Below are 109,903 nucleotides of genomic sequence, written 5' to 3'. Positions count from 1 at the left end.
TGTTCTGGTGGCTTGAAAGAAGCCAGCACGAAACCTGGTGAAATGTCCCTCTCCTTTCTGCTGAACTTACCTCAATCAGGTGCAATTCTCACACAACCTAAGAGCCCTGCAGGCTTCTAGGAAGAGTCAAAGTCCTTCCTGGGCAGCCCAGGTTAATGGAAGTAGCTGAGTGTCTCCCTCACCAACAGAAAGGTGCATTTAAAGAACCTCTACACCAGGTACTGAGCTGTGATTCGGAGCCCCCAGCCTTGCTCCATACTCTGAAGGCAGTCAGCCCCCCTTAGTGTGACACTCCACTGACAGCTGAGCTTGCAAAATGACTTTCAAATTATTCCAAGACTCACAGCACCAGGATTCAGTAAATCTACATTTGTGCATGGCACTGCTCGATCAAGGCTTGCAACTGGAGCAAGGGCCACACCTGAAAAAGGAGATGAGGAAAGGGAGGAGAAGGGTGGAAAATATGGGATCAAACTGCACACACAAAACAATTTTTCTTTTTATTATGAAAACAAAACAAATGCCCCAGGACCAGGGTCCGTGATTACCAGTAACATCAAAGATTACTTTCTAACTCTTTTTTTTTTTTTTTTTTAATTCTGTTGTGTTTGAGGCCAGCAATTTGCAATAAACAAGCTAAACTACTTACATTGACTCGTTTCTTTTTCAGTAACTGACATTTACAGGAATATACTAGAAATGGCACTAAAAAGTTTTAAGAAAAAGAGTTACGGTAAATTTGCATGCACATCATACAGAAAAGTAACAATATTTTTTATTTTAAATATTAAAAAAAACCCAAAATAACAAAACAAAAATACAACAACAAATCTCTCTGGATTAGGTTATGCCAGTATCAGGGCTGTGTTCTAAGTGGCCTGTGTCAAATCCTAGCCGGTGGTTTAATTTATTTTTAAAAATGACACTTTAAAAAGATATGCAAATACCATTTTCTTTAAAAAATGCAGCTCAAGCAAGATAATGCTGCTAGTGTAATGAATCCTAAATTTATCTTTAATGATGCAGAGCCTGCCCACAGTTAGCCCTAGTGGTAACTGCTCATGGTTGAGAATGGAATGAGATTTTAAAATCCAGTACTAAAAAGGTTGTGTTTTTACTCTGTCATGCCCCGATCCCATCCCCCCAGCTCCAACCCCAACTTTAAAAAACATCATTCCTTTCAAAACAAGGAAAATAAAAATTAAAAACTGGTCTAAAAGTCCCCAAAACAGAGAAAGAACTAGATTAGGTAACTGCAGTCTGCTTCTACCACATAGAGAACATGGAAAGAGACCTCACGGGGTGACTAAGTCGGATATTTACACACACACGTGGTTGTGTGTGTGTGTGAGGGGGGTGTCACACACAGTCCTGAAACATCAGTTCTACAGTTACAAACCCTGTCGGTAGGAAAGGTTAAAACCACATCAATACAAAATTGAAATGATTCTGTACAGACAACATTTGGTTAGCAGAGAACTGTTGTAGCCAACAGGTTCCTTCGGTCGATGGATCAGGGCCTGAGCCCACGGGATGCAGATCTCCCTCTGGTCCCACTGAGCCACGAGACAGGCTGAGTTTACAATCAGAGAAAAGTTTAACAAAGTTTTTAAAGGTGCAATAATGCTGGTTGATTGGATAAAGGTCTGGTCAGATATTTTGTCAAAACAGGAATTCGTCAGAAAAAGCAGTTTCAATAAAACTCTTTGTGTGTATGCATACATATGAAATCATACTGATTTCAGTGAAGTTTCTCCTGGAAAACAAAGTTAAACTTTGTTCATTCAAGAAAAATTCTACCATAAAAATTTATTTTTTTTTCTTTTTTTTTTTTTTTATTCTTAAGTTTAAAAATGTTATTTCAAACGTTCTATGCTTGATCATTTTAAAGTTATTTCGTGACATCCGTACTGACACGTCATGCAATACAAACTGAGTTAAATAAATGCTCTATTGTTTCAGTTCCCAACTCATTAAGGGCTGCTGCTACTTACTATGGACTGGAAACATCTCTTCTTTCCTGGAGACACTTGGGAGATACAAGAGGCACCACTACAGACATGGTGGGGGATAATGAGCACTATAAACAGTGTGAGAATGGAGAAGTGTAAGAACAACATTTGGAAATGAGGAGTCCCCGACTCCTTTCCTGAAATGAAGGTCATGCCAAAATGGATTCCTCCTGGGAGCTGCCATTTCGTAGGGAACACCTCACTTTCCATGAGAACAGTTTCCCTCTAAGTGGTAGCCCAAGTTGCAGCCGGTAGATCAAAGATATGCAGGTAGTTCTTCACGCTCCGGGGTGGTTTTGGCAGGTTGTTTTCCTTGAAAACCCCCAAGCTGGGGTGGTTTGCCAGCTAAAAGAGGGATCCTCCTCCAGCCCCGCAGCCAGCCTCAGGCCAGGCCCCTTCCCATCGCTCCACACGTGGTCCCCAACCCTTTGGCCTCCAGCTTTCCACTGATTTTGGTGGAACAGACCTGCGGATCCCAGAGGAATGTCTGTGCCCTTGCCGTGCTCCAGGGGGGCTGTCCTTGCTGTCAGAGGATGGTGGGATGCTGCAGAGCCACGTCCCCAGGTGGGCAGTGATGCTGCTGAGATGCTCTTGCCTCCAGCACCGGCTCCGGTTTGTTCTCCACAAGGGAGCGACCACCACAGCCCATCAACAGCACAGCTCAGGTTAATGCACACAGGAAAAGGTTCCAAGCAGGGCAAACCAGGAGCTTGTTTATCCAAGTTGTCATGGCAGTGAATTGGTTGCAATTAGTTCAACTAAAACACGAGTTGGTTTTGATAATGCAAGTCGCACACAGAAGGAGAAGCACAGATGAAACCCAACCCCGTTAAAAAGAAACCCAAGCTCTTAATGAGGTGAATATTACATTTCCTCGTGTAAATTCTGAAAATATATTACTAAGGATCTGTCTGGGGGGAAAACTTTTTAAGGGTAGGATTTTTTAAAAAAATATAGGAACTAAAATAACTCCATTGTCAATAGAAAAGAAAAATAATTAACTTCAGTAAGAATCAGAACATGTTCCTTTCAAATACTGTGGGAAACAATCTGAAAGGCTTGAGAGCCTCCTGCCCACTGTGGTCACCACCAGATTTTGAAAGGCAGATGGCCAAGGTCCAGCTAATCAAACCTTGGTTATGGGGCAGTAAGTGACTGGTGGATGCAGCTGAAAATGCAAACCATGGAATGCTAAGGACAGGCTGGCCCTGTGCTTCCCAACTTCCCAGCACAGGGACATCACCCAGATCCCACATTTGCACCACGGGGCCTCTGGCAAATCACTGAGAGACCACAGGAAGATGAATTTTAGGGCTATCCCACATTAGAGAGGCAGCTTTGGGGGCTGGTGCTGGAGAAGGAAAGGCATAACTTTCTGTTAGAACTGTGTATTTTTTCTTTAAAGAATTTACAATAAACTTCTGCCCCTCAGATTACAAATTTTATATAATTATAGAACCAGTGTTTTCCTGAAAGTTGGATTAGAAAAGGATAAAACCCCCACTGTTCTACCAAAAAAAAAAAAAAAAAAAAAACAAACCCAGAGGGGAGGAGGAAAAAGACCATTGGAAATATCACTGAGAAAAATCAAGAAATTGTATCTAACTGTATGTCTCCAAAATCTGTACAAAACAGGAAAAAAGGGGGCTGGGGTGAAAAGAAAGAAAAAAAAATGTAAAAATGAACACACCAAATATGACAGAGCACCAGACACATGACAGATGGGACTGTAGCACCTGTAGGTATGAAGCCCAAGGTATATAAATAAAGTTGCAGATTTTTATTTGCTTTGTTGGTGTTAATTTGTTTGTTTTTGAGATCTGGTTGGAACCTCATTAAAAGTCTGCACGTCTGCTGGCCTGCAGAGATGCAGGCTTTTGTTAGGTTTTATTACATTTTAAATGACCGATGGTATTTAATAAATAAAGTCACGGTATATACATGAAATTAGGGACACTGAAAACAGAGTGTATTGCAGCAGTGCAGGTCAAAACATTAGGCTGGACTCAAAAAAAATAGCAAGTCTTAAAAAACTGGCTCTTTTCTTCCTTTTCTCCCTCCCCTCTTTTTTCTTTTCAGCGAGGTGAAGCACTTCAGTGCCTGGAAACCTGCACCCTGCACGACAGAGAAGTAGCATTCCCTTTGTGGGAGCTCACTAATGAAACAATAAGGAGAAGGGGGGGGGAAAAAAGCAAACTCAAGCAGAAAACCCAAACCCACACAAAATCCCTCTCCACTTCCCCTGCCAGCTCAGCCTCAGCTGGAGCTCAAGTGGTGCTTTATTTTAAGCCCAGACTGAGGTGCTTGTCATGGAGAAAATCCCTAAGCTTGTGTCCAGTAACGAGCACATGACTTGTCTTGGTCACTGCAGGATCACCCCAAGGTCCAGCTGACAACTTCCAGCCAAAACCTGTTTTCAGCTCAATGAAAACTTTCATCCATTTCCTGGAAATTATCTATTTCATGTTAAAAATAACATTACCAAGAAACTTGAGTGTCCCTCGCTCCCTTCTTCCCAATGAATCCCCAGGAAAAAATGAAACTTCTGAGTGGAAAACCAAGAAATGCAACCACTTATATTGCTCATGTGCTTAAAAGTTAAATTCATGCTTAAATACCTTCCTGAATAGGTGCCAATGCCTCTACCAAGATTAAAAAAAAAAAGCATGTTAGCAATCCACAGTACATGAGAATTTTTTTGGATTTTTTTTTGTTTGTTTTTATGTAAAAAGATGATAGCATCTGACATTTTCATCACACCGTAGACTTCGAGATTAAGAATACTAGTGCTAATAACAAATACACCAACTAGTTCAAAAGCTAACATCTTTCAGATACAGTACCATTTTACAGAGATTCCTTTAAAAAAAGATGGGTTTTTTTTTTACCTTGTGTGAGCCAGGCAGGCTTATTAAAAGAGAACATTCTGAGGAGAGGGAAGGGATGGGAGAGAAATGTACTACAAACCTTGCAGAATTTTCTATTTATCTCCTGCTAAGAGCTCAAAGTTCTTCCATTTTCAACAATTTTTTTTTCGGATAAATGTATTTTAGAGACTTTATGCAAAGGGAACTATTTGTCATAAAGTCTAATTCACACGCACACGCAAAGATCTTTGACCTATTAAAAGAGAGCACCCCCCCCAAAAAAAAAAAAAAAAAAGGAAGATACCTTTTATAACACTGAATTAAAAAATAAAATAAAAAAAGTCAGAGAAAGAGAGAGAGGGGATAAAACCTGACCACCGTGGGAGGAGAGCAGTACGTTAAGGAGGGGAAGGAACACTGCAGAGCATCGGGGAGGGGGATGTCCGTTTGTTTTGTGTCCCAGTGTCCGTAACTCATTCCGAATCGCTGCTGTCCGAGCTGGAGCCGCTGGAGCTGCTGCTCCCAGACTCGGAGGAGCTGCTGCTGCTGAGCCGGGAGGGGCCTCCAGAGGGAGTGGAGCCGGATTTCTCTGCGGGGAAGAAGGGGGCGATGTGGTTACTCGCAAGGAACTGAAATAGAGAAGGTTTGCCCACAGCCTTCATCCTCCAAGGCTTTGTTCCCAATTTTCCCTGGGCAGCTTACTAAACGGCAGCCTTTGCTTGCTGCCACAAGCCTGTCCTGTCAGTGGATGACAGGGTTCCTCAGGCTGCAGGTGACCATGGAAGTTTGGGATCCACACAGGAGCTCTACAGGAGGGCAATGTCCCCCACAGCCCTACAGGTTCAGGTGAGAGAGCACCTGGAGCTGTGCCTGCTTCGGTGCAACTCTGAGCACAGGAAAAACCCCCTCCTGACCTGTGCAAAGCTGGAAACAGCTTTGTTTGCACTGGAGGAACTTTTTGTAGCATCTTCCACAATTGAACTACGTGGGGCTCGGGCTTTTTTTTAATCCCACAATGGAGAAAAGTCACGTGTTAGATGCTCTGTGGTACTGGTCTGTATGCACAGGCTAATACAGAGGAGATCCTCCTCCCTCTGAAGGAGAAATTGCCTCCAAGACACCTCTCATTTACCACCCAGAGTTTCCACCTGGACAGGGACCAAAGCAGACCCCACACAGGAGCTCAGTGCCCAGCAGTAACAACTGGGGTACCTGTCACAGAGACAAACCCAAGGCTACAAGAAAGCGGAGGTTTTGTCTCTGCGAGTCTGTCTACACAAACAACTTCTGGGGCTCTGTTTTTACAGTAAACCCAAGGCCATTACCTTTCTTTGCAGGTTTCTTGTTGTTGTTTAGCTGCCCACTGACGTCCTGTAACCGTTTTTCTAGTTCTTTCTTCTTTTCCTGAGCTAACTCTTCTTTTGACTTCGCTGCTTGCTTTTTTCCACCTGCAGCTGGGGAGGAGGAACACACAGTTTCTGAAGCTGCATGGATGCAGGGGAAAAGAGTGGACATCACTATTTTACAGGGCATGTAAATCTGTGTGAACACTCTACAGTGACACTGCTAAGATCAAGTGATCACACAGCAACTACACATCCCAGATAGAAGACAACATGTGAAGTTGTCCGACTCATCCAATCACCACCATCCTCTAAACATGCATTTTTTTTAAGAGAGGTCTTCTGGAAAGTATTTTAGAAGATAGAAATATCCATGTAATGACCTTGTCATTACAGGTTACTTACCAGCCAGTTATATGGTCAATAATTACACATTTGTAATTACAGAATTGTTACATGGGTTTTCTGCCCTGTAAAATAAAGTGTCCCATTAAAGGTTGTCAGGAGAAAAGCATCTGCCAATCAAACTTCCGGTACCTCATGCAAGAATCTACTGTGGTTTATGTTGCTCTAAATATAAAACAAAACAAACAAGGACAAATTAAAAACCAACTGAGGCAAAGGCTGGCAGACAACAGGAATGTAGCTGCACCAGGATGGAAATGGTGAGAAGTACCAGCAATACTGCAGAGGAAATATTCCTCCAAAAGAAGGAGTAATTGAATGCAGGTGTTGGCCAGGATCAGAAACACCGGGGCCAGATATTTTGCCTGATCCAGCAAGGAAATACCTACGTTTCTGTGCACTACTTTTAAGCAATGATTTATAAAGAAAGAAATATGGAAAACACAGTCCTAAGAGGGTGCACCCCTGAACACTCATCTCAATAGTCCAGTTGGGGTCAGGCATGGAAGGCTCACAGGTTGGACACCTGAGGTTATCTGTGTTACTTTATGTTTTGGTTCCAAAATTAAGGATGCTTTTCGTTCCTAACCACTCTGGAAAATCCTATCCTGAGCTCTTCCAATAGCGAAGGATTCGGGGGAAAAAATAAATTAAAGCAGCGTATTAAAAAAAAAGAAAAAAGAAGGGTCAAAGTCTGCAGTTTGCTTAGGCCCATGTGAAAATCCTGTGGGGAAGAAATGGAGCTGCTCTGCAAGAGTGGGGAGTGACTTTTGTGTCATGGCCTTAACAGCACAATTCCCTCTTAGCCAGGACCACTTCAGGTAAGTGATCCTATTGCTGTTTAGCTGGAGCTAAACCCTCAAGGGGCTGTGACAATTCACCTTGTGGAAAAGGCACAGAGACAAGTCTGTCCCTCACTGAGCCACACACTCAGTGGCACACGAACACTAACCCTCTGAGCTGAGACACTGAGGGCAATCTGGTGATCAGGCCACATAGGAAGAACAGTTTTGGGCTGAATATACAACTCAGACACTTACACCCAGAATCCACATGTTGCCCAGGTAACTTTGCACAAGTTATTTATTCCCTTGGTGGTTTGGATCCCAACCATGCTTTTTATTTCCTTTCTAATTAGATGCTGAACTATTCAGGATAAGAAACTGATCCTTCCAGATGTGTACACATAACACCTAACACAATGAGACTGAAACCTTTACAGTGCCTTCCAGAGTCTGGATAAGTAATAAAGGCATCACACACATCTTGCAGAGGAACACAATAGCTCTCCAGGTCTCTGCAGCACGACATCATGGGAAGAAAGAACAGAAAAAAAAAATAGAAAGTTTCTGTACATTTTCTTGGGAGAAAAGGATCTCTAAAAGAACCCCTGTCGTCACATACCCAACAGCTGGATAAGAGAATCTCAACACACATGCCCTGACTCCAAAGCTGAGCCCAAGAGCTGGTGGGGGGAACACGTGCCCCGGGAGGTAACTTACAAAACGGTTTCCTTTGTTTTTTCTGTAAACAAGATTTCACGTATCTCTCCAGTTCTCGTAAAGTTGTGGGCTTCAATGTTTCAAAATCTATTTCTATCTCATCGGGATTGGAGTCTCTGAGGGAAGGTTCCCGGGACTGGATGATGTGCACCACCCTGCCGAGCTTCTCCCCGGGCAGGCGGTTGATGTCCAGGCTGAGCTGTCGTTTCTCATCATAGGTCATGGGCAGACCTTCCTCCTCCTCATCCGAGTCGTAGGTTGCAGATGCCTGTTTGCCTCCTTTCTTGGGCTGCCTGGGGAGGTTGTCAAGCATGAAAATATCCATGGGTACATAGAAGCAATGAATCCTTTTTTTTTTCCTAAGTCCCTTGTAACAAACATCCCAATGCCCTTGGCTTTGAACCTCCTGTCAGACGGCTTGAACAGCACCACAACTGCTGAAAAAGTTCAGCCATCTGAGATCAGCTGTTTTATTCCTATTATATTTTAGCCCTGTGAAGCGTGACAACAAGCCCCAGTGGCAGCAGGGGGGCAGCAATGAAGTGGCACGTTCCTGGTGGCCGCACAAAAGGCAAAACCCAAAACCTTATCTGAGAGCGATCAGGCAGGGATTCTAAGGGTTGGACAGTGAAAACATAATAGTTCCACTGCCAGCTCTAACTTAAAGACTCCCTGGAGTTGTCTGGGAATGGGGACACTATTCAACAGCAAATTAACTGCTCTGACAACTGAGCTTCCCCAGGAATTAATTAAGAACAGGGCTGGAAGCTCTTGGCTCTCCCCTCGAGGCACCTTGCAGAAGGCAGGCTCTCACCTGTTTGCTGTGGTTGTGCTGTTTGCTTTCTTAGCTGGGGCTTTCTTCTGTTGGGTTTGTTTTGGTGGCTGAGCCACCTTGGGTTTCTTCTCCTCCTCGGTTTTTACTTTGTGCTTTTCTTTTTCCTTCTCTTTATCTTTCTTTTTCTTCTCTTTTTCCTTCTTCTCTTTTTTTTTCTTTGGTTTGTTCACTGGCGCTTGTGACAGTGCAGCCAACTGCTCGTGGACAGCCTTCAGCTGGGGGAGAACAGGGAAAAACTGATCAGCCTTCAAGGCAGGATAGTTGATGCCTCCACTACCCTTCTTCTACATCCCAAGGTGTAAGTATATCCCAAAGTCAGTGATATACTCTGGGATCCCAGAAGGAAGCACAGAGCATCAGCACTGAGACAAAACTACCATTACATCAAACACTCGCTTATTGCGCAGCTGAGTGTTTTCCCCCTTTAGCTGGGAGAAGGGGAGAGTGTTTTCCTGCATCCCAGCCTAGATGGGATTTTTAAGGACAAAATCAACCCCTTCCTCCTGCTGTGCCCTTTCTGCTGCACTGACACACAGCTGAGCTGTTGCAGTACCTGCTCCTGGAGCTCCGCCAGCCGAGTCGCTCGCTCTTCCTCCGAGTCGGAGCTGTCGGAGTCAGAGGAGCTCTCCTCGCTGCTGTGACTGCTCTCTGTGCTTTTGCTCACCACTGGTGCTGTTGGTGGAGGTGGAGGGGGGGCCTCTGCAGGCTCGTCGGGCATTTTTGCAAACCTCATCTCAAAGACATCCTACAGAAAGGAGGAAAACTGGTGACTAAAGGAGCCTCAGCCACAAACAGCTCGCTCGGGCCTTTTAAACACATCAGGGTCTTATTGCACTACACAAGGTCCTGTACAAGTAAATAATAATATACAGAAGATGTATGGCCATCTGTAAGGCCAAGAAAATTCTCCCCTTACTTTGACAGCAAGGATTATAATTTTTTAGGAGTGGAACGTGGCATTAGGCCACGTCATGGCGAAGAGCACAACTCTGCAGGAGAGCACAAGGCTCTTTCCAAGGGCTGGAGAAATCACCAGCTCTCCTTGGCTGGTGCCAAGAGCAGATCCACACCTGGACCTCTGAACTGATACCTTGTAGCTGAACTAAAGGTAACTCTGCAAGACACATTTGCCAACACCTTTACCTGGAGCTTCCTGGCCATGGCTACCACTTCGTGGTCTGGAGGATTGTACTTGTAACAATTAGAGAACATTAACCGAATATCTGCTGCGAAACCTTGTGCATCCTGGTATTCCCGACTGTCCATTTTCTTCTGCAAACAAACAAGCCAAAGGGAAAAAGGGGAGAAAAAAAGCCATGAGCAAAAGGCATTTGTAGCAACTGCGGGGAGGACAACGTGCATCTTGGAGACGGAGCAGCCTGAAAAGTCCCATTTGTCTAAGAGAAGGGTAGTTTGATTTGGGTTATTGGTTCCTAAATAACACTGAGTTTCTGCTTTATAAAACAAGCAAACAAACACCAGGCAACCAAAAGAAGTTGATAATGCTCCGTAACAGTTTAAACACTAAGATTCTAAATTTGGGTTGTTTTCTAAGTAGTAAAATATAAATCTGTCCACATTCTAATAGGAAACATTTAGAAAAAGGGTTTGCTGGAACTAATACAAAGATAATGGATGTAAAGGGCAAGAGTCAATGAGCAAGTTACAATTACAGGAGTACCTTCAGTGTGTATTTCTGTGTGCTGCTTGGGTATATTTGCCCTGTAAATCTGAAAGGGCAGAAAAGATGATGAAAATCTGGCTCTGACTTCCTGCTAACACAGGCAGGAAGATTGCTTGGCAATTCCTACAGCAAAATAGGTATTTACAGTTAAACTACACCACCTATTTCTGATTTAAAAGCCCAATTGATACAGAATTCCCCCTTTACGAACCTGTTCATAATGTTACTTCCTAGTGTAGTGAGAAAAAGTATCAGGAGCTAAATATTTGCACCTTGTTCCTTTCTCTTATTTCTCAGCTCTCATTTCTGTCCATTTCTCTTGCTGTTTGGGACTGAATGACGTGGGTTTAGAGAACAGTTTATAGCATTCCTAGCACTTAATTGATTTTATGCATATATTACTACTATGTATAAAACCTTAGCTCCAATTACTCCTGCTGAAAGGAAAGAGAAACTAACACTAGATTTCATTTGCATTTAAAAGACCTGGGTTTAAAGAAATTCTCTATTTGCCAAGTGCATACAAGCCTCCTTTTTGTATATCCTGTGCACCTGTATCCCCAGTGAAGGGAAGGGGCTGACTGGCAGACAGGGTGCAGACAGACATTCCCCATCCCAGCAGAAATCTGGGATGTTCAGGGTCTGTCATCCACCCCAAACACAAGCAAAATCACCATTTGTTCAATGAAAGCTACAGAAATTTCACATCTACATGAGAGACCTTGTAACTATCTGGAAACACTGCAATGGCTCCCAGAACTGTTTCTGCTGGGAATAGGGCAGAATTTCACCTCCAGGGATGCAGATTCAGAGGGACCTGCTCCAGGGTGGTGACACTCCTGCAGCCTTGCTCCCTGCTGTGCTGCCCCTGCCAGACATCTGTCAAACTTTTGTCAGGAGAACTCATTCTCTTGGTGAATAAACCAGGAGACAGCCTGGGAGCCACAGCACAAAGGCAGAAAGGGAAATAGGTTTGTGGTGCTCCCGCCTGAAAAGCATCTCGGGCCAATTCCAAAGCAAAACATATGCTCAGGCAAAAGGGCTTGTTTATTTTAAAATACATCTTACTGTAAGAAAGGCCTTTTTATATTTGTTTGGCATATTCAGTGCCTGATTACTGCCTATGAAATACATTCCAGCGTCTGAGGCTCTGCTTTTCATCCAAACTCAACACTTTTCTAGCCCAACACTTTTAATCTGTGGATTTTTGTTTTGTTTTCTTGTAAAGAATAATTACCTTAACAAAAGTAATAAAGGTACTTTAAATTGGTGGGTGGAATATCTGTGGTTACAAATACACTTTGAGATATCCAGCTGCTTAAAAAAAAAAAAAGTGATTACACTTACAATTGCAAATCAGGAGCCACAGACAAGCAGGACTGGCAGAGGTACAGGCAGGCCAGCTCAGCCATTCTCTGTCCCACACGATGTCTACCCACAGCAATCTCATTTTCCCTCAACAATCAATTGTTCAATATTTTTTAATGTTCATAAACCTTTTTCAATGTTTATTTACTTCCTAATGTCTTATGTGTCTCTTGCTCTAAGGTAAGCCTTGTCCTGCCCAGAGCGTGCAAAGAATGTCTCCTCACTTTCAAGACCCTGAACTTGTCTGTTCTGAAACTACAGCAACTCACTGCAGGAAAATTAACCCATGAGCACAGTTAGATCCCTGGAGGTAGTGCTTTACTACAAGTAGAAATCCCCTTGCACAGCAAGGACTGTTGCTTGTTCACCACTGAGTAAACCAAAGGCAGAGACATCCACATTGCTGCTGCTGTGACCCAGCAGCAGGTCACTACTTCAAGCAGTTCTGCTCTTTCCCTCTCTGTGATGGCCATCAAAGAATTGAGGTGGAGATGAGCTCATGGATCCCGTCCCTTCAGCTGTTCTCACTCTGTCCTAGCTCCAGCACAGCATTCCAGCACATCCCTCTGCTCCTGGCTGCAACAAGCTCAGCTACAGCCTCTCCATCTCACCTGCCACCGGCACAGTCATGACAGCCAAGCTGCCTCCTCCACCACACACAGAGAAAACAGCCTCCAAACCCTCCTGAATTCACCTCTGCTGCGTGCACAGCCTGGGAAAAAAGTGCTCCTGGACATGAAGGATATTCTCTGAGGAAAACCAAACCTCACATGACCAGAGAACCGAAGTGACAAGACATATTATAGCTGCAGCAATGCTTGTGTTTTAGTTTCTCACATAATTCCTTCCAGATTAGTTTGAAGGCCGTTAGTTGTGCTGCTTTATCACAGCCATTGTCACTTGTGCAGAATTAAATCTAAAACCTTTCAGAGCCACGAAGAAAGTCCCTGACACTGGAAAATTACACTGCCTGTAAATGGCAGCTTTCTGTTCCACACAGTTAACATATTATGGACTACATCTCAGAGAAGTCACACTGTGATCTACAGGCCAAGAGCAATGATAATAAAACACTCCATAAAAAAACAATACCAGACAGCACTTCAAACAAGTTTATTAAGAGAAATACTACTGTGTGAAAAGACAAACCCAGAGTCTTTAGGCATAAAAGACTCCACTGGGTCTGTCATTAACCTGTCTCCAGCTTTCTGCCCTACACTAGTCAGGCACAGAGGGAGACTATCACCTGCACTTACAGATAAAGGACAGAGTTGCACTATTTTAAAAGAATGAAGTCAGGACTATGAAGAGATTTAAGTGTGAAGAAGTCACCAAGAAATCACAGCTTTGCACCTACATTTTGCAGAATACAGCACAGAAGTCACCTAGGCACACATGGAAATAGCAGCCTTGAGAGAGTCAGGATTTCACTCTCTTCATCTCTAACCTTACTGCATTCACCTGGGACTCGATCTACCAGGCTGCAGATATCTCTGGAGACCCACAGCATCCCTAGGAAGTCAAGCTGTAGTAAGAACCCCTGCAGCATCATGGCTGAATGGCAGGGCACATCTGAGCACGACACACTGGTTCCAGATACTACCTAGGATTTACCAAGGAACACAAAAGGAATCATGAACACAGTTGCTCTCCTGTTACCTGGGCACTTAAGACAATCCCAGGCATTGTCTCACTGGCAGCAAAACCCTTCTGTGAAAGCCAGTAGAAACACTTTAACCTCCTGCACACGGAAGTCTCATCTCCACCACCACAGATTCCAATGGCTGGCTCACAAGCAGAAGATAGGAACTAGAAAGATATGGCTTTGCTACATAAATATGCAGAAGGGATTCAGAAAATCTCCCAGTCTACTGGGAAGAATACTTTGAATATAGAACCATACTAAGCTAAACTCTTAAATAGCCATGAACCCTGCAACCCTCATGTTATTCCTCCCCGAGTACCAGATCATCACACCCTGGCTGGAATTGCTCAGTGTAAGCCTATCTGGACCACACATCATGCCAACAAGTAGGTAGGCAACAGTTTCTGGAAATGGGATACTATCAATTGAATCCTATGAAATATAGCACCTCTTCTTCTCAGAGTGCAACACAATCCCAAGGACACCAGTTAAATGGCTGGACTATCCACAAAGAGGAGAAGATGCCATCTTACTTTGTTTTGCATACATCATCTGCTTTGCAAGGCAGAAACAAAAAGCTGCCCCAGGTTATGGGGAAACAAAAAAAAAAAAAGGAGAAGGGAAGGAAACAAAATATAAAAATATCCAGCTGATATCCAAACAAGTTCAGTTTCCACCCTCGTCCCTTCCCCCTCCCCCAGAAGGAGCCAGTCCTCTGCAACCAGAGGGCTGTGACACCCTGCAAAAGAGGTGGTAAATGAGGACGTACTTTCACAGTACTGAGATCCATGGGGTGTTTGATAATATCATGATAGTCATGTAATTCCAAGGCCTCTGCATCAACGGGCTTGTAAAAGGGCCACGCATAGGCTGCGTGTTTCTTGGAGAGCATCTCCTTGAGGATGCTGTCACAGTACTTGAGGTGCTCAGAGAGTTTGCCCTTCTTCCCTGCGTGCTGGGGGACCTCTCCGTCTTCCAGGTCTTTCTTTGGTGGTTTGATGGGCCGGCCGCCGCTCTCCCGCCGCGCGATGATTTTGGCCTGTTTGGGGTCCGAGAGGGGCGTGGGGGACTCGCTCCGGCTGGCAGTGATGGCAGAGGTGGTGGGGGTGGTCGTGTCCGCTTTCCGCTTCACTCCCTTTTTCTGAAACAGCAGATGGACAGGCTCTGTGAGCCCTCAGGCCAGCAGGAAACCCCAGCACAGCCCTGCCTTATTTTTTTGCCTGTCCTCTCACAGAAAACACGGTTATTTCACTGGGGTAAACGGGACTCGTGAGCAGAGGCTTCAACACGCAATCCATGACCACAACACGACGTATCGCTGCACATCACCTGAGCCACGGTAACCAACCATTTGCACGTCTCCAACCCAACCCCAGCCACGATGCAAAACGTGTTAGCTCTAAGTATTTCACTGAGACTTAAGCCAAGGACTCTTACCTCGTGTTTGCCAAGGGAAAGGAGCGCGCCCGGTCGATTACTGCAGCTCAGCTGATGCATCGGGACTTAGCAAGTGTCAGTAACTTAACCACATGTCTGAGTCCCCAGTGGCAGGATCAGGCTATAAGTTCTGAACCAAAGCATATTAATCACCAAAGACCCACAAGCCCTCACTCCCCTGTATTTAGTGGGTGTGCTAAGGCAGATTTCGCCTTAAGCAAATAAACCCTCACACATAAATTCAAGCTGTGACTGTCCAGTCAGCTCTCTTGTGCTCCTATGAAGGATTTATTTCTCTGGAGAGGGAGAAAGGGAGGAAAAAGTTCCTTAGAGAAATCTAAGGGAAATCTTAAGTAAATCCCAAGCAGAATTAATTTTGCAGCGTGTATTTGGCAAACTCACTTCTGGTTTCATCCTGGAGTTTTAAAATTAAATTGATTCTCAGAAGCAAATTCTTTGGACAGAAACTGAAGGATGAGACAGGTTTCTGAGGAGGATAGCTCAGCTGCAAGATCTGACTTACAATTTCTCTAGTAATTCCCAAAATATAGGGTTAAATAAAAAAAAAAGGAGGGAAAAAAAAAAGTGGTTTTTCTGGTCCAAGTGACCTCACCAGTACTGTTGCAGTTCCTTCCCCGGTTTAGAAAAAACCCCACCAGCTTTCTCTGAGCTATGCTTTCATCATTTTTAAAGCAATACACAGTTTGCTAAGAAATTTCCAATTATCTAGAGCAACATTTTCGTTTACCCATAAATTAACATAATAAATAGCAAAACACCAATGACAACTCCCAAAAGATTACTCAGTAGGGAAGACAGAACTAATGCACCCAAAACCTGCAGGCAACATCACTCTCCTCCAGCTGGAGTGACAGGCTTGTCTTGAACTGGTTTAAAGCAGAGAGGAACATTCCTAGTGCTGGAGCCCAAAAACCTTAAAGGAACAGTCCCAGTAAAACAAGGAGCTCAATTACAGTGGGAAGAGATGCTTTGGTGAAAAATGGGAGGAACCTCCAACAGCCTTCTGGTTCCTGGAGCACCAGCACTGGGGAAGGCCATGGTCAAAGGAGAGCCTGGAACTGGGTTGGAGCAATCACAGTTGGCATCACCTCGACTGGGGTGTGTGGTGAAACTGCCAAAACTCTTCTGAACCCCCTAAAACTCAACAGTGACCACTTGTCTGAGCTCACCCCAAAGGGACAACAGTGTCCAGAGAGGCAGAGGCACCCATGAAGAGGAGGAACGTGCAGAAGCAGCAGCGAGGGGACGAAACCCAAGCTCTGCTCAGCAACGTCGCCTTGTGAAGCAGAGGAAGAGCTCTCCATTTACCTTGACGACCGGTGGCGTGGGAGGCACCACGGGCATGATTGGAGCGGCAGGAGGAGGGGGGGCGGCGGCAGGGGGGGCAGTGACGGGCGGGACATTGGAGGTGATGGTTGGCACGGGGGTGGCAGCAATGACGGGCGTCTGAGACACGGCTGGAGGGACGCTCTGGAACGGCGCCGGCGGAGACACGGAAGACACGGCCACGGCTTGCTGAGCTCCTTCAGAGGATAAAGAGAAATCTCACCGCAGCGAACTGGTGGTTGCAGGTGCTGACAGGGCAACTGGGTACACAGTGAAACACGGTGGGACTCTTGGGGATGTCCTGTGCAGGGCTAAGAGCTGGGCTCAATGATCCTTGTGGGTCCCTTCCAGCTCAGCATATTCTGTGTGGTGCCACTGGACTGTGCACTCATGGGCTTGGCAAAGGGCTCCCAGCTCAGGGCACAAAGGACACGGTGATTTGCACAGTGCTGTTACCCAGGGCACAACAAAAATGAGAAATCTGACCTAAGTCCTCGCACCACAAGCCACATGCAAGCAAAATACTTCCAGCTTTGCACATGGGGTGTGTGTTGCTCTGGGACAGTCCTCACTCCTCTCAGGCCCTCACAGCTACAGTGAATTCATCAAAACAGCAGGAGCTCAAGAAGGTGGAGCAGAGGGAGGTGGTTCATGCTATGCAAATGGTAGCAACCACTCCCCTAAGCCACCTAAACACCCAAGAGTCCAAAGCACTTCAGATTTGCCACAAGTACACATGGTGTGATTCCTGGGATTGCCCTGTGCAGGGACAGGAGCTGGACTCAATGATCCTTGTGAGTCCCTTAAAACTCAGGATATTCCATGATTCTGTGATTCTAAGAAGAGCTTAAGTCTTCTGATAGCCTGAATGTCTCTGATGCTATACCTGGACTGTTAAAGAACTGCTTGCTAGTGTAATGTTAAAGGGGACAAACCTAGTAACTAATAACCAAAGTAGCAAACCTTTTCTACGTTTTAGAGCAGCTTTTATCAAGGGATGTTGAAAAGACACATCATCACAAATTTCTCTGAGCTTGGATAAAGTTATAGCTCCATTTAGGACCTGAGATGTGGGAAAACAGAGGAACAGTTGACTTTCCCAGAGAGACAATCAGACCTTGTTTAGAGAAAGAAAAAATTGCAACACAAGCTCCTTTATGAACTATTTTACCATGCTTAGACATTTTAGTCCGAAATCCATTTAAAATCAACTCTAGGTAAGCTGAACTAAACTTAGTTTCCACTGACATGTAATGGTCTGCACAGCCCTCTGCAATGGCTTAATAAATCTCTTCTGTTGATCAAACTTTAATTCTAGGATATTGCAACTGTGTGTGCAAAAAAAAAAAACCATTATACAGGGTTTAGGGGAGTGGCAAGATTTGAGTCCAGGTCTTTGCTGTGTCAGATTTCTGCCAAGACCCAGGGTGAGCTGTAAAAACTCAAATCTGTACAGGCCTTCTATGCCATGGTCTGGCACTGGCAGCAGACTGGCACATCTGACTACCTTGCCTTTTCTTGCCTTGATTTCTTTTTTGCACACAGGAAGCAACAGCACTGTCCTCCCTCACTGAAGTGCGTGGATGGGCAAGTCACAGGTGGCAAGTCAAGCAGCTTGGAAGGTGGGCCAGGTCTCAGCAACAGCTCCTGACACCCCCTGTCCCTGGGTGGGTCAATACCTGCACTCTGGGTGCCCGCTGACGGCTTGCGACCTTTGCCTTTAGGAATTGGGGGTAGTAACTCCACTTCCTCCTGAGGCATCTGGGCAACCTTCTGCAGAAATATCTTCTCCAGGGCTTGGGCCATGAGGACAATGTCGTCTGTGGGCTGCAGAAAGAAGAAGAGTCCATGCTGTATCATATTTGAAGCAGAGAGATTCAAGATCAGGCTTTGAAAACCCTGATGACACTGCTCTTCAAATAAATTATGGTATTCAAACTCCAAAAACAAACAGATTAGCTCTTCCCCCTCCTTGCATGCCTTTTTTCGTCCCTCCTGCTCTTCTATTCTGCTCTAGCATGCAATAATTACAGCCCCTAAGTACACTGCATCCAGAGAGTTATCAGGACTTCCAGTAGGAGCCTGATAACCAGCATCCTGTGCAACAGCATGGAAGCAGCAAACTGGAACAGATGAGCTGTCCTCCCCTGCTTGCCAGCAGGTCCAAAGGAAGAGTCTAAACACATATTCTGTGGCTCAAACTAATTAATTTGTTTATTTCAGCTGTTCTCCAGTCTGGGTCAATGATGACAAACGACTAGAAAACATAATACAAAGAATAGAGGCCTTTAACAACCTAACAAAACAGCAAACAAGCCAAACCCAAAAATAATAATAATAAGCATTCTAAATGTGTGTAAGTATGAACATATATATGGAGACAGAGTCAAAGAACAGAGTTATGCTTCCTGAACTGTTCCCTGCTGCAGACACTATTTACTGCCAGTCAGTGTAGCACAGCACTAAAGCATCACAAAACACCTGCAGAGCACTGCATGAACTGCAGCTCACCTCAAAGAATTCTTAACTGAAAATAAAAGGAGCAAAAACTCGCTACATGACCCCAGATCAGAAATCTACCTATAATTGAAAGGCATATTTGCCATTTTAACTAGTCTGGGGGAAGAAAGGCGAAGCACAAAGACAGCTTTGTGCATTTCAAGTAATGTGGTTGCAATTAGTGGCACTTCAAACCCTTGCAAGGAGGGCCCGGAGCCGGCCCTGCTCAAAACCTGCAGAGTAACAGTGGTAGCTGGGTCTGTCTGGGCTCTTTAGGCTCTTTACCTTGTTATAAATGTAACAGTTTGTAAACATGGTGTTGAAATCCTGCATACATTCACTGGCACTCCAGTAGTAGTTGTGTTCCAGGCGCTTCTTGATCGTCCCCATGTCCATGGGGTTTTTTATTATTTTGTGATAATCCTGTTGGAAAAACAGGAAAGATGTTACATCTCCTGATACAGAGGGTTGATCACATCTTCCTCCAATACCTGCTTTCTCCTCACTCCCCCTCTCAAAAAACACACCCCAATTTTTGTGGAAATTGTAAATGTAAATATATATAGCAATTTATTTTTTAATTTCTATTGTTTTAGTCTATCATTATTACAAACTTGACTACAAAGCACCTGAGCTCCTTCCACAACCACCAGTCTGGGAATCAGCACTTTAAACTTTCTAAAAGGCTGCCCCTGGCACTTACAGAAGTTTATCAGTGCCAGCCCTGGCTAAAACTGTGCTAAAAGTTTCAGTCTCTCTTTTAAGAGCATTTTGGCCTTTAAAAGGCTTCCACCAGTTTAAAAGGCTTAACCCAGTTTCTCCCTGGGCTGGTCCCAAGCATCTGCAGAGGCTGTGATTAGCCTGGAGGGGCACAGGGGCTATGCACTGTCATTTTCTCATCATGGCACCAATGCCACATTCTGAGCCCAACCCTCCAGTGTGATGTCAGGCACCAATATTTCCACGCCAGGGCAATCAGAAAACCGACCTCACCAAAACAAAGCTTTCCAGGAACACAACACCGAGCAGAAGGCGACAGAAACCTACCGGCAAATTCAATTTAATTGCATCAACAGGCTGGTAGAAAGGCCAGGCAAACTGATGCTTCCACAAGGTCTTCACCACAACATTTTGCATATATTGCAGTTGGTTGGTCTTCCGGCCAGGCTTATTAGGATTAGTCACCTCCGGAGGCGGCGGGTTCACAGGGCCCTGAGGAGCCTGGATTGCTGATGTGACTGTCGACATCTTCCCGCTCGGGCTCTCACTCGCTGTTACGGCAGCAGCAACGGGGGGATTTTCTTTCTTCCTTTATGCTCCCTGAACGGGACTGACATCCCATTTCCAGGGTCCAACCATACAACCTAGAGCAAACTAGAGGAAGAGGGCAATGTGTAAATACAGACACTTGAAGTAGGCACCTCAGAGACAATTCTGCTGTTAAGAGTGTTTGAACTCGGGCTCTTCACCCCGGCGGATTCATTCCCTGTGACACAGTTTATCTTGATGATGGGCACAGGTCAAGACCCCAGAGACAGCAGAACAGCAATTCCCAAATTCAAAGCCTGCAGAGAGACAGAAAGCTTCATGGGACTAGTCCTTGCTTTATCTGGCTCAGAGAGCATTTTCATGTCAAGAAAACACTTGGGGCAACCTAAGGATGCAGTTAGGGAGTACAGTTAGGATGTAATGCAGACTCCCATGAATGCACTGATCCAAGATACTAAATCCATAGCTTCCAGCTCCGTGTAAACTGAACTGCATTGTCTCTAGACCCACGCTGCCTGGCACTGAGTCAGCTTACAAGTCTCTACTCTGGTGCAATGCTTAGTCTAAAGTCCCATAATCAAGAGCAGACAACAGCTGCCAGAGGACCTCGATCCAGGGAAATGAAAAGAAAGGACAGAGGGAAATGCTGTGAATGAGAGGTGTCACCAGAAACAGCTTAACTTGAAGTGATCTGAATCTCATAAATGTCTTAGTATGCCTCTTACTGCATGTACCTGGCTGGTTTTGACCCTAGTTTTGTACCAAAGTTTCAAGATACAGGCTCAATATAAATAATAATTGATGTTATATCCCTGGCTAAGAGAACACTGTCATGTTCTCTCTTAAAAGCACATATGAAATACAGTAGAATACATAAATTGCATTATTGTATTCTGGTTTTCCCCCAGCAAACTGCAGGGGTAAAAATAGCCCAGTATCACCGTGCCTTGTGTACCATATGGTAAACAGCTTTTCTATGTCATCTTCCATAAACATTGGATATTTCAACTCACATCAGGACTGCAGCTACTCTTCTCATGGCAAACAGACCACAAGCACTTTCTAGAGGCAAATTATTTCAAATGAGTTCAGAAAGCCATACAAATACTCTCACTGACATATGCTTCTGGGCTGCATTGAGAAACACGAGCAGAGACAGAACCTGCAGTAACACAGGAAGGAGAGACATCCCAGGAAAAACCCAGAAACCTCTGCTTTGATACAGCCTTTATCATCTCTGCTGAACATCTGGACTAAATATAGAACATCAACTTACCCTTTGAGTTGCTGATTAGATGAAGGCAAAAAGTAAACACATACCTAACTGGGGGGGGGAGCTTTACAAAAATAGATGTGTACAAACACAAACAGATCTGCAGCAGAGAGGGAGGAAGTTGTTAAAAACCTAAAATAAACCCCTGTGTGAGTACACGTGCTGATATGTGCAGGGAACAGACAAGTCTGGTTATGATACTGCCAACATTTGTCCATGAGCCCCACCATATTCCAAAGATGCAGAAAAAGCAGGGACTTCCTTGTGCCATGTAATCAAGCCCCTGGACCCTGTTCTTTGATAACTCAAGAGTCCAGCTTAGCTCAAAAAGGACTAGTTCCTCATCTGATCATGGTACTGGTGAGAGTCATGGTGATCACCAAGTAGCCAAGAGGGATGCTGGCATCCCCTGGGTAAGGAATTTCAAAACTAGGCTGTTCCTTGGGATTTCGCATTTGGAATAAAACTCAGGAAGCATTTTCTCCTGGTGTTCCATCAAGTCAAAGCAGCAGCAAAATTATTGCAAAATTCAATCCTCAGATCGGGGGGGGGGGGGGAATAGACAAAGAATTAAGAACAAAAAAGATAATTAGGAAATTGCCCTCAGCCTCCTTCTGGGGAGCTCCCTGCATGGATTTCAGACCCCAAGGTCTGTGAGCAACATCCATCATCCAAGAATACTCAACACTGGCTGCAGGCCCCTGGTGACCACCAGTGAAGCATTCTGTTTGCTGTCTTCTTGATTAACAAACTGAATCCAATGCAAGGACTGAGGAGAAATAAAACACCCACAGAGAGCAATTCCTACTGCTAGAGAGCATTTCAGTCACAAGTTTGAAACTACTCAGTGTAACTTAAGTCTTCCCTTTAAATAACCTATGGCTAAATATGATTCTCTTTTCACTTGAAGTTCCTGATGCCCTCTTACCTCTCATATTCCATTTGATAAGGGTATTTAATTAATTTTTATTAAATCCCAGAACTGTAATTCAAAAAACCACAGATCTAGCTGCTGCCTCTCTCAGACTTTCTCTCTGACCTTAGCCAAGGTGTTCAGTATCTTCACACCACAGCTCCTCATCTGTGTCATGGAGATAGTGGGAGCTCCTTTGCTCCTCTCTGTCTCCACCCAGCAGCCTGTTAACTCTCTGGGACAGGCACTGCCTCTCCACATGCCCATTTTGATCCTCAAGCTTAAACAAGGCTGGTACAGTTCACATAAAAGAAGGATGTAACAGTCATCAGTGACACTACTCAGAAAGGATTTTAATTAAGAACATTACCAAAAGAAGGAGGGGCAGAACCACGACAGCCAAGTCAGGCAGTCCCTGGACAGCTGATCCTCTTTAATTTGCACGTTCCAACTCACTGGTTATTACACCCAAAAGTAGCTACAAACCTCTTAACAGCACTGGCACTAAAATGCTGGATCCTGCAGCTGAAAGAGAGGAAAAGCTACCTGGGCTATCTTGGCAGCACTGGAAGTTTCTGTTCTGCCATAAATACAGCTTTAATGTGCATGTGCCTCACTGACCCTTTAACCCTCGGTCCATCAGCTTTCCTCATCATTTGCTGGGGAAGCTGCTTTGATACTGGATCACTCTGTAATCTTTAAAAGTTTGTTTCTACAGCCATTCTTTCACCTTTAAAGTTTCAAAATGGTATTAATTTAGAAAGCAAAAAGCAGCACTATGAGGATTCTGCAAGCTGAGGGTTAAAATGCTTTGAAAATGTCCAAAAGTCAGTGATACTGCATTTGAGAGGTCATGGCCCTGCCTGAGAAATCTGCTGGTTGTGAGACATCATTTATTAAATGAGGAAAGTGAGAGTCACAACCATCTGACATCCCAGCTTACCACACAAATCATCCAAGAGGACACTTAAGTAGACTCAAACACACAAACCAAGCAATTTACCCAAATTGTCCTGTAACTACAAGTAGAATTGAAATACACAGCTCTAGCCCAAGCACTTCAGCACCTACTGAAACTGCACTAGTATCAATAAATATTTAAACTATTAGGGAGCCCTGCTGTGATCCAGGACACCACTGTACAAGGTACTGTACAAGCCTGGAGCAAAGACTGCCAAAACCAGCCTTGGCACAGGCATCATGTGCACTTTCCAATGAGGGGTTAAGGTTGGACTTCTTTTAGCCCTGGAGTAATAGCTTCTTAAATTTTAACTTTTAAGTCACTACTTATCCTGTTCCTCAGACCTGTAATGTTCAAGTAGCAGAAGCTGTTCTTGATTTTTCTGGCTGCACAAGTACAGTTTTGATATTATAAATGTAAAGTACACCCTAAAGTGCTGTCACACACGAAGAGTGAACACTGCTTCCCACACTGAGCATTTCTCCTCCTTCTTATTCAGTCTGAGACGATAATTAAAAGCAAAACCCAAACCCTCAAATAAATCTTGCTTCTCTGAAGTTTCAGTCTGTCCTTTTGTGCTAAGTTGCAACCTCAGCGTGGCATCCAGCAAGGCCGTGGGCTTTGGCACAACCCTCAGCCAAACCAGTCATCAAAAAAACCCAGCTGGGTTGGGAGGATTTTTAAAAAAAAAAAAAAAAAACAAAACCGACTTTTCTTTCATTGAGTTGCTTGCATGGGTCAGTCAGCGGAGAGACAGTTGGCGTGGAGAAAACATGTTAATAATTCCCTGTACTAGCAGGAGAACATTTCACTCGGCTGATGCAGCCCACAGGCTGTCTGCAGTGGTGGGGACTATTTTAAAAGCAGCTATAAAGCCCTGTGAAGTGTGCAGTGTGCCAGCACTCCTGCTGCCCCAGCCAACGGCCCTGCACTTCCTCTGGCAGTGCCCGGCGTTTAACGGACGGCTCCTCCCGAGCTGCCGTTCGTGCAGGACCGGATGGCATTTGTTGTGATTGCAAAATTAGGAGGTAGCAATCTTTATGTTAGCAGGAGAGACCAACAACTCCTTTCCCCCCCCCGTCCTTGGTCTAGTATTTCTGTGTGGTTACTTGGACACTGATCAAAATCTGGCGCAGTTCCAGCCCCTGACAGAAGCAGTGACATAAATCTTCCCATCGGGGAAAATTATCGAGTTTAAGAGATGTTCCTTGACCTCATCGTTATCTCCACACTATTATTTACATTACAGTAGCACATGGAAGCTGGGCAGAGACCAAGGTCCCTTGGTACTCTGCACTCTGCAGACACAAGACCCTGTTCCAGCCTCAAAGAGCTGGTGCTCACAACGTTACACCACAGTGAGGTGACCTGTCCACGGCCACCCAGCGAGTGGCAGAGCTGAGAGCAGAGTCCTGAGCCCGGCTGGTGCCTGGCCCTGTGTTCATTCCCTGTGTCAGGGAAACAGCACTGCTCCCACAGACACGAAAGGCAGCAACTGAGCCTTTCTAAGGTAGGATGGAGCCAGCAGCCAGATCCACAGGGACTCAGCAGGGCATTCGGAGCAGGCATCCTCGTGCTGCTGCTCCAAGCACTGTTCCCCCACACCGGCTCCTTGCAGCCACCGAAGGAGATGCTTGGTCCCTTTTCCCCTGACAGCAGCAATAGTTGGAAGTTTGGTCAGATTTGCCACCATATGCAACTCCCCATCTCAAAGAAGCAGCTCAACCACGATCATCTTGCCCAGACTTTCTCTGCAGGAGAGGTTTAGCAATACTACTAAACCTCAACATGACCTTTATGTCAGATAACATTATTATTTAAAGGTTGCACCTATTTCATTCTATGGTTGTAGAAAGTAAGGGCTACATCATTCCTCCAGGGTCCTCCATAAGGAAACAAAGCTGGCAGATATCCTTTTCCTCCTCTCCTCTGCTTTCCTTTCCCTTCACAGTCCCATATAGGAACTGAGCTTCAGGCAGCTTTCACTACCTACTAACCCCATGTTAACAGGGATGTCCCCTGCAAACTCAAGGGATCTGCAATTTGAGACCAAGACTTAAAGACAGACGAGTTGCTTTATCAGCCAACACAGCCCTGGCAGACACACACACACACGATACACACAATGTGCCACCCCTTCAGGACTCGGGGATGAAGCATTTACACTTGGCTTCACTGCAGGATCTGGGAGTTTGGCTTGTGAGTGCCCCCATGGCACACTGCAGCTCTGCACTCTGAAAGCTGTCCTTGTTGTCTCCCAAATCATTAATTCCACACATCAGAGATTTGCTTTTCATGCATATTATTTTGAGCACCGCCCTAATAACATCCTGAGACTGGGAGATGCAGTGTCCTGAACTTACCTCTGCATGAGGGAAGGAAAAAAGATCAACAGCAGATTAAGTCAATTGCTTGGCTTTTGACTTGGTTAGTTTAATGCTCATCAGATTATGCAGATGGATTTCCCACCCTTGGTCTCTCCTTGGCTATTATAAGAGCAGGTGTTTCCTCAGTAAGCAGCCTGTGGGTTCCTAACCAGTAGGTAGGAATCAGCCAGAACTGGTAATTTCAAGGGCCTCCAGTTCTGCTACACACTCAATGCTCCCTGAAAATCATGCTACTTTAAGATGTCTCACATTGTGCCTTCAAACTCAATGGTACCCAAAAGTCACTTGAATAAAAGCACTGGAGACTTTTATAAACACTATTAGGTATCTCAAATAAAGGGATGGTCTTTCTGATAATCACAGGCCAGAGTATTTCTCTCCCTCAAGTTGCCAATTCCATGGGAAGCACTTCTGATCAAGTCAGAGCAAGAATTTAAATGCAGGTCACATACTTCCTGCAACACACAAATCATATGGGGCTCAACTGCTTTCTAAAGGCTGCAGGTTCAAGTGCAGGGGGTGATGTTTCACACTAAAACAAGTTCATTTTCATAGCTTTGAACTGGCTTTTGAGAACAGTTCTAAGTGACCAGCCTCAGTAATGGATTAGGTATGGTTGACCTTGCTTTGCATTAGGGAGGACAGGATGACCTCTGGACATCTCTTCCAGCCCTGCTTTTTGCGGTCCTCTGAAAACACTGGAGACAAATTTTAACTCCAACATATGTTGGTTTTGTGCAAGCTCCTGAGTTACACAGTTAACAAGGCTACAGGAGGAAGGAAAAGTGTGAGTGGTTATAGAGCTTACTCTGTGTTGGATTCCTGATTGAAAGAGTTCAGCCAGATTCGAGACCTGACTCTGCAGTAAGGACTGGACTGAGATGTGTGAGATAAACTGAACTGGACTTGCAAAAAATCTGCCAGGAGACACTTCAGCAAATTAACTGGGTGACACATATAATGAAAAAGTTAACAAATGCTTAGTTGTAATAAATAAGCCTCTATGAACAGGTTTTAAAGTCCTTGGAGCAGCTGGTGGCTTGCACATCCACACTCTGGGAAGGCAGAGTCAAATCAACAGGATGGGAATGGGTGGGTTCTTTACAGGAAAATGTTGGTGGTTGTGCCTCTCACAAGATACACCAATTATCTTTATGGCAGTGGGAAAAAAAAAAAACATTGGGCTGTTTCATAAGAGAGATTTGGCATAAAAAGGGAAATGTTTGGGATAACCACATGTCTGGGCAGAGTCTGCTCGTGCCATTTCTTCCCAGAGGGGAAAGGTGGAGATGCAATGAAATTACCTTGTGTGACCCACAGGGCTGAACCCACAACACCTAACTGGGGGCAGAGCCAGAGAAAAGCCAGACAGCAGGGAGTCATGATTTAGAGGGAAAGAGGAGAACCTGCTTCAGAGCATATTTTCTCTCTTTTCCAGTGCAGTGCAACCCACTGCACTCCTATTTGACAACTTCTAGCACTTGCAGGGGTTACTGCAGCTTCCCAAAAGCCCACGTGCAGCAGAAGCCCTGCAGCCCTGGACATCAGGCAAAAAGGAAGTGCTGGGAAGGTGCTGGCACATGGCCACATACCATACGAGCTCTCAACATGTCAGGAGCAGGATGGGGGGGCAGGGGACCTCATGGAGGCAGGAACGTGGCTGAGAGCACATTGGAAGCACAGTACAAACCACAACACAGGCAGCAGCTCAGTCCTCTGTGATTCAGGAACCACTTCAAGCCTGATCCTGCAAAGTGCTAAGGAACTCTGCCCCTCGATAAGCTGCATGGTCCCTGTGGCTCAGCACCTCACCACAGTGGGTTTTGCAGATTTATCACCTACAAGATACAACTAATTGGTCAATCAAGATAAATCTCTTTCTAAGGAAGACTTACTCAAGCTCTCTGCACTTTCTGGCTTCTTTACCTGGGTCAACCCCTTCTCCAGCTGCCTGTTACAGACAGGTAAAATAACAAAGGGGGTTCAGTGCTGGGTATCTGGGGCTGGAGAGTCTCATCAGACTGATCAGATGTGTGGATGTTCCCACTGTCTCAGTTACAATAGCAATGAGAACTGATCTAATCAATGCCCTGAAGATGCCTCCTCTCCCTGCAGGAGAACCCTGCTAGAGAAGTCCCACCACACAAGCACAAGGTGTGCAGAAGCATGGAGATGTTGTTCTCTTCCATCACATTTGCTAAAAGAGCACAAAAAGAAATGCAGCCTAGTCAAGAAAAGGAATCACCATCAGAGTCAGCCAAGGAGGGGAAAAAAGGTTTGGCCATCCCAAACTCAAGCCTTGCTGATGGGCACAGCAAAAGCCTCCACTGAACAGTCACAACTTCTTCAATTGGCCAGTTGTGCAAATTCAGAACTGGCTCAAATGCTGCCTGATAGATGCCTTCTCTGTTATTCCACCTCTCCATGTTTCTCATATTATCACTTTAAACTTCACAGATGGACACAATCTACTGTTCCACCTCTGCTTACCCTCGTTTATGCATTCAAATCCATACTTCAGGACCAACCAGAACCACAAATCCATTTGTTACCTGGGTTTGAACCACAGTCACCCTTCCTGAGCAATCCTTCATCTCAGCATCATCAACTGCTCTGAAAGTAGGAGACTGAAAGTGTGTGTCAGGATGATGTTCCTTCACTGTGAACTTGCTTGCAACAGATCTCAGTGGCAGGGAATCTCTGAATTCCTGCTTGCCCACCACTCATCAGGCAATACTGTCACAGCACACAGAGTAACAGAGGAAAATCTCCCTTGCTGAGAGCTGCTAAGAAGAAACCACAGAGCTACAAGTCCAGGAGCAACAGGTCCATCCTGGACACACCATCTAAGTGAAGCAGCAGGTTGAGGCTGTTAATCATTTCAGTGTTGGATGATAATGCTGAATAGTCTCAACCTGATACTCAGTGGCTTCAGCAGAAGTCAGCCTTGGGCTCCTGCTGCTTACATTCCTTCAGGAAACGAAACTGAAACAGATACAAATACAGATACTGGAAAGACACAGATACAAATATACTGAGCAGATAAACTGCACGAGGAAACAGGGAGCTAATCTACACCCTCTGGGAGAAACCAAAACACAGAGGAAGTTAGAAGTGAGGAGGAATGAACTGAGTGAGGAGATAGAAGCTAAAGCTTCCCATTTCATGTAATTTGAAAATGTGATTGACCACAGGCTGCTGTTAAATGCTGGATCATACACAACCAGCCTACTTCTCTAACTGCAGACTAAGAGCACCATAACCCTCCTACTTCAACGAGTGTTACCGCTGACGATTCATCCTGCGACTCCTGAAAACCGTTCTGCCAACTTCAGGTCAGCAAACCATATTTCAGTGAAATGATTAAAAACACAAACAAAATAAAAGAGCAGAGAAACCCCCACGCTCTGGCACTGACCCAAGTTTAAGCTGATACGTGCACAGCAGAAGCATTTAGGTACACCCAGTAAAGCAAAACGTGGCAACACCCGCACAGCCTCCAGAGCTGATGGGATTGTTGGATGTCTGCACCCTCACAGGGCCCTCGTTTTCTGCTTTTTAAAGGATGTGATCTGCACAGGTAAACATTTGTGTTCTGAAAAAGTCAGCCCTTCCCCTTTATAATCAGCATATGGTGCTCTGTGTACTTTCACAGTATAAGGAAAAAACCTCAAGCTCCCTCTGTTTGATTCAGCATATAGTGAATAAATTACACACAGTCTTTCCACAACAGGTTTTGCCCTGATTGTTTCTTTTTCTGCACTTTGATTTTCAAAAGGAGAAATTATTGGACACAAAGCTTTCTGAAGAAAAGGCTAAAAAAGAAAAGAAAAAGCCACAAGAGCTTGACTGCTTCCCTGCTGGGCAGAGCATCTCCAAGCATCTGCTGTACCTGCACAGAATTACAAAAAAAAAAACAGCTACAAACCAGCCTGCTGACACCTCAGCTCAGTTCTGGCACCCCACACTGCAATTGTCAGTTCCCCACTTGTAAAATGGGGATGTGAATATTTCCACTGCCATCTACAATTAAAGTCATTAGCCTTTTCCCACGCATTTATAGATTAGTCCTTTCTCAGTGTTAGGGTTGTACTAAATATTAAGGGAAAATAAAAAGCAAACACACAGAAGAACCTGTATTTACAAGGTGTTCAAATAGCATCACTTGGGATTCTGGAAACAACTTCTTTACTAAGTACAACACTAACAGTCACCAAAAGAAAGTGCAAAGCTCAAACTGCCATCTGCTTTATCCCTTTCCCCACAGTCCAGTGCTCTTTAAATACGTTTCTAAAAGATAAACCACAACACCCAAGAGGCCCTTTGTGACACCTTTAGGGAGGGGGGGGTTTAGATACAGTCAAATTCCACTTCCAACTGAGTTTAAAAGGCTACATGGAACAGGAAGATTGCCTCCTCTTAATCAAACTAAGGACAAAAAGCACTCTGAGCAAAGTATAAAATACAGAGCCCTTGCAAATAGCACTTAATTCCTCTGTATTACCCATTTAAAGGGTTGTTTTCTGCTCTGTGTGCCTAATAACTGACACTGCAATTCTCCCTTACACCACCACTACTGCAAGGCCATATATCAGCATTATTAATATCATTTACAAGTGCTACAGATGTTATCCTTAGGGGCAGCTCCCTGCAAACATCAACAGACTTCCAATAAACAGACACACATCCGTCTGTTAACTTGTTAGAAGCATTCCACTACACACAGCAGAACCAAAGTGATTCATTACAGAAAACACCTTCATCAACAGACCTCCTTTACCCTCTTCTTGTGCCACTTTCTCCTACTTCGCTTTTAAATTTCTTTTTACATATTTAAATGATTAAAGCTACTCTTCTGTAGAAGAACAGATTCATTTCAGGAGGAGAAGCATCACAAGTGTGGTAAGAATGGATGAGCTGCCACTGGTTAAGATCATGCTCTGGGTTTACAACTACAGCACTGCATCTTTCCCATAAAAATCAATATATGACAATCAAGTCAGTTTACGGGGATGAAGAATGAAATGAAAGTGATTGAATTACCATGACATAAATATACTGCTTGTTAGCTGAGCCACAGTAACATTATCTCTGGTAATGGGGCAGAGCAAGTGCACCCACCCACCAAGGTAGTTATTGCAGCTTTGCTGACAGAGCAGCAGCCACTTGCCACGAAAATTTAAGGCCCCCCACTTGTCCCCTGTGCATGCTCCCTCCAACTCGGCTTAATCTGCTTCCAAACCAACTGAAGTGCCTTGTGTTTGAACAAGCATGTTGTCCCAGAATAACTCAATGTGTTAACTCAAAGCAAACATAGTCACACAAGTGCAAAAGGCTGTACGGGGTCTACTATTTCCGATGAAAAGTGGTTTTGCTAAGCTTGGGTAGATCCACAAACTTGCTCAGCTATGCAAGGAAGTTCCAGGTCAGCTGAGGTGTGAACAAACTGTGGTAGCTAAGCTGCTGTCATACCCTCAGAGAGTATCAAAGCAACTTTTGCTGTCTTGGAGTTTATGCATCTGATTTAAACCCTCAAACAGTCCGCGGGAAAGGGAAAAATTTGGATCTTAAAGTCTATTACCCCTCCCTACACAGGGAATAGAGGGTGCTGTTTCAGGAAGAGAAGAGAAGGTGCTCCCTACTGCCTCAGACACCCAGGGAACGCTGCTCTGGGCAGAAGGACAGACTCCTCACAGGAGGAGCTCAGCTTTCCCAGCACAGTCCTGCTGAGAGCACCCACAGCTTAGGACAGATAAACCCTAAGCCTCTCAAAGCTCCTGCATATGGATGAAGTTCAAGTCAAAGCAAGTATGACCATTACAGTGTGGACACAAGTATCCCAGTTTATTCCTATATGGCTAATTCCTGCCTAGGAGAGGAACACACTTTGGGCACACAGGCTCTTACTCCAGGGGAAACTTAGGGGAGCATTCCCTCTTTCACATGGCATCTTGAAGACCTGCACTTCAACACTATTTCAGACTCTAACTAACAGGAAAGTTGCAAAAAAGCAATGCTTTCCAATAAGGAACAGCATTCTCCACTAAACCCAGACACAATTCTTGCACAGACAGTTCAGAACACACACACACACACGTGCTCAGCTTATCACTTTCACTACAGCTCACAGCACAACACAGTTCCTAAACCAGCCTTGGTAAGCAAAAAGGCAGCTACATCCTACACCCCCTCCCAGCAAAAAGCTCTGGACTGCAAACTCTGCACTTGCCTATGGCCAAACCGATTGACCAGGGCAGTTTTAGAAAATAGATTTATCTTGGCATGGCCATACCAGCGGGTCCCCAACCAGGCACCCTCTGTGGTGTTACACAAGGATAAGTGGAGCAGTTGAAAAGATAAAGTTACAGAAGGAAAAATATGCTTTTTCTTCAGTACATGTTGTATTTGGCCTCTACAATAGTGTCAGGGCACGAGTCCTCTGCACAGATATCAGTGCAACTGTGTCAGTGAAGTGCTCCAACTTCAAGAGTGGAACAGCTCTCAAGGAAAACTGCAATCCTTTCCTGTCCCTGCCTCTCTCTTTTTAAAGGAAAGGCAGAAGCAAACAAGGATAATTCCCAAAGCAAACCAGTGTCAATCACGTCTGAGTCTAAAACTCAAAGTTTGAAGCTAAATGGAATCAGTTCAGCCAGGGCATTTTGTTCCAGGTTGGTCCTCCAAGCACAAAAATTTCACCTCAGATTGTCTTTGCTACACCTGTTGCATTGCTGGTGGAGAGGAGAAAGTGAAGCCCTGGTCCCAAGAAAGGAGAAAAGACTCCTCTGCCCAGGTTATCTATGTTGCTGAAATATTTCCAAACATGACAGCGTCTGCTGAAAAGAGGCTGAGGCCTGGAAAGGCACAAAAGGAATCCAAAATAGAAGCCAGTGTTTTTTCAGACAGTATCTTATCAAGAAGAATTGGAAAAGAACTACTAGAAAAAGCAGTGAATTTCCACACTGCTCTCCAGAAGAATTTACATCCTCCCAATACCAGCTTTAGCAACAAGTGGGTTAAAGAGTTAGTGTGCCCCAAAGAAAGTTGTTCACGTCCAACAAGCACTAATGACTGACAAAAACACACGAATGTCACAGGAAGATCCCGTGGAATGAAAAGCTTGAGATGCACCACAGATCCTTCCAAAATGTCCTGACAGCTCACTGAGCAGCACAGCACACAATGGCTCCCTCCTAATTCCCAGAACTCCATCGCTTACAACGGTGCTCTGGGTTATTGCTGAAGAATAATGTGGCAATTTAAAAAGAAACAAAACAAAACCAAAAAAACACACCAACACCACACACAACAAAACAAAACATATGGCTCATGGTAATGATTGGAAAACCCACTGAGGATTAATGAATTTTGCAAATTAGCAAAGAAGGAGCAACCAGGATTAAAGAGAAACAATCAACAACGCTCAGATGCAAAACACTCTTTGTTCATTTATTTGGCAAAGTGTAGTTCTGTCTGTGCTGAGCGCACCTGATAGCTTACCAAAGCAGACAGAGTAATATATTTTGTAAAAGTAATTAAGCCTTTGAAACATGAGACCTCACTACATCACTCAGCTGCTGCCGAGGAGAGGGATTTGACTCCCGAGTTGTTTGTGCTGTCAACAAGAGCGATCAGGCTCCCAGATTACTCCAGGGAGGAGTGAGATTCTAGGAGTGCAGCAGGGCTTGGCTGGAAACCCACAGCCCACTGCACAAGTGCCCCCCCCTCAAAGTGAAGAGGTAAATATTAAACAGCATCTTTCAGAACTTGTACCGAGTAAAAAAATGTGTCTGTAAAAACTGTGGGAAGCCCCAGCCTTCACCAGAGCAAACTGGTTTATCCGTGTGTATTGCCCTCAGCCTCATGGGGAAGAGACCCTCGGGTCAGGCAGGCTGGATCCCAGGCCTGCAGGAAAGGTTTGAGGATACCAAGAACCTCTCTTAGACTCCCTCCATCTTAGGGGAGAGCTGAAGGATAGAATTTTAAACACATGGTTCTTAACTCAGGAAAGAAGCGTTTTGAAAGATTATTAAAAACTGTGATTTAAGTCATTGTACCCTGTGCAAAGAAACAACCAGCTATGAAATCTGCTAAAATACTTGCATTTGTAGACACTAAACAAACAAACAAACAAACAAACCAAAACAAAAAAAAACACAACAAAAAAAACCCCAAAAACCCCCCACCAGCTTTCTTTGGAGATAGACACTGAAACAGCATTGCTGCCCTAGCATGCTTACTGAGTTGGAACATCAGACTTCAATATGCTTTCCCTCTAAATATTTTTTTAATGACAAGAACTAAAGTTTTTGTAAGCGCTTCGGTGCTTAAATGGTGCAAGTTTTATTTCCAGAAGCCTGGTTTTTATTTGGAGATAACAGAACCAACACTCCAAAGTCAGTTTTGAAAACAAACCTCAGACACTTCACATTGCACGTGCATTCTTTCCTAATTTAAACTCTGCATGCATAGGTCGCTTCAACTGAAAAGCCTTTCACTGGAATAGCTACTGTCTCAGCACTGAAGACAATATTGCAATCAAGCTTATGCTGAGCATTGTATAAGACTGTTACCCCCTGCTCAACCCTTTTATTAAACATTGTCTCAAAACACCAAATACATTCATGAGTGAATATTTTTATCCAGTGTGGGCTGAAGAGAAAGAAATACACAATCTTAGCATTTATTCTTTCCAGAAAGGAAGGCTTTGAGGTCAGGAGTTATTTTGTTTCTGCAGGAGCCTCCCAGTGTATTATTAAAAACTCCCCAAACTTCTGCACTAACAAAATGAGACACCCGGCAGCCTGAAAGCGCTGTGATCTGCAGATCAGGAGGCAGGACTTGGATTCACAGCACACTCAAGCAGTTGGGTAGTTGTAAGCAATACAGATCGTGGCTTTTTTGCTTGTAAAGCAACCAAACTGCTTTGGGGATTTCTTGTTTGTTTTGATCGATGCATATTTATTCTGCACTTCTCACCCAAACACTGCAGCACATATGGCAGTCGCCAAGCCCTCTCTAATACCTTGACTTGGCACTGTGTGAATTAAAGACAACAGTTTCAGCTTTAAAACTAAACTTCCAGTTTCGTGTAGACACACCCCCTCAGCCCACTCACGTACACTGAACACATTAAAAATACTAACAAGCATATTAAAAAAAAATGCTTCTCCATTCCCAGCAAAGAACAGCAGGTGTGCTCTGCTAATTATGTCAACTCCTAACCTACTATTATTTACCAGTGCCAGACACTCAAGATATTAAAAAAAACCCCAAACAAACAAAAAAACCCACCAAACCAAACCAAAACCCACAAACAAACAAAAAACCCCATACACGTAAAAGTTTGAAATATTAGTGAAGCCATCACATTTGCTCATCCAGACAAGTTTATTTTAGTAACTTTTAGCTCCTGAAGACATGAACAGGAGGGAATATCCACACTATGGGTTTGTCACAGAACATTTATCACGAAGCTTACAGAATGCATTCTCCACGTTGTCAAAAGTCAATTCCGCAGGAAATACGTTCTGAATTAACACCCTGCAAGACCCAACCACGCAGCTTAAGGACGCTCGCAGACCCTGCGACCTGAACACTACAGCTTTGTTTGAAAGTGAAACCAAGCAGCCTACAAATAATGCTCTATCCCCAGCGCCCAGGGAGGTGCCAAACCCAAACAAGAAGCATAAACGGAGGAGAAGGACGGCTGAGTTTTGAAGTTTTACATTTTATTATCGGCAGCATTATTTATAGCACGACACTTCTGTATATAAATCCGCGACCTGCGTTTCTTTTTACACCTAGAAAGCGTATCAAGTTTAGGCAACGAACCCTCGGGTTTCCATTTATTCGCAGAAGTTTGGTAAACACCGGATATTTACGCGAGCGAAGCAGCTGGATACACAAACACACACACACACAAATAAATGCATGCGGACGGCGGAGAACACGCGAAACGCGCACTTTCCAGCCCATCCTACGCTGCCTGCTCGGACCTTTTTCCAGCTCCCAAGCCAGCGGCGGGGCCGGGGAAATGGCCGGGGCGGGCGGGCGCTGGCCCAGGGCGCGGGGCGGCCGCCGAGCCCCGCACCCGAGCCGGGCACCGCACCCCGCCGGCTCCGGGGGCTGCAGCCTGCCTAGTCCCCCGCCACGCTCCACGCTTTCCCCCCACCCCCCTCTTTTTTTTTTTTTCGGCCCCTTTCTTCCCTCCTTTTTTTTTTTTTTCCCTCCCTTTCCCCCCCCCTTTTCTTTTTAAGAGCGCGCCCGCAGCCCTCCTTTTCCTCGCCCCTAATTTTCCCCTTCAAAAGATGGCGGGCAGAGAGAGAGAGAGAGAGAGAGAGAGAGAGAGAGAGAGAGGGAAAGCGAGCGAGAGAGGGGGAAGAAGAAGAAGAAGAAAAACAAAACAAAACAAAAAACAAAACGAAAAGCAAAAAAAAAGAAAAAGAAAAAAAAAAAGGGGGGAAAGGGGGGGGGGAAGAAAGAAAGCCCGTCCTGCGTTGGGGGCGCGGGGCTCGGCGGGGCCGCGGCTGTGCCCGGCCGGGGCGTCTTCGGGCGCCCGGCGAGAAGGGGAGGGGGGAGCAGAAGATGGAGAAGAAGCGGCAGAAGAAGAAGAAGAAGAAAAGGGTGGGCAGGAGCGGCGGGGCCGGGAGGAAATCAATGGCCAGGCTGCAGCCAGCCCCGCCGCGCTTTGTTGCATTGTGGCGGCGCACAAAGGCTTGCGGGGCCGCGGGGAGCGACGCGGGGCTCCCGCAAGAAGAAGGAGCAAGAAGAAGAGAGGAGGGAGAAAAAAAAAAAAATTAAAAAAAAAAAATAAAAATCGGCATTGGCCTTTCCCAAGTGGGTTTTGCTTTTCCTCCCCCTTCTTCCCCGGCCCCCCCTCCCTCCAGAAACCATGGCCCAGTGCTAGCAACGCACACCCAAGCATCCGACAAATAAAGGGAAAGATTAAATAGATTACTTTGCCCCGGCAGCTCCAGCAACGTTTGCCTTATAGTCCCTCCAGTTGCTCTTCTTTTTATCCTCGGCAAGGCAGTATAATAGATGCGCTACAGCGCCCGAGCGCTCATGCGCCGGGGGCGCAAGGCCATGTGGGGACCGTAGTCCCGGGCAAGGACGGGGGAGAAGCGGTGGCCGCAGCCGGGACTACAAGTCCCAGCAGCCGGCGGGTCCCCCCCCGGCCCCCTCCCGCCCTCCCCGGGCCGGCGGGCAGGGGAGAGGGACGGCAGGGGTGATGCCCCGGTCAGCGGGCGGCGGGGCCGCCGAACGCGGTGCCCCCGGCGGGGAGAACCCCCCGCTCGGTGCGGGGCGGGGGGACCGCGGGGAGGACCCGCGGGGAGGCGGCGGCTGGAGGGTGTCCCCCGGGCAGACATGGCCGGGGAAAATCCCTCTTCCCCCTCCCTCCCTCCCTCCCCGCCCGCCGTCGCGCCTCCGCCGCTCTGAAGGTACGGCAAGACCCTTAAAAAGTGCGGCTGGAAACGCGGGACCCACGCGGGGACCGAGTTTTAAATCACAACTGCGGGGAGCTTGGCTTGCTCTCGCTCCCCTCTTTTTTTGTGTTGTTTCTTTTTTTTTTTTTTTTTTTAAATCGCGGCTTGCATTGGGTAATGCGCTCTCACATTTATTACGCAACAACTAATACGAGCTGCAATAAAAATAGCCCGCCGCCGATGCACGCTGGAGTAGTAGCTGGCCAAAAAAAAAAAAAAAAATCCATCAAGAAAACCCACAACCCGACGTAGTTCGCACTGGTTGATGCATTTCATAATATTGTCAACTGCTGAAAACAACAGAAATTAATCTAATGTATGCAATAAAAACAATGTGAATTTTACCAACACAACACCATAAAAACATCAACAAACACGAGCACTGTTACAGACGCTTCCAAGCAACAGAGCAACACAGCCCATGTCCTGAAGCAAATCCACAAATGCAAACAGAAGTTAAAAAAAAATAGTTATAACCCAAACTATGATTGAATTGCTGCAGGGAAAAAAAAAAAAAAAAAAAAAAAGAAAAAAAAGGAGTAGAACCATTGGAAAATAAACGAGGGGAAACATTTGAGTGCCAACACGAAATAAGACAGAGTTAGGGGTTTTTCTGTGGACACATGTGCCAACAGAGGCTGCCATGCTGCTGGTACAGACAGCCACACACCCATGCCAATTAATAAGTCAGTTTATTGTAACCATAAGGTGAAGGCAGTTTTACTAAAAAGTCTTATTTCCAGAAGATTAGCTTTTGAAAAACACGAGCAACGGAACTGAAATTTCTCCAGAGGTATGATATCATCAGAAAGACTGGGGTTTGTACAGGCAAGAGGACAGATGTTTAAGAAAATTCCACTTAGCCGTGCTTGTGGCTGCCTGAGGATGGAACCAAAGTTGTGCATATGCCTTAACCAAACCCAAGAAAAAGAGCTTTTTTCCACTCAGCTTCAAGGCTTTGCAAACTCAGGAACCAGAAACTCGCTCACAGCCATGCTGCTCTTGGATATATTTCCTTTGTAAGGCAGTGTGTGAAGTTACATCTACATCAACACCCAAACCCCACTCTAGGTTAGTTTGTGAATTGGACTTCCCTCCTGCCAACTGCTCTTTTTAACTTCAGGTACCCAAAAATCGCTTCGCTGCCCTCCACACCCAGAGCACGTGGCCTCTGTGGGAACACACAGCCTGCAAACAGCCAGAAAAAGGTAAAATCTGGGTCTTCTCAAGGGGCACCATCACACTGGTGTTCACAAACCCACCCTGTGTCTGGTTGAATGTTCCACACTGCCAGGCTGAGCGAGGAAACCCCTTTGAAACACCACCTGAACTCTGCCCTGCCTACAAGTGTCCTGAATACCAGATACCAGGGATCCAGGGAAGGACTGGATTTTGAACACAAGGCACTTACCACTGTTCTGCTCTATGCCCATTGTCAAGGCAATTCTAAAAGAGCAGACGTATATCAAAGCATCTGAGAGCTGAAGAGAACCAGGTCAGATCTTTTGAATGCACTGTCCTGCTCCAGTACACGCCTGATCCACACGGATAACCAGAGTATGAATTCATGAATGCCATAACATACACAGACACCAAATCGTGAGCATTACCAAAGAGTCCCTAAATGAAAACTGCTGCAGCTCTGGGCTTGGGGGCTGGGAAAAATTGGCAGGCTGAAGCTTTCCAAGGGAGGGGGCAGGGAACAATCGGCTGAGTGTTCATTATGAACACTCGGAAAAATGTACTCCGGGCACTCTAAAGGCTCGTTTTCAGTTGAGCCATAATCTGAAAGCTTGGGTTTTAAATGCACTTATATTTTAGTTTGAGGCAAACTCCTGCAACAAAAACGTGCTGGCTGCAACGTAAGACTTGGCAGAGCCATAAGGAGCTGAACGGGGGGCTCCTAATGCAAAGTGTTCAGCAACCCCAGCAACGTGCAAAGAGTGCAACAGGAGAGCAGAGTGAAATTGGGGAGTGCAGGCAGAGAAAAGAAAAGCCAGAGAGCATAAACATGTGAGAGCACAAAGCCCTCCAAGCTGGCAGGGCACTCACCTCACGGAGGAACATGCACAAGTTAAATTGGAGTTTGATCCTCACTGCAAATCCACATGCAAGACCAGCTTGTCAATGAAGGGTGTATCCAAACTGCAACCCAAAAGCAGTCTCCAATTACACCTTATCCTTCCTTATCTCACCCAGGGTGGGTGTAAGACAAGTTTCATACCAAATTGTAATGTTCATTATGCATCAGGCTGAACAGGCAAAACAGTTCACATGGGAAACTGTCCCCAGAGGTTTCAGCACTATCAGCTTTCAACCTGGAACACACGAGTCACTCACACACCTACCTGCAGATCTGCAAACTTGTGCTTGAAGAACTCCACTGCATCCTCCAAGGGATTAGGAAAGCAAACATATTTTGGGATCCCTAAAGCCTTCTTTATGCAAGGCAGTGAGTTTAGATAATGGTTTAGCCAAACAGGCACAGGCTGACTCAGTTTGAATAAACCCCATAGGAGGTACAGTGAAATCAAATCAGAACAATTCAAGCTCGAATTACCTAGCCCAAAGTAAAAGAATTTCAGCCAAGGAAAAGATAGTTGCAATCTCTAAATTAAATTCTGAACTGATTTTGTCACACAGTTTCAGGCACGAGATATAACAGTCTGCTGCTTCTGAAACACCTTAACATCAGCTTTTCCGAAAAATGCAAGACTACAGCAGCAGCTTTTTACCTCCTCCTGCTCCCCGAGCTCAGAGGAGCATCCAAGATTCACCCAGAGCCTTTTGATTGGCCTCTGTGGTCTCTTATGTTGCACCTCCAGTTACCCAATTAGTACCTTGTTAACGAACACCTGCCATGTATTTATTCCTCCTGTTGCAGTACTTTTAACCCATAATGAACAGTGGTACCAACATGCTTCTCAAAAGCTTTGTGCACAGGCTTCAACAAGAAAACTGTTATTCGTGCAAACCCACGTGGTTTTCAGGGCTGTTAAACACTGGCAGTTTTTGCTTCTCTGCCCTCCGAGTCTTGATTCTTTTCAAAACAAGAGGGGATGGAAGCAGAAAAAGGGAGATATTTGTTTCTGAGATGAGTTTTGTGAGGATTGGCCACACACAGTGCCCGGTGTGACTGCACCCAACAGTATTCAACAGGAATCAGGGGCTGCTGGGAACACTAACCTAGAGCACCAATTTTCTGACCTTTGCTGTAGGTACTAACTGCAAGCTTCTGATTTTTACCTCACCATTCAGCGCCTGTTTCACCATCAAAACCACAGTTCCCCACTGCAGGGGAGCTCTTTGTTAGTATTTGCACTTGGGATTTCCAAGTGGAGAAGGGTGCTGAAGGGGTATGAATACCAAACTGGCATTGCATTCTGGCCCTCCATCTCTGGGCACATCCCTAGGCATGCTGTACATGCACATGAAAGGCTGATTTGAGCTCCACACGCCTCCAGGCAGCCCAATTTGGCCATTCTGACTATTTTGTCAGCCATCAGCCACCATGGGCTCCAAGAGACCTCACACAGCATCAGACTCACAGCAGCTGCTTATCTCTAGAGTGGATGTTAAATATTATATAAAGGGAATTTATTCAATAACAGCCATGTTCGGGACAAAGACATAATAGTGCCCAAATAGAAGATTGCTTAAAAACGTGTGGTAAATATCTGGGATTATGTGATTCTGATCATCCCAGTGGCAGGGAGAAGGGTGTTGAACACAAGGGGATAAATGCTCTTATTGCAACAAGAGAGTCATCTTTTCCAATGATCATCTTCACTGTAGTGGCAGGATTTCCTCGATTGAGTAAGTGCTATTCAGTAAGTTAAGGATGACAGGACTAGGGCAGAGGTTTGAAACAATAATTGCAGTTTGTTCTTCTGTAGTACCTTTCATCTGAGGAATTCACAACAATGCAATAATCCTCCTAACAGCTTTTGTAGGTAAGGAAATATTATGACTCCTGTTTTTCAGCTGAGAAAGCTGAGAGGGAATATGATGATGCAGAGAATCATGGGCAGAGTCAGAATTGGGACTCAGCTCTTCTGACTCATTCTTTGTAATTCTGAGAGCCTGGACACACCAGTTGGTGAGGCCACCCTGGTTACTTATGCCTGGGAATGCGACAGTCCCTGTAGAACCTTTGTCTCTTTGGTGTTCACTCTTCATCTGGAAAAGGATGAGCAGAGCCCCCAGACTGGGACCCCAGGAGCCAGGATGTCTACAATCCCCCAAAGGTACAGCACTGTGCTATTTGAAGGGAAGATAGGAAAGAATTGAGTGATCCAAGACCCAAAGGATCTTGTAAGTGTTCACCTGCAAAGAGCAGTTTTGATTATGATCTGAACGGTGGCCTGGAGACAGACAATATCCAATGAAGGGTCCAGAGTGGATTTAAATAATGTTCTTCCAGACTGGAAGTTCTCAAACCACAGAAACAGAGGTGAATGGCTTCCACTGCAAAGGACAGGAAGGGCATGAAGAGCCCACAGAATATTCTGTCTGACCTTGGTGAGTCTTATCAGGATGTAGCTTTACTTGGAGGAGCTGGAGACTGGGCTACTGTGGGCTAAGGTGTATATGTATGGAAAGAAGCAGAGCAAAGGCCTAAACTATTGTGGGAGAGAAGAAAGGGACATGACCACAGAGTTTGGGAATGGAAGAGAAAATGCCCAGCCAACAGGGCTATGTATCTTTGGCCACAGTAAATATGTTTCTTTGGAAATTACCTGTATCTAAATGGTTTTGTTAGACATTCAGTGGGATGAATGAACCCAGCACCTGCTGGTAGCACAGTGGTTTGCACAGGTAAGCAAGCCTGTGAATAGTGGGTGCTACTGTGTTGGCAGTTTAAACCAACAGACTCTAGAACATGCCAGATTTCAGCTGGCCAAAGCCCTAAAGGATTCCTGTGTGTTTCCTTACTTTTCCTCCTGCCTTCCTACAAAGACTGGAGAGAACACTGCAAAGATGCTCAAAACAAATGGTGACTCTTTCAAACATCTTGATTTGTAGATTACAATGAATAACAAATAGATTTCACTAGAACTGTTTCAGGGGTGTGAGTCCATTGTACAGAACTGCCCGCTCGCTGTGGTTGCAGCCATTTGCACCAGCCAAGAACGGAGCTCCTGATTCACACAAGTGCTGAGAACCTGCTGCTCCAGTTGAAGTGGCTGGGAGAGGCAGGCTGTCATCACGTCTGGCAGTGAGACCGTGTGTGACTCAGTCTGGGGCTCTCAAATCAGCAGCCTTTATGCATTAGCTTGGCTGTGACTTCCACCGGGGGGAATTTGCACTGAATGATAGAGTGCAGCACACTGCAGGAACTCCAGTCCTCTGGGAAGTCCTACCTGCTCTTCAAAGTCATGGGCTGTTTCTTAACAGGTCTTTACTAATGGGGAGTTTGATACATGCAGTGTTCAATGATATTACATTGAAAGCATTTCTTCAACTTCCATAGGCCCCTCATGCCCAGACTAAGTGTGTCTACACATCCCTCCCAGGCCAGAATGAATCCAATCCCACCTGCTCTCCACTGGGGTAAGATTTCCTAGTTTTAAATGAACAAATGTTGGCAGTGATGCAAGCAGAGCTCGTAGTGTAGTGGGGGAGGTAGAAATATCATCCTGGAAAAGGTTCAGTGTTTGTTTTTAAATCCCAGAAGAAACATATGAATGTGATGTATCTGGGATTTAGAAAAAAAAACACGTAGCAGCATGTTAGGAACCACCCAGAAACAGCTCTGTGTCAGGGATCAGCTGCTCTTTAGAAGCCTAAAAGATGCAGCAGGTCTCTCGTGACTTCTTCCTCCCCGTTTCTTGAGCAGAGTGTAACACACTGCAAGTCTGTTCTGCGCCTCCTCTGTCTGCTGAGAGGCCCAAGCAAACAAAACTCTGAGCTGAGATTACCAATTGTGCCAAAACATAAACATGGACTCACACAGCTTGTGAGCTTAGTGCCTTATTACTCACCACTACAAACGTAAGCACGAGCTGGTTTGCAGCAGGCAGGTCTAAAGAGCAGGTCCAGCGTGTACTGAATTTACTGGGAGCTTTTCCACAAACAATAATGTCCTTTGAATCAAATCTGCAGGACTGGGTTAGTTCTGGTCTTGGCAGAACCTGTGACAAAATCATATACGTTAGTCATAGCAGGAGCCACGACCCCAGCTTTGTTCCTGACACCCTAAAGCCATCCCAAAAGCAGGTACTTCCTTCCAATCTGAGCCACTCGTGGACTCTTCTTTCCCTTTCATCATTATGGGAAGCTGCTCTCCCCCAGAAAACCTCAGACAGGTGTCTTTTCCAGTGCACTTGGCAGGTCACCAAGTTCAGGCTATTTTGAACCAAATGGAATGGAAGGTTTTGAGGGAGAAGCCTGCCAAGCCCCACTCTTTTCCAGAGAGGGAATTTGGACAGATGTCACATCCTGCTGATCCCAGCTGTGGCAGCCTGGCTGGAGGAGCAAGAAAGACCCTCACAGATGACTCATAACCATCAAGTTAAATTTCATCCAAATTTCTGTCCATGCAAAGCCCTGGGTCCTCACTTTCTGCAGTCCCAAAGCAATGTCCCTGCTCTCCGAGTTGTCTTTCTCTGTGAGCTCCATGCTGTCAAAAACCCAGCCTGGCATGGGATCAGGTACTTGGCCAAATGGGAGTTTATCACACTTGAAACTTGTTTAAAAATATCTCTATTACGCTCAGAAGCTAAAGGGCTGTTTAGGACTACAATCAATTTGTAATTTTTCAGGTTCCAGAGAGATATTATTCATCATAGGTGAGGGGTTTTATATATGCATATATCTTTATTATCCATATACATAAATATATCAGGCAAAAATTTCCAAAGCAGACACTGAGAGGCAAAATACAAACTTTTATCTCCAATATGAAAGAAACAAAAACACTCTGTCACAAGAAAGTTCTATAAATAGTATTATACTGCTGATTTGATTTGTGTTCTCTCATTTTACTTCATATTTATTTTTTAAAAAACTGAAAACTTTAAGTTAAAACCATGTGGAAGAATCACCAACAGAAACCGAACTGGATTTATTTCTTAATATTCTTCTGGTGACTTTGCAGTATCTTCTAACTGTTTTACCTCCCTGAATTTAGAAGGCAGGGCTAATTTTCCAGACTTCTGCTGTGGGATTCCAGCCTGAAGGAGAAGGGCCTTGGCTTCACTCTACCACAGGATTTTTTCAGCTTTTCTTTTCCTTTCTCGACTGCCACTAGAATTTTTGGAACCTAAATATCTTCCTGTGTTAAAGGGCCAGTAGATGACACGCGTCTCTTTTTCTTCCCTCTTAAATGAAAGCAGACTGCAATGTGTGCTGTGTGGGTTCAGAAAAACCTACTGCTCTCCAGAAAAGTGCTTAAACACATCTTTAGTTGTAAGTTGGCTGTTTGGGCTTAATGAACTAAACACTTTTCTGAGTCAGGACTTTCGTGTGCCGATACACTGAGAAAACATCTTACATACTCTTGCCTTAGATATCTTCTCACCCAGGCAAAGATTACAGTGTTAAATGGCTCACACATCAGGCTCGTGCATTACAGAATCATTAAGGTTGGAAAATATCTCCAAGATCATCAGCTCCAACCTCTGACCGTCGCTTTGTCAACCAGACCAGAGCACTGAGTGCCACATCCAGCTGTTCCTTGGACACCTCCAGGGGTGGTGATTCCACCACCTCCCTGGGCAGCTCCAATGTTTAACGGCAGTTCCTCACATTCCAGTGTTTAACAACCCTTTCCATGAGGAAATTCCTCCTGGTGTCCAGCCCCAACCTCCCCTGGCACAGATTGAGGCCGTGTCCTCTCGTCCCGACCCGTGTTCCCTGGGAGAAGAGAGGCTGATTCCTACCTTACAGAGGTTATTATAGACATCATATAGACATTATTATAAGCATTATACGGACATTATAGACCTTATTACAGGCATTATGGAGACACTGCTGCCGTGTGAATTTGCTTGCTCATACCGCAGCAGCTTTCATCGGAGGTTGCTGGCTGTGTGCATCCAACCTGCACTCATGCACCCCAACGACACCCAACCCTCTCCCAGCCGGGCTCAACGGAGCTCCAACGACCGCAGAGCCGTGCCCGCCCATTCCCTGTCTGTCTGTCTGTCTGCGTGTCCGCCTGTGCCCGGTTTCCCCGCACGGGCTGGACGTGACCCGCACCCACGGGGGCCACACGGCACAGGCAGCAGCGGGCGCCGGGAGCGAAGGGAGGGAAAACCGAGGAGAAAAGGGAGGGAAAGGAAAGGAGGGGAGGGAAAAGAAAGGAAGGAGGGAGGGAGGGCAGGGGCGGGCCGGGGCCCCGCCCGTGCGCTCTTTTTGGCTCTCGGGCCGCGCCGTAGCGCTCCCGGGAGAGAGCGGCATTGTGCGGCCTCCGCGCCGCCCCGCGCAGGCGCCCTGCCCGCCTTCCCCGCCTGTGGCGGACCCGGACCCGCCGCCGCCGCCGCGTCCCCCCCTCTCCCCTCCCGCGGCCGCGCTCCTCCCTCGCCGCGGAGGAGGCGGCGGCCGCCCCCCTCCTCCTCCTCCTCTTCCTCCTCCTCGTCCTCCTCCCCTTCCCCATCCCCCCCGGTAAGTCACCGAGCAGCCCGCGGGCTCCTCTCCGGGCTCCTCTCTCCCGCCTCTCCATCTTCCCGCACCGCCCCGGGGGGGGTTTCTCCCCTCACGGCCGTTGCCCGCGCGCGGCGCCGCCGCCTCCCCTCCCCTCCCTTTCCCTCCGCTCCCCTTCCCCTTCCCGCAGGCGGCGCGCGGAGCCCGCCCGGCCCCCCCCGATACCCCCGCCCTGCAGACCCCCCCCGCCTTCCAGAATTTGGGATCCCCACACCCCCTTTCCAGAGCGAGGGCGGGCAGGGAAGGGGCGTTCGGGGGCCTGGGAGGAGAGGAGGGGCTGAGGGGTGTTATCGGTACCGCGTGCCTGGTGGCGGGGGATGCGCTGGGATGTGCTGGGAGAACCCCCCCCTTCCCCCGGGAATGGAGCCCCCCCCCGGGGAATGGAGCTGCTTCCCACGGGAATGGAGAGACCGTCCTGGGAGTGGAGCCCTCCTCCCGCAGGGCCAGGCAGTCGGTGTCCACGCTGTCCCGAGTGCCCAGATTAGCTCCCTGTGAAAAGGAGCAGATCCGCGTTAGGAAAGTTTAATTTCTCGTCGTGGCCCCCCCTCCCAGATTTGCCCGGGGAGGGTGTGGGGTCTCCCTCAGTGGAGATACTCTGGACGCAATCCTGTGCCATGTGCTCTGGGATGGCCCTGCTTAGGCAGGGAGGTGGGAGCAGATGACCCAACCTCGCCCATCCTGGGGTTCTCTGGTCTCCCCTGTCGTGCACAAGGCTGGGTAGTGCCCGCAGGCAACTGGTAGCACCCTGGTCTGCGCCCTCCCGGGAAGGAGATGCTTGGAATGCCAGTGGATCCTGAGAGCAAATGCTCTTGCTCCCAAATGTGCTGCCACCAGCAAAAGGAGAGGCAGCAGTGCTGGGATATTGTGAGCGCACTTGGAAGGCAAATCCTGACAGTGTGAGCTGGGGGTGATTCTGATCCTGAGCTGAAATGTAGCTGAGCTGCAGTGGAGATTTGTTCCCTCTGCAGCGTCAGCCCTGATTACCAAATCCTGGCACTGCACTCCATCAGGTTTTGTTACAGAAAGCGAGTGTGGAGGGACTGATCCAAGGCTGCTTCCAGTCAGGGGGAAGTCTTGGGTGTAGAAGGGCATAGCTTGATGGTCAAACTGTTGAGGGAAACATGAGACCAAAATATTTGCATTTTGAGGTGAAAGGAATCTAGCAGGGTCTTAAGCTTTGGAAGTGATGGCTATTTTTTGTCTTCGTTGTGGTCTTGTGTTCTCTACCTTAATAAAATAAAAAGGCCTTGGACTGTTCCTTCCATCTTTCATGCAGACTTTTGTATTTACTGTGTACTAAGTGCTTGCTAAAAGTGTTTTGGTTTATGTGATACAGAAACCCTACCACACCTCAAAGCTATTGTGCGTTATTTCTGTTTGGAGTGGGGCAGAGTGGGAAAAAGCTTTCCAGGGAGCAATCAAAGGACATGGCTTGGGTTCTTGGCCTTGTGCATGAGTAGGTCTGAAGGCCTAAAATACTGCTGTGTTGCTCAACAGATAATAAACAGGGTTTTCATACTTGTTTCTGGCAACCTGCACTTAGACCATTCTCACTCTTCTGGCTGCTGAGTATCTTTTTGACAGCTAATGAGAATATTTTGTTTTCCTTCCAGGTTTTCCTTTCAGTGCGGTTCTCCTCTCCGTGGCAAGAGCTGCCTTGTGAAGCAGCACATTCATTCTCCCCTTCAAGCACCCATAAGTCTCATTTGCCAGCTCCAGAACCATGGCAACAGAAGAAAAGAAGCCAGATGCAGAATCCACCAAAACACAATCTACTCCTTCCTCCTCCACCAATCAGAGCAAGGTGTGTGTGGGGCTCCAAACAATATCCCTGTAAATACACATGGAACTACCTGCATATTGAACAGCCAGGCCACAATTGAGGATTTGAATTCTCATGTAGATTAAGATCTCCATGTCTCTGCTCCTGCTGTTGTGCTGAGGATTTTATGGGAAAAGTGGATGGAGTGTAGGCTCTCCTGTAGTGCTCGGGGTCTTTTTGGTCCTAAGGAAGTTCTTGCTTCTTGTCACTCTGAGCGTGACAAAGACAGGTTGTTTGTATCCTTGGAATGCCTGGAGGTGACTGGAGAATCAGTGAATGTGTGATCATAGTTGCAGCGTGGGGAAACAGTTATTCAGGTTCTTTGAAGCCTGCAGATGCTCAAAGGAGATGCTATTCTCTTACCATGAAGCCTTTGCAAAGGGTGGAAAGGGTAAAAGTGGGATTTCAGGGGCATGGAGAAGTTGGCCTGTGATTTAATTCATGGTAGAGGTGAAAACTGCAAACACTTAAAAGCGCTGCAAGGATCAATAACCAAGAGTGTTATTTTGAACTGCCAAGCACTTTGTGGTTGCACTGCTGGATTATTCTCAGCTGTTTGTTATTGGCTTGGATGGAATTCATATCAAGGATGAGTTGGTGTTGTGCTTGAATCATTAAGGCCCTAGACAGAAAGGGAGCTTGGAATAAGAAGGGAAGAGGAATGTAAATGCTGGGATCTCTGTTGTGGTGAATATCCCCATGATCCATTCCTGTGTGCTGACCAGAGCTGGTCACTGAGATGCTAAATTTGGAATTTAACTCATTCACATGCATTTTTCTTACAGCCTGCTCCAGTAAAACCAAACTATGCTCTGAAGTTCACATTAGCAGGACATACAAAGGCAGTGTCATCAGTCAAGTTTAGTCCTAATGGAGAGTGGCTTGCCAGCTCCTGTAAGTATTGCTTGCTTTTTAACTCATCTCAAACATGCAAACATAAGCCTTGGAGAAGGGCCTGCCTTTAGTGTTGCCTCCATCAGGTAGAGAAGGGGTGTAGTGTCATGGTTTTTCTCAAAGGAGTGATACCAAAGCTGTCAGTCTTTGAAATAATCTGATTTGAGCTGTTTAAGTTCTGTTACTTTGAACACTGGATCTTCTCTGCATTGCCAGGTTGGAGAATCCCATTCAGCTTGCTTTATTGAGCAAATGGGCAAAACCAGGCAGGGTTCTTTCCCTGTGCAAAGGAAACCCTTGGGCTCTTCTGTATTGCTTAAGCTTTTAATTTAAACTTTGTGTACAGTATCTCCAGGCAAAGCTGAGCTCTGGGAAATAAGGAAGGTGCTTCTGGGCTGTAAGTGTGATACAGAGGACTGACCACGTGCTTCTGTCCTGTGTACTTGTGGTGTTTGGTAGTCAGAGCCTTTGGTTACCCCAGTGAAATGCAGAAGGTTGTTATAAATAGTATTTCACTTCTTTCTCTCCTAAGTGATAGAACGAGTCCTCTTCCTGTTAGCTTTGGTATTTCATAATATTTTTTTTTTGGTGTTCAGCATTTGACAGCTTTCCCTTGAAAATGTGTTTAGATGACCCTCAGTGATCCAGAGAGGATCCATGTATAAGGAAAAGGGCCCCTGGAACATCTTCCAGACATGGGAATGACTTTGGGCTTTGACTTAACTGCAGACAGCCTCAATAAGACCAGTGCAGTGTGCCACATATAAATCATTCTTATGTTCAAGTGTCCTCATAAGAGTCCCCCTCTCTCCCCTGCCCAGGTTTTCCAACCTCTACATCTGGCAAATATCAACTTTTTTCTCCGGAGTACGTTTTGCAAGTTAGCATGGATAATATGTTTGGGTTTCTGCAGGCATTAATTCATTCCAGCTTGTGGTGTGATTTTAGCTCTTTTTGGGGCAAAAGCCTTTCAGCATTCCCATGGACCAGCACTGTTTTACTAGAGGCAATCTAAAACAAAAGTAGAAACCCAAGTTGTCATGAGAGAAACTAAAGCTGCTGGAGACTCTCTGCATTCCAGGCAGCTTATGTAACCTCAGCTGCTGCAGCCTGGCCTGTAGGAAACTGTTCTTTACCAATTCCATATCACCTTATTCATGGAGGTCTGCTCGGGGAGGGAGAACTGCCCAGTGTCTGCAGAGATGGAGTTACTGTATTTCCTCCCACCTAGAAGGGGCAGCTCTGCCCGTGCTGTTAATCTCTGAACTGCCACATTGTTTTCCAGCTGCTGACAAACTCATTAAAATTTGGGGAGCGTACGATGGCAAGTTTGAGAAAACAATATCTGGTCATAAACTGGTAAGTGTAAAGGGGTTGCTATGTGAATTTACTTCTAAAGAATTTTGCTTTCTCCTTCTCCTCCTCCAGAAGTTTCTATTCTGTGTTAGTTTGACTCGTGTAAAAGGCTTGTTCTTCAGTCTTGCTTTGTATTTCTTTGTTTATACAGTCCTGGAATTGCTGGAGTAATGTTGGGAATATGGGTGAAATGCAGGCTGATGATGGAGTACCTGCTTGCTCTCTGCCCAGGCAGCTCCTTTTGTCCTTGAATTTAAGGAGAACCCACCTCAGACACGGGGCAGGGCATTCCTGGGTGAAAATCCATGTAACACTCTGTCCTGTTCCATCTTCCCTTTGTGTATGGAACAAAATGACTTGCCTTTTAAGGAGACTGAATTTTTCTTGTGGGTTTGCCTACATAAACACGACACTTACTCATTCTGCAAAGTTCTAAAGAAAACACAAACTCCCAAACCCTTTGGTGTTGTTTCTTAAAGTTTCTCAAGCACTAAAGTTTTATGAGCAGAAATGAAGATTTACCAATAGAAAAACCACTAGAATCTTCTTCCCCAGCCTTTTGGGACTCAGACCATAAAGAGCATGCCACTTACTCAGATTAATTTTCATAGCATTCTGTTTATGAATTCCAACAAAGGGGTTTGTGGCCACAGTAAGAACTGTGTGAACAAGTCATTGGTGTTTTCAGAGTATATGGCTCAGCTTAAAATGAACATATGTTAAAGGAGCCCTTAACCCAGTGTAATCACTGAATTCCTGACTCTCAGGGCTGAGTTTTCATTCAGGCTTCAGCTGTGAGTGTAATATGCAGTCTGTGTTTTCCATTTTTCTGTATCGCTGAACAAACAGAGCTGAGAAGAGAATTGTTTTCCTTTGTTTTAGGGAATCTCTGATGTTGCTTGGTCATCAGATTCCAACCTTCTTGTCTCTGCCTCCGATGATAAAACTCTCAAAATATGGGATGTAAGCTCGGTAAGAGCAGGAATTGTTATTTACCTTCATTTTCTCCAACACTGGCTTCTTTACTCATGTTTTTCTGAGAGACAGCCTGATGTGCTTTGATGAGAGGTAGAGTTTTAAGCTCTGGCTCCTCTGCTCTTGGAAAGAGGGGGATGGTTAGGTCTGTTAAACTGCTTGGTCTCCTTAGTAGCCCAAAGGAGACCCAATTTAATTATTGCACATTATCTGCAATAATTAAAAATATGTTGAAATTTTTCTTTCCTGTTTAGTTGTAGCTGGTCCTCTTCCCATCTAAATCTGGGGATACAGGTGGTTTCTTTATGTCTTGCACAGTGTTTAACCTTAATGTGGCTTACCTGAATGCATTTGTGGTGTTGGAGGGTGCTGTACATTTAACTGAAATTTTATTACAGGGTAAGTGCTTAAAGACATTGAAAGGGCACAGTAACTACGTTTTCTGCTGCAACTTCAACCCTCAGTCAAACCTCATCGTTTCTGGCTCAGTGAGTGATTTATTTGTCTTTTTTTCCCTTTGTGGAAAGCAAGTACTGCACACTCTGTCACCTGTCACTAAAGGGACAGACAGGTTCTTTAGGGATCCTTGGCAGAATGATGGCAGCACTAAATGATAGTTACAATTACACCTTTATTTTTCTTAACATGTTATTATGATTAATACAGCACACATTTATGATTAGAATGGCACAGGATTTCTACAAGCTGAATCAATGTACTATAATTTATAAATAGTGAATACAGAATTTATAATACAACTGTACTTATAGTTTCTAATCACCTAGACCCTAATTTAACTCAAGTGTGACTTCTAATCACCTGGACCCTCTGCAGAGCAGGTCAGACCTTAGTACATGGTTTGAAAGTAATATAAAATGAAAGAATATGAGTCATCCAACCCATTTAAATTCTGTCTTCCCCCACATGCACATCTTGTAGTTAGATGAACTGCTGCTTTTGCCTGGGGACATACTCAAGCCCTCAACCATCCTGAACGTGAGGGTTTCCTACACGGAGAGGAGTTCAGGGAGCTGTTCCCAGTCTGTCATTCCTGCTCTGTGCAGTGCCTGTGTCCTGGGCTTTCTGATCCAGCTGGAGGGAGGCACGTGCCATAGCCAAGCTGTAACATCTTGCATGCCTTGAGTAGGTGCTTCACTAAAACCACCTTGTGCCTTTCTTCCACCTCCAGTTTGACGAGAGCGTGAGGATATGGGATGTGAAAACAGGGAAGTGCCTCAAGACGTTGCCTGCTCATTCTGACCCAGTTTCAGCTGTAAGTGCCTCACAATAAATGAACACAGTAACATGCTTATGTTGTTCAGCAGAGCTCCTGTCCTGCCTCTCCAGAGGAGGGGGTTGTGTTCTGACTGTTACCAAACCCTTACACAGCGTACAGACTGGGCTGTGCTCATTGCTCAGTGGGGATGAAATGAACAGTGTTTTCTCTGAGATCTGTATGGATTTTGGTCCTGGGTGTTAATGTGAATAGACCAGAGGTGTGCCAGTCATACCTGAGGCTGGCAGTCATGCTGGGACACAGATTTGTGGTCTCTTGATGCTCAAGAGAACAACGTGGATGTCTCTTGCCTTCGTGTTTCAACCTATTACCAAAGTCCAGAGCGGGGTTGTTCCCTACACTCTTGTTTGAAATCTCATTCATTTAACAGGTGAATTAAACTCAGAATACAACACTATCCATTCAAATGAAAGAAAACAAAAGGTGTTCATTTCTTAAATGCTTTTGAAGTGGAGAAAACTGGAAAAAAATTGAGCTTTAGATGTGTTGAATCGCGGCTACAGTAACGTGATCATTCTGCCTTGCATAGAAGATATTTCACACTCAAAAATATACCTTAGTAGTGGTAATTCTTTAAAATAGCTGCATTTTGAGGCGTATAAAGGCAATAAATTGACCATAAAGCGTACAAGTGGCTACATAAGAGGTTAAATTCCATGCCCTTAAAATGATAAGGTACAATCCCCAGGTTGGAACCTGCTGATGCTGTCTGAATAAGAGTATCTGTGTGCTCATGTGTTCTTAGCTTCTGAAGGAACATGTATTCCATGTCAGTGATGGAGGATAAGGACTTCAGTGGAACTTAAAGATCAAATGTTTATGAACACCAGTAAAGTTACTGATTTTAATAATTAATATTTAGTATTAATAACATTACAGGTGCATTTCAATCGTGATGGATCCCTGATAGTGTCAAGTAGCTACGATGGACTGTGGTAAGTGATTATTTCTTGTCTGCATCACTCTTCAAACCTTTTGCCTTTCAAAAAAAGACTTTTTTTAAAAAAAAAGCCTTTGTATTTGTAATGTTGAAATTGGAACAAAGATTTCAAAACCAATAGTAATGGCTGTTGTGTGTTTTTAATAGTCGAATCTGGGATACAGCATCAGGCCAGTGCTTGAAAACACTGATTGGTAAGTAGAAATATTTCCTGTCTGTGCTCTATTTTTTGCTGTTGTGACACAGATATTCTGTTTCAATGAAACTCTTAACAACAAATTAATGTCAAAAGAAGTTCTCTGCCAGTGAGACAATACAGCTGTGCACTAACAATGCTTTTAATTTTGCTGTAGATGATGACAACCCTCCTGTGTCTTTTGTGAAATTCTCACCAAATGGCAAATACATATTAGCTGCAACTTTGGACAAGTAAGTATTAAAAAAAAAAGAGAAAAACACACAAACTTTGAGTATTGGGTAGCAGATAATACTTTATTTTGCCCCTCTTTGGCTACCATAGTAATGCTACTACATGACTTTATATATACTGGATTTCATAGAGGAGAATATGAATGGTATGGCAGTAAAATTGATACTTTGGGGTTAACTAACCCTGCATTCTGAAACCAGGCTAATATGATCCATGTAGACTTTAAGAAATCTGGTGTGGAGAAATTTTTTTCTGCTGGTAAGAAACTGTCAGATTAAAAAAATCCCTAAGAACTAAAATCTTTGGTTTTTCTCTTATTTTTTTTTTTTTTAGCACTCTTAAACTTTGGGACTACAGCAAAGGAAAGGTAATTCTGTCTCACTATGTAGACTTGGCTATGCTTATAGGAAAACCTGGATTTCATTTGTGCTTTTTGAACTTGTTTAACATTTTATGAGTGCTATAGAAAAAAGTGTTAGTACTTCTTTCTTAGAGAGGACACGATTTTAGCAGGGCCTGTTGCAATAGGACTAGGGGGGATGGTTTTAAACTGGAAGAGGGTGGATTTAGACTAGATTTAAGGAAGAAATATTTTACTGTGAGGGTGGGGAGGCCTTGGCACAGGTTGCCCAGAGAAGCTGTGGCTGCCCCATCCCTGGAAGTGTCCAAGGCCAGGTTGGACAGGGCTTGGAGCAACCTGGGCTAGTGGAAGGTGTCCCTGTCCATGGCAGACCTTTAAAGGTCCCTTCAAACTCAAACCATTCCATGATTCTCTGGCTAAAGATGCCTTTGAAAAGAAAAGAAATTAAAATATTTGGCTCCCACATAGGCCTGGGACATTAAGTACAGCAATATTTCTGCATTTTTCTCTTTATGAACAATACATTGCCTTTGATCTCTTTCACTGTGGTAATGGGACAAATTTAGAGCTTTATTTTTTTTGTGTTCTAGGGCAGAGATGCCCTCTGCATCCTCTAGATAAGTGGCAGGGTGGGAAACAAGGCAGATATGTTTAGTCTTTTCTGCCAAGAGTTTGTCCTTGACTGAGAAAACTCCCTCCCAGCTGCATTAATGACTTGTGACTCTTCACTTCCAGTGCCTGAAGACATACACAGGACACAAAAATGAGAAGTACTGCATATTTGCCAATTTCTCTGTTACTGGTGGAAAGGTTGGTGGTTATTTGTTTCTTTATTTTTACCAGTGTGCCATTTTTACTGCTCTTCTCTGTAGATGAAACAAGTTTGGGGCTGGAAACCTCCTTTGGGGGGTGCTGATTCACAGGTATCTGTGTCTCTAGGTGGACCCTCTCTCCCTTTGCAGGCTCCCTGACTTTTCCTCTTTTTCCCTTTCATATGATGACAATGAAATGTTTATTGTTACGGATCAGAAAGATTAAAATAACTGTGTTTTCTCTCTGCCCCTCCAGTGGATCGTGTCTGGGTCAGAAGACAACCTGGTTTATATTTGGAACCTTCAGACAAAAGAGATTGTACAGAAATTACAAGGACACACAGGTGTGGAAGGGGATTTTGTGTTTATTGATGGGATGTCCCTCATGTCAGCCTGTAATGAGGGCTTAGCTTGAGCATTTTCTCTCTGATGTTCAGTTTTGACTGTCAGACCCGTAAATTTTTGACTGGCTGAAGCTTAATTGAACCCTGGGAGTTTGCTCCTTTTTATGAAGGGGTTTTATGGGCATTGAAAATGTTTTATTCTTTCACTGTGAGAACTTTGACATCAGCTTGCAAAAGAGATTTCCTTGAGGACAGACCTGGTCAAGATATTTAAGTGACTCATAATGTTAGTGGCTTTGAATTGCCTGTTAACACCTTCCAGAGCTGCAGCTGTCAAGGATAAGGGCTGATGTGGACTGTAAATGTCTGTACTTTTCAGACAGACAGACTGCCTGGTCTTGAAGGCAGAGGTGAGATGTCACCTGGTGGAGACTTAAGTCTGAGTCTTAAGAAAGAGCAGAGTTTTAACTGTACCAAATAAAAGAGGCTGTGCTGTGGCATCTCAGCGTGCTCAGTCCTTTGCTTTGGGCTGTATTCCATTGTATTTGGGCTGTATGCCATTGATTTAGACTGTAAGTGGGGGCAGTGGCAGCAGGTTTTCATTTTCAGGCCAGTGCAAGGCTCTGAAGTGCTGCCTGAGCATTGACTGGCACGTTGGAAATACTTTACATGACAAGAAAAGGCTGACCTGGGTTTTGATGAGCTGTGTGAGACATAAGATATTAAGCAGGAACTAGAATCTAAAGAGTTCTTACATTTTGAAACCTGTCAGACGCTTTCCAACTACTGCTCTTAATTCTTTCTTACTTGTATTTTCTCTCACAGAAGAGCAACAGTTGTAAAATATTTACAAATAATGCGTTGAATTCCGCTACAAGGAAATAACAACCTGGCTTTGCTGCTTTAATAATAACTTGGCTTTGCTGTTTTAAAAACACAGCAGCAGCACATGTTAATTTTCAGAAGTGCCTGCCACGAACCAGGCTTCGTTGCTGCAAGTAATTGTGGTTTTATATCTTTTTCTTTCTTGCTTAGATGTTGTCATCTCGACAGCCTGTCACCCAACAGAAAACATCATCGCGTCGGCGGCACTAGAAAACGACAAAACAATTAAACTGTGGAAGAGTGACTGTTAAACGTTCCAGGATTGCTTTAGAGACTGTCAGGAAATTAAAAAAAAAAAAAAAGTGTTTTTAAAAAAAAAAAATTACTTAAAAAAAAAAAAACCAAACAAGCCACCCATAAATCCAGTTTGGCAGGAAACCTGAAGAATATCTGACAAAGTGGTTTCTGTTAGTCTTGGCCCAAAGAGAACGTCTCAGCTCTGCTAGAGCCGGGCAACGTGGTGGGAAAAAAAAAATAAAAATAAAGATGCAGTGTCTCCTTTTGTTGCCTAATGTTTTGGCAGACAAATGGATCATTCTGACGTCGGGTCAGAAGTGTCAGCCTTGTCTTGGACACCCCAAAGATACTGTACTTTATGGTGGCATTGCTTCTGGGCACTGATGCTGCTTCAGGAAGACCTGCCAGCCTACTTTGTACCAGTAAGTTAAGTCACGAGCCTAGAGATGTGTGGAATTTTTTTAAAATGTCTAATTTTTTTTAAATTTTTTTTTATTTTTATTTTTTTTTGTTTTCCAGAATGTAGGTTCTAGTCTCTTGGGAAGTTTCTGTATTGTTTTAAATAGGAGTACTGCATCTTTAAGGGTGCTTCATTTTAAACACTCAGCTCAAACTTTGTGACCAAATAAAACCATGCAGTTCCAGATTTCCCTCTTCCTGCCCCTGACTTGACTCCTGTGGTGGAATCTCTTACCTTCTGTATAGTTGCTTACCTCTTGTTACGTGTGTTTAATAGATGCTGTTCTAGAGCAAAGTTACAGTTCTTCTGTTAACCATTAAAATGAATCCTGCTTGTAGTTGTTCTCAGCATACCTTAATTATTTTTTTTTCCTCTTCTGGTTCTAAAGCAATGCTCACAGGACACTGTAAAGTTATTTCAATGTAAAAAGAAACAAACCCCAGACTTTTGTATCTTGGAAATCCATCGTATGAAGCTGTATTGCTAATGGCATGACTCTGTATCTATCGCAGCGTTGGTATTTCTTTCCCTTTTTGTCATACCCATGTGGTATTTACACATTCAAAACAAAACAAAAATACCATATGCCATAATAAAAAGGTGGGATTTTATGTGTATGTTTGTGGTAAGTGTGCTAATGTGAAGTGTCTGTGTCCACCTTTTGAGGGAAGTGTTTCTGTAGCAGCTCCAGTGAGGGAGGAGGAGGAACAGCAACATGGTGTTTTACATCAGTTGTGGAGAAAAAGAGGAACACAGGTCAAAATTTGTTTATTAAGAGGATTCAAGTGAAGGTGTCCTCAGCAGAGACATTAGTACAACCCCTCACAGAGAGCTTTAGCCAAGGGGAAAGGAATCTGGCTGCCCTCTCCTTGCAGGCTGAGCAGGGATCCAGGATTTAGCTTGTGCTGGTTAAGAAATGCATGGAGGCACAAGTTTATTGCACCCAAAGGGTTCTGCTGGAAGAGGATGTTTTGTTCCTGGTGAAGCAAAGACCAATTTTTTTGGTATTGACCTCATGCTTGGTAATAAAACAAAATCAATTACAGTACAGACCTCTGTAGTGCTGCCCCGAGGCTGCCTGGCTTTGCCCTCAGAGAAAAAGAGCTGTGAGACATGAGGTATAGCTTTTCTTTTTAAAATATAAAAATAGAGTTCATGTTGAGCTGGTGCTAAAATGGCTGTTAATAATATCACTGGCTTTTGAAGCTTTTCATTACCACCAGGAAGGGACACTGTGTGTCTAGACTTGGTGAGCGTCACTGCTAAAATAATTGATCCATGATTTTTTTTCAGTCTTCTTCTTGCAGGCCAATGAAACTTTTCAATGCAAGGTGGGGCTGTGCTGCTTTACAGGGTGGAGAAGAGGGTATTTTACTCCAGCAGAGCATTTTAATGTAGATTCAGAAATATTTTCTGGCACAGTACTTCTCGTGTCTCTGTGTGTGAGTGGCTTTGCCCAGCTGTGCTCTGGCTTTCTCTGCCCTCTGAGCCAAAGAGCTATGGAGAAGGGAGATGATTTTTCTGCTATCAGGAAATCTCTTGAACAGCAGGGCTAATGGAGCCCTGATGTAAAGGATCTGCTGGAAAGCTGTTCTTTGTAAGGGTTATGTTTAAATCCTTAATATCCCACCTGGGATTAATGCTGGGGCCTATTGGCATGAGCTCTACTTAGCTATAATTATATGCAGCCTGGCATGGCCGTGGTGGTTTGAGGGCCGGGATCACCTAAAGCAGAGCACTGAAAAGAAGGTTTGTGGACGGGCTGTAGTAGGGGAGGTGTTCAGTGCGGGCTGAGAGGGGACGGAGCACATTGCAGCGTGCTGAGGGAGGGCCAGCTCTTTCTTTGGCTCTCTGGTTTTCTGGGTGCGTTTGGGCAGAGGGAAAAGGAGAAGCTGGGTGACAAAAGCTGTTGGCGGGGTTTTTAAGGTCCGCCCCTCCAAAAAGAGAAAACCGAAAAACATGGTTAGATGCCACGAAGTAGGTGGCAGTGCCTTAACCGTATGTGTGTTGTATAGGCCACTAGGACCTCTTCCATCCTTATCAAGGGGAGTGCTAACCTTCTCTCCTTTCATACAACACGCCTGCGACTCTTTTGCCGAAGGCTATTTAAACCTTCAGAAAGCCACTTCTACATAGAACAGAGTGAGGAAATAATTTTCTTCTCTTTCACGTCAGTTTGACACTCCTTACTGTTCTCCATATTATAGATTTAGTCTGATTCCAACTGCGGCTAAAAATCCCCCAAAGCCCCCGGGAAAACCTCACAAACGCGCGCGTTCTCCTGCCTTCTTAATGTATTCGTCGCTTCCAGCCAATCAGAGCGCAGCAGCCGATCGAGTCTCTTTGACTGCCCCCTGGCGGGCGGGCGTGCTCCCAGTCACCGGGCCCGTTTGGGGGGCGGCACTTCTGCTTCCGGAGGGCGGGCAGGCCCGGGGTGCGCAGGTTCGAGTCCCGCCTCGGAGGGGGCGGAATGCGGGGCGGTGCCGCTGAGCGCTCCCGGCCGCCCGGCCGCGGGATGAACTCCCAGAGGGATTTGCCGGCGGACCCGCCTAATCTGCGCAGGGTTCAGCTGCCCCGCAGGTTTAAATGGGGAGCAGGAGTGTCCCGCGAGATTTGCTGATAGAATCTCCCGGAGCCGAGGGAAGGAGGCCTGTTCCCGGCGTGTTCCCGCCGCCCCGGGAAGTTAAATCTCCGAATTCCATCAGAGCTAATGACGAGTTACAGGTTCCAGACGTGGAAGCGGTCGAAGAGGTTGGGTTGGGATTTTTTTCCCTTTTCTCAAGGCCTTTCTCCTCTGCATCCCAGAGGAATAAAACGAGACAAACATCTACATCTGGCTAAATCAGCGCTGCATCTCCTCCAACCGGCGCTGGGAGTTGATGTTCCTACTGGGATTACCCCCCCCCCTCAGCATCCCACTGCCGGTCCCACCGACCCCAGGTTCACTGCACCGTGACATCCCTCGGCCCCACCGCGTCCCGCAGACCCTCCCGCTCGGTTCCCGGCAGGAAGGACCAGCCGGTGCCCTGTGCCGCTGGCAGAGGAGCCGCTTTGCCGGGTGAGGCTGCGGAGCCAGGTGCAGTGCCCAGAGGTGTGCGCGGCCCCGGCCCCGCCAGCTGTGCAACATCTGCCGCATTACAGCGTCACAGAGTGGTTTGGGTTGGAAGGGACTTTACAGCTCATCCCATTCCCGCCCCCTGCCATGGGCAGGGATACCTTCCACTAGACCAGGTTGCTCCGAGCCCAGTCCAAGCTGGCCTTGGACGCTTCCACGGATGCTACATTGCTGCTGCAGACCCCAGGCTGTTCCTGGCCGCCCCTTCCAGATACTGATGAGTTTATTAAGGGATTAAAAGTTAGTTTCCCTTCCTTATTGAATGCTCTGATTTATGCATGCGTTTAAATCAATCCCATTTCCTGCGTTTTATCCCTTCTCCTCCAGGCTTTCAGGCTTTACTGTGTCAGACATTTGTTACAATCACATTGTTTTGAGGCAAGCGAGACACGGTGGGTGGTTTAGGAGATTTGAATACATGAGCTGCATTACTTGAGTGCATCTCCCAGGTGCCAATTGCCCTTCCTGAACTGTAGATGCCCCTACTTGGACCAGTTTGTGCTATTTCTTGGTGAAATATTGATAAGGATGCGTGCTAATGGAGATGCTGTCGGAGATTAGGTCCAAGCCTGCCTGTCTGGGAGCTGTGTCTGGCAGAGGAGGTGCCCGGTGGGCTGGGGTGCCCAGGGTGGGGGATTTCAGGTGCTGCTAGCAGGCAGTTGCTGGATGAGCTACATAAGCAGCTTATTTTGTCATTTTAATTTTTTAATCTCCTGCGTTCGGTCGCGCTCTCTTATTAGTAAGCATTAGCTCTCCAAGTCTCATTAGCTCCGCTGAGAGCTGAGGCTTTGCCTGTGGGGACAGTGGTGGAGGAGCCAACAGGGGTCTGGGGGCCTGATCCTGCAGCTGGTGACATCCGTGGTGTCCCATGTGGATGTGGGTCCAACCCTGGCCCCATAGAGCTGTCACAGCTCAGTCCTCTCCTCCACTGCACCCCCATCCCCTCCCCAAGCCCCTGGCAGCCCCAGCTCCCTCCAGAGCCAATCCAAGCCTGGGGCTGGCTCTGTTTGGTCTCTCCCTGCTTTATTAAGGCAACTATTTTTTTGTCTGTAAATACACACACTACATTCAAACCTTCTCTCTCCTCCAGGTTTTCCCTTTGACCCCACGGCCATCCCCAGGGCTGTACTTTGTTAGAGGATCTCAAGTCTCGGATTTAAAATTAGTTGACTGCTTCTCTTTAATAAAATTATTCCTGCCCTCTTTAAATAGCACAATATGTCACAGAAAGCCGGTGGGTCCGTTCATGAAGATGAGGCAGCTCAGAGAGGAAAAAGAGATGGAAAAAAAAAAAAAAAGTAAAACCATACATCTCCCCAAACCCCTTCTGCCTAATCCAACTGAATTAGAGGATTTCGAAGTGGATTTAAAACTAAATCTTGATTAGGGAGAATTTCTCTCCAAGAGCTGCTGCACGGTGGTATTAATGGGAAGTGATCGTGGACAGAGGAAATAGGACAGAAATAACTGAGGGTAGCACATACGCACTCAGGTCTGTGCATGAACTGAAAGAATCAGAGAATTTCTCAAGAGGAAAAGGGAGAAATTAAGCATCGACATAAGGAGACTGGGTGCCACGGGGCTGGCTGGAGAAGCTTGGAGCAGCCAGAGCCCTGCTGCACCAACGGCATTTCCCTCTATCCCGGCGGAGAGGTTTGCAGGTGAAGAGGAGGCGACGAGCACGGCTGGGAAAAAGAGCTCGGAGGAGAGGAAACCTCTGCCCGCTCCCCCAGACCCCGGTGTTCGTCCTCTGAGCCCTGGGTGGACTCCAGGAGCTGCCCCCCATGCTCTACAGACACATGCCTGGAGGTGCCCATGGGATCCTGTCTCTGATGACTGTGGTGTTCGTCCTTCCAGAGGGTAAGTGCTGCTGTTCCCGGGGTGTGGTGTGTACCCCACGCTTTGGAGTCCGGTTTGCATCCTCCCTAAAGCCTGGTTGTTCAGGTGTGTTTTATCCTCGGGATGAATTTGGGGGTGTTACTGCCCTAAGCGGTACAGCTGTGTGTTGGTGGTTTTAGGACAGAGCTGAAATCATCATGATTTGTACAAAAGGGCAGTGTGGCAGAATTTGGGATCTCCTGGACTCTCCTTCCCTGGTCTGGCCAGGGCAGGGACTCCCCTCACCATGCCTGGTGGTGTGAGGGTCTCACCCACCTCCCAAAAACCTTGTGGGAGCAGAGGAGGCTGGGATTGGGAAGGGCTCTGGGTCAGCCTTTGGAGGTGAGGAGAGGTAATGGCAGCAATAAGTGCAACCTGATCCATCAACACAGAGGTTGCCTTAAACTCTGTGGTCAGTGTAAATTAATATTGTTGGAGGCCTTTTTTTTTTTCCCTTTTTTTTCTCCTGTTTTTTTCTTTTTTTGAGAAACCTGAGAAATGGCTTAATTCCCAGTCTAGCAAATCTCAGGCACAGTTGCTGACCCTGCAGGGAAGGACTGAGCTGCCGCCAGTGCAAGTGTGCAAAGCCCTGGGGACACACTGGGGCCACTGTCCCGGGGTCACAGTGCTCTGAATGAGGATTTCTCTTCTGTTTCCGAGCTGGTTTGCCTCCCTGATAGAACCTGTGATAAAATCAGGACTGTGTTCAGGGAGAAAACCAAACCATTCTGATGAAACCATCCCTCTGGAGCGAGTGCCTCCGGCATGGGCACAGCTAAACTGGAGAAATTTGGTGAAAAAGGGAAAAGCCGTTTCTGAGTGCAACCGAGCCCTGACACAGTGGTGTTCGTTGTGAGGTTTCACCTACTCTTAACACCCCCTGTTTCAAAGCTCCCTTGTTCCCACCGTTTGATCCCAGCGCAAATCTCCGGCTAATCTCTGATTTTGCACTGACCTCTAGTGGGAGATGATTCCGTATTTTTGAGCCCACCGGGTAAACAAGTGACGGGCAGCTCCGGGCTCTTGGCTCAGCGCTTAATGCGACTTGGCAAGGCAGGGAGCGCTGCGAAGCCGTCGTTAGAGAGCAGCTCAGAACGAGTTGAAGCATTCCCCCCCCCCCCCCGGAAAAATCCAGCTGTGTTTCTTACGGTTCTTGTTTAGTGTCTGGACTCCAGTGCTATGGCTGCAACATCGTGGTTGGCACCAAAAACGTGGACATGGGGTGCTCTAACCCCGAGGTGATCACCTGCTCCCAGTCCCACCAGGGCTTCAAGCACCGGTTCTGCATTAAGACAGAGAGCGGTGAGTCCACCCGTGGGGCAGCAGGGTGGAGCTGGTGATGCTCCCACCCCAAATCCACCCTCGCAGCCCCCAAGCAGGGCCTGCCCCCGGTGGAAAGCTGGCAGAGCACCCCCCTCCACCCTGCTCGTCGCCCTGACGTCCCGCCCTGTTGCTTGCTTTGCAGTGGTCCTGGGCATCCTGCTGACCAGCGGCTGTGCCACCTCCCGCCACTGCCAGCAGCAGGAGCTGCCGGGCGTCCGCATCCACTGCTGCGACACCGACCTCTGCAACGGCTCCCCCAGAGCCCCCCGGCCTCCCCCCGGCCTCGCGGGCGGCCACCTCCTGCTGCCCTGCGTCCTTGCTGCCCTGCTCCTCTCCTGAGCCCCCCGGGGCTTGAGGGGATGCGGGATCCTGGTGGGATGGGTGCTGGGAGCAGGGATGTCCCCATCGCTGCTCCTGCGGGCGGGCAGGACGCCCTCCTCTCCCCTTTCCTCAATAAAATGTGCCCAATGTTTTGCCCTGGGAAGGTTTCGGTGATGCCCGGCGGCAGCGCTGCATCCCGGGGAGGATCGGGGATGGTCCTGCGGGCTCGGGGGGATCGGGGTACCCGCAGCAGCCTGGGGTTGGGCAGCAGGGTCATGGGGGTATATCCATGTTCCCGCCGGGATCGAGAGCGCAGCCGAGCCCGGCTCTTCCCACGAGAGGGCATCCGCGGCCCTCACTCCACATCCCGGCCGCCGCGGGGGCTTCGGGATGCGGGGATGGAGCACCCACGCAGGGCAGCATCCCCAGCGGGATGGGTGGGCGATGGGGTGGGAGAACAGGGGCCCGAGTGAAATGAGTTGTTTTTTTTCAGACATTATCCCGGTCGAAGAGGCCAAACGGGAGTTTTAAGGGAAAAATCCCATCCCGTACGGATCGGAGCCCAAGTGGCTCGTCCAAGGTCATCGCGGGGGTTTGAGGCAGAGCTGGGAATTAAACGCGTGTGTCTCAAGAGCCAGCCCTGTGCTTTTATCACCAGGGAAACAGCATAAACCTCCCTGTGAGAAATGGATGAAATGTTTTTATTCTATTTTTTTCTTTAGATTAAAAAAAAAAATAATGCAGAAGAGCTTTTCCATGCAAAACATCAGCTTTTGATGACATTTCTCAGATGTGTCAGAAAACAAGCCAAAACTCTTCTAAAAATATTATCTGAGGCACCTTCCCAGCAGAAGCACTTTGGGATTGATAGAAAACATGTTCAGATTCTGAAGATTCAAAATAAAAGGAAATAAGAAAACAAATCCTGTAAGAAAAATGACAAGATCTGCAACGCTAACCAATTCCTCCTTTTTTTCCCCCCTTAAAACGTTCCTTATGATTTTCAGGGGAGCAGGAAACATTTCCTTGGCAGCTGGAGTTATTCTCGCTACTGGTTATTTATCTGCCTGGGCGAGTGCTGTGCTGAGCTGTTGCAAAACCTCCGCAGCACCAGCCTGCTCCAATATAAATTCCCATTTATCGGGCGAGGATTGGGATGGGCTCCCAGTGGAGGTGGTGGCCGGGGGGGTCCTGCTGTGGCACGGGCCACTTTGCCACGCAGCAGCATTTTGGGGAGGAGCGAGGGGTGGCTGTGGTCCCTCCATCCCTCCGTCCCTCCGTCCCTCCATCCCGGTCCGTGTGCCTCCGGCGGGTGATGCTGCTGCCCCCGCTCTGCCCCCCTTGCCCGGCTCGAGCCATCCATCTTGCACCGTGTAAGAGCCCTGTTGCAATTAAGTAGGCTGAAGTGCTCCTGAACTCTTTAACCTTTGCCCTAGGATTGCTCCTTTTGCCCCGGGGCTGTGGATCAGCTCCATTGCACTCTCCAAACAGCGCCTGCTACTTAGCTGACATTTCTTTCTCCTGCTGGATCCTATTAGCACCCTGAGGTTGAAAATGCTACTTTGGAGTGTTGTAAGGAATGTGATTTATACTGGAAAGTAGTGGCAATCTATCTTTCCCTATACACACACTGCACATGAGGCTGGAGAGCTAAATCCACATCGCCTGAACAAACAGCGACCGGGGATAATTGTTGAGGAGGCTTCAGACACGGAGCAGGGAGAGGAGCCTGGGTGGGACGGCACCGGGGCCAGGGAATGCTGAGCTTGGGGCAGGCAGGCAGCAGCAGGGCTGTGGAGGAAACCTGCTCCCCATTGGGATCCCATCCCCACACCAGTGCAAACTGGTGCTGGATAATACTGGTTTCCAAACAGTGCTGAAGACCTGGTTAGGGGCTGCCTGGGCTGGTTGCAAGGGCTCTGGTTGTGTGATCCATCGTGTCCATCCTTCACCGTTGATCCTGTGTCCAGGGAAGACCAGAGCTGAGCAGAACTCGCACTGGTTTGCCTGCATGTGAGTACATATCGTGGATAATGCAATCTGCATGGGAAGCAGATGGAAATAAGAATTGAATGGTGCCTGAAGGAGGGCTGATTAGCCTTTATCAGATATGACACGCTAACCACTGAGGCTCCTTGCTGAAATACCGGGTTAAAATCTCTGCAGTGTCAAATTTCATCCTCCTAAGCAAAGAGACACTTTCCATAGTGTTTGTGTGAATCTTCTGGATAAGCCCTGGAGACTGAAACCGTCTCAGCTTCATCTGGGCATTAAAAGTCCCACCCACATGTTTAAAAAAAGCCCCAAACCCAGAAACGCAAAAGCTGACATTTACTCTAAAATGTCTTTTTCTTCCTGCATCGCTGCGTGGCATCCCGTGTGAGCCTCTGCCTTCTCCCTGCTGGAGCAGGGCTGGAGGCATCCTCCTGGGCATTCCCACCGACTGCCATCCCCCCTGGAAGCTGAGGGATTATTTTGCACACGCAAAAGTGTGCGCACGAGCGCGCACACGGACACTGGCACAGTGTTTTCTGGGAGGAAAACCAACTAAAAAATAAACCCCAAAAACCCAACCCTAAGCAGCCTCTGTGTCAAAAGCCCTTTTATAAAAGCCTCAGTAGCTGAAGAATTGCCATTGTTTCGGTCTCCAGTGAGTGCTAGTCTTAAAATATTTCCAGCTCAGAGCAGGCTTTGACATTCTGCCCAGACCCATGAGAGGGAACAAACACGAGTTCAGAAATGTTTCTACAAGGCACAGATCCTTCTTCTTTTTGGAGAATCGCGTTCAGCATCTTACATCCTGTGGCTACGTCCCCCCAAAGTGGAGGAAACACCACAAAACACCCCCGAAATCAAAGAGGGGGGAATTTCTTGGGGCTCCCCGTAAGGCAGGGAGAGCTGGGCTGGCTTTCACACCAAGGTGCTGGGGTTTTACTTTTTGTGCTTTTTTACTCAGCCTTTCCCTCATGAGCATCAAAAGCACTGTTTTTCCCCCAGAAAATGCTTGAATGCCGATGGCTGTGCAGACCTAACTCCCCATCCCACTGGATGCCAGCAGATGGTCCAAAAGTGCAGGCTGTGTAGGCTCTGGAAATCAAAGAAGACGGAAAGTTTGCGGTGATATTCATCCCCCTTTAGCCTTTTTTTGTGTGTTCACCAGTGATGCTGGGAGTGACAGAGTGTGGATTTGGGAGCAGGAAGATCTCAGTGCTTCGCTATCTCTGTGGAAGGACATGAAAGGGATGGACCATGGTACATGGAACCATAGAACGGTTTGGGTTGGAAGGGACCTTAAAGATCATCTCATTCCAACCTCCCTGCCATGGGCATGCACTTGCTCCATGTGGTGTAGGAGGACCCCAGGACAATGACTTGGTGGGAAGTCACAGCACAGCTCCTTGGCCAGTGTTCATGGTTTATCACCCTTCCCTTTTCCATCACGTAAAATGAGGAGAGGAGCTGAGATGTAACTTATGCTTCTGCCAAGGCTGATCCCCACCTTCTTGCAAACAACTTTCTGGCAGAAAAGTGGCGCAGAAAACTGCCAGAGCTCTGCAGGCAATCGAGAACTTTGAGGCTGCCCTGGGGTCTGCATGAAGCGGGTGCCCAGGGCTGCTTCAGGAATACTTCCAAGAGGCTGGATGCTCCAGAGAACGTGAGCTAACCTGAGCTTATCTCAGCTCCAAGCGCTCCTCATGTTGGATAAAGGGCAGTGTTTACTTAAGAACAATGTGGGGTTAAAATTTAGTAAGTCCTTGTGCAACTCTTTATGGAGAGGCAGCAAGGACAAATAAACATCTCTCAAAACACAGTCAGTACTCAGGCTCACTGTTTAATTCATCCTCCGGAAATGCATCTTGTTTATAGCCATTCATTGCAGGGGCTCGGAACAGCAGGGGTTTGATCCACTCCAAATTTCAGGCAAAATAATATGATCCTCCCTTTTCTCTTGTTTGTTCTTAGTAGAGAACACAAGGTCAAATCTTCAACTAGTGCAAAGTTTGCCCTGAACTACTGAATATTTTTTTTATTTGAGAAAGTTTTTCCTCTGCTCTCTCTCCCTTTCCAGGCCTCCCCCTCCCTTCAGCTCGCCAGCTTGGGGGGAGCCCAAGGTGCCAGAGGATTTGGGTTTCCTCCTTGAGTGATAAGGGCTTCTAGGAGGAATTTAAGCTGGGTGGCCAAACCAGCTTCCAAGGCTGAAAGTTAGGATGCCTCTTATCTACTCCACTCCCATGGAGAGACAAGCAGCAGAGCAATCATGTGTGGGAGATCCACAGCTCCCCCGATGCTGCAGTGGGGCCCCACAGAGAAATCCCCTGCTCTGCGAGCTGGTCCAGCCTCATCCATTCCATAAAGATGAGCGGGACCAGTGCCAGCTTTATTGACAGAAGGCCATGAACTGGGTCATGCTGCCCATCTCCCCTCCCAGCACCAGGCTCTCCTCATGCACAGACACACAGGGAGAGTGTTGCTCAGGGGGATGTATTGGGCACCGTGTCCGTACTGGTCTGGGAGCTGCACACACACACTGGCTGTGCTCAAATGAGCCCAGAGCCTCAAAGCAATGCTCTTCTTCTCTAGGATGACAGCCAAGGCTGCCCTCTGCCAAGGGCTGGGCATTGAGGGGGCTGGATGGAGGGAGAAGGGGGGATCCTTGTTCAATCGGTGGCAGTGCCGGAGCCAGCGATGTGCCTGACCTACATACAGCCCAGAGCCCTCCGAGCACAATTGATCCATTGGAAAGAGAGAAACCACAGTGTGGGGGAGGGCCTGTCCTACTGCATCCAACCAGCATGGCCCCCTGGTCAGATGGGAGCTGGTGGAACCATGGCCATGTTGTGGTGCCTAAGCATGGCAGCATTTTGTCCTCCTTGCTGGACACTGTGTGCATTCCACAGCTGCAGCATCCCTCCCTTGCACCCTGCATGCTCAACAGCCCTTGCACAGAGCAACCTGCCCCAATGGACACATATTTTGGGATGTTCTCCTCTGGCAGACCTGCAATGGGCTTCTGGGAGGGAGAAGAATTGGGTCGTACGTGCCCTTGGGACACCTCTAAGCAGTGCACACAAGGATTTGGCTGCTAAGAAGTCAAAAGGTGTGCTCTTTGACTCAGAAACTCGATTCACATCTCCGTGTGGAGCCTGCTAATGGATCATCAGTGGATTTGAGTGTCCTTCCTCGCAGGTGTCTGTTTTTTCCAGCTTGGAATCACACCCTTAAGCCTTTTCCTTCGACTCGGTGGTTTGAGCATCTCACACCCTTGGGCCACTCTCGCTGACCTCACAGGCTCTGGTGCAAAGGATGGCTGTGTCTGTCACAGTTTGCTCTTTGATGTCCTTCAGTAGAGTGGCTTGGGAGCATGACAGGAATATGACAGCAAACAACAGGAGCAAAGGGAAGACACTGTGGTGCCAGGTGATTTTCCCCCCACTCTGACTCCCCAAATTCTTATTAATTAAGAGCTAGGGGGGAATAAAAATACCATCTTGTGACACAGTGGGCCTAATCCTGCAGTCTGCCTCTCCCCAGGCATGTGGACACACTCCCTCATCTGACTGCTGGTGGCTTTAGCCAGTGAGTGCTGGTCTGGGGGAGGATGGATGAACACCCAGAGGGAGAGACCACAGCACTGGCAGCAGCACATGGAGAGAGCCAAGTGATGGACAAGAGGATGTGTCCTTGCAGTGGGTAACTCTTTTGGGAAAAAAGCCAGGTCTTCTGGGTGTCAGAGTCATGTCCCTCCCCTTAAGTTGTCTTCTGTGTTAGTGCTGCCTCCACGGAGCAGCAAACTTGATCTCTGACGGTAATTACTGAGCCTCGTTAAACACAGGAAAACAAACGCAGTGTGGAAAAAGGAAAAAAAAAATAAGGCAAGTTAAAAGGTGGGCAGAGCCTGGCATTGCCTCTTCCCGGTGGTGGCTCCGGGGAAAGCACCGTGCCAAGTTTCAGTTTTACAGGGCAGAAATGAATCACGGCAAACTGCCGACGGAGCCTCGGCCGCCGTCAAACACCAACTGCTCGGGGATAAAGGGAACGCGCCGCTGGCCCCCCTCCCGCCGTCTGGGCACTCGGCTGCTAATTAGTAAATAAGGGATAATCCGATCAATTAAGTGCTCAGCCTGCAGAGGAGGGCACGCACACCTCTGCCGGAGAGGTGGCCGGGCGGGGACACAGTGTAGGGTTTGGGATGGCTCCGGGGATGTGGGGCGATAGCGGGGGATGCTGGGGGTCTTTGCCATAGGATGCTCCTTGAAAACCGAGCTCTCTCAGGGGGGCAGTTCTCCCTCTCTGGAGAACACGTGGTTAATTGGGATGCAGGGGGGTGGGATGGATGCTCAGTGTGTCCCGTGTCCCCCAAACTGCATTGGACTCAGCTCTGACGGGCAGGAGATGGTTACTGAGGGGCAGAGAGGTTTCTAGCCCTGAGTGCGTGGGCAGGCTCTATCCCTTCTCTGGCCATCCCTCCAGGGATGGAGGGGCTGGAGCCCATCCAGACCATGCCCTGTCCTCACCCCAGGCCACCCTCCAAGTCATCCCAGGGTCACCACAGCGGGTCAGGAGTGGCCACAGCACCCCTGGGGTCTGTTGGTGAGTGAGGCAGAGGCAAAGCCGAGCTGCAGGAATCCCTGGCTCTTTCCAGACTTGCAAATTCAACCTCAGGAGAGCAGCAAAAGGAAATTAAAAGCTCACTTGATGATGGTAAGTAGGGATCTCCCGGGGCTTTGCAGCAGCTGGGGCAGCTCGCTGGGAGAGCCCAGGACAAGGGAACCCGGCTGAGGGTCCCAATCCTGCTGCTGACCCTGTGCCAGCCCCCCCTGGCAGCCCTGTGCCCCCACAGCTCAGTCGTGTCCCAACAGACCCCTTGTACAAGGATCTTTCTGAACATTCTTTGCTGCTTCCCCTCAGCTGATTTCTGCACTATTAAAATCTTTTCCACCAGCACCAATTTCAATTACATGTTTTTAAAAAGTCATTAAAGAGAATTCCCCATGAAATTATTTTGATTTCCCGCCCCTCCGTCTACTTCCAAACTAATGAGATTAATTGAAAACTACAAACATTTTCCAAGGGCCCAAGGCAAATGTAGTGGCAAACACATGTAACTCTTCCCAAGGATCGCATCCATCCTCCCTCCTGCTCGGAGCATCCCTCCTGCCACAGGGCTGCATTTGGCAGTCTTGGAAGGTGCTCAGGTTTGGAAACCTTTGATATTTTTTCCCCCCTCCTTTAAGGAAGGAAAAAGAAAGTGCCTGAGGAATGAGAGCTGTCAGAGGCAATAATGTGAGATCTCACTCGTGGCTGGCAGGCGGAGGGGGGGGTTCTCTCTGGCGTGTGGAGTTAACTGGGGAACTTGAAACAGGGAAGTGGGGAGGGATTTAGAAAAGTTTTACTGCTTTGTCTCAGCCTCCAGGTAGGAAAAGTAAAATAAAATCCTCCAAACCCAATAACCTGCAAAGCAAACCTGACAATGGCTCTATTCTCCTCCCAGGTGTTTATTCTCTCCTGGTGTTTGATTCTTCCTTTCCTGGGTTAATCAATAGGACAAATCTCCGGTGCTGCACCTCTCCCGGCCCCCACGGGCTCCTCCAGGATTGATTACAGCAAACAGCCCTTCCCAGGGCTGCACAGCTCTGAGTAAGGATAAATAAAGGGAACAATATGGGAGATTTGTTACTCGGTGGAGCAATCACTCAGCATCACCTTCCCTCCAGTGCTGCTTTAAGCAGGGTGAAGGAAAACCTTGAAAAACCCCAATAAAGCCCCAAACCCTGCTGAACTCCGTGGGATCGTACATCTGCACATACAAACACACAGTCAGTGGTGAGGAAGATGGTGACAATAGATTTGGAATCGGAGAAAACATATTTATTTGCATGGAACTCCCCCCCCAAACCACAATTTGTGCAAACACGTGAGTATTGATGAGGGCTGAGATAATTAAATTGCAGAATGGACTTGCTCCTGTGCCACGAGGACTTCAGCCTCATTTACCATAGAATCACAGAATCTTGTAGCAAATGTGGGTAGAGTCCTTCCCAAATTTTCGTTCGCGAAGCCCAGCCACGATGATGATGATGATAGAATCATGGAATGGTTTGGATTGGAAGGGACCTTAAAGGTCATCTCATTCCACCCCCATGCCACGGGCAGGGACACCTTCCACCAGACCAGGTTGCTCCAAGCCCTGTCCAACCTGGCCTAGAACACTTCCAGGGATGGGGCTCACACGTGCTGCCAGCCCCTCTCCTGGCAGGGACAAGGATGGATTTCAGTGGGACCACAGGGAAGATGCTGTGAGGTGCCCATGGAAGGCCTGGTGATTCACCCTCTTGTAAGAGTGAGGTGCTGGGGCTGGAGGGTGCACAGAGAGCAGTGAGAGTCCCACCAGCCCGGCACCAGCACAGGCAGGGGACCAGGGCAGCCCTGGGACAGCCAAAAAAGACTGTGGTGGATCCCGTCCCCGGCACCCTCTGACAAGTTAAAAACCTCCAGTTTATTAAAGATACATTCCTACTCTAATAAAAGGCGCGTTGTCTGGTGGCTGAGAGGCTGCAGGATGTTATGGTTGGAATGTTCCTCGGCCCTTGTGTAATTAAAAGCCCCACCAGCTGTGGATCCACGAGAAGCTATTTTTTCGCCCCCCAGACAGACAGACTGGATGTTTTCTGTGATCTCCGTGATGTCACCACCTCCCCTTTGATGTGTGCAACTGAGGGACCTCTGAGGCTCACTACTCTGGGGGCATATTTGTCTGAGTACTGCTCATTAGATGACCCAGTAGGATGGAGGCAAGATTAATTGCTGAAGGGAAGAGATTGATCCCTGTATCCCTGTATCGATACTCGTTAGCACATTAGGGTTGGTGGCTGCTGTGGTGAGCCAAATGAACAAATAAGACAAAGTCACTCCCCAGAAGATTTCAATAATGGGACAAAAGGATGGATTGTTTTCCCCATTTCTTGTGGAGAGGATGGAGACACAGGGCAATTAAAGGTTTGCCTTGACAAAATAACACGGGCTGTCCCAAAGGGGTGTGCGTGGAGCAGGACCCAGAGCAGATCCCTCCTGATCCCCCCTGTGTGCTGTCCCATTTGTACAACACAACCAAACCACAGATTTGCACTGGTTTCCTTATGACAGTCCTTCTTTGGACTGGCTGAGAGCAAGTAAAGCTGCAGGGGTGGCCAGGGCTAGTGGTGGACCAGCCCTTGGGGTTTGCAGGGCCATAAATGAACTGGGATCTGATGAATCTTCTGCCTCAGCACACAAACCACCCTCCTAAATTCACTGGAAAGCACTTTGTTCCTGTTCTCTTTCTGACACCCTGGCTCCCACTACCATGTTCCATGCTGGACACTAAAGGCTCTCCCACAGCACAGCTTAGATGCTCCCAGGGGACTCCTGGCCCCCCCTCTGATGATCTGGATTTTCCAGGGACAGAAAGAGCTGGAGGCAAAATCCTGATGTAATGCCCATTATAATAAAATAAATGAACATATTTTATGCAATCCCTCGTTGTATCATCTTTGGGCTCTGGGGGTCCTTGGAGGACAGCTGGAGCCCATCCTTCCACCCAGGCTTGGTGGCTTCTGAGATGTTATTCTGGATTAGATAAAAAACAGCTCCATGACATCAGAGAGGGTTCAGCACAGGCTGTAGGAACAGCATGTCCCCAGCATGCACACCCTGGTCTCTTGCTGGGGCAAATACCTGTCCCAAGCCTCTGTGTGAACAGGTATTTCTGCAGGTATTTATCCTCCAAGCAGCCCAGAACTGGATTAAGACAAGGTAACTGCTGGGATGATGTGGAAATGCCTGTCAGGCCTACAAACCTGCAGGGCAAATTAAGCAATCATGTTCCCAGGACATACATAAAAATAAGTAAAAAACACTATTAATCCATAGCAACAAAAGGAGATGGCATGGCAACAGCAGCAACTGCTGCAAAACAAAACAGTAACAAGAGGAGAGGAGGGGAGAGAGAAAATAAAGCCCTGCTCTGGCCTCCGGGGGTTTTTAAGGTCGAGTGGGATGTTGCACCCCAGGTGGGGGAGTCAGAACATAGTCTGGGTGCTGATACCAGGCTGGCTGTGTGCTCCTGTATCGATCCCTGCACAGCTCTCCTCCAGTCCTGGGGTCCTGGAGGATCCTGAAATGACTAGTCTGGCTTTTGGAGCTAGGAAGGGGCTGCAGTGAGGCAGGGGCTGTGGCCTGAGGCTGTGGTGACAGCATTTCCCAGGCTGTGCTTGGGGCAGGTCTGGCTGCTGGGGCTCTCTGGGGGTTCCTGACCCTCTGCTCAGGCTGAGAAAGGTCCCAGGTCCTGATGACTGCCAGCAGGGCAGGGCAGGGAGCTGAGGATACCAAATCCAATTTGTGGGTTTTTTTTATAAATTAAACAAAACCCTCAGCAGCAGCTCACAGTCACTTCACAAAGATGAGCTGTTGGCACTGCAGAGGAAAGAGAGCCTTTTACTCCTCAGGACTGATGTGCCATGGACTTGCTGGATTAAATAACCCAGCCCAGGAGCAAAGCTGTGCTCCCACCTCCCAAAAGGATGCTTTCAGCTCTGATGAGGGCAACACCCCTTCAGGAAGCAAAACTGGCATAAACTCAGCATCAAAGGCTCAAACCCTGTTTGGAACCCAGGCAGTGCTCTGCTGTGGGTGTGTAGGAAGAGCATGATGGAAATAAGCCCTAATGGGTGTTAATTTGAAGTGGGAAGTTTGTGAGTCAGGTAGGGGTGCAGGGGAGGAGTGGGCAGGCAGCATGATGCTGGGATGAGGAGTGCTGAGCTTCTGTTGCATGCTGAGAGGGGTTATGTGTGCTCCTGGCATGGCTGGGCAGGTTGAGAGTACTCCAGTGAGGGTAGGTTTGGAGGGAGGGCTTGGGGTTTGGAGGGAGAAAGGGAGTTGCTGGGAGAGGGGATTGCAACTTGCCTTTATCAGAACCCATGTTCAAAGGATCATTGTTAAAAGGGGATTTTCCATGCTGTGAGAGCCAAAGCAAACACAGTGAAACTTAATTAAATGCCTGCCTGCTAAAATAATAATTTTCTTATGAATTGAGGAGGGTAAAATACAATGAGAGATGGTCCTGATAAAGGAAGGATGATTCCCCAGTGAGCCTGGCAGAAGCACACGGGTAAAGAGCACAGTAAAGCAGGTTTGTTGGTGGGGAAGGTTCTCCACTTTTCCCTCATGCAGATCCATGTGTAGGATGCTTTCCATGTCCGTGCCAGCTGCTGAAGCCCCCACGAACTGCCTGTCTCCATCCCAAACCATGAACATACAATCCTGTGCTGCTCGACAGCTCAAGGAATGGTGTTGTCTGAATTACCAACAGCAAGTGGAAATATAAATGCTTGTCTAGAGGAAAGGGAAGGAGATGGGGGAAAAAAGTCTGGGAATGGCTGCAATTTTCATCCTGCTTTTGCTTGCTGGTGCTGGGGAGACGGGAGGCACCTCATCTGAGGCCACTCCTGCACGAGGAGAACTTGCTCAGCGGGGCTCTGGACAGGAAAAAATGTCAGCTGGAAGAAAACCCTTCCAAGTAAGAAGTGAATGGTAATATCATCATCATCATGCAAACAACCCAGGAGAATTGTTTCAGGAGGCAAAGTTGGGAAAAAAAAAAAAGGGGGGGGGGTGGAAAAAGAGGCCTTGAACCATGCACCTGCAGGACGGGCTGCCCGTGCCTCCTGCTCCCAGACCTGCACAAATTGTAGACTTAGAGGCCAGACAGAGATTTCTTTTGAAAGTGTGTCTCTCTAAATGTTATTTCCATTTAGATAGAAAAAAAACCCCCTTAGGATGGATAGATGGCTTTCACCTTTCAAGGGTTCCTCCCTGTGGCTCTGCTGCCTCGGCTCCTCCGAACCCGGAGTCTTCAGCATCTTGACACCCCAGAAAGAGAAGCTTTCCAGCCCTCCCTGGGCTGTGACAGGCACCAAATGCAACACAGAAAAATGGGGAGAATAAGAAGAAATTTTGAGTTTTTCTCTTTTTTGGTACTTGGCTTCATCACTGTTGGCTCCAACCAGTGCATTTGGCCTCTTGCGTTTGACTCAGGGTTTGTGGGTTCGGTGCTTTTATAGACCTCAAACCCACGGGGGAAGGGTTAGGCCAAACCCCTGTTTTTCCATTATTTTAATAAATGTGATCATCTCAAGAAAGTTTAGTTTTCTAGCCTACTCCAAATGCAGATAATCCTTCTCTGTCAATAAAAAAAAGCTAAACCCAGAGACCAAAAGACTGGATTTTCAACCTACTTTATTTGGCATCGACTCTTTTAGATACATTGAACATTACTTCATGGCTGAAATTACAGAAATAAACCCGCTAATAAAATAAACTAATAACTTTTACCCTCTTTGTCTTTCTATGGGAATCAGGACTGGCTTAGTCTGTACAATAATTATACTGTAAGCATGGCAAAAAAAGTTCTTGACTCCTGCCATTCCCAGCCCTTCCCACCAAAGGGGAACCCCCCCATCCCCCTTGGCAATAAATTTAAAACAGTTTTATTTACCTTGAACTACTCAGCCAAGAATGCACATTATTTAGGGACTGGAATAAAAAGCCATTCACTCTTGTTCAATTGGCCATTTAGTTCAATTTGTGTGTGTTACTGCAGGTAATTACTATGGTAATAATGTACTGTAATCTGTGCTGATTTGGAACTTGTCCTGTTTCTGTATTAATAATAAGTGCCATATATGTACTAATTACCAGTTTGTTACCATGGTTATTTGCGTAGATGCCATGTTAATGATACCCTGGAAACATAAAGCAATCACATTTTTGAATTAAATCTTTGTGGTCTCTTTAGTGCTAAAAGCCCAATTCACATAAAATAATGATGAAGAAAATGAGCTCATCGGCGCTGACTCGCCAGCGAGCTGATTAGCCGAGCTGCATAAATACACTTTTTTTTTTTTTTTTTTTTACCATACTGAAAAATTAGAGCCTCCAAAACATTTTCCACGGTTGCTAAGTAACTTCCCGAAGATTACATCACTTACAGGAACGCGCGGTGCCAGCTCTGTCGTGCACACGTATTTATAGAGCACTCGGTGCGGGGAATGTGCGCCCGGCGGAGCGGCTCCGGCGCTGCCATAGGTGCAAGGTGCTGGCTCCCTGCCAGGGACGGGGTGGTGTGTGTGTGAATAAACGGGCATCCCCCCCTTTCCTGACAAACTCACACCCTTTACCCCTTGGAGAAACCCAGGAGGCAATCCACAGGCGCCTATTTTTTTTGGTTTTTTTTTTTTCCAGGATTATTTAAAGCCAGAAGGGACCTCTGCTATCCCTCCTCTGTAATAATTTCACGCTGCGAGTCCTGCGCTGGCTTGTGTCTCTTCTCCTGTTTAAATTGAAGGGAGCAGCATATTTTGGGGATGATTTGTTGGAAATGTGTACTGGAAGGGACAGGGCTGGCTACTGCTGCCTCCCAGTCTGAGGGAGCACTGCTGCATGTCACCCGACGTCTCCAGGTTTTCCGTGGGACGATGACCAGCAGTTGTCCCTACAGCCTTCCATCCCACTTTTACTGCCAACAACCTGCTATTCCCACGCAGCAGCTACCTTGTGGGCCATACTGGATCCACATTACAATTAAAAATAATTTCTTGGCAACAAAACCATTCCGTTTTCCCCGAGCGTACAGTAAACAATGGGTCCTTCCTACCCTAAAATTAATGGCGATTCCTTAACCAGATGACACTGGGGAAGGGGCTGGGGAAAGCTGGAATAGTGAAGCTGTGTGCCCCTGCAGACAGCAAGGAATAAGGCAGGGAAAGCTATAGGTCCCAGCCCTATAGTAAAGCCTGATTCCAAATGCTGTGGGTGAAGCCAGACAGATCTGGAGCTGTTGCAGATCCACTGGGAGCAGCAAGACTCAGAGGTTACAGGAGGTAGTGGGGTTTGGGCACTCTGGGTCAGCTGAACGATGGAGCTGGTGGTCTCCTCTCTCACTAGCAGGATTTGTCCAGGAAAAAAACAAGGAGGTGGGAAGAAGCATCCTGCTTGAGGGAAGCAGTTGTCCTGGACTGTGTGTACCCGGCAGGACCAACAGCCACCGGAATACTGGCCAAAAGCCCTGGGAAAATCACGAGATCAATTTGCCAAGTGAAATTTCCTGCCCCTCAGCAGGTCACAGAGGGGCTGGCTGAGGCACCCACTGGAGGGTGCTCAGAGCTTTCACCCGTCAGGGAACCACTGGACCATGGCTGTGGCTGTCCTCCCGTTATCCTCTGTTATCCTCCCTCTGCTTTGGCCCGAGGCCATGGCAGCATTTCCCTCCCTGCTCCTGCAGAACCCAGTCCCGTGCAGCGGGTGCCATGTCACTTGAAAAGCTACTTAGTGCTCTTTATTATCTGGTCATTATTTTTCCACTGAAGCCTGAGATAAGCAAAGCATAAATCAAACCAGAACAGGAGCCACTTGGAGCAGGTAAAGGATGGAAAAGATTTTAATCAGTGAATCTGGGCAAGAAAAGCCAAAAGAGGGAGAGGGAGGGAGGAAAGGGGCGGGAGAGGGGAGAAACAAAGAAAGGGAAAGAAACACCACTTGTTGTTTGTGGGATGAAGACAAATGTTTCCAAAGCCACATTTTCCACATGACACCCAGTAAAAGCTCTTGGTTTGATTATTAATCACAGGGCGGCCTCCATCCATCACTCCATCCCTTCTGTGCCTCCTGAGCTGTTTGATGTGCCACCCTCTGCCCTCCCATCCAGGAACCCCCACACCAGGCAGCTCTGACAGGGGAAAGCCTGGGAAGTTATTCCAGTAAAGCAAATGAGATCAAATAAATAGAGGAGGAAATAAATAAGACTATCAGGGAAGCTTCTGCTGCACCGGTTGGATCCCTCTGCCTCTCGAGACTTCTGGAGAGCTGCTGACACTGGGAGCGTCTTCTGAAATGGATGGACTTTGCCTCTTGCCTCATACATCTGTTTAATGACCTCTCCTTGCAGGCACTTGACATGTGATTTATGGGATATAAATTTTACCTCCTTGCTTCGGTGTCGCAATCGCTGTATTCCGCAAGGTGAGAGCACCTCGCCCCGCCGGGATGCCGTGCTGGCTCCCTCGGCCTCCTGCTCACAGAACTTTCTTCCTCAGGCCCTTCCTTTAAAAAGCAAAATAAAAAGCAACAACGAAAGGAAAACAACAGACCTTAAAAAATGTGTTTTTTTCTCCTCAAAAGAAAACTACTGCTGACACAGCGTTCAAGGCTGATGGCGCTTTTCAGAAAAAGCAAACAGCAGCACCCCAGCTGATTTCCTGCAAATAGTAATAATAAATACATATATAAATAAATAAGCCCTTAATTCTTTTACTGGCATCTGTAGCCTCTAATTCATAAATTCATCAGGACTTTCCCAGGATGTCAGTTTTGGCAAATGAGCCCTGAGTTGCTTCATGCTAATGGAGCGGTGGGCTGCCTGACCTCAGGAAATAGAGAGGCCAAACATGAAAAAACAGAGCTGGGTTCAAGGCTGGGGCTGTGAACCCCAGATTTGAGGGTGAGGTCGGGAAAGGGTCAGGGAAGCATTGTGTGTGCGCGAGGGAGAAACGCTGGTTTCTATTTAAAGCCTTTCATGCCTCTGCCAGAGCCCTCTCGGCATTGTGTGCGGGAGCAGCCCGGCGATTGAGAAATGCGCCTTGAAGGTCCTGACTGCAGGAATGGGAGAAGATTGGAAACAGTCACACTTACGTGTTACAAGGCAAACCCTCCCCTACCTTGGGAAGAAAGGGAGGGCGAGATCTGCCTGGCTCTTTTCAGCGGCTAACGCAGATGGATTTGCTTTGGCATTTAAGGGTGATGGATGTGCCAGGTACTATTCATTAGGAATGATTTGTTGGGGCCAGCGTGGCTCGCCTGCCCATTAGGACGCATTTACTTCGCAGGTTAGTAATGATGGGTGCGCTTAATAGTTTCTGAGTATCAGAGGGCATTAAAAAGCCCTGGAAAGAGAAGGCTATCAATATTTACAGCTTCAATTTGTTGGGGGAGGAAACCAGTGCGTGTGCCTGGAAGGGGTATCCGCCCCAAATCCATGCTCCCGGTGGTGGGAATTGGGCTGGAGAAAGGAGGAACTGCTGTGAATCCGGCTGTGCTTTGTCTTCAGTGCATCCAAGTGGTGCTGCAATGGCAGCTTGTTTGGCTCTGGTTGGGGGAAACTGAGGCCCAGCACCAAATCTGGGTGCATGCCAAAAACAGAGCCAGTAGCAGAGCCTGGCAGATTTAGGTCCAGCCCCAGTGTGCCACAGTCCTGTTGGGGTTGCCTCTCTCCAGAACCACTATCAGAGGAGGCAGAAGGTCATTCACTGAGGGATGATTATGGCTATTACATCCCAATTCCCTTCCCCTGCCCTCCCCCCGGCACGGGCTTCGCTGGGAGCGAGATCCCGTTAACAGCCCTCTGCCGATGGGCAGCCATTTACTTAAGTCCCAATTTTTCATTAAAATAGCACATATGGCTATCAAGCACCGCAAGGTCACGGGGCTGCATTGTCTCAGCTTAATACGATGCCATTAAGGCTGGACCGTAATGTCCCCAATACAGCAAGTTCAGCAGCGTAAGATCAAGCATTGGGCAAGACTGCAATTTCCTCCTGTCCTCCTGCTATGATCTTATCAAAGCCTGACTGATCTCTATATTCCAAATCGCACTGGAGAGCATTAAATATTGTGAAAGGCTCTGCTTCCAGCAGCCCACGGGGAGGTTGGGTCACAGCCCGGCTCCCTTTGTGTCACACCATCCCTGTCCAGCAGAGACCAGGACAGGAGTTAGGATGGGGTGGTTCAAACATCCAAGTTGAGAAATGGGTGGGAGTTCACATTTTATCTTTGCAAGTGGTGGTGTTTTTTATTTTGAGGCCTGACCTCTAATCAAGCCCACATGGGTTTGAGTCCAATTTTTGCTCCAGGCTCTCATCTGCCCTTGTGGCCACAGCACTGGCCTGGGACTGTTGGCGTGGTGGCCATCACCACGCTCTGTAACCCCCAGCAACCCTTTTATTTCTCCCTCAATTAAACTAGACAAGAATAATTCTTTTTTTCCAGCTTTTATCCTCATGTCTGATCTACAAGTGCCTGCATGCAGTCCCTTTATTTACCACACAGAGCTTCCAGCACAGCAGGGCCCTGCTCTCCCTACTCCACGAGATGCAGGAAGGCTGGCTAACAGTTATAAAAGCAGAGCTGGGAAAAAGGTAGACTGGAAACTGTCCATTGGCTTTATTAAGCTGTGCAAAGATATGGCACTTATTGACTCACTGGCACTGGCACAACGTGTGCACGAGTGCCCAGATGGGAGGTTTCGCAGTGAGATGAAAGCGTGTAAATAAAGGCAGGTTTGTGTGCGCACCAGCCCTGCCAAAGAGGAAACATCTCTTGCAAGGTCTCCACGAGAAGGGTTTGCAGAGCAAACAAACGTGTTATTTCATCTCAGTAGCACAGTTAGGCCCCACTGAGGTGTGCGGGGAGCCTTGGTGGGAGGAGTGGGAAGGACCACACGGAAGGGACACCGTGGCTGCTCCGGGAAGACGTGGAGGTGACACCGTGCACACACACATGTCCATGAGGGAGGGCAGGGGACAAGAGGGTGGCACTGGGAAGGGGCTGCCTTGCAAAACACCGACCAACCCACCAAAAATGAACTGAGATCCAAAAGCCGAGCTCCCCTGCAATTATTCCCCGTTTGAGCCAGAGCAGCTTAAAAGACAATTAGCCGTCTCCCCATAGCTATGTGTCAGCTCCCATTAACCACTCCCTAATGTTAACAGAGAATACACAGACCCTCTCTGGAGGTATTGATCGTTTATTTGCCAGCCCCTGCTCTGCCCCTTCCCCCTGGGCGGGCAGGGATGGCGGCAGGGCCGGGCTCCCCCCACGGACAGCCGTCAGCTGCAATTGTTTTCTAGTGAAAATAGATGTTCAGTATCGATCCCTTTCCTCCCGTGGAGTCCGGGGGCCTTCTCCTTAGTTACTCTAATAAAACACAACTAATTAAATTTGTGCCTCACTTTTTTCAATATTGCATTATCCTAATTACTAATTAAGGGGACCACGTGTAAGGGGTAGGCATTATTCCCTGCGAAAGATCCCCTAATGGCCTAAATGACATCTCGGGGAAGGAGGAAATCTTTCAGCAAAGGCCAAGGCTGAGGCTTGGGAAGGGATCCCTGGGGGCAACTTAACGAGAGGCTCTTTAACTCTTCAGCTGCTGCCCTGGTATTTGCTGATTCATGGATAAACTGGGAAAGCCCCTGCACAAAGCTGTTCTGCACGTGGGAGGCAGCAAGACGGGGCCGGGAAGAGGAGAAATCAGAGAGGGATTAAAATAAGAAATGGGGATTTCCATACATGGAAAGCATGTCAGAGGAGAGTTGAGGAAGTGGCTCTTCAAGATGAGTGGGTTGTCCACTCCCACACGTCCTCCCACGCAGCCTGGCGTGGACACACCGTCCGTCCGGCCCGTCCGGGGACATACCAGAGCTGGGGCTTGGCAGGGAGGAATGAGGCCTTTCAAGCCTGTACTCGACGTCCTGCTCTTGTCAGGGCTGTGCCAGAACAGTTTTGTCATGTTTCAAGTGGCAATTAAATGCACAGAATTACAGAGAGGGCTGTCTGGGGGACTGCTGGCAAGAGGGGGAAAACTTGACACTCTGCGCTCCAGGAGCCCCCAGCCATCACCAGTGGCTCCAGGTAATGAAGCCCTGGGGATGCTTTGAGCAAGGGACACCAAATCAGAGCCAGGCTTAAACCAGATTGCTGGGTTTTCAGCAGAGTAGAACTGGCTTCTACGCAAGGATCTTTGAATAAATCCCAAACTTCCTTTAATATGCCCCAGGGACCAAAGATCCGCTGTGCAGGAGCCTGTGCTGGGCTTGCTGACCCTCTCCCTGCTGGAGCATCCCTCGCTGGAGTTCACTAACATTTTCATTTCATTTTCCATGTGAATCGCTGCTCATGCTCTGCCTGTTCTGGCTCCATAAGTCATCGGTTCATTTCTCACACGGCTCTTTCAGAAACATATTTTTCCCCCTTTAAATATGTGCCTTGCAAGTGTGGACTGAGATTTATGCCGAAAAGAATTGGGAAAGAATAGCAAATAGGTACTTGTTGGAGGAAAAAAAAGATAATATTTTGGGCATTATAGAGAATCCCCCAAGGCTGGGGCTCAGGAAGAACAAGTTCTGCCACAGCTTTTGGCATTTACTGGAGCTGCCCAGTGTGGCAGTGACCCTTCACCTTTGAGATGAAACTTCCAGGTCTCTGCTCAGGAGGAGAGGAATCACCAGCATTTGACATCTGAGGAAACTGAGTCACTGCACCAAGATAGGGACTGTCAGAGGTCAAACACATTCCCAATCCTCCCCATGTCCCCTTTCATGATGGTTTGCATGTTGCTTTATGTAACACTGCTACAGACAAAATTTGGCCCAGGAACCATATAATTATGAAGTTTAAGAAGACTCCAGACAAAATTGATGCCTACAATTTAGCATCCTCTTGGTTTCTATTCTGCCCACAAGTTAAATTGATCACGGGTCTATTTTGGCTTATTTTATCTCTCCCTTCCTTGGAGTGATTGAAATCTTAATAATCAAGGATAATATCGACGCCAAAGTTTTAAGCAATAAACATATAAACAGAATGAAGGGAAGCAGAATGCTCACGTCTCTCAACAGTGAAAATCATCCCGTTTTATTTTGCTGTAGCAGATGTTAAGTTTCCAATAATAAAATAAAATAAAAAATCTAAGGGAGACATTTAGCAAAGTATAGCTTTACACTCCAGAGTTATCACTCCAATTTCAACTGGGACTATAAAGTTTTATGAGCTATTAAATTGCCCTAAACCTCCTTTAACACACTAGCTCTAATGTTGGAGATTAACCATTTAGAAAAAGGAGGTTACCTTAGCCATTTTCCTGCTCTCTTACTCAGTCAATAACACTTTTCTGTGGCAGAGCCATTTGCTGGGTGTGTGGTTGGTAATTAGCCCACATGCCCCACAGGTAATGCAGCTGCAGTAGATTCAATCCCTCCCACAGCTCCAGGAGCATCTGCAGAAGGAACAGCTCAGCTTGTCTAGCTGCAGTTTTTGTTCCCCCATCACCTCACCCATTTGACAGGGATGCTTGTGATTCCTTCTTTTCCTCTTTCATAGAATCACAGAACGGTTTGGGTTGGAAGGGACCTTAAAGATCATCTTGTCCCACCCCCCTGCCATGGGCAGGGACACCTTCCACTGGCCCAGTTGCTCCAAGCCCCGTCCAACCTGGCCTTAAACACTTCCAGGGATGGGGCAGCCACAGCTTCTCTGGCTAACCTGTTCCAGGGCCTCCCCACCCTCACAGGGAAGGATTTCTTCCTAATATCCCATCTAAACCTGCCCTCCTTTATCTTAGGGCCATTCTCCCTTGTCCTATTACTATATGCCCTTGTCAAAAGTCCCTCTCCAGCCTTCTCGTAAACCCCCTTTAGGTACTGGAAGGTGCTATAAGGTCTTCACAAAGCTTTCTCTTCTCCAGGCCAAAGAGTCTCCAATTTCCTTTTTGTTTGGGTGACAAATCCATCTGAGCATGGCCATTGACTATGTTTTATTACCTTGCAGAAGAGACCCTTGATCCCAGCTTGAATCCACTGGATGCAAGAGTGAAGCTGTACCTGACCCAGGAAAAGGTTAATAGCAACTTCAATTTACACTTGCAGAGCTCCTTCCAGAGAGGGAACTTAAAAACACTCCAGCCACATCCACAGAGTGTCACAACACCTTCCAGACACACAGGATTGTTTTATTGATTTTTAAACAGGCACAAACCCAGGAGCAAAGATGGCCTGGGTCCGTGGAATAATCCTCAGCCTGTTAAAGGGGACTTGTGGGGCTTTGCCATTTGCAATCTGAGAAATTACCACCCTTCACCCCTCTGCTGAACTGGGTTGTGGGCCTGTGGGCACCAAACTTCTGGCTGTGCCATCATTTTGACTGTAAGGTACCCCAGCTGCCTGGCCACATCTGGAAACATCTGTCTTGAGAGACCTGAGCAGCTTGGGGTTGTCTCAATGCTGATGACTTGCAGGAATCTGGCATTTCTCCTAAAATTTCTAATACAGGTCCTTTTCCACCATAAGCTCTGCACAGTCTCCTGCTTCTGGCTTAGAGCCCCACTGAGGAGGGCTGGGGTGCAAGGGAGGGCTCCAATATTAACATCAGAGAATCACAGAATGGTTGGGGCTGGAAGGGACCTCAAACTCCACCTAGCTCCAACCCCTCTGCCACAGGTAGATCCTTTCCCTGGTGTTACCTGGAACTTTTTGGGACCACGTGGGAAGCCATCAGCAGGAGAAGCAGAACATGCTCCCCAGGAATGAATGATGAACACAGCCCCAGTGCCCTGGGAAGGGCCAGGCTGGACCCTCCACAGGGCTGAGCCCTGGGTCAACACACACAGAACCACGGGACAGAGAGGCGCTGGGAGAGGGCGGCTCCTTCCCGGGAGGAGTTTTGAAAGAAAGGGTGACCCCTGCTCTATTTTTGAAAGAAATGTCGCAGAGGCCTTCTCCTGCATCCTGCACAGGGCTCTGCCAGGGCTGCACCGCAGCAAGGGGGGGGCTTGGCAGCCCACAGGGGTGGGAAATGCCTCCTCCCAAAAGCCTGATTCCTATTTCCCCTTTGATAAGATCAGTAAAGTCTAGTTTTCCCCCCCCTAAATTTTTTTGAAGGCATTTCCTATTTTGAGCCTTTATTGATGGTTTTCCCTTGCTGAGGGCTGAGAGAGGTCACCTCCCAAAACCAGGGTAGGATGGCTTCCCCATGTGTACACTATCATAAAGAAGCATGAGAGATGCTCCAAAGGCTCTGGAACCTGTGAGAGAAACAAGCCAGACCCCACCATCAATCTCCTCTATTACAGCACAGCCAAACATTCCAGGTTTGGCTCCTCTGGAAGGTCTTTGCTTTCTTCTCAGCCAGTGCTGTGTTTAAATTCCTAACTGGGACTCCAAATTCACGTATAGTTGGTGCAAAAAATCAGTGTATTCTGGGGAGCAAGGAGGAGGGTTATCCAACTTTGGTCCCTCATGGCACCTCCAGGACATGGTTCACTAGGTTTGTGTACACTGCAGACTTTTTCTTCTTGATTAAAAAGATGGATTTCGCTGTCTGAGGTGTCTCAGACATCAGCAGAAACTGCATTAAGAACAGCAGCGTTTTCCCTTTAAGTTCTCTTTAACTGCATTATACTGACAGGAAGTTAAACGTTACATAGGTACGTAAATATGGTTGGACTCGATGATCTTAAAGGTCTTTTCCAACCTAAATGATCCTGTGATTCAATCCAGCAAGCCCCAGGCTTCAGAAAGGCTCTGATTAAGCCAATCTTCCCAGGTAGAGATGTCTCCTGTGTCCCATGTGGCAGAGAAACAAGGTTTAACTGATGTAAGCTTGGAGACCAATAGGACAGTCCATTTAAAATTAGCTGGAGGTTAAACTTTTGAAGCCAGCTCTTATTCTACAGCCGGGGAAGAAATCCCCCAGCTGTATCATGCCACATTGCAGTGGGTACTTTGGTTGAGCAACTTTTAAGACTGAGTCAGAGAGATTTCCTAACACCTCTTCCCTCCCTGCACTCCCTGGATGGCAAACATCGGCTCTGAGAGACAGAAAAACACTGTTTCTCCCTCATCCCGACAGGAGACAGCCAGCCTGGAGTCACATGAGGACTCACTGGTCCCCCTCCCAAGGGCTCCCCAGTGAGTTTCTCTGTGCAATCTTTAACTGCCCTCAACTATCACCGAGATGAGGGGCACCCTAAAAATGCTACATATCTTAATAGAGGTTGAATTCACAGTTTTCTTCTTCCACCCCCCCCCTTGGGTTGAAGTAGCCTTGATAGAGCATTCCCAGTTCCCTACAAGAGCATCTTCCCAGTAACTGAGTCCCAGCTGGAGCAGGGAATGGTCTCATGTAGCAGCCCCAGTGTCCCAGCTTGGTCTGCTGGGGCTCCTGTCCCCACACACGTGTGTTGTCCTCACTCTTGGTCAGAGAGAGTAACAGTCCCAACACCCCAGGAGGTGCTTTGTTGCTCAGGTTTCACAGTTAAAGGGATGAAAAGAAATGCAAGGCCCTATTCAAACCAGAGACCCGGCAGCATTTCCAGCCCATTCATCTGCCTCCTTCAGCTCCTTTGCTTTATTCCTGATGTATGTAGATGGAGAATGCAAATACCATCGTGAGAAGGCTGACCTTTTGGCTGAATGTCACCAAGTCCTGCAGCAGTGGGAGTGTTTGCATTCAGTCATTAGCTTTAGCCTCTACAGTTATTTATACATATCCCTGTAAAACTCGATGGGGTGACTCAAAAGATGGTTTTGACCTTGGTTGTGCTGGTGGTTTGGTGGCCTGCAGTCCTTAAGTGTTGTGTTGCCAACAGCAGTGCTGGCCTTTCAGATTAGCAACCCCTAACATGGACCTGGGTCTACCACTGCCCTGGAAATGCCATTGTTGAAAAGTTGGGAAAACCAGTCAGGAGGCTGAGATTACATCTCTGGGAATGGAGTCATCTAAACTCCATTGCTAACATGATGTTTGGTGTTGGAAACCAAAAATCTAAGGGATTGAGCTTTAAATTCTTGTTTCCGGAGCTTTTGATTAATTGTAGAATCATGGAATCACACACTGGTTTGGGTTACAAGGGACCTTAAGGTTTATCCAGTTCCACCCCCTGCCATGGGCAGGGACACCTTCCACTAGCCCAGGTTGCTCCAAGCCCCGTCCAACCTGGCCTTGGACACTTCCAGGGATGGGGCAGCCACAGCTTCTCTGGGCAACCTGTGCCAGGGCCTCCCCACCCTCACAGGGAAGGATTTCTTCCCAATATCCCATCTAAACCGACCCTCTTTCAGTTTAAAACCATTTATTGAAGAAGTCAGCTCAAAGTCACCCAGAGCATCCCTCTTTGTTGATGATGAACTGGAAATGACCACACAACATGTCACCAAATTGCTCCAAAATGAGGCACTGCAGAAAACCCTGTCCACACTCTCCATACCTGCAGGAATCTCCCACTGCTTCCTCAGGTCTCACTTCCCTAGGAGGGCATTCCAAGGCTCAGTTGGCATGGTCTCAAACTTTTCTCCTGTAGGGATTTCATGCTGTTTGGAGGAAAAGCTGCTCCCTGCAGTGCACTCCAGGCAGGCAGCCTGCCTGGCTGCTGGGCTCCCTTGCTCCCAATACTTTGCTTTGCTTCTCTGCTCGCTCGCCTCTCGCTTAAACTCTGTTGAATTCCATCCCAGTTGACAGTCTGACATCTCATGCTGCCTTTAGATGATGTTAAAATCTGTCCCTGCCGTTCTGGGAGCAGTCAGCTGAGCACATTGGGCTGAGCCACGTGCAGGGAGACCGACTTAACAGCACAAAAAACCCGGGAAGGGGCTTGGGGTGAGCTGTGGAGAACCAGAGTTGGAGCAGGGAGTGGGGTTCCAGCGGTTCAGCCATCCCAGACCTCTCCCTCCCTCCTGCCAGACTCCATCCTGCCACCGTCATTTTGACATCCAGCGCTTCCAAACCCTTTCCTCATCCTTTTCAGCCCTTATTTTACATGCCACAGCCATCCTGTCGCCTGCGTCTCAGCGACGGTGCTCAGAGAAATTAGGGCAACTGCTGTACAGGGTTTTTATTAGTATTGCCAAACTCTTTCAGCATTTTTAGAGAGGGCTTGAAAAGAGGCCAAGTCATTCCTCTTTCTTCTGTTTCTTTTCCTCCACCTCCTCCCTCGCCATCTCCTCCCCCTGCCCCCCCCCTTCCCCTTCGCTGTCTGCGGATGCTTTGGGATGAATTAATTTAGACGTGTGGTTTTGAATGTTTTTGGCTCCTGGTTATCGAGCCATTCAGCAGTTCTGGGAGCCTCCCCCATCGGCTGTTATTGAACCAGACAGAGAGGGGCGGAGGAGATGGCAGCGGCCTGATTTGTTGGCTCGTTAGTTCTGCTCCTGCGAACCGTCCACGGGCTCATGTTTCTGCCGGCTGACAGGGAGGGGCCGCTGCCAAAACGCTCCTCGCGGGCTGGCTCAGGAGCCAGGCACCGCACGGGATCATTGCCGGCATCACCTCTGAGCAGCCTGGTCTGGGGAAGAGTGTCCCGTGGAGGGGAGGTTGGAATGAGATGGTCTTTAAGGTGCCATCCAACCCAAGCTGTTCTGCGAGTCTGTGGAACAGAAAATGGGTGGTTTCTCTCTGATTTCCATTTGCCTGTCCCAGTCCCCTGCCCTCGAGCCAGGCTGTCACCCCGGGCTCTGCTCTGGGATCCCCACTGGTGTCTCAGCGAGGTATTTTTAGCCCCAGGGGGAGGCAGGACTAACTCAGCAACAACAATATGCACGGGGAGAAGATCTCCTCAGTCCTTCCTTGCATCCTGTGCTGGCTTTGATTTCTCCTCCCTGGGGAGGCTCAGGATCTGCCCCAAAGCCTGAGGCTCTGACAGGCTCCAGAGCTCTGGTCTGAGGGCAGATCTGCCTGCTCCCTGAGCCCCGTGGTGACCCCCGGGTCGGGGCAGGGCTTGATGGGCACTAATGCCATCACCAGAGCTGGGCTCACCACTGCTAAATAACCAGCAAGCTCTTGGCTGGCTCTCCTGGAGCCTCCCATAGTGTAAGCAGAAGCAGAAATAACCACTAAATCCTTCTGAAAAGCATTTCCTACCAGTGCCACTCCGGGGGGGGTGTGTAGCACTGAGACCCTTTAATCATAGGGAGGATGGCCAGAATTCATTATTTTCTCAGCTTTCTATTTTAAATTTTAAAAACCCACCTGAAGCTCTCATTATTCCCTGTCAAGACTTTCTCTGAGTATACTTCTGCTCTGATTTCATACTGGGCTAATATCTAGGAAAAATATTATCTCTCTGCTTGGCTTACTGACATCCCAGTCCTGTTTGTGTTTCAGTGGTGGATGAACCCACTCCAGCTTATTTGTGGAGCTGGTAAAGCCAGCCCTCCAGGACTCCCCTTGCTCTGAACTCGGGGCCCAAGTACAGTAGGGCCTGTTGGAAATCCCATATGTCTTTAAACCATCCCCATGTGCCTGCCACAGCTCTGCACCAGGCAGAGCTCTCTTCCTGCAGCTCTGCTTAGACATCTGTGCTTCAAACAGCAGAGGAAAAAGTGCAGAGCCCTGATTCATGCCATTCACAGGGCGGTGTTGGGAATTGGTAGAGAGTCTTTGGGTGCAGAAATTCCTGTTTTTCGTCTGTTTCATCCATCTTAGTAGGTACCAGATTGAAATGTCAGAGGTGCAAACAGACAGTTCGAGGGGCTGCAGGGGGCTTTGGAGACTTTGTTTGCATAGAATCACAGGATGGTTTGGGTTGGAAGGGATCTTAAAGCTCATCTTGTCCTTGCCAGGGGCAGGGACACCTTCCACTAGCCCAGGTTGCTCCAAGCCCTGTCCAACCAGGACTTGGACACTTACAGGGATGGGACAGCCACAGCTCCTCTGGGCAACCTGGGCCAGGGCCTCCCCACCCTCACAGGGAAGAATTTCTTCCTAATATCCCATCTAACCCTGCCCTCTGGCAGTTTAAATCCATTCCCCCTTGTCCTGTCACTCCATGCCCCTGTCAGAAATCCCCCACCTGCTCTCTTGGTGCCCCTGTACCTACTGGAGGGTGCTAGGAGGTTTCCCCAGAACCTTCTCTTTTCCATGTTTTCGTAATTTAAGCTCAGATCTGGAGAGGTTTTGAAGATATAACTCCCTCTGGTATAATTAAAAACCTTCCTGAGATTCAGCACCAGAGCCATGATGGGAAGAGGCTGGTGCTGGGGCTGGACTGGGAGCCTGTCACACCAACAGCCCCTGCAAGAGGTTTTTTTTTTCAGCTGCTCTCTTTGGGAGACAGTTAAGGCATCCCCAAAAAGGCACTTTTGGTCCCAGTCTGTAGCAGTTGGACTCGAGATCTTTTCCAATCTTACGGATTCTCTGGTTCTGAAGCATGACCTTCATGTGGGTGTGAGCTCACTTCTCCCCACCACTGCACCCTGATGCCCACAGGGAGTGTTCACCACTGCACCTGCAGGCTCGAATCGCTCCAGGCTGTGCTTAAGAGAACAGCTTTGCTCTATTTTGGACTTTTTTTCTGCCAGCATTACCACCTGGGCTGTCCATACCCAAGCTGAGACAGGCACTGCCACGGTTGTTCCTCACGGAGCTCTGGCTGCTGTCCCAGGAGAAGGTACAGCCAGATGAGAAAGTTAACACGAGGTAGCCAAGGGTGTGAATTTACAGCACAGCAGCTGCTCCCTGCCCGTGGCTTCAGCACACATTTACCCCACGGCAAATGCCAAGAGCTCTGTGATCCATCCTGCAGGGATGGGAATGAGCTGCCCCGCAGGAAGGAGCAGGGACACAGAGCACTGCTGAGCAAACCTCCCGAACCCACAGCGCCGGCAGGGCTCGCACGGGGAATTATCCTGGAAGATTTGCGGCAGAGAGCTCTGCTGGTAAATTCCCTCTGCTCACAGGGCTGCAGGAGCTGGGGGTGGAGGATGCTTTAGTGCACTCATCTCACACAGAGCACTTGATTCCTCTTCTTCATGTGAAAAGGGAAGAATAGGGAGGAATGTGTGAGGGCAGGGAGAGTGGTGCTGGCGCATTGCGTGTCTGAGGTGGGCAGCGCGAGGCGAGGCACTCTGCGAGCAGCCTTTCTCCAGCTGGGCTCCTCTTTTGCAATTCCAGTGTCTTGTTTCCCAGTAATTTATATTGACAGAGTCTTTCAAAACACTTTAGGCTTGTTTACAACATTGAGCAAGAACATTTTGTCTCATGTCCGTTCCATTCTTAAAGACGATCCTCTCCTCTGTCCATCCCCCTGCTCCCCTCTGCTGCTCACAGAAGCTGTTCCCTTGCTCTCTGCAAACCTGATGGGCTGGAAAAAAACCCTGCAAATCTACTTGATGCGATGCTCCTTCCTCTCTAATTGCTAATTAGATTTTGCACTCGGGGACAAAGCACCTCCTCAATGGCACAAACCTCACCGTGCCAGAAGTGGTCGCTGACATGTGCGTGTTGGACCTTGGTTGTGAAGTGCTGGGAGCCAACGTGACACAAACCTGCAATGAGCAATGGGCATGTCTGGGCTCTGCTCCAGCATCCCTACAGCATCATCCCAGCTGGGAGCCCAGGACACCTTCTACCATGTTGGCTCTGATGTTTTCTCTTCAGGCACCGAGCACAAGGAGCAAGTTCATCCCTCTCCTCTCCATCCGTCCTGATTTCTGCAGCCTTTTGCTCTGGTGTGGCTCATCTGGACTTCAGGGTTGTCTTTTTCCCTGCACATCATCCTGGAGCATTGGGAAGACAATTCTCTTGCTGAGCATATGTCCAGTCTTGTCCTCCTCCCACCAGCAATGACAGTTTAAAACCTTTAAAACCTTCTTCAGCCTTGCGGGCAGAGGTTTTTGAAATCCTTTAGGGAAATGAAGTAAAGGACTTGGACTCTCTGGGGAGACAAATCCCCTCTGCCAAACCAGCCGCTGGCAAGGCTGGCAAGGCAAGTGCTGGCCAAGCCTGGCAGCCCTGCCCCAGACAGCTTTAATGCAGCCAGCACGGGGGGAGAGGAGGGAACAGCACGATCCTGGGCAGGCAAGAGGCCTTTTTGGCAAGTCCTGTACGGTGTGTGCTCAGCCTGCACTGCCCTGCTCCCACTGCCTGTGTCCTATTCCAGTCAGATTAAAGCTTGTACACGTTTGACTACCCAAGCCACAATAATCCCCCCTTTTGCATTTACCTAAGAATGCTGGAGTGCCCAATTATTTCAGAGTCTGCTGTTTAACATGCTTTTTGGCTTTGATTAAGACTTTTCATCTTTCAGGCAGACATCAAAGTGAAACCTTGAGTTTTCCAGTGCTGCACCATGGGTTTGGGCTGCTCTTGCTGCTTCCTTGTGATTAGCACCGAGCTGTCCGGATGGCAAAGCAGCGGGGAGGGAGCACCGTGTCCCAGTGGGAAGAGGAGCAGGAATAAGGACATTTCACCATCTTCATCCTCCTCTTTTCTACCCTTCCTACCTCCTTCCTTCCCACCCTGCTCCGAGAGGTTGCCCAGATGGCTGAGCCCATCCACTAATCCTGTTAACACTGCGCAGCGTTTGCAGGAGGGGGGGGGGGGAATAAATTTATTGAACTGAGGGAAAAAAGCACCAAACAATGTTTTGGCTTTCTAATCCCAGCCTTAAGCATGGCTTTTAGACAGTTGGTGCAATCAACTTAAACCAAAAGTAAAGTAATGGAGGTCTTGGCAAGGTGTAGTTCTGGCTTTGATCTGGTTTTCCCCACCCATGAAGGCACAGTCCAGTGCTCCTCCTTCCTCTCCTTGGTAATTAGGAGAACAGTCACAGCAGTATTCTCTGAAATATAGCCCACTCCCACCTCCACACTGCTCCCTTGCAGAGATGGGCTCACCTGGAGGGACAGGTAAGCACCATTTCCAGGCCTATTTATCGCCGTGTCCCCATAAATTTCTCCGCGGGGCTAATCAACCGTGACGCTGCGGGGAGACTCATTTAAATACAATAAAGAGGGAAAATGGGGGTGTGAGACTCGAGGAGGCTCCCTGACACATGGCATCTGGCTGATGAGAGAGCCTGTCAGGAGCTGCCTGCGTGGTGGATGCTCCCTGCGACGATAACTGTTCGAAGTGGAGGAGCTTTCTGTCAACAACTTAATAATCTGTGTCTGCCGCGATGCCGTGTCAGCCAACACTCCTGTAACGAAGGGCTGATAAGGAGGAGGTAAGACTGGGGAAAATGGGCTGTTTTGTCAGCACAATGTTCTTGTCATCAAAAAGGCTCTGGAAAAGCTTGCTGGCTCCTTCGGAGCTCGCCTGGGATGATTCGCCAGCCCCACAGCCCAGTTTGCCCCAAAGCCTTTTGTGCTCTAACAGCAACTGCAGCAGAAGTGACAAAAACCCCTGCAGTAAGCAGATGTGTGTGAGACTCCTCCAAACCCTAGGAATTTGCCTGGTTTTCATCATGAAGCTTTTCTATCTCTTCCCCCCATGTTTATTTTTTTAAACTATTGCTCCTGTGTACGTACAATGTCATATTATCCCTTGCAAACTCAGTCCATGTGGGAATTCTGCTGCAGCTTCACCCTGTGGTGAGGAGTCCCACAGCTGAGCTACCTTCTGTGTGGAGATGCCTCATCTTTTGTCCTCAAAATCAGTGGGAGTAATAGGAGTGAGGATCCACGATGTGGCACATCTACCCCAGACCAGGTCCCAGTCCTGCCACTGGGTGAGCTGATGCAAACCTGGACACCCATGGAGTGGAAGGGGTGGAGGAGGCTGCTGCCCTCTGGCAGTGCCCAGCCCTGCAGCCCTTCCTCACCCTGGGCTTGTCCCAGTGCCACCACAGCTGGAGCAGGATGGTCCCATCACCCAGCTCATGTGCTGGAGCTGAATGCACTGGGGTGACCAAGCCCAGAGCCCGGATCTGGAGACTGGCAGGAGACCAACCCATCCTCATTGCACAACAGGGAGCATCCCATGGGATTCTTCCGGGGGAAAAAGAAGGCATTAGTGCTTGGGGAGCAAATTCCTCTGGCTGCTTGAGGCCAGGGCTCAGCACTCTGGAATTCCAGAGCGATAACACTGCACGAGAGAGAATGTTTAAAGAGGCTGGGGATGCAAACAGCAACCCCAGGGCCCGTCCCAGGCTGCAGCCAAAACTCACAGCTTTGAGCCGCTGTTGCAACCAAGAGGGGCTGGTTGGAAGGATTGACTCCCAGGGCTCAGCTCCTTGGCTGGAGGAGCTGCTTCCCACTTAATGGTGCTTCCTCTGGTTTGTGGGAGCTGAGGATCTGGCCGACTCTGTGCAGAATTAGCCACTCGTTAGCGTTGCCTGCAATCCCTCACCGCGGGGGGGAAATGAGAGCAGATGCCAAATTGCCACCTGGAGCAAATTTTTTTACAATTGAATTACAATTGGCTGGAGACAGCGGGAGTTTTTCCTTCATATTAACTGTGTGAGGAAGCACTGGGAGGCTGCTGCTGCACTGATCTCATACCCAGGTCCAGCACAACTCCCTGCACAAACAGCATCTTCAAACTTCACCAGCCATCCCACTTCTGTTATGCACTGCAATTTCTCCTGTGTCATCAAACAATGTAAATAAATATAAAACTGAGACATCCCCAAAAATAAAATACAATTAAAAGCTCTTTTTTTGTTGTTGTTGTTGTTTAGGAAAACACACCAGATTTATTTTTTTAATTATTTTTTTCATTATCACAAATTAATTTGGACTATTTTCCCAACTCATATTTTAATGTTTGGGGGCCTTGCAGGATTTCCCCTGAAGCACATGGAAATGTCCAAAGTGGCATCAGCATGGCCTTTCAGGGAACCCCAGCCTCTCTGGCATAGAATTATAATAAATAATAACATGGTTTGGGTTGGAAGGGACCTAAAAGATCATCTAGTTCCAACCCCCATAGAAGTTTCCATCATGAAACTCCGAGGATAATACATTCCTTGTGTCTCTTACAGCTTTGTTCAAGCAATGCTGCTATTTGAATCAGAGCTAATTAGCTCAAAGCCAGCCTGATTATGTCTGTATATGATGCAATCACATTTCTGACTGCAGAAAGATACATTCTGACATTTTTTACCAGGAAGTTTTTGAGGTGTTTAAGACAGAGAACATTTGTGGGCAGATTTTGACACGTAGGCAACGTACATCCACGAAACTCAACCTCTGTGAAACTTTCTGTTTGTAGGAAACACACTGCTGCTAATTTTTTTGCATGTGTAAATTCTTGTTTTTTATAAAGAACGGTCCTGGGATATTCATTTGAATCAGAAATTTGATATCTATCTCTCTATATATGTACCACTCTATGGGTCCTGACTCCTTGGGTAAATTCACCATTAGCCACATCCACTCGTGCACTCAGTCAGAGCAGTCTGCTAGGGCAGCTTGGAAAATCAAAGTCACTTTTGCCTGGCTCAGAAAGAGAAGTCTTGAGAGCTGCCAACATCTGCTTTCATCTTGCTGCTTCTTCTGGAAGTGCTGAGGAGAGCGGGAAAGAGAGAGGGGACGAGTGTGTGATGTGATGTGGGAGCAACCACTGGTGGACCCCATGAAAAAATAATCATCTCTTGAAGTAATTCAGCCTGAGTTCATCCTCAGTGAGACTGAGTCCTCTTCCTGGTGCAATATCCAAGTATCCAGAGAAGAGTATGGGATGTATGGTCACCCCATGGATCTGTCTGTCTGGGCTGTCAGATGAGGAGCAGGGTCAGGCAATGACAGGCAATAGAAGCACAGTTTTAGAAGCTCCTGCCCCATTTCCTAGGACAAGCAAAGGGTGAAGGATGGCAATAATATGCAGCAAACAACCCCAATTTCCTGATATCATCTGGCTTCACCCCGGGCACGTTCCAGCTCTGTGCCACAGCTGGGCTTCTCAGCGTGGTGGTTTCTATACCAGGTCCATGCTCTCCTTTCTCCCCTTCTGTCTCCTCATCACAGTGTCTTGCCTGACTGATTTCATGCTCAGAAGCAGCACTGCTGGTTTAAATGCTGGCAGCTGGCAGCATTTTCCCTTGGAGCCAGATAGCAAAGCGTCTGGTCTCCTAAGCCAGCCTGGGAAGGTTGGCTTTGCTGGTCCAAGCACAGATATTTCTGGCAGGCCATGCTCGCTGCGAGAGTCTGGAGCTGATCTCACTGGTTTCCTCAGTGTTAAGGAAATGTGAAGGGATTTTCAGTGATTTCTCCATAACCTCATCTTCAGGAGGAGGGTTGTTTAAGCAGAACAGGACTCAAGGTCTCAAATGCAAAATCATCAGGCACTTCTGTTGTCACCGTGGGATCAGGAGCTGCTCCATTATTGTCAGGGATGAGCCACTAGCACAGAATGACTGGCACTGCTGGGCCCTGTCCTTGTTTACATGGCTCCAACATTTGTGGAGGCTCAGAGTCATTCATTTCCTGAATGGCTCCCTTTAACGGAAAACATGATGTTTTGGGAGAGACACTGGGCCAAGCTGGGCATAAAACTCTTCAAGTCATTTATCCAGGTGAAGCAATGCCATCTGCACATCCTGTTTTCAGAAAAGGTGTAGGGATTCAGGCAGGTTCCCACATCCTGTTTCATCAGGAGTCGAATGTTTAACTCAATTAGACTCCATTGGGAAGCCTGATTTAACCCCATACCTCACTTCAGATGTGTCCTTTGGTCTCACAGAAGCCAATGAGACTTCTGTACATTGCTTAAACTTTAACTGATTGTTGTGTGAGTGGCTGAATCAAAAATCAGTGCTGGCTTCTTGTGGGTGAGAAAAATAAGTTGCAAAAAGTCACCTGAAAAGGTCCAGCAAGGCCATCCCCATGTCCTAGCCCAGAGCTCTGCCTCCTTGGACCTCATTTTTGGAGGGGCTGGGTATAGGTGGTGGGACTGGCACTGTCTGAGTAGAGATTTCTGATCCAGGAAACATCATTATAATGGCAATTTCCATGCAGGAAGCCTTGGAGATGTGGAAGGAAGGACCAGCAAAAGGAGGTCTCTGGAATGTGTGTGTTTGCTAGTAAGGAACATCCTCCCTCTGTACTGGGAGCCCTTTTGCAGCGCTGGGGGAGGGAGGGGAACTGAGCCTGAAATGTGTATTTAACCTGATCTCAGCACAGCTCTTTCCTTTCAGACTCTTTTAAAAATAATAATTTTTCTCCTTTTTTTTTTATCCTTTTCTTTGCATTGGGAAAGCTGCCAGAGCAGGACTGAGCAGTTTCTGTGTGCATGGATCCAGCTCATTTCCAGGCAGGAGCCAGGCAGGGAGCAGGGAATAAGTCCCACGTACAAGTCGTGCATATGTTTCACAACCAAATCCCAGCCCCATTTCCCAGCCCTAGCTCCATGTTTGCACTTTGCCTCTGGAAAATACCCTGATCCACGTGGGTATCTGGAAAAGCTTCTCCAGATCCATTTCCAAGAGCAAGGCTCTCTCTGAAATAATGTAAATCAGGAGCATGACTGTTGAACGAGGAGGAGAAGAATCAGCAGGTAAAGTTCAAAATAAAACCCTGTTTTGATGCCTTTTTTTTTTTTTCTGCTGAGAATGGAAGCAGCACATGCAGAAGTCTGGGTTGTTTTTACTGAAGATCGTCCAGAATTCCTCAGTTTCTAAAGAAGTACCCTTTAAATCTTCCCCCATTTTGGCACCTTGCCCCTTTTGGGCAGCCACACGGGCAAATCCCATCTATCCTGAGCAGTGGGTTACCCCAGTGGAATATTCTTTTTTCTCACTGTTTTCATTTTGAAATCTGCTTCTACAACACCAAACCTCCTCGCTGCTCTGAAACGAAGCAGGGTCATCACTTCCCTGGTTTGGGCTGGCTTGGCCCTGGTTTTACAGATGGGATTATTGCTCTCTTGGCAGGAGTCATGCAGGAAAGTAGGTTTAGCAGATTTCAGATTGACTCTGGTTCTTGGTATTGCTGGGGTGGGGTGTTACTTGTGTCCAAATGTCTCTGAGCCCTTCATGACCACTTAGATCAGTCGTTGCACGTTGGGTTGTAGATCTGAACATAGGATTGAAAAGGCCACAAAGCTCTTGGCCTGGACCTGATGCCATGACAAAGGCTGATCACATTGCTGGGCTGTGAGTGGGTTACAAAGAGCAAACAGAATCCCAATCCACTGGTTTATTCCTGAGGTCATGCCAGTACCAGATACAGGCAGGTGGGAAGGGGACAAGGTGTCACAGGTGAATGATCAAAACTTGGGGACTGATGCTGATGCCACAGTTTGGAGCAGATTCCTGCAGCCTGGCACCAACCTGAGCGAGCCTTGGATGTGGCTGTGAACGCCCTGCTGCTGTGTGCAGGCAGGTGGAGGTGGAAACCTCCCTCACAGCAGGGGATGGAGGTGGCACAGCCAAGAAGTGTCTCAACACAGACATCTGCGAGGAGTGTGCGTGACAGAATCCTGTACCAACACAAACTGGCCTGCAAAGGCACAGAAAACAGAAATAGAAAGGCATCCCATGACTCAGGATGTGTCTGTGGGCTAAAGCTGCCGAGCTGCAGTGTTTGGACTCGGTCTCTGAATCTTCTATTGCTGCACTTAGAGGAGAAAAAGCCTTTGACAGCAGCAGGTGGGAGATGTTTCTCCATTCACCACTGTTTGTTTTGCTGCTCCTGTACAACCTCCCCGTGGGAGCTCTGGCTTGGTATTACAGCCATAAACATGATGCAGAATAGCACTAATGAGGGCTTTCATGGCATATCCATGGCTCTCCAAATATGTGTGCCAGATCTCTTCATTTCCTCAAGGGTCCTGAGGCATTTTGTGCTCGTCTTCAGTCTCTACTCTCTCTGGAGTCCTGATTCCATGGACATTTCAGTTATAATTACAATACTAGTTAAAAGGCCTTCTGGCATCCTCAGTTATGAATAAACCTGACCCTTCTGGGAAGGCTAAGTCCAGAATTTCAGAACTAAGGTCTTGAGGACAAGAGCTTGGAAAAGAGAATAAAATCTCCCTGGTCCCATGGGAAATGCTGAAGCAGCACAATCTCCTTCGCTCCCAAGCCAGGATGAAAATCACAATCCTGGGAATTCTTTTCCTGAAGGGAAAATTCAACATTTCCATTGCTTCAGTCTTATCAAAATGTCTTGTTTTGACGCAGCACGACAGCCTGGGACCACGACAGTCACATCAATATGCTTCCAAGCCATCTAAAGGAGTGTGATCTTTTCCAGCTCCAAATTAAGCAGAAGTTAGTCCTTCCCCACATCATGTTTCTGTGTTGCCATAGGAAGCCAGACTGGCCATGCTGGCAGGACTTTTGATCAGCATTTCCACCTCTGGCAGCGTCCCCAGGGGCCCTCACTGAACAGTTCTCACCCTGTTACCTGTGTCCTCACGGGTCAGCCTGTCCTCACATCCAAATCGCAGGGGCCGGAGGGAACTGGGGACTTTCTTACACTCAGATTCTCCTGATAATTGCTCCTGGGAGGGTTTTGGTCTTTGCTCAGCCTGCAAACCAAACCTGTTCTGCTTCCCCAGCTTCCTCACCCCCTTTACAAAGAGCCATTGTAGGCGCTGCCCGTGGCTCCTCTTTGCCCACTCAGCCGAGAGATAAGGGCTGACTTGTCCTGAGTGGGAGGGAAGCATCGGCTGTGCCCCTGCCAGGTTTTGTGGTACACAGCCTCCTGCTTTTGCTGTCGCTGCTCCTGCCTGGGCAGGGAAGTTTCCAGAGCTTCCCCGGGATGGTGGAGGCTGCAGAGGGGGGACCCCCGCTCTCCTCTTCCCACCTCCCTCCAAAGCTGCTGCGTTTGGAGCTGTGTGCTGAGGGGGGTCAGTGGGATGTGCCACAGCTGGGATGGTGCAGCCTGTGCTCTCAGGGTGAGGGCAGTCCCCCTCAGGGGGCATCAGGCTCAGGGCCCAGTGGATTCAGAGGAAAGCATTCCTCCTCCGTGCCTTGCCTCACCTGAGGATGAAAAGCAAGGACCCCCTCCCTCACTCCCTCCCTCTGAGTTCTGTTTTTGTTTTGGATTTTTTGCCTCCCCCAGCCCTCCTCGGCTGTTTTCCCTGCAGTGTGATGCTGTGAGTGGGTTCAGAAACACCCCCTCCAGCTGGGCAAGCCCCAGCGGCTCCAAACTTCCCAGTTTGTCTGTGGGCTTCGATTGAGGGGTTGGTTTGGGCATCACAGAGCCAAAAAATGCAGTGGCGGTTGCTCCAGGTGGGTCCTTTTTTTATCAGTCCTCAGTTCAACAGGGAGCAACACCTCAGTCTGAATCCAGCAGGGAAAAACCAGCTGGTGTGTGGCTGCAAACTGCCTTTGTGCATCCTCTCCAGGCTGGCTTCTGCTACCTGTACCTGTCCAGTGTGAGCCTCCCAGCTTCTGTTAAATTGGCCAGTTACACCAGTTCCTCTGCCCCTCTGGGACTGGTGGGAATCTCCTGCTGGATTCAAATCTATTTTCTGTCTTGGTGCCCTTCTTCCATGAGAGGAGGATGCTCGTGCATGGCTGGGTACCAAACCACCAAGAGATCCAGGAACCCGGCAGCCTCCATTGTCACAGGGTCAGGGTGAACTGGTCACTGGGGACACAGGACTTGCGTGCCAGGAGACAGCAGATTTCATCCCCAGCATCTCAGCTGCCTCCTTCCTCCCTGCCATCAGCCTGGCTGGGCTGGGGGCGCTGGGAAGGAAGGAAAACCAAGAAAGCTTAAGCACAGGCTTCCGCATCGCTGGGCAAGTCACATCTGCCTGATGGCTCTGCGAGCGGGGACAGCGGCACGGGCCAGCCTCTCCTGGGTGACACAAGGCCACTTCAACGCAGAGCTGGCCCAACCCTCACTCTCTGCTCCAGTCATATGGTAGATGCTAGTCATAAAAACATGCTCCCAGGGTGATCCAGCAGATGTTGTGCTCCTGGAGGATTATCTCATGCCCCGAGTGCCGCCGTGACGCGGGAGGTTCCGAGGGTAAGTGACTCCAACCAGCCGAGCAGACTAATGACCCTGCAGAAATGCACTGCCTGCAGTGCTGTGCTCCTGCCTCACCAATGCAGGGCTCAGAGTAAAGAGGGAAGGCGGAATGGCAGGACCCAGGACCCCAAATCCCATTTACAGATTGCTATAATCCGTGTCGTGGTCCCTGCAGAGAGCCTGCCCCGGCGCTGGGCTGGGTGCTGAGCACAGGGGCACATTTAAGCAAGACATAATTTGAAAATGGACAAGAAAGGACCCAGGGTGACGTGGAGGATGAGATGAAGAGCCATGTGGTGGGTGAGAAGCCTTGAAAGACACACTGAGCATCCAGAGGTTGTGTGGGGGCAGATGCTCAGCAGGCTGGGCTTGTTACTGATGGCTCAGCACTGCACTGACCACAGCCACACGTCCCAGCACGAAGCCAGGGCTGGCTTGAGCCAGCAAAGTGTATCTGCTTGCAAAATCCCCAGAGGAGACACCCAAGAGGGAAGCTGGAGCAGCTTTGCACCCAACTCTGCACACCATGAAGCCCTTTCTCACCCTGGCTGTGGAAGTCTGGCATTTGTCCATTCCCCATGGACATTTGTCCCCTTTGATCCCCTGGCTGTTCAAAGCTCCTCACAGAGCCTGTGCCCTTTGCCCATAGACAGCACGGCACTGGACTTCACCCCCAGCACACTGCTGCCAGCACTGCTGCAAACGTGGGCTTGTGCAAACAGCCAGAGGCACAGACCTTGGCATTCCCCTTCCCCTGCTGCCACTGTCCAGGCTGTCCCTGTGCTGGTCACCCCCAACCTGCCCAATGCCACCAATGGCATTGTCCTGGCCAGGGAAGGGGTGTGGGAAAACACCATTAGGCTGTGGGTAATAATTGGATTGCAGCTTATGTGGAACAGTCCCTGGAATAGTTTCCTGATGCTGAGTTGTTCCTGGCAGGGTTCAGAGGGAGAGAAAGCTCCGGGGCTGGTGGGGGATCTGGAGCTCATCTCAAAAGGACAACATTGAGTTCTTCTGGTCAAAAAATTGAAGGTGGCTCTCATGCCTTCACTCCTTGGGGGAGAGAGACCCCATGTTATAAACACAACATGGGGCTGAGGCAAACTCCTTCCAGCTCTGACTGGGTTGAAACAAAAACGAGGAGGCAATGTGGGTCCTCCAAATAAACAGTGCACATGTGCTGCCATAGCAGAGGGACCATGTGTCTCTGATTTACATGCGGGCTGGGAAGTGCCACATCCGCCTTATGTTTGGAATATTTCAGCTCTCCAAGGCCTGAATTTAACCCCTGCCCTCTCCTCTTCCAGCAGAGCCTGCAGCATCACTGCTCTTTCTCTTGGAGTAAGCTCTCAAGAAAAGCTCTGTGCTGGAGGAACTATAAGGAGGTTGACGGAGTGGAAGGGCTCCCAGTTTGTGCAGGTTTGTGTCACCTGATCTGGGCATGTCATTGCAAAGATCCAAGAGGAGAGAAGCTGCAGCAGCCAGGCAAGACTTTCAAACCATCCCTGCTCTGCTCTGACCTACCCGGGTCGCTGGCTTTGAGTGCACCCACACACAAGGAGACATCACTGTTTGTTGGGGAAACCAGGAGAGGAGATATGATTTAAGAGCCATTCCTTCTTCTTTGAGCATGGAGCCCAGCAAATATAACCCCTGGATGGTGGGACATTGAAGGATATAGCACAGAAGGGGGAAGTAGAGGCAGATATTGTTCTGTGCTCTTCCTCTGTGCGCTTCCAGAAAGGGCTTCAGCCTGGAAAAGGATGTCAGGACAGGAAGGATATTGAGTTGGCTTCAGCTCTCATACAAACAGCTTAAGTGACCTTTCTCTAGCAGAACACCAACTCTCATAGTATGGGTTTGTTCCAAAGGGTGTCAGCTCTGGAAGAGTGGAGCCCTTCCACATTCAGGGGATGCAGAGATGGATAGACAGAGATAGGTTAGTTAGTTGGTTAGTCAGTGTGTGGGGTAGAGACAGAAATAGGGACAGACCAATGCAGCCTTCACAGAACCTTGTCTAACTACCCTTGTTTAATGCAGGTTTGGGTGCCTTTGGAAGGGGACTCTGTGTATCTTCCCACCGTTCCTGCGTGTGGCAGTGTTTGCACAGTGTTATTGTCTCAGAACTGCTCCTGGGCTCCTTCCCTTCCTGCACAGCCCCACACGGATGGGGAAACTGAGGCACGTAGCAGCAAAGTACCTTCTAGAGGTGCCAGGACACGCGGGAAGCAAACCAGGCATGGCAGAGCCAGGAGCCCAGTCCTCCCTCCTCCCTCCTAACCCCTGCCCCTTGCTGTTGTGCCTGTTACGATCTCTGTCACACTTCTAGGAAGATTCCACCGCCTCTAAAGGGTGGCAAACGCCCACCTTCGGGAGTCTGCATGGCATGAGTCATTCAGGAAGAGCTGCGAGGTGGGAGCTGGGCACTTTCCAGGAAAAGCTGGGCTGCAACCGCAGAAGCCATTTCCTTGCAGACTCGAGCCATTATCCCCCTGCCAGGAACGGCTGCTTCGCACATGCTGAGCCCTCCTGAGGTGGAGGTTTGCTCCCACATGTCCTCCCCACAGAGCTGGTGTCTGCCCACCCCTCTGGGCTGCTCCCAGAAGGGTCTCCTGGCAGGAGGGTAACCATGGGGCCATCACTGCCTCATTGCTCCTCTCACTCCTTCTGCAGGTTCCCAGGATTACCAGCTCCTGTCTGATCACTGACCTGATCTTTTTGGTTGGTTTTAACCCAAACCAGACACCACCCACTAGGAAAAATGTCTATGCCCCATTTGGAGAGCTGTAGATATGTCCCTGTTGGCTCCTACCCCTTCAGCTTCGAGGCAAAAAATCCAGGCTCCAGGCTCCTCCCACCAAAGAAGAGGCACTTTTGGCTCCAAGCACAGCTTTTAGGATGCCATTCTCTCCTCTGGACTGATTTTGTCCCCAGAAAATTGCAAGATTTGTAGAAAAATGGTGTTGGAAGATGGTTTGAGGTCACTATTGAGGAAGGTGGTTGTATTTCCTTGTAGCTGAGGCTGTGGGGGCACAGATGTTAATGTGGGTAATTCACCTCATGGCCAGGAGAGGTGAACCAAAGGGATAAAACCCACTTTAACTCTTGGGACACCATCAGACTGTATAGATTGTCCTGGGTGGGACTGCATCCTGAGGCTCAACCAGGCAGCAGGAGAAACCAGCCCAGGGAACAGTTACATTACTCTGAGCCTGGCTCCTGAGAGGCAGCAAACATTGTCAGAAATATCCCAAACCCACCAAAATTCAAGGAATATTCCCCAGCTGCATCTCCCTGGCCCAGCTCTGCTTTCCATGAGAGATCCCCTTTGTTCACAGGCAGCCCAAGAGCCGTTGTGTGCGCTCCATAAACATCAAATAGAAGAGACACTTTTAATGTAATTATAATTTAAGCATAAAATATGTCACTTCTATAGGATTTTGTTGTCTGGTGCGTAATTACTTTATGGCACTATAAAAATATATTACATTATGATGCCTTGCTGTGCTTTGCTCGAATAATTTATAGCACAGTAATAGTGTGGAACAATATTCCAGACCATTGTATCCAATCTTGCATATAAATAAAAACTGTGGAAAATAATGATCTTGGTTAAATGCTCATTTAATTATTTTGCAGTCTTGGCTATGGGTTTTTTATCCCAGCTTTATTCCCTCATCCTCACCAGATTATATTCAAACTATCTGGAGGGAGACTTTTTAAAGCTCAGGGAAAATAGAGCTATATATGGAAATTTTTTTTATATGTACTGCCATTTCCAAACAACTGGGAAGAAGAAGCGTTTGCTGCAGGGTGACTGGAATTGCAAAATATTTCCAAAAATTTCTTCCCAACCAATATGTTGGAAACCTTTTCAGTTGAAGCCCACTGAAGCATCTTGCTGGCTTAAAAAACCAACCCCCCTTCCTTCTGCTTTTGAGGTTCTTAACATTTTCATGCCCTTGAAACAGAACTTCAGTGACTTTTGAAGCAAGACGTTGATTCAAAAAACCCAACCCCCCCCTTTTTTTTTTTTTTGCCTTAAAAACGGGGAAGTGAAAAATTTTCTCTCTCTTCTCAGCATCCCTCCCTGGGCATCTGCTTTGACCACAAGTGGCAGAATATTTCCCACCTGCCCATCCCTTCCTCTAACCCCTTCCCAGACCTGCCCCCCAGGGACCCCATCCCAGGAGGCTGTTTTGGGGGGTTCACACAGATTTGCTCAGTGGAGGGATGCTGACCATGCTCAGGGTGCTGAGCCCTCCACGCAGGAAAGGGTCACCTTCACTAAAACCATTTTATTTTTATTTTGCTGTTGTATTTATCAAGTAAACTATGGGTGGGGCGGGGAGAGATGTCAGGCAGGAAAACTCCAGGCAAAGCAAGCCTTGTTAGCAGAGCTTAAAGCTGAATTTACAGCTCATGAAGGATTGGGAACACTCACTGACATTGTAGGGACTCTCTGGCAGAAAGCAATAATACTTTTCCCTTTAATCTCCGTGTTTTTCTCCATATGCACTTGTGGAAAACTCTCATGGCTTTGGGGAGATGGATAACCTGTGAATCTGTTGCAGGAAGGTCATTCCCACTCAGCTGCCCCTTTGCTCAGTGACCTGGGCAGATGAGCATCCCTGGTGAGGAAGAGGGGTGAAGCCACATGGAGGTGCCCTCCCTCACCCATCAGGATCTTTCCCATCTTCTCCCCTGACTCCTCCATCCTCTTCCTCCTGGACCCGCAGCAGGAGCTGGGACAAGGATCTAAAAATAGTGGTGGGCCCTGTATATGCATCTTCAGCAAAGAGACTCATAAATGCAGCCAGGACTGAAAATCAATTCTTTAAAGCTGAAATCAATAACAATAACTAATATTAATAGTGATTATCCTTTCTTTATTGCACTTTGCAGTTGGAAATGAATTGTTTTTAAGGATTAGCAGCAGCTGAACTCTGTAATGCAATGTAAGACTGAAGATTTACTATGAAAACACAGCTTATGAGGAAAGACCCATTACTGCTGATGGAATACACTTTGGAAATAGCTACAGCAGTGGCTGCTGCCGAGCACACGGAGCCTCAGAACCTGCAGTCAGCACTGGGTTGAGATTCCTGGCAGGAGACAGGGATTTTTGGTCTCTAACCCTGTCTGGTTTTCTCGCAGTCTGACTTTTGAGTTCCCAGACATCCCAAATGCAATTTCATTTTTTTAGTATCTTTTATCTGAAAAAGCCTCAGACATGCAAAACTTGGGGGGGGGGGGGGGGAGAGAGAGGAGGAAGGAAGGAAAATATGTATATATATATATATTTATCTGAGTCAGCCATACATATATGAGACAGCAGTGTCTAGAGCTATCTGCTCTGTGCGTCAGAGTTTCCAGAAAGCAGCAAAACATATCAGGTGGGCACTTTAGGAAAGTCTGGTCTAGAGCATCCCCATGGGAGTCCTCCTGCACTGAGGCACTTCTGCAAACTACCTGCTCTGACAATCTGGTTTCAGGTCTGTGTGAAACAGCTCTCTTAGAGGAGAGGCAGCAGCCTGGAGGCACCAGGCTCTGTTCTCACATCTCTGCTCCTCTGCTGTGAGCCAGCCCTAACCCTGCTTCTCCCTTCTGTCTCCACAAAGTGATGGATATTTTGAACTGAGAGCAGCTTTTGGTTTGTTTGAGTTTCTGTACCTGAACCCAGAAGCCCTTTTCATATATAAGGACCATCAAAACAGCCATAGTGCAGGTATGGGGCCGGTCATGGTGTTCAAACTGCTCTTGACCTCAATTTTCCCTTGGAGAAGGCAGTGTCTGGTGTGGGGCTGTGCTGTCAGAGGAGCTGGATGGGGAGATGTGGCTTCAGCCCTGTTTACTGAGCACTGGGGACAGAGTGTGGCACCCTGTCCACATGGGATTTCCCATCAGGTTAACCCATTAACAGCATTCCTACTGTGCCAGCCAGGAGAACAACCTGAAGGTGGGGGACTCCATCTGTCTCACTGACATGTGTCTGTATTTTCCCAAAAGGATATTTGTGCTTATTAAAAGCGGACCCTGAAGTTTCCCTACAACTACCTTGCTCCAGGCATAGCATTTTCAAACCACAAAATCCATCGGGATGGAGTTGAGGATGACGCAGAAGTTCAGCAAAACACAGTGAATAATTCCTGCCTCTGTTGGAGTTGATGACAAACCTCCCATTTTGTTCAGGCACGACAGGATTTTACCCCTTGGGTTGGCATCTCCTCCTCCACCATGCAGGGCCTTGAGGTCATTTAGGTGAGAACCTCCTGGACTTTTGATTCTGGGTTGTTTACTCACTTTTCTTTTCAACACTGTGAAGTTTTTTACTATTAGCTCAATGGTGAAGCCAGGCAGAGTGAAAAGCCTTTTGCAAACAGCCACAGATCAGCGGCCTGAGCCGACCGATCGTGTCGTGTTATTGATCTCTGTGAAAGGGGATGGACATTTTTCACCTGGGAAGGTTCTTTAAATTTTGTTGAAAAATAGCCTTTTCTCCAGAAATAAAATTGGACTCTCCCCTCCATTTTTTTCTCTGCAATTTTAATTCCTATTTGCCTTCCAATTTTATAAAGGTTTTCATTATATTTCTCCTAATAATTTTGGGTTTCATGCAGAAAATACGCTTTTCAATCGTCACCACATTCTGGTAACTGGAGCAATAACCATATCCAAAATGAAGATAACTGTGGTGATGCACTGGCACAGGTTGCCCAGAGAAGCTGTGGCTGCCCCATCCCTGGAAGTGTCCAAGGCCAGGTGGGACAGGGCTTGGAGCAACCTGGTCTAGTGGAAGGAGCATGGCAGGAGCTTGGAATCAGATGATCTTTAAGGTCCCTTCCAACACGAACCATTCTGTGATTCTGTGATTCTATTGATTCTATGAACTTGGGTGGATCAATACTTTCCCCAGAGTTGTTTTTCTTCCCTCACTTGTGCCTCAGCATTCTCTGCCTTCCACTGGATGCCTTCAGCCACCTCAGAACAGAAGCACTGGGAGCTTCCCCAGTTGGACTGAACAGTGCTCGAGCTTCCTTCCAGCGGTGCCAGCCTGGAAGGATTTATGAGTGTTCCACTGCTCCTGGCATGTGGTGTGCAGATGTCTCCAGGCTGGCTCAGCTTTGAACTTGCTCGAACAATTCGATTTTTTCAGTTGTGCATCATTGCTAATTTCCTCCGACTCATCTTCTGAGGGCGGGAGTCTGGAAAACAGCTTCTTTTTCCCAGCTCAGAGAAAACAAGTCTCCCTGGCACTGCAGGAAAGGAAGATGGTGGCTGTGTACATTGACCACTTGAAAAAGACCTAAAAAACTGTGGCCTGTGCCTTGAGAGGGCAGCAGCAGCAGCAAGGGTGGGGTTGCATCGTTCTTGAGGGAACTGTGAGTCCAGCTGGGAGGAAAGACTTATTCCCACTAGGATATATAAGAAAACAGGAGGATACACTGAGCAGTGCAGCTTCATGGCACTGTCCCCTTCCAGTGTGGCATCTGCTGGGTGGCAGCTTTCTGAGATGCTCCCAGCCACTTCATACTTTCCTGATGAGTGTGTTTCAGAGCAGCAGATGAGTCACAGTGAGGGGCAGGAAGACATGATGACCTCTCTTCCAGCACACACTGGATGAGGTTTCTTCCAGATCTCAGCTCCATGGACTGTCTCACTCCCAACTGGCAGGGTGGGAATTACAGGCAGGAGCCACGGCTGGAGCTTTTTAAGGCAGGGCTTTTAAACACGTGGGCTGTCTGTCCTCCTGGAGATGGGACCCCGTGAGATCTGGGATACAAAGCAGACAGCGAAGCCTGTCACACACAAACCCAGCTTTCAGAAGGGAAGTGGTTAGTGATTTATTTTTCTTTTTTACAGATCTGGGTCTTCCGCCTGTGCTTCCAGTTACCTGATCACCCGGCTGTGTGTGCCCTGCTGTCGGTCTGCCCGGAGCCACCACACAGTCAGGAGGGAGGAGAAGGGAGCAAGACGTGGGGGGATGGAGAGGAACGAAATAACACGGGGATTGATCCGTCCAAAGGTTAACAAGTTGAACTTATTTCACTCCTGTTAGTTTATTTATTGTCCCTGAGTTATATTTGTGACTGCAACTGAGCAGATTAGCACATGATTGCTGGGTAGATTTAGAAAGCTTCAGTGCTTTTCTAGCTCAATATGCACGGGTGTCCATGTGCCTGTACATGTGTGCCTTGTTCCCACTTTTCACCAAGCCTTCCCACTCCCATTATGGAGAAATGTAAGCACTCATCCACACAGTTAGGGACAGAGAAGGGGAAAAATTTCCTTGCTCATCTGATCAGAAGCTAAATTTATGCAGGGCACAACACATGCTCTTTATTATACCACAAAAACCGCTGGTAATAATTCCTCTGTCCCCAGGAACAGGGACACTCGCTGCAGTAAAAATACATATATATATATATATATATATATATATATAAAACCCCTCCCACTGGTGGTAAACATGTGCGTCATGCGAGGTGGAGGGAAGCTGGAGCTGGTGAGGGCTGGATGTGGATGAGTCATGTTTGTTATGGCCTTGCTGGCTACCGGGCGCTCTCGGTAGCAGGAGCTGCAGAGGGAAAGAGCAGCCCAGCTGTGGCAAAGGGCCCAGAAGAGATCCGAGGTCCCTTCCAAGCCTGGCTGCAGGCTGGTGGGGCTCCTCATCTTCCTCAGAGCCCTGGTTTCCCTGTGGGGGAGTCGGGGTGGGTGCAGAGCTGGTCTCGGTGTGTGTCTCGCAGACCCCCGTGCTGGGGGTCCAGCCCCATCCCTGCCCCGTGGGGGGAGAGCAGAGCCCAGGCTGGGGCTGGCAGCAGGAACTGGGAGCGGGTTGGATGTCAGGGATGGGGAGTGAGGTGTGTTAGTCAGATGACTTGGCTAATATCTCCTATTACATCAGTTTCTTTTCTTTCTCTGTCTCTGTAAAAGAGCCACAAAAAACAATGAGTAATTTCTCTGCGGAATATTCATCTCTAAAAAACCCAGGCCCAGGGCTTCAGCGCTTCCAGCACCTTATTTTTCTCGCCTTGACTTTGAAAGTGTGTCTGGCCTGCAAGCCCA

General features: G+C 47.6%; 3 protein-coding genes and 1 non-coding gene across 9 annotated transcripts; 2 read left to right on the top strand and 2 right to left on the bottom strand.

Annotated features, from left to right (window-relative positions):
- Positions 1-487: 487 nt before the first annotated feature.
- Positions 488-46,024, bottom strand: BRD3 (bromodomain containing 3). 5 transcript variants are annotated; one of them, XM_051807637.1, is made up of 14 exons: positions 45,850-46,024; positions 43,218-43,367; positions 39,286-39,378; positions 19,992-20,318; positions 19,230-19,367; positions 18,125-18,272; positions 16,428-16,642; positions 14,431-14,802; positions 10,108-10,236; positions 9,518-9,709; positions 8,944-9,179; positions 8,130-8,422; positions 6,205-6,333; positions 488-5,468 (listed from the first exon to the last, which is right to left on the bottom strand). In XM_051807637.1, exons 4-14 carry the CDS (start codon positions 20,190-20,192, stop codon positions 5,353-5,355), a joined length of 2,169 nt encoding a protein of 722 aa, XP_051663597.1. In that variant the 5' UTR covers positions 20,193-20,318; positions 39,286-39,378; positions 43,218-43,367; positions 45,850-46,024; the 3' UTR covers positions 488-5,352. The 5 variants fall into 5 exon arrangements, with proteins under 5 accessions (XP_051663597.1, XP_051663596.1, XP_051663598.1 ...); XM_051807636.1 differs by lacking the exon at positions 39,286-39,378; XM_051807638.1 differs by lacking the exons at positions 39,286-39,378; positions 45,850-46,024 and adding an exon at positions 45,181-45,504.
- On the top strand, positions 45,699-56,344 carry WDR5 (WD repeat domain 5). Its single transcript, XM_051807672.1, has 14 exons — positions 45,699-45,840; positions 47,493-47,683; positions 48,487-48,595; positions 49,881-49,954; positions 50,834-50,923; positions 51,325-51,414; positions 52,116-52,199; positions 53,103-53,158; positions 53,311-53,357; positions 53,517-53,592; positions 53,927-53,960; positions 54,690-54,764; positions 55,023-55,110; positions 56,146-56,344. The coding sequence occupies exons 2-14, from the start codon at positions 47,603-47,605 to the stop codon at positions 56,244-56,246; spliced, it is 1,005 nt and encodes a 334-aa protein (XP_051663632.1). The 5' UTR covers positions 45,699-45,840; positions 47,493-47,602; the 3' UTR covers positions 56,247-56,344.
- Positions 56,345-58,643: 2,299 nt separating this feature from the next.
- On the bottom strand, positions 58,644-58,771 carry LOC127480279 (U6atac minor spliceosomal RNA). The gene has a single exon (XR_007907813.1). It is a non-coding gene; the product is annotated as a U6atac minor spliceosomal RNA (small nuclear RNA).
- Positions 58,772-59,140: 369 nt separating this feature from the next.
- On the top strand, positions 59,141-63,734 carry LOC127480034 (ly6/PLAUR domain-containing protein 1-like). Of its 2 annotated transcripts, none has more exons than XM_051807685.1 (4): positions 59,141-59,443; positions 60,898-61,667; positions 62,847-62,987; positions 63,151-63,734. In XM_051807685.1, the coding sequence occupies exons 2-4, from the start codon at positions 61,592-61,594 to the stop codon at positions 63,345-63,347; spliced, it is 414 nt and encodes a 137-aa protein (XP_051663645.1). In that variant the 5' UTR covers positions 59,141-59,443; positions 60,898-61,591; the 3' UTR covers positions 63,348-63,734. The 2 variants fall into 2 exon arrangements, with proteins under 2 accessions (XP_051663645.1, XP_051663646.1); XM_051807686.1 differs by lacking the exon at positions 59,141-59,443 and adding an exon at positions 59,485-59,750.
- The last annotated feature ends 46,169 nt before the right edge of the window (positions 63,735-109,903 follow it).

This window comes from Manacus candei, unplaced genomic scaffold (genome assembly GCF_025592945.1).
Source record: "Manacus candei isolate 608988 ecotype Guabito, Panama unplaced genomic scaffold, ASM2559294v1 h1tg000071l, whole genome shotgun sequence".
Classification (NCBI taxonomy): domain Eukaryota; kingdom Metazoa; phylum Chordata; class Aves; order Passeriformes; family Pipridae; genus Manacus; species Manacus candei.
This window is presented reverse-complemented; position numbering and strand designations above follow the sequence as displayed.

Excerpts from the sequence above, each read along its gene's own strand:
- BRD3 (XM_051807637.1), bottom strand. The coding sequence starts at position 20,192 with ATGTCGACAGTCACATCAGCAATCCAGGCTCCTCAGGGCCCTGTGAAC. Across the intron at positions 8,423-8,943 it reads AGCACAACCACAGCAAACAG|GCAGCCCAAGAAAGGAGGCA; the intron begins GTGAGAGCCTGC and ends CAACCTCCCCAG. Across the intron at positions 6,334-8,129 it reads AAAACAAAGGAAACCGTTTT|CTGCAGGTGGAAAAAAGCAA; the intron begins GTAAGTTACCTC and ends CCTCCTCCCCAG.
- WDR5 (XM_051807672.1), top strand. The coding sequence starts at position 47,603 with ATGGCAACAGAAGAAAAGAAGCCAGATGCAGAATCCACCAAAACACAA. Across the intron at positions 53,961-54,689 it reads GGGACTACAGCAAAGGAAAG|TGCCTGAAGACATACACAGG; the intron begins GTAATTCTGTCT and ends CTTCACTTCCAG. Across the intron at positions 55,111-56,145 it reads GAAATTACAAGGACACACAG|ATGTTGTCATCTCGACAGCC; the intron begins GTGTGGAAGGGG and ends TTTCTTGCTTAG.
- LOC127480034 (XM_051807685.1), top strand. The coding sequence starts at position 61,592 with ATGCTCTACAGACACATGCCTGGAGGTGCCCATGGGATCCTGTCTCTG. Across the intron at positions 61,668-62,846 it reads GGTGTTCGTCCTTCCAGAGG|TGTCTGGACTCCAGTGCTAT; the intron begins GTAAGTGCTGCT and ends GTTCTTGTTTAG. Across the intron at positions 62,988-63,150 it reads CTGCATTAAGACAGAGAGCG|TGGTCCTGGGCATCCTGCTG; the intron begins GTGAGTCCACCC and ends CTTGCTTTGCAG.